Source organism: Aegilops tauschii, chromosome 7 (assembly GCF_002575655.3).
Source record: "Aegilops tauschii subsp. strangulata cultivar AL8/78 chromosome 7, Aet v6.0, whole genome shotgun sequence".
NCBI classification, from domain to species: domain Eukaryota; kingdom Viridiplantae; phylum Streptophyta; class Magnoliopsida; order Poales; family Poaceae; genus Aegilops; species Aegilops tauschii.
Window position 1 is genome coordinate 535974861 of NC_053041.3, and position 144179 is coordinate 536119039.

General features: G+C 46.9%; 4 protein-coding genes across 10 annotated transcripts; 2 read left to right on the top strand and 2 right to left on the bottom strand.

Moving 5' to 3' along the window:
• The first annotated feature begins 31083 nt into the window (after window positions 1–31083).
• On the top strand, window positions 31084–31962 carry LOC141027351 (uncharacterized). The gene has a single exon (XM_073504351.1). It carries the CDS (start codon window positions 31084–31086, stop codon window positions 31960–31962), a length of 879 nt encoding a protein of 292 aa, XP_073360452.1.
• A 15333-nt stretch (window positions 31963–47295) lies between these two features.
• LOC109747821 (disease resistance protein RGA5) lies at window positions 47296–51595 on the top strand. Of its 4 annotated transcripts, none has more exons than XM_073505031.1 (4): window positions 47430–47675; window positions 47770–48521; window positions 49109–51086; window positions 51168–51595. In XM_073505031.1, exons 2-3 carry the CDS (start codon window positions 47770–47772, stop codon window positions 51036–51038), a joined length of 2682 nt encoding a protein of 893 aa, XP_073361132.1. In that variant the 5' UTR covers window positions 47430–47675; the 3' UTR covers window positions 51039–51086; window positions 51168–51595. The 4 variants fall into 4 exon arrangements, with proteins under 4 accessions (XP_020162429.1, XP_020162431.1, XP_073361132.1 ...); XM_020306841.4 differs by having other exon boundaries at window positions 49109–51044; XM_020306840.4 differs by having other exon boundaries at window positions 47296–48521; window positions 49109–51044.
• LOC109747822 (uncharacterized) lies at window positions 51534–56601 on the bottom strand. 4 transcript variants are annotated; one of them, XR_012189582.1, is made up of 5 exons: window positions 56106–56601; window positions 53404–53458; window positions 52336–52764; window positions 52120–52151; window positions 51534–51996 (listed from the first exon to the last, which is right to left on the bottom strand). XR_012189582.1 is itself a non-coding variant. In XM_020306845.4 (3 exons), exons 1-3 carry the CDS (start codon window positions 56226–56228, stop codon window positions 52706–52708), a joined length of 237 nt encoding a protein of 78 aa, XP_020162434.3. In that variant the 5' UTR covers window positions 56229–56601; the 3' UTR covers window positions 51534–52705. The 4 variants fall into 4 exon arrangements, 1 of the variants encoding a protein (XP_020162434.3); XR_012189583.1 differs by lacking the exon at window positions 52120–52151; XR_012189581.1 differs by having other exon boundaries at window positions 51534–52151.
• Window positions 56602–58114: 1513 nt separating this feature from the next.
• On the bottom strand, window positions 58115–62368 carry LOC109747820 (uncharacterized). The gene is made up of 11 exons (XM_020306839.4): window positions 62062–62368; window positions 61912–61983; window positions 61226–61321; window positions 61061–61136; window positions 60885–60971; window positions 60704–60780; window positions 60538–60630; window positions 60220–60357; window positions 58941–59046; window positions 58598–58806; window positions 58115–58511 (listed from the first exon to the last, which is right to left on the bottom strand). The coding sequence occupies exons 1-11, from the start codon at window positions 62137–62139 to the stop codon at window positions 58443–58445; spliced, it is 1101 nt and encodes a 366-aa protein (XP_020162428.1). The 5' UTR covers window positions 62140–62368; the 3' UTR covers window positions 58115–58442.
• Window positions 62369–144179: the final 81811 nt, after the last annotated feature.

Genomic DNA, 144179 nt, shown 5'->3' on the forward strand with positions numbered 1-144179 from the left:
GCTAAGTGAATGTGATCGGACCCTTCCCCTTCTATGCTAAACTCAACCCATTCTATTCACAAATTCTTCATGTGCGTTCTATTTGAAACTCGTTCAAAATCTTCACTGTGTCCTTGTCAGCTGAAGAATTTGCGAACGCAACGTTAAAACTTATCCAAAATTTTCGGTTTTGCCGCTCAAATCGTTCCGCATCCCACGAAAATACTTATCTATTCACCCACGATCTCACACAATCTCCACTTCTCAGTACGTGGGTGACACATGTCAAGCGAATGAGAAGGGTCAGGAGCACGTTCGTCCAAATTCTTCGGGCGAACAGTTTTTCACCGTGGCTATAAATAGCCCCCTCCCCTTCCTCACTTCTCCTTTACTCCGCTCGACCTCTCTCCAGCTCGAGCTTCTCAAACCCTAGCGCCGCCGCTACTTCATCGTTGCCGGTGAGGAAGAGCTTCACTGCCTCGACCTCGTTGTCGTCGTACTCACGCCGGCCGCGGATTTCTTCACTCCGCCGCCGCCGTAGCTGTCTTCCTCAGCCAAGTTAGGGCATGGAAGATCTGCACTGACGAACTTCACATCTCCACATCCCACTTCGTCGTGTTCTTCGTCCAGGGTAATTAAAAGTTACTTTTACTGCCCTCTTTGATTCAAATAATTCCTACAAAATCTTCAAAGGTGTTTATTCTTCAGATTCTCACACACTGAACACCTCACGTGTCATCTGTTCTTGATTCATTTCTCTAAGTTATATTTTTCTTCAAGATTCCTCAATTGTGTGGATTTCTGATCTGTACAACTCTGGAACCTAAGACAAAGAACGCTTAGTGAAATTCTTCAAGACTCATCTGGTCAAATTCCTCAAACTTGTTTTTTTCAAAACCTTCTGAGAACGCATATGACCTCTCCATATTCCTCGCAACTATACTCTGTTCACAGGTACTCATGTCCGCTGCTGAATCACTAGGTTCTCATCAACTTAACTCATTTGCAGCGTTCCTCGAAGAAAAGTTGCATACTTCTTCAGAGAATTCCACTGTTCAAATTCCTCATCTGAAGAAAATGGCTGATGGAAAGAAACCACAGAAAGGAGGAAAGAGGCCTGAGGTCAACACTGCTTTTGAAATCCCTGAGGACATCTATGCTGGGTACTGCACACCCCCTGAGGAAGATAAAAATCAGCGCAAAGTGCGCATTCAAAAGATTGAGAGGAGATGGGCAAGAGAGTGGAGGGAGTACAGATATGTTACTCCAAAATACATGAAGAAATTCGTTGTTACCCCTCCCTGCTCAAGACCTCCATTGGCACCTGGCCAGATAGCTGATCCCACCAGCCTCAAGCGCGGTGAGGACTCTCCTGAAGAATGGGCCAAGCGCCAAGCCAAGTTGGCCAAACAAGCAAAAGATGCAGTGAGGAAATTCAACGAGGACTCTGCTGCTGCTGCCGCCTCTGCTGAGGCCTCTGCTGTCAAGCCAAAGAAGGCCATGGCAAAGAAGCCTGCGCATAAGCCAAGTGCTTCACCTTCAATGCCCTCACGGCTAGAATCCTCAAAGCCCTCACGGCCAATTCCTCAAGCTCCTCCAAAGTCCTCAGCTCCTCCGCTCAAGTCCTCAGCTGCTCCGACCAAAACCTCTGCACCTGTGCATCTTGCCACGTGCCAAAGGACTACAGGCATCTCTATTGCCTCAGGAGCTTCTGCTAGTTCCTCAGTTGCACCAAATTCTTCAACTGGACCCTCTCTGCTGAAGACAAAGGCCACTGCTGGACGAGGTTCTCGCCCAAGTCCTCACAAGAAGCAGGTAGCCTTCCAAGTATCGTCTGATGAAGACGAAGCTGATGATGAGGAACTTGCCGAAATCATCAGAGACAGGCAAGTCAGGGCCGCTAGAGCCAAGGGCACAAATGTGCCTCTGCTTTTGGATCCAAAGTTGATCCTTGACTACATTGATCTCTGGCACAAGGACCCAAACACTCTTATGCCTGATTTCAAGTTGACTCCTGGCCAAAGTCATATGCTGACTGCCTTCATACAAGAAGAGAAATGAAAATTTGAAAAGGCCAGGCAGATCAAGAAAGCGCAATACAAGGAGCGTTTTCTGAAGAAACACGTTGTCTCTATGACAACTGAAGAACTTGTTAATATTCAATCTGAGATCAAGAAACTCAGTGATGAATTTGACGTGTACCGCGCTGACTGGCTTGGAGCCAAAGTCCGTTTTGCGAATTTGACTAAGAAGTTCACGTCCAATGTTGCAGCTCCAACGTAACAAGAAAATCCTCAGGCTGAAGCATCTGCTCAGCCGACTGAAGAAAATTCCAGCACCGCCGATGACATTCAGGCTGCGGAAGAAACACAAAGCACCACGGCTGATGACTACATTCCAGCCGCTGAAGAAATTGCCAGGGCATCCACTAGTGGTGCGCCTGAAGAAAATGAAGAAGTCAGGGCAACTGCATCAGTTGTGCCTGAAGAAATTCAACCAAGTTCCTCTGCTCCTCCTGCGCCTACCCCAACTCCGATCCTTCCATCTGCATCAGATGTGAAGAAGACCAAGGCTGCAGAGCATGCAGTAGTGAAGAAAAGGAAGGCATCAACTCCATTAGATTCTTCAACTCCGAAGAAGATGAAGTCTTTGACCAGCTCGTTTGCAAACCCCATTGATGTTGTTCCTATCTCAACCATGCCATCAAAGGACCTTGTTCCTTATGATGAATAATATGTGATTCCTAGCGAATCCGATGAAGAAAATCCTTCTGCTGCTTCGTCAGAGCAGTTGGATGAAGAAATTGAAGTGGATGCAATCCCTTCAACTCCAGTTGTTTCCTCGCCTATGCCTCACTTTACTTCTGAAGAGGCCGGCGTCGAAGAAATGGAAGATGAGGATCTAGACATTGGCTGTACCACACCTGTGATGAATGATGACTTTTGGGAAAGTCAGCACCCCAACTCTCCACTGTTCACACCGTTGCAACAGATTCCTCGGTCCCCAGTAACTACAGTTCAAATGGGATCTGATGAACCACATGCCACACCGTCTGTCCATGAAGAAATTCCAGCCACTAGTGCTGACGAAAATGTAAATGAAGAATTGAAGATCCAGGCTGTCACTGAAGAAGAAGCTGAAATTCCTCAGCCTGTGGAGCCTGAGATTGCGATTCCTGAGTTAATAATGCAATTGACTGACACTCCTCAGCCCAAACCAAAGGATCCATTCTCAAAGAAGCAGAAATTCAGGGCTGATGATTTCTTCGGCGAGCACATGTTCTTCACTGACTACAATCCCTATGATTCTGCTCGTCTCAGAAGGAAGCGCTTCTGGACCGCCAGCCAGGCCAACTTCTATTCTTCACTGCTCTTCAACAAGGACAAAGTCTCCGACCACGAGCACATTCCTCATGTGGACATGGAATCACTGCCATGCTTCACACCTGTCCTCAGTGTGCTTCATGACACAGGCCTCCTCAACTTTTACACAGACATGGTTGATTGGAATGAAGAGCTCATTCTTCAATTCTACGCAACACTGCACATCACAGGAGATGCTAACGATGTGAACTCCTGGGTTTTGGACTGGATGACCGAAAACACTCACTACAAAGCATCGGCCTCTGAATTACTTCACGCCCTGCCCATCAGTCCTCCACCTGAAGGAGCTCGTTGCATGTACCAAGAGCCTGAGCTTACAGATCACTATATGCAAGTGCTGATGAAGCCATTGAAACCTGGTCAAGCCTCAAGGACAAAATTCCTCATGAAGGAATTGCAGTATGTACCAAGGACAGTCTATCACATTCTGACGAAGACTATGAGTCCAATCAAAGGCCACGACTCATCTGATGAGGAAATTGTTGGCATCATGAAGAATCTGGTATTCAACATCATTCATGGCATACCCGTCAACTATCATGATTTCTTCATGAGGACTCTGGAAAATGTTGCACTTTCTCCGTTTGAGCTGAAGCCTTATGCACCTTGGATTATGAGATTCCTCAGGACAAGGTCTTCACTCAACTACAAGGCTGATTTTCAGAATCACCTCAGCTACTTGCCCCCGATTGAAGTCCTCAAGCAGACCTATTCCTCAGCTGATGAAAAGGGCAAGGCACCAGCTGTTATTGATGAAGGCATTCGTCCATTGGATGGTCAGTTTCGCAAAGCTGCATCTTATTCCACCAATGATGACTCTGCCACTCATGATTCTGCTGCCCATGCCTCCAAGCGAAATCCTCAAGCCACTGCTCCTCGTGTGATGACTGACCGTGAGCTTCTGCTAAGTCTTCACCAGAAGGTGGATCGAAACCATAAATGGGTTAAGCGTCAGTTTGGTTCAATTCTTCACAACATGACTGCTACACATAATGCAGTGAAGAAAAATATTTACTACCTCCATGAAGTCTTCGGTCGCACCTTGGCTATTCTGTCACATGTATATGTTGAAGAAGATCTGAAGCAAATGGGTCTCAAGGAGGACTTTGACTGGTCTGCACCTCCACCGAGGAAATACAAGAAGGTCAAGGTTCCTTCCGTGGTGGCTAGCTCCTATTCTTCATCGTGCGACACCGATGAGCATGAAGACTTGGACGACACTGCGGCAGGCCCTACATTAACAAACGACCCCAACAACGCTGGCGCTCCTTCATCAACTTGATATTCTTCAGGGGCGTTAGTCCTCATTTTCGTTCCTTTTGGTCATTCGATGACAAAGGGGGGAAATTTGAGTTAGTCTTCAAGCGGGTCTATCTTATATGGGCGTTTTTCTTCTTCTGAAGTTACAACTCTCGTTCTTCTGATGACTTTGCTGGATCGAGTTGTAAACTTAAACTCTATGGTGACCTGATACTTTTGCTGTGTTTTTCTGCATGCTTATTCCTCATTAATGTTTATGCACGCATGCTGAATTACATCAGTCACCATATTTCATCATGCATTTCAAATTCTTCATATTATGTCAAATGCATGTATGAATTACAAGATATAGGGGGAGATCTCCATGATTCAACTCTTCAAGTGTGCATTGCTTCAAAAGCAAATTCCTCACTATGCACATCTTCAGGGGGAGTTCTTCTATATCTTGCAATCAAATTCCTAAATATCAGTATTTACACTTCATATGTTTATCCCCATTGAAAACTTAACCTATATTGTCATCAATCACCAAAAAGGGGGAGATTGTAAGTGCATCTAGTGCTCCTTAGTGATTTTGGTGTATTGAAGACTTATAGGTTAAGGGACTAATGTGTTTATGAGTGTACACAGGTCTATAAGTCTATGAGGAGTTTGATATTTACAGAGAAAGTCGACCCCTAAAAATGAAGTTCTTCGACTGAAGACTTTGGATTTCTGAAGACTTTCTGCAGACTTTGAAAGTGAAGAAATTGGTGTGACCTTGAAGACTTGGTATTCATTCAAGGAACATGAAGCGTGAAGACTTTTGTTTTCATAGTTTCATTTTCTCTTTCTTGAGTCATAGGAAACACCGTACTGTTAAAGGGGGTCGAGGAAATACTAAGGAAAAATTTCATGTGATGCTCAACTCAAAATCCTACACCTACCAATCCCTTCGAGTGAAGCCTTTGGAAATCTCATACAGTTCAGTCATATTCTTCAGTGACAGAGACTAAGTTCTTCTGGTCTCTGAGGAATTTGTTCTGACTGAGGAGTTAGGAATTCGCCAGTGCGGATTGCCTACACAGTGAGGAACATGATAGCCCTGAGGAATTTGATACTCAAATTTCCGACCGTTGTTGTGCTACGCGCCAGCTGTCCCAAAATATCTACCACCTAACGGTCATATTATTGAAGGGCATTTATGTCTTATCATGTCGGGCTGCTCCCTAGGCTATAAATAGCCGCCCCCTACAACCACTAGCTGGTTGGCTGCTCCGAGAGAAACTGACACTTGTCATTTGAGAGCATCCCATCCTCCGAGGACTTTGAGCGAAAATCATCAAGTGAGGAAAACCCAAACCCAAACACCTACAAACCCAAAGTGATTGAGCATCACTGAAGAGATTGATCCTGCGTGGATCCGACGCTTATTAACTTTGAAGACTGTGCTTCTTCCAGACGGTTAGGCGTCATGGTCTAGAGCATCCAAGAGGAATTGTGGATCGCCGAGTGACCGCGTTTGTGAAGGTTCGGAAGTCACCTGAAGACTTACCACGAGTGATTGGGTGAGGTCTGTGTGACCTTAGCTCAAGGAGAATACGGTGAGGACTGTGTGTCCGGGACTGTGTGTCCTCAGGTTTAAATACCTAGCCACTCCAACCAGATGTACAACTGAGACAACAGTTGGAACTGGTCTACCAAATCATTGTCTTCACCAAGCCTACTGGTTCTATTTCCTCAACTCTTTCATTTCATCATATCTGTGTTTGAAGACTTTGACTGAAGACATTCTAAATTTCCTCAGTTCAATTTCTTCAGTCTGTTTGTCTTCATCCTGTGTTATCCTGTGTTTAGGCTTTTTGTACTATGTGCTTGTCTTCATTTCATCATGATGACCATGCTTGTGTTCTGTTATGTTTACTTCTGAGTACTTATTCCGCTGCAAGTAGTTCTTCGCTTAGGAATTTCCTCACCCAGAAATTCCTCAGTGAAGAATTCATAAAAATCGCCTATTCACCCCCCCCCCTTCTAGTCGATATAACACACTTTCAATTAACAACCTAATTAGTCTAATTAAATCTACTAATTAGGATACAGTCAATGACAGGTGGGTCCCCACGTCAGTTTGACCAGTCAACGCCCTATTGACAGCTGACGTCATGATGACATCATGCTGATGCAATAACTCCATTTTTGAATTATTAATAATTTTCGAATAATGTTTAAAAACTTTAGAAAATCATTAAATTAATACGTAACTCGGATGAAAAAGTTTTATACATGAAAGTTGCTCAGAACGACGAGACGAATCCGAATACGCGGTCCGTTTACCTATCAGATGCCTCTAACTATCTGAACATGGAACATTTCCCCCTCCGGTCATGTGTCTAACACAGGTCTGGAACCGGGAAAACATTCCCGGTTGAATTCCCCCTTCACCTATATCGCGTAGTACTGCGTTAGAACACGCCTAGCGCTGCTTATTGCTTGTCATGCATCTGTTTGCTCTGTATTTACTGTTTCTCCCCCCTCTTCTCTCTGATAGACCCCGAGACCGATGCTAATGTCCCTGTGATCGACTACGTTGACGACGACCCCCTTCTTCCCTTTCAGCGGAGCTTCCAGGAAAGCCCCCCTTTGATCATCCCGATATCGCCCATTCCATTCTCTCATGCTTGCATTAGATTTTGCTACTGTTATTGTTTGCTCCTATTCTGATGCATAGCCTGCTTTTGTAAACTGCTTATTGTTACCTACCTGCTTATCCTAAACTGCTTAGTATAGGTTGGTTAGTGATCCATCAGCGACCCCCACCTTGTCCTTGTTGTTGTCGGTGTCAAAACCGGCGGATCTCGGGTAGGGGTTCCCGAACTGTGCGTCTAGGATCGATGGTAACCGGAGACGGGGGACACAATGTTTACCTAGGTTCGGGCCCTCTCTATGGAGGTAATACCCTACTTCCTCCTTGATTGATCTTGATGAATATGAGTGTTACAAGAGTTGATCTACCACGAGATCGTAATGGCTAAACCCTAGAAGTCTAGCCTATGAGTATATGGTAATGAGTATATCCTATCCGGACTATGCTCTCTGGTTTATATAGGCACCGGAGAGATCTAGGGTTACATGGGGTCGGTTACATAGGAGGAAATCTTCATAACCGGTCGCCTAGCTTGCCTTCCACGCCAAGTAGAGTCCAATCCGGACACGGGTATAGTCTTCGGTCTTTATGTCTTCATAGCCCATCAGTCCGACCCAGTAGATAACAGGCCGGACGCCCGAGGACCCCTTAGTCCAGGACTCCCTCAGTAGCCCCTGAACCTGGCTTCAATGACGAGGAGTCCGGCGCGCAGATTGTCTTCGGCATTGCAAGGCGGGTTCCCCTTCTTCCGAACTCCCAGATAGTCTTCGGACGCGATGATTGTATCCGGACTTGTTACACACCATGCACAACCGCAGAGAATATATATATATATATATATATATATATATATATATATTACACGAGTTCCCTACGCTGACAGCTTTATGCAATGTGACATTACGTCCGTTCGGTCATAATTTCGAACCGTTTGTCCCACGTTTGAAGACGCGTTTGCTATTGGCACGTCTTGTCGAAGCAGAGATCGTGTCCCCTTATCGCGGGATTCTCATCAATGCGGGCATGGGTAACCCAACCGTGCCGTTTACACAGCCCTTGGGAATAAGCGAATCTCAAGGCGAGTGAGGAGGCGTTTAATATTTGCTGCCTTTATAAGGAGATAAGGATTCCCCCTTCCTCTTCTCACGCTTTCTCTCTGTCTCTGCCTTCCCAACCTCGAGCTCCAGCGCCCAAGTTCCAATCTCCTTTCCACCCCAGCAACCATGTCCAGATCCGGTGGTCAGGGCAAGTGGATGGTCTCCTCCGTCATGGAGGAGGACATTACTGAGCTCCGGGCGGCCAGATATTTGGCGAAGGAGATCGCCCACCGTCTGCCGGCTGAGGGACAGATCGTCCCCACGCCGGAGCCCACAGAGAGGGTGGTATTCATCCCCCATTTCTTCCCGGGCTAGGGTTTCCACTTCACCCCTTCGTCCGCGGGCTAATGTATTATTACGGGGTAGATTTCCATGATCTGTCCCCGAATTCCTTCCTCAACATCTCGGCATTTATCGTCGTATGCGAGGCCTCCCCCCGCATCCACCCCCACTTCGGACTGTGGCTCAAAGTCTTCAACGTGAAGCCGAAGGTGGTAGATGGCCAGCACGCGGAGTGCGAAGGGGCAATGGTGAGTAAATTGTCCAACGTCTCTTGGCCCAAAGGCACCTTTGTGGATACAGTAAAGGAGTGGCAGAAGCAGTGGTTCTACGTCACAGAACCACGCGGCACCACCTGGGCCGCAACTGCCGAATTCCGCTCCGGCGCTCCTATGCGACTCACCTCCTGGGTCGAGAAGAGTCCGGACTGGTGTTCTCCTGACGAGCTAATAGCGTTGCAGACGCGTGTTCAGAGCATGGTAACCAAGAGCGTCAAGGTCATTGATGTGATCCAAGTGATGTTAGTTCGCCGGATCCTTCCATGCCAGCGCCGAAGCCGCCCACTGTGGGAGTTCAATCCAAAGAAGCACCGGACCCTGGTGACGCTCTTCGAGACTACCCACGAAGGCGCATGGAAATTGCTCTTCAAGGGCAATGAGAAACCACCGGCCACGGATTCGGACCGTGGTCACGATTGTACACACCCCGCCAGCAAGGTATGTTATTTCGAACGAGTCCTCAACCTAATTGTTTCGAGGATGATGTCTGAGCTTTTGTTATTGCTCTTTCAGGACTGGATGGAGAGGGCAAAGCGAATCCAGTGTCTGGCCCCGCTGCCTGAGGAACCAGTCATCCCGCGTCTAGCGAAGATGCTGGTACCGACGTCATATAAGGCGCCGGAGAAGAAGGCCAAGAAGAAGGCAAAGGGGGCCAAGAGTGGCCTCAGTCGTAAGGGTAGTTCGGACGTGGCGTCCGAGGACGGCGAAACTCATTCCTCTGTCCCTGGGGACAATGACGTGGAAGAGGAGGAGGAGGAAGAAAACAATCCTCCCCCTGAGGAGAGGAAGAAGAAGAGGGCGGCTCCGGCGCATCTGGAGGCGGAGGCGCCCAAAAAGGGGAAGGGCGTTCCAGCGGTCAGCACCGCGTGGGACGTTGACAGTAGTCCGGAACGACGCCCCCGCACTAAGCCCCAGGCCGCGTCGTAAGTGACATGGCTTGTTTATGTGCACATCCAGCCCTTTCTCTCCATTATCTTGATGTAGTTAACTGTACCATTGCAGTCCGGCCCGCGACCTAATCCAGCGATCCTCGTCTGGAAGTTCGTTGGCTCCGTCGGAGATGGCGAGCCAGTCGCCACCGCCTGCTTATTCCCCCGGGGCCGGGGACGACACCAAAGTGCTGTCCCGGAGGGCCGATCCGAACCGGGGAGGAACCCAGGACGCTGTCCGAGAGGCGCCACGAGGCGAAGCCTCCACTGCCGGACATATGGAGGGGACGATCCCCATGGAGACTGGTGAAGAGGGCCGCATCCAGCTTGGCCCTCAGCCGAATACAATTCCGAAGACCCATATGGCTCCAGAGTCGGGCGGGCAGCCCCGTTTGAAGGAGGGGGTGCACCGCTTCCGGCGGTGGTCGCTGTCCATCCAGGGGCGCCGGATAACCTGATGGAGGCGCTACGAGGCGCCTCCATTATGGACGAGCATCGTGTCCTTATGGGCACGGTGATCGAGAAGGTTCAGTCTGCCAAGAGTGGAGTGAACGAAGCCTGCAGCAACCTGTTGACAGGTTTCGAGGTAAGTGACATAGAAAGAGAAAAACCCCATGTAGTCAGTAGCCCCTGAGACACTGTCCGGTGTTCGGCGACGAGAACCGGACAGAGGATCAATCTGTTATTGTAGGAGACTAACGTGATATGTATGCATAAGCAGGTGTCGCTGTTGGCCGCAACCTCGCATGCTGCCGAAGTCTCTTAACTGAAGCAGAGGCTGGAGCGGACCAAGAATGAGCTCGGCGAGGTGACGATTTGGCTCCGGGAGAAGCAAGGTAAATGACGACGTGCTGTGTGTTCGAAAAGAACAAGCGTTGTATACTGACCATAGTGTCGTAATATGTGCAGGAGCCGCAACCGAGGTGGAGGCCCTAAAAAAGGCTTTGGCCGAAGCCGAGGGGAAGGCCGTTGAGCAGCAAGCCGCCCGGAAAAAGCTTGAGGCCCGAGTCAAGGAGGTCCAGCAGGAGCTCCAGGATGCGGTGAAAAAATGTGAGATCTTAGAGCATGATGCGTCGGCTCGAGGGGCTGAACTTACCAAGGCTCGTCAGAGCGCGGAGACTGCACGGAATGAGGCCCAGGTCGCTCTCCGGGAGATCCAGGAGGCCAAGAAGATCACGGCGGGTAAGGCTTTTAAGATGCAAAGCAAGTATGCGGAGAGGCAGTACCTTTTACTAACCCGGGTTCGGAGTTCCCCAGGGGCTTTTGCGGATCTACCACGCAGCGTATCAGACACTGCAGAGTTCTACCGAGCTGAAGGAGGAGGTTCTGTGGAGAAGCTATTTTGGTCGCAGTATGCGACGCCAGAGCATCCCATGTCTTTCACCGATCAGCTGAAGCAGCTAGTGGAGCTGCACAGGGTGGCCGAACTAGCCATGAAGGATTTGACAATCTAGCTATGGCCAGCCGAAGCTATGCCCGGCAGCTACTTCGGACTCGTGAGGGGCCTAGTGGAAGCCTATCCGCGGCTGGACGTCGTCAAGCACTCTGCCTATATTGAAGGTGCCCATATGCCCTTCGCTCGCTGCAAGATGTGGTGGGCGAAGATGAACGCTGTTGAAGTTGCCAGCGGGCCGCTGGAGGGCAAGGAGCACCGCACACCCGAGAAATATTTTGCGGATGTCATAGAAGGGTCTCGACTTGTGGCAGCTCAATGTTCGCAGGACATTATTTTTGAATGAATACATTCATGTTGTCCTTTGCCTTGTATTATAAAGACAAAGCTTGTTTTGTAATGTAATTTCGTTATGCTTTAAATTGTTTCCTCCTGTGCGGCCGTGTTATATGCAATCTAAGGGTTGGCCAGTCGTCGGCTTCTGCCCTCACGTAATTAGTACGGAGGTGTTCGGGATGGGATCTAAACAATCTTGACCCAATTATATGGGCCTTGAAGGAGTTGTTTAGCGCAACGAACAAGGCAATCGGACTATACGGCTTAAACGCCCTCACTTAGCCATAGGAGTTTTATAATTAAGCAAGTGCGCAGCCCCTGGTCCAAGCCAGGGTGCTGTCAACATCTGATCGGGAAGTGCCGATCTTTCCCGTGACGCGAAAAAAATCTCCAACGATTTTGTAACCCTCGAACAGCTGACCGGCTCTCGCCGTATCATGACAATCAGTTTTTGGCTTTCTCTACAGAGGTGCTCATCCGGTCAAGGCCAGGGCACAATCACAGTAGTTCTCCCTTTACTACCCTAGCCGATAGAGTGGAACATAGGGTAGCAAGCATAGGAGCCGGGGAACCCAACTATTGACCAAACACATGATTCGGAGCCAATGCATATAATGCTAAATTCGAGGTGCCGAACTTTTATACAAGAAGTGTTCGGACTTTGTTGCCGTGTTATGGGGCGATAAGCAGCCCCTGGCGAATATGAAACGTACAAAAGAGTACCGATGTAGCTGATAAGCAGATCGAAATAAAATGAAGTAAGAAGCGAAAACCACATAAACTGGGCCTCAAATCATTTTTATTATAACTGAATGGATACGTCAAGGCGTATCTTATACAAATAGTGCGATAAGCACCCGGACTATTTAACATGCCGGGATCAAGAAGGAGCAGCGTGCAGGTCCTGGGAAATAAGTAAAAATACCGTCAAGAAGAATGTATGGAGGTTACCCTACGCACCTATGATGCATGCCCCCTTTGTATGCCGATCCTTCGAAGGGGCTGGTGATCAGGCTCGCGGGAAAAGGAACCTGAAACAGAAAGGAAAAAGTGTGTCCGGGGTCGGTCTAGCCGAACTGTAGATCCCGGGTTAGCTTGTGCCTCCGTTGATGTCCATGGAATTTCGAGTGCGTAATTATGTACGCGTGGTACGAATGCCACTCCTTCATCGGGACTGGGACGGAGGCCGAATTGCTAGTCGAGCTCTTGACGAGCCTTGCTGTCCTGCTGCAGTGTAGTTCAAAACCTCTTGATGGTGTCCAGGGGCTCGGCAGCCGCACTATGGTGCTGCTTGAGAAGGCCGCTATGTCCTCTGCTGCTAGGGCGGCGGTGTGCTCCTCTTTTCGGAGGGAGCGTTCCATGTTGCCATTGACTGTTATGACGCCGCGTGGACCAGGCATCTTGAGCTTGAGATAAGCGTAGTGTGGCACTGCGTTGAATCTAGCAAACGTTGTTCGTCCGAGCAGTGCGTGGTAGCCGCCGCGGAACGGGACGATGTTGAAGATTAACTCCTCGCTTCAGAAATTGTCCGGAGAACCGAAGACCACTTCCAGCGTGATTGAGCCCGTACAGCGGGCCTCGACGCCTGGTATGACTCCTTTGAAGGTAGTCTTTGTTGGTTTGATTCGTGAGGGGTCGATGCCCATCTTCCGTACTGTGTCTTGATAGAGCAGGTTGAGGCTGCTACCACCGTCCATCAGGACTCGTGTTAGGTGGAACCCGTCAATAATTGGGTCCAGGACTAGTGCTGCTGAACCGCCATGGCGGATGCTAGTTGGGTGGTCTCGTCGATCAAAAGTGATCGGGAATGACAACCATAGATTGAACTTTGGGGCGACTGGCTCTACCGCGTAGACGTCCCTGAGTGCTCGCTTGCGCTCCCTTTTGGGGATGTGTGTAGCGTATATCATGTTCACCGTTTTGATTTGAGGGGGAAATTTCTTCTGCCCCCAGTGTTCGGCTGCCGGGGCTCTTCGTCCTCGTCCTCACTTTGTGATCCCTTTTCTTTGTTTTCGGCATTTAACTTGCCAGCCTGCTCGAAAACCCAACAATCCATGTTGGTATGATTGGCTTGCTTATCCGGGGTGCCGTGTATTTGGCACGGACGGTCGAGTATGCGGTCCAGGCTGGAAGGTCCTTCATTGTTTCTTTTGTAGGGCTTCTTCCGTTGGCCAGACTTGGAGCCACTGAATCTGGCGTTGACTGTGGTGTCATCGGTGTTGTTGTCATTGCTTCGGCGTTTGTGCCTATTGCGCCGGAGCTTGCCAGTGGTATTCTTGGCCTCAGAGGGGCCTGCCTTGCTGGCTGTGTTGTTACTATGGGCCAGCCAACTGTCCTCTCCCACGCAAAAGCAGGTCATGACTGCCGTGAGGGCTGCCATGGACTTCGGCTTTTCTTGGCCGAGGTGGCGTGCTAGTCATTCGTCACGGATGCTGTGTTTGAAGGCTGCTAAGGCCTCGGCATCCGGACAGTCAATGATCTGGTTCTTTTTAGTTAGGAACCTAGTCCAGAATTTTCTGGCTGATTCTCCAGGTTGTTGAACTATGTGGCTTAAGTCATCGGCGTCTGGTGGCCGGACATAAGTTCCTTGGAAGTTGTCCAGGAAAGTTCTTCCAAGTTCTCCCAGCTGCCGATAGAATTTTCAGGCAGGCTGTTAAGCCAGTGAAGAGCTGGCCCTTTGAGTTTTAGCGGAAGGTATTTAATGGCGTGGAGGTCGTCTCCTCGAGCCATATGGATATGAAGAATGAAATCCTCGATCCATACTGCGGGATCGGTTGTGCCGTCGTATGATTCGATATTGACGGGCTTGAATACCTCGGGGAATTCGTGATCCAGTACCTCATCTGTGAAGCAGAGAGGGTGTGCGGCACCTTTGTACCGGGCCGCATCGCGGCGTAGCTCTGATGGAGTCTGTCTGCGGCATTCGGCCCGGGGGTGGTTAGATTTATCACGTCCGAATAGGTAGCCGTCTTCGTGCCTCGAGGCACGTCTTCGCAATCCGTAGATCGATCTTGTGTGTCCTGCTCTACTGCCAGGGTCTGTCGAAGGTCATACGTGTGACCCCGAACTCTTTCGTCTTTATTTTTGCGGGGTGGTGGGGCAGGCTGCTGTTCGGCCTGAGTTGCCGCTTTATCCCGACCGCGGGGTGGCCGGTCGGCCGCCCTGTCTCAACCACGCGGTGGTCGTTCCGCATTACGCAAGGGAGATATGTGTTCCGGTGCCTCCTCATCGAATTGAGGTAGCAGTCTGCATTTCGGGTAGCCCTTGTCTGGGCGCTTGAGGCCGTATTCTTCGGTTGTCACGACGTCGGTCCATCTGTCGACGAGCAGGTCTTGTTCGGCTTGAAGCTGCTGCTGTTTCTTTTTCAAGCTCCTTGCAGTGGCTATGAGCTAAAGCTTAAAGCACTCCGCTCCAGAGGGTCCTCCGGCACGATGAAGTCTTCGTTGCCGAGGCTTGTCTCCTATTCGGAGGGTGGATGGTAACTATCATCCTCCGAGTTATCTTCTATGGCATGTTCATCAGGGTTGTCTTGCATGTTGTCATGTTCCTCCTGTTCGGATGCAGCGCCGACAGGGTCTTCATTGTTTTCGGCGTCGCCCGGAGTACTATTTTCTCCGATGCCAGTGTTGCCATCCTTTGAGCGACGAGGCTTAGAACGGCGCTTGGACTGCGTCTCAGAGGGTTTGTTCTTATCCGGCTCTTCTTTGTCGTCGCCAGATCCTTTGGGTGTATCTACCATGTACACGTCGTACGAAGAGGTGGCCGTCCAACGTCCAGTGAATGGCGGATCTTGGCCTTGCTCATTGTCGTCATCGTCGTCCATACCGGTGATGTCTTCGGAGCCATAGTCCAGCACGTCGGTTAAGTTGTCGACGGTGGCTATGAAGTGGGTGGCGGGTGGGAAGCAAAATTCCTCGTCGTCCGCCTCTAGCTCGAACCGAACATAGTTCGGCTGTGAGTCATCCTCCAAGGACAAGTTCTTCAAAGAATTTAGTACGTCACCCAAAGGCGAATGCTGGAAGATGTCTGTGGCGCTAAATTCGAAAATCGATAACCGATCCAGCTTGGTGTCCGCAGGCGCACTTGATCAGGAACGTGTAGCCGGAGATGAGTCCGGAGTTCCATTGACGCAGGCATTGCAGGATGTCGAGTCCGTGTGCGGCTCCAATACCGCGGACTTTATGGCCTCGGAGGGGATGATCTGCTTTGGTACTGAGGCCGTTGCAGCAACAGGATCCATCTCCTGGGTGTGCTCCGATGACAGATTTAAGTCATGTTCATCGGAGAGAAGGGGAGCGATCGCCGCGGTCTCAAATCCATCGAAGATCAAGTCTCCACGGATATCCGCGATGTAGTTCAAGCTTCCAAATCTGACCTGATGTCCAGGGGCGTACCTATCGACCTGCTCCAGATGGCCAAGTGAGTTGGCCCGCAGTATGAAGCCGCCGAACACAAAGATTTGTCCGGGGAGAAAGGTTTCTCCCTGAACGACGCCATTACCGACGATTGAAGGGGCCATCGAGCCATATGTCGATGGCACAGTGGAACTCTCAATGAAAGCACCAATGTCGGTGTCAAAACCGGCGGATCTCGGGTAGGGGGTCCCGAACTGTGCGTCTAGGATCGATGGTAACAGGAGACGGGGGACACAATGTTTACCCAGGTTCGGGCCCTCTCTATGGAGGTAATACCCTACTTCCTGCTTGATTGATCTGGATGAATATGAGTGTTACAAGAGTTGATCTACCACGATATCGTAATGGCTAAACCCTAGAAGTCTAGCCTATGAGTATATGGTAATGAGTATAACCTATCAGGACTATGCTCTCCGGTTTATATAGGCACCGGAGAGATCTAGGGTTACATGGGGTCAGTTACATAGGAGGAAATCTTCATAATCGGTCGCCTAGCTTGCCTTCCACGCCAAGTAGAGTCCAATCCGGACACGGGTACAGTCTTCGGTCTTTATGTCTTCATAGCCCATCAGTCCGGCCCAGTAGATAACAGGCCGGACGCCTGAGGACACCTTAGTCCAGGACTCCCTCAGTTGCCCCTGCTTCATCATCGACGACTCGATCAACGTGACCGACGACCAGAGCCCGACACCTCACATCAATTCATGCCCCTTTTGTTGCTCGACTCTACAGAGCTACTATCGAGTGCCGAGGGTGATCCCTCATAACGCACTCCTGTTGATAATGTTGTAGTGTAGCTATTCGGTTGTGGTCATCGAGGGTGATTTCCTCTTTCACCATTCCCGATACGGCTCTGTCGTTCAACACCTCAAGTGTGAACCTCGAGGGTGGTCCCTCTTATGTTCACCTTGATGATTACATTGAGTTAAATCCACCGGGGGTGATTCCTCGGGTTTTTCCCTTGATGTCTGGACACACGGTTACCTTGACTTTACTTGAGACCTTGGTGGAAGTCGGGCGGGCCCGGAGAGCACCCGCAAGATGGTTACGAGGCACGGCCAGGCCGGCAGGCAGCCCCCAAGTGGGCTGGGCTAGCCCTTGCCGTATTTCTTTGAGACGGGGCGACGGGGTCACATTATCGTGAGTCTCTGCTCGTCTCCGCAAGCTAATAATACACTATGGTTTGGGTATTTGTTCTGAGTTGGCATTTGGCCTTTATGCACTAACCACCACGCGAGAATAGTTATGGGCCTCGACGTCGCAGTATCAGCCGAAGCTTTGTCAGACGTCCAGTTCAGCATTGTGGGCCTGTCGGGCCAGTGCCATCCAGTATGAGGTGGTGCTCGTCCTGGCTCGTCGCACAACGACCCGGAGTGCAACGGGCGATGGGCCCAGACCCCGGAGTGCTTAGGATGTAGACCGGCGGGGACCTCTCTGCTGAGTCTAGGTAGGGCTACGACGTGTTGATTTTCCGAGGCCGGGCATTGACCCAGAAAAGTGTGTCCGGCCAGAGTAATCAAGCGTGTTGGAAAACGTGGTGCACCCCTGCAGGGAAGACATATATTCGAATACCGTGTCCACGGTAATGGACGTTCAGACTTATATCCTGATCTTTTACAACTAGAAATGGATACTTGAGATATGTTGCTCCGGGATTGCTTTCTCCCAGGGAGTCGAGGAAGGATCTCTGGGCATTAATGTTACAACATGCTTGTTAATTAAACTGCTATTTTATACTCTTCTACATGCTGCAAGACGCTTGGAGCTGCTTGAAGATGCTAGTCTTCGATAGGCAAGGCCTTCCCCTCTATTCTGGCACTCTGTAGTTCAGTCCACAGATACAACCCTTCCATTTGATACTGATGCATACTTAGTATAGATCTGATGCTTGCGAGTACTTTGGATGAGTACTCACAGTTGCTTTGCTATCCCTTTTTCCCCCTTCCTTCTTCTTTCCGGTTGATGCAACCAGATGATGGATCCCTGGAGCCAGATGCCACCGCCGACGGACACTGCTACTTGGAGACCGCCGACGACCAGGAGTAGTTAGGAGGTCCCAGGCAGGAGGCCTTGCCTCTTCGATCGTTGTTGCTTTTGTGCTTGCCTTCTTAAGGCATCCTTGTCTAACTTACGTTTGTACTCAGATATTGTTGCTTCCGCTGACTCTTGTGTTTCGAGCTTGTATTCGAGCCCTCGAGGCCCCTGGCTTGTAATATAAAGCTTGTATTATTTCTATTTGTGTCTAGAGTTGTGTTGTGATATCTTCCCGTGAGTCCCTGATCTTGATCGTACACATTTGCGTGTATGATTAGTGTACGGTCGAATTGGGGGCGTCACAAGTTGGTATTAGAGCCGATTGCCTATAGGGACCCCCTTTCCAACTCCTTGGCCGAAGTTGGGTCTAGTCTTTGAAAAACTATTTTACTAACATGGCTGTGTGGCTTACGGGCCCACGTCGCCATTGGGTGGTATTAGGATCTTTTACTCCTCGTCTGTACTCTGGGGCTCTGATCTCTCTTCTATTCGGGTTAAATGATTTTGCTAACACTAACCTTAGGATCTCGTTATCACATCCATCCGGAGATTTGTATTATGCCTTTCTTGAATTGGGAGCGAGGATCTGCTTCACATTGTTCACGGGCCGCAGGATCCTTTTATCGAGGGCACCCTACGTCGTCCCCTGTAGATTCCTCGCTCTAGTGGTTTTCTCCGACGTGGATGTAGCCTTTGCTATGTCTCGTTGTTGTATCCTTCCATCGCGTGCCAGCGTGCCGCCTAGTATGTCTAGGATGATTCTCTTGTCCGAACTCATACTAACAACGTGTAAATTGCTCTGTATATGTATATGTATGTCTTTAATGACTATTGCTTTGTACATACTGCGCCTTTGCTCATTGTTCAAGTTACATCATGAATGACTCCATACACCTGCTCCACCCCTTGTTAAACGGCTTCTTGATGTTTCTAGCAGGATGGCTGACGATCCTCCACCTCCACCCTATATTGCCGCAATGATGCAGCAGTTTGAGCTGAATCGTCAGTTTATGACTAGAGTAATGGCTCAGTTTCCAAACCAGATCGCTCATCAACAACCTGCCCCAATAACACTGCCAGAATTCGTGCGCCTCAACCCGTCCATTTTTCGGAACTCCACCAATCCTATGGATGCTGATGATTGGCTTCGTGACATCATGTTTGAGATGGAGTGAGCTAATGTTGCCCCTGCCAGTTATGTCACCTTTGCGACATTTCACCTGAAGGGTTCAACTGCTCAATGGTGGGAAAGCCACAGGGGTATGCTGCCTGCAGAGACTGTAACCACTTGGCCGGAATTTCAGTTAGCATTCCGTGCACGGCACATTCCTCAAGGTCTGATGGACCAGAAGAAGAAGGAGTTCCGCAAACTCTCACAGGGCACAATGACTGTGGATGAATATCAGAGGAAATTCCTTGAATTATCTCGCTATGCTGCGGATGACGTCTGCACTGACGCTCGCAAGCAGGAGAAATTCCGTGAAGGACTGCGTCCCGGTATAAAGCTCACACTTGTTGCTCATGATTGCGCGGACTTTGCGACGCTTGTCAGCCAAGCTTTCCAAACTGAAACTGGTCTGACTAAGTACCAGGAGTCGCTCAAGCGTACTCGAGATGTTGACCCATCCTCGAGTCAGCCTGCTCAGAAACGTCGAGTCTGGATCCCACACAATGTTCATCACCGACCTGCTCCAACACCAAGGCCGTCTTATGTTGCACCTCGTCTGCCTCCACCACCGAGACAGCTAACGATTCAGGGTGGACAGTCCAGTATTGTAGCTCCTCCTCATACTGATGGTTTATGCCGCAAGTGTGGACAGCCAGGGTACCGAGCTGGCAGTTGCCGCCCGGCACAGAGTCAAAAGGCACGAGCTCGTCAACCCAGAAACCCAAATGTCAGGCCGCCTGCACTCAGTCATGGTCATGTTAATCATGTAAAGGTTGAAGCAGCTCGACGGGACCCCAAAATTGTGATGGGTACCCTCCTAGTGAATTCAGTCCCAGCTTCTGTTCTTTTTTATTCGGGAGCATCACATTCTTTCATTTCTGAAGCATTTACTCGCAAGCAAGAATTATCGTTCGAAAATATGTACCCTCCACTGGTGGTTAGCTCTCCAGGCTCCAGGTGGGATACCTCAATGATAGCCCACAACAACCACATTGAAATTGGAGGGTTAGTATTCACTGTTTCACTTATGGCCCTCAAGGTTTCTACCACAGATGTCATTCTGGGCATGAATTGGTTGGGTCCTCACCAAACCCTGATTGACTGTGCAGCTGAGACAGTCCAGCTCACTCACCCTTCTGGCCAGACAGTCCAATACTCAGCCCAAGCAGCTCAGGATGCTGAGAATCAAATATATGTTCTGAATGCATTGAATGCTTCACCTCTTGAGGGAATAGAGAACATTCCAGTTGTTCATGAATTCAAAGATGTCTTCCCAGAAGAACTTCCAGGAATACCCCCTGCTAGAGCTGTCGAATTCGTCATAGACTTGAAACCGGGCACTACTCCTATTGCCAAGCAGCCATACAAGATGCCGCCACATGAACTCCTTGAACTTAAGGAGGAAATCGACAAATCTCTTCATAAGGGATTCATTCATCCTAGTTCCTCTGCTTGGGGAGCACCTTCTCTCTTTGTCAAGAAGAAGGATGGTACGAATCGTTTGGTCCAAGATTACCGACCAATCAACCAGGCAACAATTCAGAACAAGTATCCGCTTCCCAGAATCAACGATCTGTATGATCAACTTGCTGGTTCCTCGGTATTCTCTAAACTTGATTTGAGGTTGGGTTACCACCAGATTCGGGTTCGTGAAGAGGATATTCCCAAGACCTCCTTCGTTACCCGCTATCGTTCATACGAGTACACCGTCATGTCCTTTGGTTTGACAAATGCTCGAGCGACATTCTCTCGTCTGATGAACTATATATTCATGGAATACCTCGACAAGTTCATCGTGGTTTATCTGGATGATATCCTTGTATATTCCAAGAATAAAGAAGAACATGCTGAACACCTTCGACTTGTTCTGGAAAAGCTTCGAGAACATCAACTATATGCTAAGTATTCCAAGTGTGAATTATGGCTACCCGAAGTGACCTACCTTGGGCATGTCATTTCCAAGGATGGTATTGCCGTCAACCCAGAGCGAGTTCAGGCTATTCTCGATTGGACTCCTCCAAAGAATGTCAAACAAGTCAGAAGTTTTCTCGGACTCGCCAGCTATTGCCGTCGATTTGTCGAGAACTTCTCTAAGATCGCCAAGCCCCTGACTGGTCTGCTTCACAAAGGTGTCAAGTTCGAGTGGACAGAAAAGTGCCAGGAAAGTTTCCAAGCACTCAAAGACAAGCTGACTTCTGCCCCAGTGCTTGCTCCGCCAGATACTAAGAAGGATTTCGTCATTTACTGCGACGCTTTACGACAAGGATTAGGCAGTGTCCTAATGCAAGAGCGCAGAGTGATTGCTTATGCCTCTCGTCAGTTGCGCCCTCACGAAGAGAACTACCTAGTTCATGAACTCGAGCTTGCTGCTGTCATACATGCACTAAAACAGTGGCGACATTACCTTCTTGGTAATCGTTGCGAGATCTTCACCGACCACCAAAGTCTGAAGTACCTGTTTACTCAGCCAGATTTGAACCTCCGTCAGCAGAGATGGATGGAGATCGTAGCAGACTTTGACTTGGGTATTTCCTATACACCAGGCAAGGCTAATGTAATGGATGATGCCTTGAGCCGCAAGTCATACTGCAACCATCTCGAGGTTTGCAAAGTTCAGCCTTCGCTTGTTGAAGAATTCAGAAAGCTGAACCTCCATATTGTTCCTCTGGGTGCACTCGCTCCCCCTCCTAAGGAGTTTCGCAAGATGAACCTCTGTGTTGTTTCCCAGGGTTCCCTCAATACCCTAGTTGTCGAACCAGATCTCTTGGACTCCATCAAGAGAATGCAGGGATATGACTCTCAAGTTGAGAAGATTAAACGCTACCTCGCAGAAGGAAGGCCGTCATTCTTCACTGTTGATAATGCTGGCTGTTTGTTCTTCAAAGGTCGCCTAGTGGTTCCTTCAGAAGACAACCTGGATATGACTAAGGAGGTTATGAAAGAAGCTCATGATACGCCTTTGTCTATTCATCCCGGTAGCACCAAGATGTACCAAGACATTCGTCAGAGATTCTGGTGGTCAAACATGAAGCAAGATATTGCCCGCTATGTTGCTGAATGTGACGTTTGTCATCGTATCAAAGCAGAACATCAAAGGCCTGCCGGAACTCTGCAACCGATATCTATTCCTGAATGGAAATGGGACCATGTTGAAATGGCCTTCGTCACTGGATTTCCCAAGTCACATAAAGGTAATGATGCTATTCTTGTCGTCATTGACCGGCTTTCCAAAGTTGCACACTTTCTGGCCGTCAGAGAAACGATCACTGCTAGTCAGCTGGCAACCCTCTATATGTCCAGAATTGTTTCACTTCATGGTATTCCGTTGGTAATCAGTTCATACCGTGGCAGCTTATTCACTTCAAGATTCTGGGCAAGTTTCCAAGAAGCTATGGGAACTCATCTGTCTTTCAGCACTGCTTTTCACCCCCAGTCGTAGGGACAAGTTGAACGCGTCAATCAAGTTCTCGAAGACATGCTTCGAGCTTGTGTTATTTCCTTCGGCAAGAAATGGGAGGAATCTCTCCCGTATGCTGAGTTCTCCTACAACAATAGCTATCAAGCTAGTCTGAAGATGGCCCCCTTCGAAGTGTTATATGGACGAAAGTGCCGAACCCCTCTGAACTGATCAGAAACTGGGGAACGTCCACTCTTCGTTCCGGATATTATCCAACACGCCGAAGAACAAGTCCGCGTCATTCGCGAGAATCTCAAGACTGCTCAGTCACGTCAGAAAAGTCAGTATGACCGTCATCACAAAGACATGGTCTATCAACCTGGCGAAAAGGCTTATCTTCGAGTCACACCAATGAAGGGTGCAAACCGCTTCGGGATTAAGGGCAAGCTAGCTCCTCGCTATATTGGTCCTTTCACTATTCTCGAAAGGCATGCAAAGGTGGCATACCAGTTGGAGCTTCCATCGAACCTTTCATAGGTTCACGATGTGTTCCACGTGTCACAACTCCGTCGCTGCTTCAAGGACCTGGTCCGAGCAGTGGATCATGAAGTGCTTGAGTTGCAATAGGACCTCTCCTATAAAGAGCATTTGGTCCGCATTCTCGACCAAACCGAACGCCGCACACGTCAGAAGGCGATCAAGTTCCTCAAAGTCCAATGGTCACATCATTCTGAAGACGAAGCCACTTGGGAACGCGAGGATCGCTTGCGTGATGAATACCCCGCTTTGTTTCCTTCTACCTCCTAAATCTCGGGACGAGATTTCTTGTAGTGGAGGAGAATTGTAACGCCCGGATAATTATGCTACAGTAAACCACTGTTAATGGTGCCATGTCATCAATTTTACTGTTGTTAAGTTCGCGTTGATTCAAAGTCGGTTGCCAAAATCAAATTTAAGATCGGTAAAAAGAAAAAGGCAAAAGTAAATAAAAGAAAAGGAGAAGGCAATTAAAAAAAGAGAGAGAAGCCCCTTCCACCACTAGGTCGTGGCCCAGCTGGACCACCAGACCACCTCGCCGGCCCACCTCTCCCTCTTCCTTATCCCCCCACGCACCCAAAATATCTGGACAGCTCGCCCCACTCCCCTCGATCTCCCCACTCTCCCCACGTCGCTCGCTCTCCCTCCCCTGGATCCAGATCGAAGGCTCGACCCCGCGGCGCCCCGACGCCGCCCGCCGCCCGGAGAACCCCCTGCCTGACGCATCCCCTCCTCCCTGAAGCCCCCCTCACCGCGACGTCCCTGGCACCGTTGCCTCGACCACGCCGCCAACCGACGCCACGCCGTCGCCGGACCTCCCCCCCTCGCCGGATCGTCCCCGTCCTCCTCCCCAGGGCTCCATCACGTCGTCGCCGTCCTCGTCGTCGACCACCGCCGCCCCGAGCTCCGGCGCCTCCCCGAGCTCACTTTAGCACCTCTACAGGGCCTCGTGAGCGCTGCCCCTTCCCCCTCTATTCCCTGCCTTTGCTACTACCGCTGCGCCATCGCTAGCCGTCACGGCCGCCCCCCTGTTTTCGCATGCCTCAGGCGCCGTTCGCCGCGCGCACCGCGCGACTCGGCCGCGCCTTGGCTGCGCCAACACGCACTCCCCGTCGCGCCTTTGCCTCGCACGCGCAACAACTCACCCTCAGCACCGCTGCCGACCGCACCCGGCCAGCCCGCGGCTTTGCTCCGCCTAGCGCCGCCGCTCGGCCTCCGCCCCTTCCTGCTCCCCGCGGCGCCGCCTGCTGCCCCACACTGCGGCCGCCCCTACACACGCCTCCGCCTGTCGCGGCCGGCCGGCGAGCCTCGCGGTGGCCACGCCGTCGCCTGGGTCCGCCCCGCCCGGCTCTAGCGCCCGCACGCTCATGGCCATGCGGGCGGGCACTCGCACCCGTTTTGCCCGGTTGCCCACCCGGGCCTATGACAGTGGGGCCCGCCCCCAAAACCTTTAAAAAAAGAATTAAAAGTAAAAAAACTAATTAATTAATTAGTAGAATAATTAATTTGCTTAATTGACTAATTAACAACCTAATTAGTCTAATTAAATCTACTAATGAGGATACAGTCAATGACAGGTGGACCCCCCATGTTAGTTTGACCAGTCAACGCCCTGTTAACTGCTGCATCATGATGACGTCGTGCTGATGCAATAACTCCATTTTTTAATTATTAATAACTTCCGATTAATGTTTAAAAACTTTAGAAAATCATATAAATTAATCCGTAACTCGGATGAAAAAGTTGTATACATGAAAGTTGCTCAGAACGACGAGACGAATCCGAATACGCGGTCCGTTTACCTGTGAGATGCCTCTAACTATCTGAACATGGAACATTTTCCCCTCCGGTCATCTGTGTGACACAGGTCCGGAACCGGGAAAACATTCCCGGTTGAATTCCCCCTTCACCTATATCGCGTAGTACTGCGTTAGAATACGCCTAGCGCTGCTTATTGCTTGTCATGCATCTGTTTGCTCTGTATTTACTGTTCCTCCCCCCTCTTCTCTCTGATAGACCCCGAGACCGATGTTGATGTCCCTGTGATCGACTACGTCGACGACGACCCCCTTCTTCCCTTTCAGCGGAGCTTCCAGGCAAGCCCCCCTTTGATCATCCCGATATCGCCCATTCCATTCTCTCATGCTTGCATTAGATTTTGCTACTGTTATTGTTTGCTCCTATTCGGATGCATAGCCTGCTTTTGTAAACTGCTTATTGTTACCTACCTGCTTATCCTAAACTGCTTAGTATAGGTTGGTTAGTGATCCATCAGTGACCCCCACCTTGTCCTTGTTGCCCCTGCTTCATCATCGACGACTCGATCAACGTGATCGACGACCAGAGCCCGACACCTCACATCACTTCACGCCCCTTTTGTTGCTCGACTCTGCAGAGCTACTATCGAGTGCCGAGGGTGATCCCTCATAACGCACTCGTGTTGATAATGCTGTAGTGTAGCTATTCGGTCGTGGTCATCGAGGGTGATTTCCTCTTTCACCATTCCCGATACGACTCTGTCGTTCAACAACTCAAGCGTGAACCTCGAGGGTGGTCCCTCTTACGTTCACCTTGATGATTACATTGAGGGGAATCCACCGGGGGTGATTCCTCGGGTTTTTCCCCTTGATGTCTGGACACACGGTTACCTTGACTTTACTTGAGACCTTGGTGGAAGTCGGGCGGGCCCGGAGAGCACCCGCAAGATGGTTACGAGGCACGGCCAGGCCGGCAGGCGGCCCCCGAGTGGGCTGGGCTAGCCCTTGCCGTATTTCCTCGAGACGGGGCGACGGGGTCACATTATCGTGAGTCTCTGCTCGTCTCCACAGGCTAATAATACACTATGGTTTGGGTATTTGTTCTGAGTTGGCATTTGGCCTTTACGCACTAACCACCACGCGAGAATAGTTATGGGCCTCGACGTCACAGTATCAGCTGAAGCTTTGTCAGACGTCCAGTTCAGCATTGTGGGCCTGTCGGGCCAGTGCCATCTAGTATGAGGTGGTGCTCGTCCTGGCTCGTCGCACAACGACCCGGAGTGCAACGGGCGATGGGCCCAGACCCCGGAATGCTTAGGATGTAGACCGGCGGGGACCTCTCTGCTGAGCCTAGGTAGGGCTACGACGTGTTGATTTCCCGAGGCCGGGCATTGACCCAGAAAAGTGTGTCCGGCCAGAGTAATCAAGCGTGTTGGAAAACGTGGTGCACCCCTGCAGGGAAGACATATATTCGAATACCGTGTCCACGGTAATGGGCGTTCAGACTTATATCCTGATCTTTTACAACTAGAAATGGATACTTGAGATATGTTGCTCCGGGATTGCTTTCTCGCAGGGAGTCGAGGAAGGATCTCTGGGCATTAATGTTACAACATGCTTGTTAATTAAACTGCTATTCTATACTCTTCTACACGCTGCAAGACGCTTGGAGCTGCTTGAAGATGCTAGTCTTCGATAGGCAAGGCCTTCCCCTCTATTCTGGCATTCTGCAGTTCAGTCCACGGATACAACCCTTCCATTTGATACTGATGCATACTTAGTATAGATCTGATGCTTGCGAGTACTTTGGATGAGTACTCACGGTTGCTTTGCTACCCCCTTTTCCCCCTTCCTTCTTCTTTCCGGTTGATGCAACGAGATGATGGATCCCTGGAGCCAGATGCCACCGCCGACGGATACTGCTACTTGGAGACTGCCGACGACCAGGAGTAGTTAGGAGGTCCTAGGCAGGAGGCCTTGCCTCTTCGATCGTTGTTGCTTTTGTGCTTGCCTTCTTAAGGCATCCTTGTCTAACTTACGTTTGTACTCAGATATTGTTGCTTCCGCTGACTCTTGTGTTTCGAGCTTGTATTCGAGCCCTCGAGGCCCCTGGCTTGTAATATAAAGCTTGTATTATTTCTATTTGTGTCTAGAGTTGTGTTGTGATATCTTCCCATGAGTCCCTGATCTTGATCGTACACATTTGCGTGTATGATTAGTGTACGGTCGAATTGGGGGCATCACAGGGCGCATGGCCGAGTCCATGACCATTGAGTGTTTCTACAAGTTCTGCAGGGCATTGGTGGAAGTGTTTGGACCGCAATACTTGCGAACATCCAATGCGGAAGACCCTGGTCGGATCCTAGCACAGAATGCAACAAGAGGATTTTCTGGGATGCTTCGAAGCATCGACTGCATGCATTGGTAATGGAAGAACTGCCCATTTGCTTGGCAGGGCATTTGGTGCGCTCCAATCTCGATTTGCTGTTGTCCGGTACCCTGCCCAGTCCTGTTCGAAAGATCAAATGTGGGAGATCATGACTTGATCTGTCATATTGCACAATATGATCATTGGAAGTGAGCAGGAAGAGCCAATGTTTGACACTGAACCATACTATAGGTAGGGTCCTCTTACCCAAGTTGATCACTAGCTACCGGCAACATGGACTGCCTACCTCAATATACGTCAGAAGATCCGAGACCCACAGGTGCATGGACAACTGCAGTAGGATCTGGTGGAGCACCTATGGAGGCTCAAGGGCGACGCCTAGCTCGACGTGTGATGAAATATGAGTTTTTATTTGTTGAACTATATAATTTGTATTGAACTATTTGTTGAACTATTTGATTTCTATTGATTTCCTGTGATGAACTATGTGATAAAAAAATTATGTTCACAATTCACGCCAAACCACGCTAAATATGGGTCAATTTGCGCCGATATCGGGCCAGTTTTCGCCGAAAGTGGGCCGAAAAATGGGCCGATATCGGCGCCTGGGGCCGACGGCTGGATGCCCAACCGCCCCCAGAGCCGATTATACCGCCGGCTCGCCCCAGGCGGCGATTTTTATGCCTCCTGGGAGGGCCAACGGCAGGAGAGCATCTTATATTGCCAATTAGACTCCCATCTCATTGCCAAGCGCCTCCCATCTCACGTCAGTCTAAATCGCCTCATGGCGATTGCGTGATCAGCTGATCAATGTTGATCCGATTAATCCGAGGTAAAATTAGACTATGTACTTTCTATATCTGTGTATATTGCCAATTAAGTCATTGTGTTCGCATGCGTGTACATGATTTCCTTCGAAACCGTTTACGCATTTACTACTAAGTAGATCGGCTCAAAGACTAGTCTCTAATGTAAGAAACCAAGGGCGACTGCGGAAATGTCTCCATCTTCGGGCGACTCGCCGGCGGCCCAGCCTTCGGCCGCCCCCGCCGCCTGCTCCTCGCCGCAGCCCGCCCCGGCGTCCCCGTCTCCGCCGCCTGCCGCGCCCTGCCCGTCCTTCCCTGCCGCTCCGCTTGATGCTACGCCGTTGCGGATCCGGTGGGCCGACCTCGCAGATGACGACCCCGTCTCCGCCGCCGCTGGAGCTCCCATCCCCGCCTCTCCTCCCCATCCCACGGCTCTGCCGCTCCCCACCCCGACCGCGCCCGCCGCTTCTCCCCTCGGTCCCCTCCCCCGCCCCCCTCCTCCGGCCATGTCCCACGCTTGGGATGATGGCGAGGCGCGGCGCAAGCGCTGGTACGAGGAGTTCCGCGACCCGCCTCGCCCCTCCCCTGACTCCCTCTGCCGCGAGGAGGACCTGCGCCGGGAGCTCCGCGGCCACGAGCGCGACGCCCCCGCCCATCTGCCAGGGAGGATCGCCGGGACGCACGCCGGTCGCCTGACCGATCCGTGTGCTGTGGTCGGTCGCGCCCCCCCTCCTGCCACGGGTGGCCGGACGACTCGCCGTTGCTCCCCCTCTCCGGTGCACCGTCCCGACCGATCTCCCTCCCCGTCCCGACAACAATGCCCTCGCTCTCCGCGCCCTCCCGCTCCGGATCCGGCGGCCCCTGCTCGGAAATATGTCCCGCCCCACGCCTCCTCCTCGGCCGCTCCTCCCGCTTTGGGTGCCGTGGGTGGGGGGCAACCCCACGGACGCCAAGGGACATCCAAGAAGAAGAAGCGGCGTGGACAGGGCCGGGCTGCGCTCAACCCGGCCGGGTGCAATCCTCCTGTCCCCGGCTCCTCTCCGCCCCCGGGTCCGGTGTCCGGCCTCCCCGGTCCGCCGTGCTTCAACTGTGGTGTCGTCGGCCATTCTCAAGTCAACTGTGTCAATCCCGCCTGCTGCTACATCTGCAAGGACCCCGGGCACCCCGCCATCCTTTGCCCGGACCGGCCAATCCCCGACAAGCTAAAGATGTATGGTCACGGGATCGAGGGGTTGGGTTTTTTACACAATGAGGTCCCAGACATCTCGCCCCCCACCCCATCCCTCCAGGCGGTGGTCACGGTGATCGACAGTGTGGCTTCCCCCGAGATGATCGAGGCGGAGCTCAACCACCTGTACCGTCGCCAGTGGGATTGGGCGGTCACCCCCATCTCCGGCACCGTTTTCTCTGTGGTCTTCCCCGACGCCGTCTCCCACGGATACACCACCCACAGCGACCAGATCACACTTGCCCTCAACAAGCTCGTCATCGACATTTCTGAGCCGATTCTCGTCCCGAAGGCGGTGGCTGTTCTCGACACGGCCTGGATCCTTATTGCCGGACTCCCCGACATCGCGCGCTCTGAGCGTGTCATCCGTCAGATGTCGCGGATTCTGGGCAAGGTGGTCGTTGTCGATGAGCTTTCCCTCCGCAAGGAGGAGAAGGTGCGAGTTAAGGTCAAGTGCCTCGACTCCGACAAGCTGCGGGCCACCATCCGAGTCTTCTTCAACGACCAAGGTTTCGACCTCCGCATTGCTCCCGAGCCGCCTAACCATGTGGGTCGCCCTCGCTTCGCTGACGACGCCCCTCCCGGTGGTCGCCTTGGCCCTAGCGACGACTATCACGGTCGCCACCACCCCCGCTCCCACCGCTCGATGACGAGGATGAATCAGAGGATAGCCCCTCCCACTCCCCTTCACCGGCGCCCCCACCTTCTACCTCGACCCAGGGGGGCGACAGACCGGTCGGTCCCTTGCGGCCCTGCCTGAGGGGCTCCTCCCGCTCCTGCCCTCGTCTCCGATCGCGGAGCCGCTGGCCAGCGACACTTCCAGTGTCGGGCTCGTCGTCATCCCGGCTTCCTCACCTCGCTCTCCTGACGCGATGGACGCGCCTCCCCCGTCCGGTCCGGCGGCCCCTTCTCCCGCCCTGGGCTCCTCCCCGGTCCAGCCTGAAGCTTCTCCGCCGGCTTCCCCCGCCCCGCGGGACTCATCCCCTTGCCCGCGGTTCCCGAGGCCCTCGCCGTGGTGCCTCCTCACGCGTCTCCTGCTGTGGCCTTCGATGGGGAGCGACCTACTTCACTGCTTGTCCAGATGGCTTCTCCTCCGCCCCCTATGGCATTCCAGGCGTGGGTGGGGCGGGACGTGGCGCTGGCGGCCGCTTCCCCGCCTGCCTCTCCTCGCCTTCCTGCTGTCTCCCCCTCGACGATGACTACCGCAGGGTGTGGGGGCGCCTCCGCCCTGGCTACCCCTCTGGCGGCGCCCCCTCACCCACCGCGGTCCACGGCCTACGCCAGGCGCGGCCGGTCGACGTCGAACCCAGTGACTTCCTCGCGGCGCAGTGCCCGGATCGACGCTGCTCGCCCGGTTGGCAGCCCCGCCCTTCCCATCTCAGCACGGGCTGAGCTCCGGGCTGCGGCACGTAACCTCGAGCTAGGTACCCCGGTCATCCCTCCTTCTTCTACTACATGTTCGTTCTCGGCGTTGGAGTCGGTCCCACTTGGACATCTTGCCAAGGTCGCGACCGACTCTGATATAGTGTTCAGGGGGGGAAGTTGCTCTCCCCTTAGTCCGGGTTGAGGCCATCCGCGCCCGGGAAATCCTGGATGGTCGGCTGGCCGAGACCCATGCCCTCCTGGCCTCCTCCTCCTCGGAGGCTAGCGGCCCTACCCCGGACCCCCAGTCATCCCGTCCGGCGGCTCCCGCCCCCCTGGAGATTCGGGGCCGCACCCGGTCTCGCACCGCCGCCCTCCGCGCGCAGAGCGCTTCTTGTGTCCTGGGGTCTAGCAGCCCCTCAATGGCGGTTTGATGCGGACCCTCTTCTGGAACATCCGCGGGTTCGGCCAGGATGGCCGTCGCCGCGAACTCATCGAATATATTCGTGACGAGCACATTGACATAGTTGCAATCCAAGAGACCATGCGAACCGACTTCACCCTGGCCGAGCTTGAGCGCCTGAGCTCCCACCTGTTTGCCTGGCATTGGCTCCCTTCTAGTGGGATCGCCGGGCACTCTGGTGGCATCCTATTAGGTGTCAAGGATGCCACCTTTGAGGTTGGGAGCATGGACAGGGGTGAGTTCTTTGTGAGCATGGAAGTCTTCGAGCGCGCACTGAACTTTAAGTGGGAGATCATTATAGTCTATGGCCCCGCCGACCACAGTCGTTCGGTATCCTTCCTCGACGAGCTCTCGAGGAAGGTATCCGCGGCCCGCTTCCCGGTCGTCGTCGGTGGCGATTTCAACCTTCTCCGCTCTGCGGAGGACAAGAATAACGGCTTAGTTAACTTCCCGCGCATGCAGTTGTTCAACGATTGTATTGCGGACCTCGGGTTGCGGGAATTAGATAGGATTGGTGCTAGGTTCACCTGGACCAATCGCCAGGCCGACCCAACGCTCTCTGTGCTGGATCGGGTCTTGGTTTCTCCTGAGTGGGAGTTGAGGTGCCCCCTTGCCTCCCTCCGCGCCATCACCCGTATTGGCTCGGACCACGTTCCCCTTCTTCTATCCTCTCTGGATGAACGCCCTCCCTCTGCCCCCAGATTTCGCTTCGAGACGTTCTGGCTTAACCAGAACGGTTTCGTTGAGGCTGTGCGCGGCCGCTGGCTGGAAGCCGCCTTGCATCTCACCAATCCATCTCGGCGGTGGATGACTGGCACTTCTGCGCCAAGCGCGCCCGTCGGTTCATGAAGGGCTGGGGCGCGAATCTCGGAAGGGACCTCCGTCTCCGCAAAAAAGGCCCTCCTTGACTCCATTCAGGCCCTGGATCTTCGGGCCGACTCGATGGGCCTCTCTCCTGACGAGTGGATGCAGCGTTATGACTTTGAAGACCAGCTTATGGTCATATACACCGACGAGGAGGCGTATTGGCGCCTTTGAGGTACCCAAAAGTGGGTTCTCCAGGGTGACGCCAACACCGCCTACTTCCAGGCAATCGCCAATGGCCTGCGGCGACGTAATACCATTCCCCTTCTGTGGGATGGCGCAACGCTCCTCCAACGGCCCGCTGACATCCGTGCCCATGTTGACGGCTTCTATCGAGCCCTGTTTGCAGCCCCCCCTAGGGGGGGCTTAGCTCTTGTGCCACACTTCTGGGTTGGACCGCAGTGTGTCTCGGCCGCGGACAATGCGGCTCTCACGACCCCGTTCTCTGAGGAGGAAGTGTGGCTCGCAATTAAAGGGATGAACCCATCATCCGCCCCGGGTCCTGACGGCTTGCCAGTTAAGTTCTTTCAGACCTTCTGGCCCGCCATCAAACAGGAGATCATGGCCTTCTTCGAGGAGTTTTATGTCGGTTCCATCGACCTCAAGCGCCTCAACTATGGCATTATCACTTTGATCCCCAAGGTCCCGGGCGCCTCCGACATCCGCCAGTTCCGCCCTATCACGGTGATCAATGTGATCTTCCGCATCCTTGCCAAGGGGTACGCCAATTGGGTGGCCCCCTTAGCTGACCGCATAACCCACCCGAATCAATCCGCCTTCATTCAGGGCCGATATATTTTGGATGGGGTCCTAGTCTTCCATGAAATCCTGCATGAGGTGTGATCCAAAAACCACAAGGCGGTTTTCTTGAAGATTGATTTCCATAAAGCCTATGACACGGTTAGTTGGCCCTTCCTTCGGGAAGTGCTGCTTAGAAAAGGGTTCGATGATCGCTGGGTGTCCCGGGTCATGCAGATGGTGTCTTCCGGCCGTACCGCGGTGAACATCAACGGGGAAATCGGGCCCTACTTCCCCACTTCCTGTGGGGTTAGGCAGGGTGACCCCTTTTCCCCGTTTCTGTTCAATATGGTGGTTGATGCCTTGGCCTCGATCTTGGATAAGGCCAAGGCCGCTGGCCACATACTAGGCATTACCCCGCACTTGGTGGAGTGAGGAAGCGTCTCCCTTCTCCAATACGCTGATGACACCATCATCATGGTCCAAGGCTCGGCGCCTGAGATCTCGAACCTCAAATTCCTCCTGTTGTGTTTTCAGAACCTGTCAGGCCTCAGAATAAATTTTGATAAAATCGAGGTGATGATTCTGGGCTATTCGCCCGATGAGAGCCAGAGCATCGCTAACCGGCTTAACTGTCGGTTGGGGACATTCCCCACTACCTACCTGGGGGTCCCCATTAGTGACTCCCGCCTGACCGAGGCCGACCTACGGCCCTCGGTGCTCAAGCTCCAACACCGCATCGAGCCGTGGCAGGGTCGTTGGCTCTCTAAGGCGGCTCGTACGATCCTCATCAACTCGTCCCTTTCCAGCCTCCTCCTATTCATCATGAGCTTCTACAGCTTCCCCGAGACTCTCCACCATGAAATTGGTTCGGTCCAGGCCCGGTTCTATTGGGCGGGCGAGGGCGACAAGCAAAAGTACCATATGGTGCGCTGGTCTGAAATCTGCAAGCCCCGGGATCAAGGTGGTCTTGGTATCATGTCCTCCAAGCGCATGAACCTGGCACTCCTCACTCGTTGGCTCTGGCGCATTGCGAATGGCGATGGCGGCCTGTGGTTGCAGATTGTGCGCCAGAAATACCTGCATGGTCAACCCCTCGCCTTCTGCGCCCGGACCGGAGGGTCCCAGTTCTGGCAATCTGTCATTCAGCTCCTACCGATCCTCCGTATTGGGACATCCATCTCGATCGGAACTGGGTCATCCACGCTGTTTTGGCTAGACCGATGGGCTGGGGACCTCCCCTTCGCTGCGAGATTCCCTGACCTTTTCTCCATCGCCGTTGACCCGAGGATTTCCGTTGAGACGGCCCTTATTGACTTAGGGCGTCTCGCGTTCCGGCGGCCTTTTGGCCCCCCGGAAGTCGCCGCTTGGCACGATCTCCTTGATGTTGTCGCTCTTCATGAGCATGACCTCTCTCAGCCTCTTGACCGGTTGTCTTGGCGCCTGGAACCTTCAGGCCGCTTCTCCACGCAGTCCTTATACCGCGCCATTGCCCCATTCCTAGCCCGGCTATCTTCGAGTATATCTGGACCATCCGTTTGCCACTCAAGATCAGGATTTTCATGTGGCAATGGATCTGTGGCCGTCTTCCCTCTGGCGTGGAGGTGATTAAGCGTCATGGTCCGGGTGACGGTCTATGCCCCCTTTGCGGGACGGAAGAAACTTCGAATCACATCTTCTTCTCGTGCGTGTCCGCCCAGTTCCTTTGGGGTTGCCTCCGCGAGGTGATCGGTGGGGTTTGGTGCAACACCAACTTCCCTGACCTCCTTGCCGAGATCCAGGCCACCCCCATATCGGGCCGCCACATTAGGTGGCTGCTCATTGGGGTTCTCGCCTGGACGATCTGGACTGTGTGTAATAAGCTTGTCATTCAGCGGGTTCCTCTCCGCCGCGCTATTGATGATGTGTTCAAATTGTGTGGTTATTTGCAGCTCTGGCGGCCGCTTAGCCGTCACCAGGACCGAGACGCCATCACCACCATCATCTCCGACCTTCGCGCGATGGCCCTCCGCTTGGCGCCGCCGCTCCCTCCGCCACCGCCCGAGCCAGATTAGCTCCCCTTTGATGTTGCGGTTGCGGTTGTCCCGCAGTCGTTTCTTTGCTTCTTTTTTTTTGGGCTTGTTGAGCTGTGCCCTCAGCAGAACCGATTCGTACTCTTTGTCCGTGCGACTGTGTGTGTGGGTGAACTTGTACCGTTTGGCTGTGGTGGTTTGCTTTATTTATAAAGCGGGGCGAAAGCCTTTTACGGTAAGAAACCAAGGGCTATTGTGTACTCCCTCCATTCCTAAATGTAAGTTTTTTTAGAAATTCCACTATAAATTACATACGGATGTATATAGACATATTTTAGAGTGTAGTTCACTCATTTTGCTTCGTATATAGTCCAGAGTGAAATTTCTAAAAAGACTTATATTTAGGAACAGAGGAGTACTGTCTAATTCATTTATTTAAAGGTAAATCATGCATGCTACTTATTCAAAAGGTCCAGGGATCTAACCGGATACAAAGTGAAGAATACAGTCCAGGGCTTTGAGGTAACATTTAGACTATTGTACTTCCTATATATCTATATCTATATTCCAGTGATCAAGCATTGATGGAACTTATTTTTGGTTTTTAGCAGTGCTTATTACCATGTAAACTATGCATTCAGTAAAACAGAAAAAAATGAAACAAGAACTATCAAAAGGATCTGTCAGCCCCATCATAAGTTAATTTTATGAAGGATTAATAGGAAAGATTTAAAGATAATACATAAAAAATATCTAGATGTGAATTAGACAAACTGTAATACATAATTATTTGATAAGAATGTTGCTTTTGCCGCATTTAGGGGACAATCTACATGGCCGGGAAAGATATCGTACTTGACGCAAAATGGCAACGAGTGGAGTGCATCGATACATGGGAATGGGATGCCCAGTTTCGACGAGATTTACGCACGGACAGCCGACAGGGTCGATTGGTCGCCAAATGATCGGAATTTTAACAGCGAAAAAAGGCGTGCATGAAATGATCAAAGGCCGCCTCGCTTTTGCTCACGGATCGATCTCATTGCATTTGCACTAGCCTATGTAGATACGCAATCAGCGGCCGAATACAACGGCATGCATGTCATGATCGACAGCAATAGGGAAGAATCAAGAATGAAGCCCCGATTACAATGGGCATGCAGCAAGCTGAAGCAGCTTCCATGATCGATCATGTACACCGACCTGCACGCTTACCGCTTGCGGTATCATTTCATTCGTGAACTCCCGCGTAGAGGAGAAAAAGTATAAAAGTAACCGTTCCACTGATAGCGTATTAATTGGTTGCTAAGCTAATACGTACTGCCGGCGTACGTGCACGTGTTTGGCATGCGTGTTATCCTTAGCTTAACTATATATTAGCTTGTACACAAGCTAGACGCAACTAATAGTGGACGTCTTTTTTAGATGAAGAGTGTAGAGCGTGGACCTTCCTAACTCCTATCCAGCTCTTCAGAAGGACCATCGTCCGTACTTAAAACGAAAAGGACATCACATCGTGTGTACATGCATATACCGTGTGTCTACTTTTACAGGCGATTTATATCCATCGCCGTTTTAGCTCATGCTTTTCGTCCCAACAAAAAAGAGTACAATAAATCACTAGCCCATGCACTAGTTCGTAGTACCAAGAAAAGCCAGTGCGTGTGGTTATCTTAATCTATATAGTCATGCTTTGGCAGTGTTTTGCACGCGGCACTTTACATGCAGGTGCACTGTGCACGCAGCATCACCGGTCTCTGGGTACGTCATGTGGTGCACTGTGCACATGTGTTTTCCCATGGGCGTGCGAGAGAGAATATTTTGGAATGCCAAATCAAAAGGCTCGGCAGCACGTGGACGCACCTGCGGTGCTCTGCGTTGACGGTCGGCCGACCCGAACGCGGTGCCATTCATATACTCACGTGGAGTAGTGTTTAACATTTTTATAAGGATGGAGTGATCACATGAATCACTTGATTAACATACACGACGGCAGCTAGTTAATATGCTCAATTTGGTTGGAAACAGACAGGTGATCGACCGACGAGCAAAGCGGCCGGGGAGATCGACCGATGCGAAAACTCGCTCGTGGAACATCAAGCTGATTTGCAGCAACAGCGACGTAGAACCGCGCGAGGTGATCCTGACCGATCGATGTTGAGCCAGCTAGCTCGCTGCTGTGCGGGAGATCGGCGAAAAGAAGGATCCGAGCTCCGATGGGGAGAGCATATGATATATACATGTGGCGTTGTTGTTTTCAGGGTTTTGTCTACTCTTGCCGACAGGCCCGACCGACGTTGCTGAAAAACGACCTGCTCCGTCCCGCCGACGCACTCGGCCTCAGTCGCTGGATGAACGGGTTCCAAAAAGAAAGAAAGAAAGAAAGAAAGAAAGAGAACCGAATTACTGGACGATCTTACAGATATGGTCTGATTTGACGAGATATTTATCCGAATTAATTGCAACTTAGGTTCCGGTTCTTTTTTCTTTTGTTAGTGAGCAGACTTGCTAACTCGTTGGCTGTGGCAGAATGGCGGATGGCATTCCACTTTGATCTCGAAATTGTTCTGGGCGATCAAGTGGTGTCTTCTCATGCATTCGGTCAGTTGGCCACTGCAATACATAGGCAGCTTTAGAAATGGCTCCATGCTCAGCATCTCTGCTCGTGTACCGCATCAACGTCGTTCGGCTCTCCTTCACGAGAGCGCTGAAGGATTCGGGGATTGTCCCAGAGATTTGCTGTGAACCGCCCACTGGTCCATCCGATTGGACTAATGCTTCTTCCATCAAAAAAAAGTTTAGGAGGGCTTAGATTAAAATGTGTTAACATGCCCCTACCCCAAACACTAATGATTTGTGTTTCGTCCCCAGTGATTTTTGGCTAGCTTCGCCACTGCACCCGGGTCTAACTTTTCTGTGTGTGAGAGAGTGGTTGGAGTATATATACTCTCAAACACCAATGACGGGACTTGAGTTGGCACCAACACATAAATAGGATCGAACGATAGCGGTCTATCTATTTCATGGCCGGGGAATCGGATTTGGTGGCTACCGATTGAGCTAGTAGGACAGTTCGTCCTTTTGTGCGGCTTTGGAGGCTGCCGGTGAGTCGTCATCCATGCTTGCACAAGTGTCTGCACCTCCCTGGTGGTTCTGGCGCACCCGATTACGAGCATCCCTGTATGTTTTGGCACAGACAACGATCGACATCATGCAGGAACATACTCCCTCTGTCCCATAATATAAGAACGTTTTTGACACTACACTAATATCAAAAGTGTTTTTATATTATAGGACGGAGGGAGTACTTTTTAAGCATGTGAGAGGTTTGGCCTAGACAATGATCTTGACCCTCTTGTAGCGTGAGAGGTTTTTTCCCTGTCATTTCTGGGAAGTCCTTTTCAGTGTTTATTTTTTGCTCACTGCCTCATGTCTGTTTGATAACGCGAATGCTATGTCTCGCTTATAGCGAGACCACCATCCGTCTCGATGAAGCTTTCCTGCACAACACGTGCGTATAGGCCGGCCCAATAGCGTGTTACTCGTTTCGGTCGTTCGCTGATGTGTTCATTCAGATTTTGTTTTGTTTTGTTTTTGTTTTTTTATTTCTTGTCTAGTTCTTTTCGTCTTTATGCTATGGTTTTTTTGTTCATTCAACCAGCTTTTAGCTTCTTTTGTTTATTTATCAATTTTCACTATTTTCCATTATTTTTTGATTTTTTCATTTTCCTTTTCCTTTGGTAACTTTTGTTCCCTTTTTAGTTTTCTATGTTTTTTTTTCATTCTACATTATTAGTGTACGTCAAGAACATATTTCTAATACACGTTTAACAAATTATTTAACACATGCTCAACATTCTTTCTATGTACATTTTTAACATTTTTCAAATGCTTGAATAACGTTTTTTCAAGATACAAGATATTTGTTTTTTCAAGTATAAGATAAGCATTTTTGGAATACATGGTCAATATTTCTCAATAGATGTTGTAATATTTACAAATACTTGATTAACATTTTTTAATACATGGTTAAGATTTTTCTATACACATTAAAAACATTCAAATGCTTGATTAACATTTTTGAAATACTTGTTTAATTTTGTTTCCAAATGCTTGATTAATTTTTTCGAAATATTTGATCCACTTCACACACATTGTATACTTTTTGTCTACATTTTTCATACACATAAGAAACATTTTCTGTACACACATTCAACATTTCTCAAAGGCTTCGTTAATTTATATTTTTAATACATAGTCAACATGTTTAAACACATTTTAAACATTTTTAAAATTCTTGATCAACACTTTTTAAGTAAAATATTAACAATTTTGTAATACATGGTCAACATTTTTTCTATACAAATTTTACATTTTCAAATGCTTGATTCACATTTTTCAGATACAAGTTTGACCTTTTTTTAATGCATGATCAACTTTTTTCTCTATACACATTTCACATTTTTCAAGTGCTTTATTAACATTTTTGAACTTAAATATTAACAATTTTGAAATATGTGCTCAAGATTTTTTTTCTATACACATTTTACATTTTCAAATGCTTGAGTCAAAATTTTCAAATACAAGTTTGACCTTTTATGAATACATGGTCAACTTTGTTCTATACATATTTCACATTTTTTAAATTCTTGATTAATATTTTTATAATACTTATTTAACATTTATTCCAAGTGTTTAATTAACATTTTTGAAATACATGATCAACTTATTTCACACACATTGTATTTTTTTGTATACATGAGAAACAGTTTCTTTATACACATTTAACATATTTGAAATGTTTGGTTAATTATTTTTCCATTTATTTAAATATTTTTATATTTTTATTTAGAATATGTAGAAGTATAATTTGAAAGTAAAAATATGAAAAAAAAAAAGAAATGTAAAGAAAGAGGGTCGTGGCCTGCCACGCGCCTGGGCCAGCCCATTTAGGGAAGGGCCTGATGCGAAAGCGCGCTAGGTCCCCCCTGTTTGATAGATCGTGTGTTTTTCCTTGTTCGGTCCAGTTTCTGTCGATTTGCAGTTTTTTCTTTCGTTTTGTCTGTTTCTTCACGGTTTTCTTCAGTTGTTCTATATTCTTTGCTTTTTAAAAATCTTCCTTGGTTTTCAATCGGGGTTTTATTCTCCTTTTGGTTTCACTCATTTTTTTCCTTTTGTTTTCTTCAATTGCTTATTTCTTGTTTTGCTCTTTTCATTGTTCTTTTACTTTTGTCAGTTTTCATTGTATTTGTTTATTTCTCTTTCTTTCTTTATGTCAGTGTTCTTCTGTTACTTTTTATTCAACACATGTCTACTTTTTCAGTACAAGATGTACATTTTTCGAACTTTTACATTTCAGCCATTAACTCGAACCCACTACTCAGATTTACCCCTAATTTTAAAGTGCGCTCAAATTTGCCCCTCTGCCATTATGTGGTATTATAGAAATACCCCTAAACGGTGTTTTTGTCAGGTATTCTATACTTTATAAGCTTCACAACGTCCCTCTGTAGTTGCTGGTGCTTTCCGTTCTTTTGTAGCATCTGTAAAAAAAAAATTCCCTGAAAACATAAACACCCAAAAATAGGAACTATCATCCATGGGGATGCTCGGGAATGCTACAAAAGAACGTAAAGTACCAACAGCTATAGAGGGACGTTATGAAGCTTATAAAGTAGAGAAGACCTGACAAAAACAGCATTTAGGGGTATTTCTATAATACCACATAACGGCAGAGGGCAAATTTGAGCACACTTTGAAATTATGGGTAAATCTGAGTAATGAGTTTGAGTTAAGGGTTGAAATGTAAAAATCCCTATATTTTTTGTGTACACGTGAAACATTTTGTTGATACAAATTAAACAATTTTTAATACATAATGTATATCTTTGGTTAAATGCAAATTTACATTTCTTTTGAATACATGGTCAACATTTGTCGAATACACGTGAATATTTTGTCATGTCAATAAACATATTTCACACACAATGTACATTTTTTGTATACACCAGAAACATTTTGATATACACCTTTAACATTTTGTAAATTTAAGTTTTGATGTCTACTTCCATTTAATGTACGTTGTACAATTTCCGTAAACAACAGGAGCATACTTTTATACATGTTTAGAAAAATATAGGCTTCGAGGTCTACTTTTTTTCATATAGATTGCATGTTTTTTGAATATAGTATGAACTTTTTATACTCGCTAAACATTGTCTAGAAACATATAAAAAAACGTTTCTCTTGTATATAAATATTGTACACAAAAATATCCAATGTGTGTGAAAAAAGTTAATAATATATTTTGAAAATGTTAATCAGTATATGAAAAAAATGTTAAACAAGTATTTGAAAAATGTAAATCAGGCATTTGAAAAAAGTTCAAATGTGTGTAGAATTTTCTTTGACCATGTGTTGAAAAAAATGTTAATCAAATATATACATTTCATATTTTTCAAATGCTTGGTTAAAATTTTCCCAATTCTTTATGTAATTTATTTTATAATATTTTATTTTTGAATATAGGAACTAAAAATGAGAGTAAAGAAAGAAAAAAAATGTGAAAAGAAGCAAAAAAATGAGGTTGTGGCCTCCCGCGCACCTACGCTGGGCCATTTAGGGAGGCGCCCGACGCTAGAGCATGCTTAGTTTGCCTGTTATCGATTGTGCGTTCTTCTTTGTTTTGTCTAGTTTTCTTCAGATTTTCTTTGGGTTTAGTTTGTTTCTTCACAATTTTCTTTGCAATTTTTTATCTATCATCTTTGTTTCTTCCTAGGTCTTTTTATTGGTTTTTTAATTTATTTTCCTTTTCTTTATGATTTCTTTTGTTCCTTTGTTTTTTCTGGGTTTCATTGGTTTTCTCTCTCTTTGTATTATTCAATTTTTTTTAGGTTTCCTTTCTTTTTGTTTCTTTCTTTCTTGTTTCCGTTCGTTTCATTGTTTTTTCAGTTTTCATCGCATTTCTTTGTTTCTCTTTGTTTATTATATCAATTTTCATCTGTTACTTTTCATTCAACACATGTGTACCTTTTTCAGCACAAAATTCACGTTTGTAGTGTACACCTCAAATTTTTTTTTATATATATGTTAAACAGTTTCTAAATACATGATGTACATTTTTCTTAATATAGGTTTTATATATTTTTACGAACGAATGGTCAACATTTTTGTCAATGACATAGTAAACATTTTTTCATGTCAATAAACATGTTTTCACATAAAATGTACATTTTTCCTCTACATCGGAAACATTTTATATACACATTATTTTAACAAAAAATATATGTTGTTTCACATACGTTGTACATTTTCCAGGAACATATTTTTAGATTTTTTAAACGTATATGTTTTACAGTCTATGTTTTTTCATGCAGATTTTACATTTTTCTTCTACAATAAGATCTTTTTATATACTTGCTAATATTGTATAAACATTTATAAATAAAAAAATTCTTATGTATACGAAAAATGTACTAAAAAATATACAATGTTTGTGAAACAAGTTGATCATGTATTTAGAAAATGTTAATCAAGCATTTGACAAAAATATTTAGCTATTATTTGGAAAATTTTAATAAAGCATTTGAAAATTGTTAAATGCGTATAGAAAAATGTTGAACATGTATTAAAACAATGTTAATCAAGCATATACATATTTAATATTTTTCAAATGCTTGCTTAATATATTTTTTAAATTTTTTATGTATTTTTTTGTAATATATTTATTTAGAATATTTAGAGGTATAAATGAAAGTACAAAAAAAGGAAAAACAACAAAATCAAAAAACATGAAAAAAAAGAAACAAGGCCCTGGCCTCCCATGTGTTTGGGCCGGCCCATTTAGGGAGGCGCCTCACATGAGAGCATGCTAGGCCTTCCCGTTATCAATCCTGGTTGTTCCTTGTTTGGTCCAGTTTTCTTCTGATTTTTAGTTTTTTCTCGGTTTTGTTTGTTTCTTCATGGTTTTCTTGTTTGCTTTTGTCTTAGCATTTTCAATTAATTTTTGTCGTTTCATCATCGCTTTTCTCTGTTTTTTAATTTGATTTTCTTTCTCTATGATTTCTTTGGTTCCTTTGTTTTTCTAGGTTTCACTGGCTTTCTCTCTCTTTCTTTTCTTAGATTATTTATTTATTTATAGGGTTTCTTTGGCTTTATTTCACCGGTTTCTGTTTGGTTTTTTTCTTCATAGATTCATTTATTCAAAATGTTTTATCTCTTAAACAGTGTGATCAAATCTCGAACCGTTCTCACCTTTGGATTTCTCACTTGAGATCTTCAAAACTAGATCCCATGTTAATAGGTTTCGACGAAAAAAGTTTCACCAAAAAACCAGGAAACCAAAAAGAACTATAAAAATGAGTACCAATTTTTTTTTGAAGAATCGAATAAGATGCGGAAAAAGGAAGAAAAACCCGGAGACTGAAGCATGGTCCCCCCCCCCCCACTTTTTCTTCTTTTCTGTGCTACCACGAGAAGCAAGTATGTGCTTCTCGTGGAAGCACCGATGTTTTTCCCTTTCCGAAAAGCAGAAAATATGTTCCTTCACGAGGAGCAAATATGTGCTTCTCTTGGAAGCACAATTTTTTCCCTTTTCGAGACACACAGTTGTGCTTCTTGCAGAGCGAATATATGCCTCCATGAGAAGCAAATTTGTGCTTCTCGGGGTAGGAGACATTTTTTTTCCTTTTCGAGAAGCACAATTGTGGTTCTCGAGAAAATAAATTTGTACCTTCACGAGACGCAAATATGTGTTTCTCATGAAAGCGCAAATTTTTTCCACACAAAAAAACATCCATAATTTTTCTCTCCAAAACATAGGGAAAACCGGGCGAAAAGTAAAAAGCCAAAAATAAAAGACAAAACACATCTAAAACCCGAAAAAGCGTATAGAAAAATAAAGATAAAAAAACTCAGAGCAAGCGCACAACACGTGACATGTGGCGGCAGCTGGACGCAGCACTTCGCGTGGTCCTAAGGCACCAAACTTGAAGACAATCTTCTTTGGGAGGAGTTAACGGAGGAGCTTTCCACGTTTTCATATCATGAAGAGCTCTCTATTGCTTCCACCTCCGAGTACTTGGACGCTTCGACATCTTCCACTTCAACAACATGCAGTGTGACATAAGGTAATGAGATGGTGAGTGAAGAAATATCTTATGATGATGGCATGACACAAGGTAATAACTTTGGCTCAAGCCGTTTTATGTTTTTGTTTTGTTTTTAGCCAAATATGTTTAGCAAAAGAATCATTTTTTACGAAGCATGATATTAAAAATTCTACTAAAAATTTACCCTCCTATCCATATTAATTGTGCTGGTTTAGTACTAAAGTTAGTAGTAATATTTTTTTAATTCAATTTTTTATGTTTTATGTATATTAGAAATATGTTCGACATGTCTTAGAAAAATTTATTGTTTATTAGAACAAAGAAAAAATAAAGAAATAAAAAATAAAAATAAGCCTGAAAGAATTAGAAAAGAAAACCGAATGGAAAAAAGTAACATCAATGAACGAACGCGGCGCATGCTTGGCTGAATTAGGCGTTGCCTCCTCTAGTTGACACATGCAGGTGTCAACTAGAATTCACCCTACGAGGCTCATTGCGTCAAATTGCCACCAATCGTAAGCGATCAAGCCGACCCATTAAACTAGGGTGAAGTCTGTTTTAAACTTTGAGCTTGTTGAGCTCGTCGGAAACTAACCCTTAGCTCAAAATCCTTGAAGTATGTACCCTGTACTTTCTGATCCCTGTCAATCCTAATCTCACACTTGTTTGGTGCATCGCGAAAAACTCGATCCCAATTGGGATCACCGGCTATTCTAACTGCCATGCCAACTCCACACGTCATACTTATCTTCATCCACCACTCCGTTCTCCTCATTCGCCGTTGCATCAACCCGTGGCCATGCGCTAGTCTTCCAGCTTGTAGTCCTGTTACCACACCGGCAATCACAACACCTCCTCCAGCTCGGACGCGTTGTTGTTGTCGGCTAGCAAACTGACGAGGTCCGAGAAGGCCATGAGTCTCGCCTCCATGGAGATCATCTCGGCGACCTCGAGGTTGACGAGGATAGCGACCAAGGCTGCAACGTGAAATCATCTGAAACAAACCAATCAGTAGCTAGCTCAATGGATTCGTAATTCGTACAACTAGCTTATATGCCCATGAGCTCTCGGCCTTGTGCCCTTTAAGGGCACCCATAGTGTAGGGATTTTCCGCCTCTAACACTGCCTCTTACGCCTTAGAGGCTGACTCTATACACTGCAAGCTTGGACAGCACTGCCTCTTGCATTGACGTCGCCTCTAACCTTAGAGGCCGCCTCTATCGATTTAACAATGAAAAGGACCCCATTCATCAGCGATTGGTTGTAGTAAGATCTGGACAGAAAAAAAAGGATGGATAACGATTGGTTGGATTCTTTTATTCATGGTGGGCTCCATCTTAGAGGCTGATTGAGGCCTTCATACGTTGCATAATTTTTGGCTGAGCTAAGAGGCAACATGTGGAACCCACCCATAGAGGCCGTGTTTGCCTCTTTACAGTGTTGATGCTTTAATAAACCATAGTCTGCTTGCAATGAATTGGACATGCTAACTTGCTAGGTCATCTGCCACGCCGGCGATATGCGGTATACCGAAAGTAGAGGAGTCGTGGTGAGCTCTGTTGAATCCTGACGCTGTCGTCTTTGCTGCGTGAGGCAGTACGCTCGCCGCGAGGGTCGAAGGGAGGAACCAGCGCCAAGCGTCGGCGCGTCCGTCAAGAGCGCAGGAGCAAGACCTCAGAAACCTCGCTTTGTCTCTATCGTACTGCTACAATGCTGTATAAGAGCATCTTCAACAGACGCCCAACCGAGCCGCGCGCTAAAATTGTTTTACAGCACCAAAATAGCGTTTTAGTGCGCCAAATGATCGAGTATCTTCAGCAGACGCTAGCAACAGTAGCATCTCCAACAGGGCCCAAAATTGACCACGCGCGCTCGTACCTAGCTCGCCGCCCGTGGCCTGCTTGCCGCCATGGTCATGGCCATGCCCCGCCGCCCGTGGCCTGCTCACCCCGCCGTGGTCGTGGCCCACGCCCACGCCGTGCCCGTGGCCGTGACCGCACCCCGCCCCGCCGTGCCCGCGCCCCCCCCCGCCGTGCCCGCACCCGCCCGGCCGTGCCCGCGCCCCGCCATGCCCGCACCCGCCCGGCCGTGCTCGCGCCCCGCCGTGCCCGCCCCGCTGTGCCCGCGCCCGCGCCCTGCTCCGCCCCGTCGTGGCCGCGCCCCCGGCCCGCCCCGCCCCGCCACCGCCGTGGTCGTGGCCGCGCCCCGCCGTGCCGCGGTCCGCCCCGCCCCGCCGCCGTCGTGGCCGCGCCCGCACCTGGGCTCGTCCCGCCCCGCCGCCGCCTTGGTCATGGCTGCGCCCGCGCCCCGCCGCCCGTGGCCGTGGCCGCGGTCCGCCCCGCCCGTGGCCGGTTGGCGGGCTGGCGCGCGCATGCGAGGAGGCCGGCAGTGGGCGCACCGAGGAGGACGACGGCGGGCGCACGCGAGGAGGCCAACGGCGGCTGCGGGCGCACGGGGCACTTTTCACGTGCGTGAGAAGTTCAGCGCGCTGGAGTTCACGCGCTAAATATACGGCTTGCGATCCAGTTTCGTCCGGCGCGCTGAACACTTTTTACAGCATGCTCTATTATGCAGCGTCCGCTGGAGTGCTATGTTCAACTCCGCGCGCGTTAAACTTGTGAATTTTTGGGCGCGACGCTAATATTGGGCGTCTGTTGGAGATGCTCTAAGGACCTTATGTAGCCATGACTCAATTATGTCGGACAGTTGGTCTGCGTGCACTTGCCTGCACTTCACCACACCTTCGAGCTCGATACGACCGCCCATGTGGCTCCCCGCGAGTCACATTCGTCTTCATGCCTCCTTGGATCTTTTTCTGCTGCGCCAAACTATTCTATGCAGGATTGAGACCGGGATCAGTGAGTACAGGATATAGATTTTAGGGATTTAGAGATGAGGGTTCGTTTACAACAAGGTCTACAAACTCAAGGTTTAAAATATACTTCACTCCATTAAGCTACCTTCACACACATTAGGTTTCTATTCCACGATCTTTTTCCTTTCGACTTTTCCATTGTGTACACACTGTAGCTACTCGGAGCACTATAGCGAGCCAGACACAATAGCCCACGCTGGTTTTGATATATTTTGGCGAAAATATGAACATTTTTAAAACACGTGAGACGATGGTCGCGCGGTCATCCGATCGCCCCAATTAGAATCACGTAAACAAAGATGACCGTGTGTTTGTACAGGTCGAGGATTTTAACCTTCCTAACATTTGAAAGGAGCAAAATGGGAAGCCCACACATTTTTTTGATTTATTTCGGACTTTCCGGCGATATTCATCTAATGGGAGAAAACATTTCCGTTCATTACAAGGTGCTTATGGTAACTTCGTTAATTTTAGGATGCTATGCCGACTTCGTCTTTCGAAGATGCCCATATGAAAGTATGATATGTGTGTGTATTTTTATAGGGGTGAATGTATGTTTATGAGTGGGAGCGACTTTGATCGTGTTGTTTAAAAAAAAAGAGGGGCACGGACGTTCAGGAAGTCGCCTACCGTGTTGCGCGATCACTGCGCAACGGACGCGTGGCCATGAGCACGGGGTGAAGTGTCCGCGCAAATCCGTATTTTTTTGAAGAGATGCCGCAACCTTGTGCTGTTCGTGGCCGTGTTTGCTTGGTTCCCCCACCAGCTCAACCAAGACATTAATGCCCAGACCAGACCTCTTCTCCCCTACCATCGTAGCAGCAGCCAAGAAATCTGGGCGCAATCGTTTGGTGGGAACGGCGGAGCTCCTGGATCGTCTCCAAATCCCTACAACACCCCTTGAGTTGTTCATCTGCAGATTCATCCTAAGTACTCCTCTCCAGGTTCATCGGAAGAATCAAGGTAGCACGAAGAAGAGTACTCTCCAATCTCGTGCAAATTCATTCCCGTCCAGCTAACCGAAGCCCCGGCTTGTGAACCTCATTACGGGCGGCAGATGGAGACGGAGCCCGTGAGCGCGGCCACGGGGGCCACGGGGTCCGTCCTCAAGAAGCTGGGCGCTCTGCTGGCCGACGAGCACGCGATTCCCAATGGCGACGTCGAGTCCCTCAAGGCGGAGCTCCAGGCGGTGCACTCCTTCCTCAAGACACTATCCCAGGCGGAGGATCCCGGCGAGCGAGGCAGGCGCTGGATGAAGGAGGCGCGGGAGTTCTCGTACGACGTGGAGGACGCCCTAGACGAGCTCATGCTCCCTCCCCGCGACGGATCTGGTAATAGCAACCCAGATGGCTTCTCTGAAAAGATCAGCACATGGTTGACGGAGGCGGCGGCTCGCCGTCGGACAGGCCAAGAGATCAGCGACAGCATCTCCAGGGCCGGCACCGGCGGCGTCGAGGCAGAGGATCCCCGCCGGGACTGCTCTCTCTACAAGGAGACGGGTGAGCCCGTGGGCCTCGACGGGCCCGCTGATGAACTCATCAAAATGTTGAACGGAGGAGGACAGCAATTGGGGGTGGTTTCCATCGTCGGGTGTGGCGGGCTGGGCAAGACGACCCTTGCTCGTCGTGTCTACAACACGTTCGGTGAGCAGTTTGAGTATCGGGCTTTTGTCTCCGTCTCCCGGAAACCTCATTTGGTGGCGATTTTGAGGGATATTCGTAGCCAGCTGGGGTATGAGTATGACCAGACCTTAACTGAGGATGCGCAATCGTTCGCTGACAGCGTCTCCAATTTCCTTCAGGATAAAAGGTACTGTACGCCAGTTCAGATAATAGGAAATTTACACTTTTATTAACCAGCTATAGCATGTAGCTATTTTATCTTCACATATGTTCCAGCGACACGAGGTCCGTGTGAGAGAATATACATTTGCTAGATAGAGATATAGACCAAGAAAGGTGGGCCGGTCTAAGTTCTTTCAGTTTGTATCCAAGTGTGACTCATTCCGCACTACCATATTTTTGAATAGTTCATGCCAATAATGTTAATTTTGATGACTTCGTGACACACTTTTCACTGAACTGCTCATTAAATTAGCTCCTATTTCAGCAAGTTTTGTGTAAAAACTGCTATCCTTTTGAGAACACGGGACAAAATTTGAAGCTAACATTAAGGAGACAAATTGGCCTATGCTGCTGAATCCGTGAAATGTTGTACAGACTACTGGATATTTTCCCTTGTTTTGTGGAATTTACCTACATGATCGCACTTTGCCTACAATTATTGCTTACATTTTCAGATAGTAGTAGAACTTATGATAGTGCTTAGGAGTGCGTTTCTTTATTTTTGTTGTAACGACTGTAGCTTGCTGTTGACATTGCAAAATTATGTGCCAGGTACTTCATCGTAGTAGATGATGTATGGGATGTTCAAACATGGGATATTATCAAGGGTGCCTTTCCAAAAAGCAATTTTGGCAGCAGAATAATCACGACAACGCGTATACATGAAGTAGCCAAATCATGCAGTGCAACATGTGGGGGTCGAGCTTATACGTTAAGCCCTCTCATTACCGCCGACTCGGAAAGGTTGTTCTATAAGATAGTGTTTAATTCTGGTGAGCAATGCCCATCCCACCTCAAAAGAGTTTCTGACAAGATCTTGCAGAAATGTGGTGGTCTGCCCCTGGCAATTATTGCTATCTCTGGTTTGCTGATTGCCAAAAATCATGAAGATCAATGGGAGCAAGTGTACACTTCTATCTGGCATGGACTTGGAAGCAACCCTGCTGTTGAAAGAACCATGAGGATTTTGTTGCTTGGCTACTTTGATCTTAGCCCTTGCCTAAAATCTTGCCTACTTTATCTCAGTGTATTCCCGGAAGGTTATGCTATCAAGAAGGAACGTTTGGTAATGAGATGGATTGCTGAGGGATTCATTCCTGAAGAGCATGGACATACCCTGTATGAGTCAGGAGAGAGGTGTTTTAACGAGCTCATCAACCGGAACCTGATCCAACCAGGGGAGATGAATAAGTTTGGTGAGGTGGAAAGTTGTCGAGTCCATGGCATAATTCTTGATTTCCTCGTATCCATGTCAAACCAAGACAATTTTGTTACTTTCATTGGTGTACCTGGTGTAATCCCTGAGCCGCAAAACAAAGTCCGTCGATTGTCTCTACAGGGCGACAATGAAATTCCTGCAGATCTTATTTTGTGTAATGCCCGGTCACTTTCTGTTTTTGGTGGTTGTGTTAAAATGCCATCCCTGTCGAAGTTCAGACACTTGCGTATTTTAGATATGGAAGGTTCTGGGGAAGTAGAAGATCAACATCTTGCAGAAATAGGTGGTCTGTTCCATCTCAAGTACCTGAGGCTCAAGTCAAAAGTTGGAAAGCTTCCCCAGCAAATAGCAGAGTTACAGTACTTGGAGTCACTTGAGATATGTGAAAGCAATGCGACAACTGAAATTCCATCAGCCATCAATCAACTCACACGGTTGGTGCGTCTAGTTGTTAACGATGAAACTATATTACCGGATGAAATTGGAGGCATCAAAGCATTGCAAGTGCTCAGAGGCATCAATGTCAACACCCAGTCGACCAACTTTGTTCGGCAAGTTTGTCTGCTATCAAACCTGAGGGAACTGAGCATAAGTTTTATCAACTATTATGCTGGTGATAACTGGAAGGAGAACGAGGAAGAGATGGTCAGTTCGATATGTCGCCTAGGCCGAGCAAACCTTCATGTTCTACACATTACTATCAACGAGGGAGCAGATGAGATCTTTGAGGAGTCATGGAGCCCTGCTCCACTTAGTCTCCGGGAACTTGTCGTCGAGGTGGGCGTTGTCTCGAGTGTTCCAAGATGGATTGGCTCACTTGTCAACCTCCAGAAATTGGCGGTACCTATGTGGGAAGTTGGGGAGGAGGATGTGGTGATCCTGGGAAGCCTGCCTGATCTGCGCCATCTTAGCCTCACTGCACTGGCAGCTGGGTCAAAAGAAGGGCGGCTTAGGGTCACCCAAAGCCATGGATTCCCTTCCTTGATCAATTTCCAGATCGGCGGAGAAGAGTGTGCACTTGGGTTAGTTTTTGAAGCTGGTTCCATGCCTAAGCTACAAAATCTCGAGCTCGAGTTTGATGCGGAGGAAACTAGTTCTGTGACTAATGGTGGTTTTGATTTTGGCATCAAGCATCTCTCCTGCCTCACAAGCACAACGGTTCGCTCTACTTACGACGATCCCATTCGTCCCACGTTGGAGGCTGCCATGGAGAGATGCATCAACGACCATCCCAACCGTCCCACGTTGATATGGATGAAATGAATATTTGTAAGATACTGGTTCCCTCTTCCAAAGATTTGACACTCAAAAGTATGTACTGTGCTGTGTTTTTTCTTCTATCTATCCTCTCACAATATCTCTTCCCATATGCTATTTTTCTACCTCTTTCAGGGCAAAATTCAAGCAGGCTGATAGAAGCTGCACCTGCTCACAGTTAGCATGAGCAACAAGACGGGTGAACATGGTTATAGGGTGACACTGAAAAGCCAAGAGTAGAGCAATAACGGGACTGAAGTTCTTGTTACATTCAGTTAGTGGTATTCTACCTATCCAAAAGTTTATTTCAAGAAAACTGTTTTCTTGAAATGTTTCTAGACATAGTTAATAGGTCTTGTTTCTAGACATAGTTCAAGAAAACTGTTTTCTTGAAAAGTTCTTGTTACATCAGTTAGTGGCAATCAGCGTGGTGTACCTCATGGCTGATGGTTAACATTTTCTTTTTGTTCCTTCGTTGTTTGTTAAACTGGGCAAGTGACATTGTAAAACTTTCTTAGGTACTCCCTCTGTAAACTTTTATAAGAGCGTTTACAATTTTCAGACACAGCCGACAAATGGGGAAATGGACAGTTTTACCCTCGATTTGAAATTTGAGTCGTCTTCCTCCTCCAGAGCTCGCGTCGTCTTCTTCCTACAGGAGCTCGCCCGTCTTCCTTCTCCAGCGTGCCGTCTTCCTCCTGCAGGAGCTCGCGTCATCCCCTTCGTCCAAGCGCTCGGGCCCCGCCTGCAGGCACTCGGTCCCGATCCCAGGTGCCCAGTTCGGCCTCCGCTGCGCCCGCTTGGTTGCTGCCGCGCCCGCTTGGCCGCCGCCGCTGTGCCTATTTGGTAGCCGCCCCCGCCCAGCTTGGTCGTCGCCGCCCCAGATTGGTCCTCGCCGCGCCCAGCCCACCTGTCCCCGCCGCCGCGGCACGTTGCTTCTAGGCAGGTTCTCCTCGCCTCTCCCCTTGCACAACAGCAGAACTCAGATCAATTCTTGTGTGCAATCTTACAAATCAATTCTTCTGTACAGTAGAAGTCAGACTAATTTCACAATTTTCTGCACAGTATCACTTGTGGGCAATCTTACAAATCAATTCTTCTGTAATCCATAGAGTACTCCTGCATTTGAAAAAAACCAAATCGATGTGTTCTCATAGAAGATTCTTTTCATGAAATTTGCTCATGTAAGAATGAGAAAGCTGATGTGCACTTCTGTAGCGATAGGGGCATGCACTGAATTGATCTTAGCTTCAAACAGACTGAACTGAACTGATAGGGGAGACAAGGAGATGTTATGGCGTACCTGGGATTTGAGGAGGGGGCGATGCCCAACCTACGACTCCTCTGTCTCCATAGCAAGGATCTAGCTGAGTTGGAAATTAATCTGGTCGATTCCCATAACTAGGCATCTAGCTAAGTTGGAAATTAATCTGGTCATCTAGCTAAGTTGGAAATTAATCTGGTCGGAGCATGTGATGTTTTCCTTTGTTCCAATTTCTGCTTCTGAACATATTCAGCAGTATTTGCCAGTCCGGTTGCATGATGAATGGTGGATAATCTGATAAAATCTTCAGGCCATTAACACCACATCTAGTGAAATGCCAAGGAAATTTGTCTTAGCTTCAAACTGACTGAACTGAATTAGTCTTAACTTCAAACAGTGCATCACATGATCATTCCAGTGCCCACTTGATTGTAATGTTCCCACCCGAATCAAGCGAATCGTATGCGCCTGCAAAATGCCAAGGATTACTAGATTCAGCAGATTGACACAAAATTTACAAATGGATCAGTTGAATGATCCTAGAGTACTCCTGCATTTCTATATAAATAAAAGGAGGAGTACCATGAAGGAGCATTTTGTCTCTACAGCAGCATTACTATGAATCTGTACAACAGCATCTAATGATACTCCATATAATTTTTTTCTCTAACGGAGTATTACAAAGAGTTCAAATTTATTTGGTCAATCTGGGCAAATGTATATGAATCTCTACAGCTGAATAAGCTAATGCATATAAATTCACACTATTCTGCATTACTATTCTTATTCAGAAACTACTCCATATAAATTCAGCGGGTAATTCTTCAAACAGGAACCATATTCACATTATCCTGCAGGAAATGAACTGTACAAATGCTGTCCATTTTAAATGCATATCTGATGTTTTAGCTTATAAACCTAACCAATTCTGAACCATATAAATTGAAGATTGTGTCATTTGATAGATTTGTTCATGCAGATATAAGCAAGAGCAGCATCGACACAACAACAGCAGCAACACAATAGCAGCAGCAGTAGCTCAAGCAAAAACAGCAGCAGTAAATTAGCAGCAGCATCAGCAACATCGCGAAGATGATGAACTTTGACCTGAATTGTTCTCCACCAGAAGAGGATGAACCTGGACGTCAAGCAAATACTCCACCTGCAGGAGAAGAAGTTGATATGGAGCTCCAAGAAGAAGTTGACATGGAACTCCAAGAAGAAGTTGGTATGGAACTCCAAGTAGAAGAAGCAGTGCATGGTCAAGCAGCAGGTACTCCTGCTAGCCACTCTAGCTAGCTACCCACAACATGTGGTCTATCTTGTGATCATTAAGGCCTCCATCACTTCCCTAATTTCCTTTTTCTTTTGCTACTGTAGGTGGTCAGCAGTTACGTAGGAAAAGAAATTCAATGCTAGATGAGCAGAGATATGCTGCCTACATGGCACTACATACCATGAATCTGGCTAGGGGTGGAAAATTCAAAAGAAATGACAAGAAGGTTGTTGCTCAAATTTTTCAAGTTGGTGTTCAACATATTCGAAAAATCTGGACGATAGCAGAGCGACAAAAAGCACTTGGTCAGGAGGTAAATGTGTCCACCGGAAGGAAAGGAAGATGCGGAAGAAAAGGAAAGGATGATACTCTATCCAAAATCCCCACAGTTCCTTTGAATCGAAGGTCGACTCTCAGGTCACTTGCTCGCCAACTGGGTGTCAGTCATACTACACTCTACAAAAAACTCAAGCTTCGCAAGATTAGGAGGCACTCCAATCGTTTGAAGCCATTCTTGAAAGAAAAAAATAGAAGAGAAAGGATCAAGTTTTGTTTGTCAATGCTTGACGAGACCACCTTAGCAGCTCCAAGACCTAAATTCATCAGTATGCACAACATTGTGCATATTGACGAAAAGTGGTTCTATATGACAAAAATGAACAGATGCTACTACCTCCTCCCTGAGGAAGCTGACCCGGTCAGAACTGTTCGGAACAAGAACTATATTGGGAAAGTGATGTTTCTGACCGCTGTTGCTCGACCTAGATATGACGCTGAAGGCAATATGACATTCTCAGGTAAAATTGGTGTCTGGACCTTTGTGCAAGAGATTCCCGCTGCCAGAAGAAGTGAATATAGAGCAAGAGGTACCATTGAAATCAAGTCCGACAACGTGAACCGACGGGTAATGAGGAGGTATATGATAGAAAAAGTGGTTCCAGGAATAAAGAAAGTTTGGCCCGCAGATGATACTAATCCAATATTGATCCAGCAAGATAACGCGAGAACGCACATTCTTCCCGGTGATGCAGAGTTTGCAGAAGCTGTAGCTACAACTGGTCTGGACATTAAAATAATAAACCGGCCTCCAAATTCTCCTGATCTAAACGCACTTGATCTTGGATATTTCAGATCCCTTGAGTCTTTGACCGATTGCAGAGCACCCACGACTATCAAAGAACTGATTCAAGGTGTACAGGAAGAATTTGATGAGTATGATGCCGGGAAACTCAACAGAATATTTCTAACACTTCAGACCATCATGGTAGAGGTGATGAACCATGGAGGAGAAAATTCATACAAAATTCCACATTTGCGCAAGGAGAGATTGGAAAGGCAAGGAATCCTACCGCCTAGGATTCACTTTCCCCGTGAGGTTTATGAAAATGCCATGGAGATTCTAGAACAAGATATCATGGAGTAGTGGAGTATGTCAAGACTCGCAATGCTTGCAACTTGTTGTGGAGTATGTTGAGACTTGTAGTGCTATGATGAAACTTGTTTGTGGAAGTGCATTCATGAGACTTGTATTGTTTGTGGATATGGATTATTTGTAGGTATGAAATGGATTATATTGTGTTGTTTGAAATGGAGTACTCCATATGTGTTGTTTGAAATGGAGTGTGCAAGTTTCTAAAATTATATGCAAGCTTCTGAAATTATATGCAAGTTTCTTAACTTTATGGAAATTTCCAAATTTTATGTGGAAGTTTCTGTTTTTTTTAAGTTTTCCGAATTATATGGAAGTTTCTGAATTTATTGAAGTTTTCTGAATGGAGAAGAGTGGAGAGGAGAGGACAAGAGTGGAGAGGAGAGTGGAGAGGAAAGGAGAGGACAGGAGCATGCTCTACAACTACTCCATGAGCAACACTAGATTAGCTGCTTAGTCTATTTTCAATTAACAGTAAGCAAGCAACTCCAGCAAGCAATATTCTACTCCAAGTACCAAATGAAAAATTTCTACACAATCATGCTCACTAAATATTCTTCTCTAGCAAGCAATATTCTAGTTTTGCGTACTCTATTTTCAATTAACAGTAATCAAGCAAATAAACAGTGAACCATCAATAGATTCATTCCGAAACTTTCATGAGTACTCCTTGTTGGAAAGCTTGCTGGTGAATTAACAGTAAATAGTGAACCACCAGTAGGAGTAACTAGTGAAGCTTGCTGGAGTATTTTGAATCTCTGGTGAATACTCTTGCAAAAATTGACTCAGGAGCAAAGACTAAACACAAAATATGAAGTGACATCATCAGTAGTGCTCTGGTTGCTCTGTATACATCTACTACTCCCTCCATGTTCCTAATTTTTGTTCAGAACATCATTTAATTTCTGTAAATAATCATCACTCTATAGTGCATGAAGATCCTATCCCAAGTCTGTCTTAACAAAAAAGTGCAGAATTGAAATAATCATCAGAGCACACAATCTGAAGCAGAGAACACAAGCAGAGCATGAACAAGTTTTTCTTAGCATCTCTGAAGCAAAGCACACAATCAGAGCACACAAGGGGACGAAGATGAAGTCTGACCTGATCTGCAGATGAAGATGAAGTTGAAGTCGCCCGGCAGCTTGAACTCCCCCTCGTCCGCCAGAGCAGCAACCGCATCTGCAGGACCTCCACGTCGTGCAGACCTGGCAGCAGCAGCCGCATCTCCAGTACCGGTGCTCCTCCTTGCAGGTCGAGGAAGACGAGGAGCGCTAGCGTTTGTCGCCGCCGTCGTCGAGCCGGAGAACGCTGCCACCGTCGTCGAGCAGGACAAGGCTGTCTGCCCCGCACTACTGCTGCTCTTCCTGGACTTCAGTAAAAAAGCCAGCTTTGGCTTGAGCAGGAGAAGGTGGCGCATGCGACGCCGGCGAGAGGGAGAGGCGGCGCGGGCGAAAGGGAGAAGCGGCGACGTAGACGCAGGCGAGCGGCGTGGGTGAGAGGGAGAGCGGCACGGGCCAGAGGAAGAGCGGCGTGGGCGAGAGGGAGAGCGGCGCGGGCCAGAGGAAGAGCGGCGCGGGCGAGCTAGGGATTTCAGAGTGAGTGAGGAGAGGAGGGGAATCGCGAGTGAGTGAGGCGAGGGAGGGGCAAAATGGGAAACGACAAGATTTTCGTAGCGTTACGAAATTTGAACTACAATTCCTAAACGCTCTTATAAAAGTTTACGGAGGGAGTACATAGTTACATTAACATCTTCTTTTGCGGGGAAAGTACATCGACATCATAGTGTGTTTTTTGTGTATGTTCCTGCCGACGCGGTCCCGCCAGGCGGCACCCGGCACCGCCAGCAGCTGCTCCTCCGGGGCTCAGCTGGGTGCTCGTGCCGGCTGAAAGGCAGCCGGAGTTGGTGGGCCGCGTGTATCACGCAACGAAGCGGGCGGCGGAGGCGGCTGCCAGCCGCTCCAAGTGGAGCCGATTCGCTCTGAAGCCACTCCCCCGGCCAGTGACGACGACGAGGCTCTCGGCGACGCCATCCGCCGATTTGAACTAGTAGTCCGATGGCATGCATGATAAACTACCATATGCTATGTCATGTATGAACTATGTGCTATGTGTTATATGACCTATGAAGTACGTTGTTTGATCTATGTTGCATGATTGTGTGGATTTGAGCTGTGGACATGGACAAATGAGGGATAACCGGGCTAAGGAGGAGATAGTTGTCCAGTTGGCTCTCTGCCGGTCCCGGTAGGATACCCAAGTGTCACAGAGCAACCCCCCCCTCCCCCCCCCCAACACACAGACACACACACACACAAAGAGGAGGAGGAGACTGCTGCCGCATCGAACACCTCCAACTCGAGCGCTGAGCAGATCCACCTTGAACCCTATGTCACCACGAGCGCTACAATTTCTATCAAGACAAGGGCAGTTGGCGGCGGTGGGTGAAGTTTCTCTGTAGCCTCCTGATTTGAACATAGAACATGCCTAATTTTAGTAGTCCGATGGACAAGGGTAAGGGCAAAGGCGGCAGTGGGTGAACTTCCTCTGTAGCCTGATTTGAACTAGCAGAGCAGGTCTGATTTTTTTAGTTCGATGGCATGTATGATGTACTACCCTATGTTATGTCCTGTATGAACTATGTGCTATGTCGTATATGAACTATGAAGTATGTTGTTTGATCTACTTCATATGATATGGTGTGGATATAGGGGTTTGCATGAACTACCCTATGCTATATGGCTATATCATATATGAACTACGTGATATGAAGTACATCGCTTGATCTACTTTGTATGATATTGTGTGCATTTGAGGATTTTCATAGGAGTGACCGGGCACGGGCGCATATGCCAACATATAGGTGTCAAATTAGGATATCGTCGTGGTTGTAGATGCTCTTAGCACCTGCGTTGTACAAGCCTAACACCACCACGGCCACGCTAGATCTGCCCTCATGACTCATCGCATCGATCACAGCAGTATTATGATTCGGATTTTTGCCGACACATGGCAGAATGTTCCCTATTCTTGCAGCACATATGCTCAACAAATTTATGTGAAAAAGCAACTCAACAAATCAAACATCCAACATGATATATGAAGACAACAGCTATCCCAATGAATATCCAAGTGGCGAATTTATTCAGATACTGGGTTTTTACAACAATATAGTACAATCTTCGCTGATATTAACAAAATACACTCCTCTCGATTGTTTTTTATTTATTTACGGGGAAACGAGAGAAGCCCATGCAGGCAGTGGCAGTACAATTCTAAATGAAGGGTCCACATAGCAACAGAGTATTTTTATGCTGCACTGGGTGAGCAGCAAGCCCACACTCAGCGTCCCTATTGTAAACCCAAGGTCCAAAGAATAAAAACACGCATGACTGTTGACAACTTCAATGACATCGTGCGAAAATTCATATGTAGCACAAACTAATCCATCTTGACATTCGAATAGAGGAGCGTGTCCCTGGTAAGCGGCATGTTCATGAGCAGGCAAATCTGCACAATCAGCACATAGTGCCGTCAGATATGCGTTTCAACAAAGTTAATCAATAATAGACAAGACTAGGAGAAAGCATGCTCACCCCAATGAGAGTTGACACAAGAAAGATGATCCCTGTAATCCATGCAAGACTCAATCTAACAAGATATATAGCAGCTATAGAAGCTGTAGCATTAGTTTTAGATGCTTCTGCAAGCCGTCTTGAGATATGCAATGAAGACGGTGCATCGATGATGGATGCCAAGGATGTTGAAGCCTCCTTGGTGGATATTACCAGCCCAACAATTTTCCCTATATTAACACATGACAAATGTCAAAAGAGAAGAAAATAAATCAACTGGCAATAGTGTTCTGCAAATATAACAAGAGTACTCATTCATAAGGTTATGTTTTAAGTCAACAATCAACGGCACAAAGTTACTTACCATTATATGCTCCCTGCAATTGATCAAATGCTTTGGTGAGAGCTGTTTGAACTACTTCCACTCCCTGCTTGACAATTTCTGCGGAACCATATTCATCTTCCAGAGCCTAAATAAACCCATCAAATAAGTAACTTCATATGACTAGCATAGGGGGTTGGGGTCATGTGCTTCATAAGAATATTCAAATTGCATAAAGATACTGTTGCTGTTGAGAAAATTCCTTATATAACACTGTTTTAAATGTTGTTTCCTTATTTGACACTGAAAAACTTGTTCTTCCCTATCTAACACCGTGTCTAAATTTTATGCCCTTTTTATGACACTTCCGTCCATTTTAAGACTTAACTGTGTTAAATGGCATCTGAAAAGACCTATTTGCCCCTCATGTAGTATGTGACAATTTTTAAGTGGTTGTTTAGCTTGAGTATGCAACTCTATCTAAATGGCAAGTCTGGTAGATCTACTCAATTTGCCCCTGGGAGCAGTGCGTTTAGAATTCCTATCCATCATCGTATATGGCAGATATTCCTATCCATCATCGTATATGGCAGAAATTTGCTCACGTACCTAGCAAAATGTTGGAAACAAACACGACCTCGTGTCCGTGTAGAATTCCTATCCATCATCGTATATGGCAGATATTGCTAGGTGTATGTGTATCTACCCAGCCCCTTAGTAACAGCCGTAAGTTCAGATTGAAAGAAAGAAAATAAACAAGACTGACACGGTCCTGTGGCCATCAATCGCCTCGTGTGTCACCGAGATAATATTGCTAGCTTGGTTAGCTAGCCAGCCAACGTAAAATCGATCAGGCGAGAGATCGACTGCTAGCTAGCTTCGTCTACGTCTTGACGGAACCATTAGCTCCGAAAGTACTCAAGTCTGTATGTCGGAAAGCACTCGGCTACAACAACGTCGAGGTCGGGTCGAAGGCCAACACAAATCGAGTCAGCCAGATACACATACACGTAAAAATTTCACATACCACATGAGGGGCAAATAAGTCTTTTCATGTGTCATTTAACACCGTTAAGGCTTAAAATAGACGGAAATGTCATAAAAGGCATAAAATTAAGACGCAGTGTTAAATAAGGAAGAAAAAAAATTCAGTGTCAAATAAGGCAACAAATTTGAATACAGTGTTAAATAAGGAATTCTCTCGTTGCTGTTTGGTCTTAGGAATGAATAGTTATAGCCTTACAGGGTCTCTCGAATATTTTGCTGTGCACAGTTCATAAGAATATTTAAATTGCAGCTAAAGATTTATGTTTATAATTACCTTAATGCCCGTGAAGTGGCATACTAATAACTCTGCAGGGCTCACAATGCCTCCTGAGAAATCTTCGTGAACCTGAATACCCCTTTTGATGGTTTTGAGAAGGGAGATCAAGCTGGATGCAAATTCAACGTCTACTTCCTGTGTAGACATGCAAATCAAGTTAAATAATTCCTACAATTTAATAGTCAATTTTGCACAAACTAGGAAGTGACCTCATCCAATTTTAACAGAAAAAGCAATGCATCCTCAGAGACGAGTTATGTTCTTTTGAAGCCAAGTTCAGGTTAGTATGCAAATGGATGATGAAGCGATGCTAACCTTATTGAGGAGCAAAGTAAGACTGTTTCCACTCTTCAATGGGATGATTAATTTGCTATCAGCCTTCTGATAGGATCCCTCCAACCAGGTTGCCTGCACACAAAATATTCTACTTATAGTTTCTAAATTGTATACTAGTTTTCTCCTAAAGAAATAGTATACTTACCAAGTTGGTGAGTTCATTATCAAGAACATCTGATCCAGAAGATTCATCTGAACGAATGACAATCAATTCATCCCTATCTGCAAGGTACATGATCAATGATACTTATGTGTTGACAGGGCAAATACAGAAGTAGGGGCATCCAAGTTCCAAAAAAAGGGAGATGTTCAGTAATTAGTCAGACCTGTAAGCCCTGTAGCAGCATTTTTTGCAACATCAATCTTGGTTTTGTAAATACTACCGGCATCAGATACGAAGCTATCGACAGAGTCTGATATATGATCAAGAGAGACAACATTAGTCGCTACATCAAAATGCATGAATGATTCAGATAGAATCATCCCCAACAAATTAACATACCATGGGACCCATCAATTTGCATCAAGAAAACAGCACGAGGCCTGTCAAATGGCTTTGGGAGTAGCAGCTCGTTTAACTGAAAATCAAGATAGACAAAGGTTGAATGGCTTAGACAGAGTAGCACGATGCGTGCACAGACTAGCTGAATCATGAAAGCTAAATAACCTTTGCAGAAGAAGGCGCGGGAAGCATGGCAGGTGGTGCAAAACCAAGCAAGACAGAAACAGCTGCGGAAACTTCATCAAGTGACATCGACGTGGCCTGTTGTAGCATGACAAGGCATATCATGAGATCATACTGGCGCGTGGGGTACAAATGAAATAAAAACGAAAACTAAGGTTGATCTGTCATGGTAACCAGCATTGCCTTCACAATTAACGCAGTAAGCGGAGGCAGTTAGTCAAAGCAAGGGTAAAGTGCTATTAGGGCATGTATAAACGCAGGTGCTTAGCAAACGAAACAAAAGAACTGTTTCTTGTCATGCAGGTCGGCTAAGGTGCTAATTTATAGGTACCTCTGATTAACACGCTGCTATGCATGTAACTACCTGTAGCTAAAAGATAATCCAACTATCTGATTAAGTACCCATGGAGAGTATAGGTGATTAACTTTCTTTTTCAGAACGAGTAGATGAGATGACATATATGGCTGGGCAGTTGACGATCTATTAGCTATATTCGCTCTCTTTAAGCCCCGGCGTAAATGCATCATATCGCGGTGAAACAGCTAGTATTTGGTGCTGTCATCTGGTATTTGTGTTTTGAAACTAAAAACCGGAATCCGGCATGGTCTGTAGGAAGCAGCAACGGGTTGGTCCGTAGAGAAAGAGAGGGGAAAATCGGTGGCCGAACCTGGTCGCCCTGCTGATCCCGCAGGTAGCGGTGCGACGCGCCGTCGATGAAGGCGGCGGCATCTCCCTGTCCCTGTGGCCGCACACGGATGGAGCCATCGTAAGGGGACGACAGAGATGAGGGATTGCAAAGAGAGGGAGAGCTGGGTACCTCAGGGGCGGCGGCGACGAAGGAGAAGGCGAGCGCGAGGAGAGGGAGGAGGAGGAGGAGGTGGTGACGGCGAGCCATGGTCGCCGGCGTCGGCTGGAGATCGGATCAAGTCGCTACAGAAGATTTGGATCTTGGCTGCCCCCCTCTGTCAACCTCTAGAAAATAAATTGGGGAAACAAGTTGCGCAAGGGCTTGTTTGGTTAGAGTGATTCCGGCCGGGATCACAGCCCAATCCACGTGGAACACTACCGTGGGGAATAATTCCCGGTTTAGAATGGTGTATGTGTTTGGTTGAGGTCGGGACGGGGAAAATCCCGGCCTGGCCCACCCCGTTCTGTGATGTTCCATGGGGGAGAAAAGAATCCGCTCTGAGCAGTGGAACGAATCCGGCTCCAAAGTTGAGGTGATGGGTGTCAAGTAGAGGATTAACCCCATCCCTGGGTGTATTTGTTCCACTAGGGGATTGTATCCCCTACAACAAACATGGCCTAAAGAAGAGCAACCGATTTGGAGGTGGAGAACAGCAGGACGACACTTGTAAGCCTGGCGACTAGGGTTCGTTCCTCTACCGATTTCACGTCGTCGTGAGTCTACCTCGTCAAAACAACCATCAATCTCTCCTCCATTTTGTTTTCTTCTGTTTGGGTTGAAGGGGACACCTGGATTGTCTTCTCGACCTTGCACAAATCACCTTTCTTGGAGCCAGGCCGGTTTTTGCTAGGGGTGTAGCATCCATGGTGGTGGACATAACAACAAGCGAAGGAAGCAAGGTCAATGGTGGACTGAGCGGATCAGAGGATGATCTTGGTGAGATGATGTGGAGGATGGGGATTGAAGAGGGAGAGTATGATGATGTGGTCTTTAAGGAAATGTAGGACGTAGCATGGCTCCGACTAGGGTTCATACCACGAACGAATTTGCTCCTCCAACCTTTTACTCGAATATATGTGAACGACGTGGGGTACGACTGAGCAAGTCAAGTTCAGGGCGCTAGAGGGGAACCTTTTCATGATCCAGTGTTCTTGCTTGGGAGATTGGCTTAGGGTGACGAAGGCAAGGCCATGGCACTTCCGAGGGTTTGCAGTGATCATAGAACCATATGATGGCCTCGTGTTGCCCAATTCAATTAAACTGGGCTGAATTGCGATATGGGCTCAAATCCACAAACTACCAGATGGGTATACCATGGCAATGGGTACCTGCAACCCACAAACCCGACGGGTAAAAACCCTATTAGGGTAAGGGTTTGGAAAAATAAATACCCATGGATTTATGAATGGAAAAAATGTACCCATCAGGTAAGTCGGGTATGGTACGAGAAGGAAATACCCAAACCCGTATACTCGCATACCCATATACTAATTCCTTCTAACTTGTAGGTCCCATGCATGTGTCGTTCGCGTAAGGAAAAAGGAACCCTGACCAATTTACCCTAGGCTAACGCAACCGCTAGCCTCGACCCAAAATCCCCTACCTTTACCCATGTGCATGATCTTGTTTAAATTTGTTAATCTTGTTTTGTGAACTCATGATTTTGTCTTTGATTTTGTTTATCTTATTATATAGTCGCCTTCATTTGATCATTTTTAAATAGGGGCTGTAGAAGTATCTTCAATAAAAGAAAAATAGAGAAAATTGTGCCCCTCTTGTTTGTGTCGTAATTGGAAAAAAAGAAAAAACATATGTGAATGTTTCTCTAAAAAGAGCTACTCATCCATGAATATAATTGGACATTGTTTAGTGTCATCTAGTTCATTCTTATTGCTATATATTTCTCAAAACTAATACTACTCTCTTTATTCCATCACACAGCAAGTCATCATATATATATATATATGTGTGTGTGTGTGTGTGTGTGTGTGTGTGCTGGAATGCTAAAATGTGGTATGAGTTGGCGAACGTAGCATGCAATTTCAAAAAAAATCCTACGATCACGCAAGATCTATCTAGAAGATGCATATCAACGAGAGGGGAGAGTGTGTCCATGTACCCTCGTAGACCAGAAGCGGAAGCGTTAGGTTAACGCGGTTGATGTAGTCGAACGTCTTCACGATCCAACCGATCTAGTACCGAACGTATGGCACCTCCGAGTTCAGCACACGTTCAGCTCGATGACGTCCCTCGAACTCTTGATCCAGTAGAGGGTCGAGGGAGAGTTTCGTCAGCACGAGGCGTGGTGACGGTGATGGTGATATGATCTGCGCAGGGCTTCGCCTAAGCACTACGATGCTATGACCGGAGGAGTAAACTATGGAGGGGGGCACCGCACATGGCTCAGAGAATAACTGATGTGCTATGGGGTGCCCCCTGCCCCCGTATATAAAGGAGGGGAGCAGGAGGCCGACCACCAAGGGGGCGCGCCATGGGGGGGAGTCCTACTAGGACTCCACTCCCAGTAGGATTCGCCCCCCCTTTTTCCTTTCTCATCGAAGGGGAAAAGGAAGGATAGGGAGGGGGAGAGGGGAAAGGGGCCGCACACCCTCCTCCTTGTCCTATTCAGACTCCCTTGGAGGGAGGGGGGGCGCCACCCCTTGTGGGCTCCCCTCTCTCTGAAGAAAATATGCCCTAGAGGCAATAATAAAGTTGTTATTTATATTTCCTTATATCATGATAAATGTTTATTATTCATGCTAGAATTGTATTAACCGGAAACTTAGTACATGTGTGAATACATAGACAAACATAGTGTCCCTAGTATGCCTCTACTTGACTAGCTCGTTAATCAAAGATGGTTAAGTTTCCTAGCCATAGATATGTGTTGTCATTAGATGAACGGTATCACATCATTAGAGAATGATGTGACGGACAAGACCCATCCGTTAGTTTAGCATTATGATCGTTTAGTTTTATTGCTCTTGCTTTCTTCATGACTTATACATGTTCCTCTGACTATGAGATTATGCAACTCCCGAATGCCGGAGGAACACCTTGTGTGCTATCAAACGTCACAACATAACTGGGTGATTATAAAGATGCTCTACAGATGTCTCCGAAGGTGTTTGTTGAGTTGGCATAGATCGAGATTAGGATTTGTCACTTCGTGTATCAGAGGGTATCTCTGGGCCCTCTCGGTAATGCACATCACTATAAGCCTTGCAAGCAATGTGACTAATGAGTTAGTTGCGGGATGATGCATTGCGGAACGAGTAAAGAGACTTGCCAGTAACGACATTGAACTAGGTATGAGGATACCGACGATCGAATCTCGGGCAAGTAACATACCGATGACAAAGGGAATGACGCATGTTGCTATACGGTTTGACCGATAAAGGTCTTCGTAGAATATGTAGGAGCCAATATGAGCATCCAGGTTCCGCTATTGGTTATTGACCGGAGATGTGTCTCGGTCATGTCTACATAGTTCTCGAACCCGTAGGGTCCGCACGCTTAACGTTCGATGACGATTTGTATTATGAGTTATGTGATTTGATGACCGAAGTTTGTTCTGAGTCCTGGATGAGATCACGGACATGACGAGGAGTCTCGAAACGGTCGAGAGGTAAAGATTGATATATTGGAAGGTTATATTCGGACACCAGAATGGTTTCGGAGTGATTCGGGTATTTTTCAGAGTACCGGGAGGTTACTGGAACCCCCTGGGGAAGTATTGGGCCTTCATGGGCCTTATTGGAAAGGAGAGGAGGGCCGCAAGGGGTGGCCGCGCCCCCTGATGAGGACATAGACCTAGGGTAGGCGATAGGCCTGACCTATACGTCCTACCTAAGGTCCTTGTCCTAGAAGCAAAGAAGTTCAAGAGCAAATAGAGAGGGCTCAACAAAGGTGTCGAGTGCAAACCACTCGACCTACCATTCACTCGGAGATCTCTCCTTATTTAGGTCACTCGACCACTCAACCACTCGACGTGCAGAAGACCTAAAGCCACTCTGCGCAGCAACGGTCGGACGTTTACTCATAGACTTAATGATCATTTATAGCACTTTATTATTGACGTTACCTGTAACGCTCTCACTTTATGTACATTGAATCCTATGTAACAGAGGGGAGCTGGGGTCCTGGCACACTCTATATAAGCCACCCCCCTCCTCTGAGACAAGGGTTCGCACCCCCTGTAACACACACACACACACACACGCATATAATCCAGTCGACCGCCTCCGGGCTCCGAGACGTAGGGCTGTTACTTCCTCCGAGAAGGGCCTGAACTCGTAAAACTCTTGCGTACAACTTCTCCATAGCTAAGATCTTGCCTCTACATCCCTACCCCCATTCTACTGTCAGACTTAGAACCACGACAGTTGGCGCCCACCGTGGGGCCGGTGTCTTAGCGACTTGTTGGAGAAGTTCCGATTTTTCCGATCCCCATCAGCATGGTTTCAGGCGGAGGATTGGCCGAGGGCCGCGAGATCCGTTTCGGCGCGCTCGTGTTCGTCGCCGACGACTCCGCTTGGCTCCAAGAAGCTCCACTCGACGTCGAGGCGCTCCCCGTCCGCGGCGCAACGCACTTTCGCGCGTGCGTCCGCGGCGTCCTCCTGCGGCAGCCGTTGACTCAGTATTGGTCGGCTCCGGTGGCGTCTTCACTCCCTGCTGCCCGTCGGCACAAGCGTTCCGGTCGGTCGAGGCTCCAGCGGTGGGTGAGGCACGCGGTGGCTCGCCAATCGGCCACCCCCAAGTCGCGGCAATCGAGCCCGACGAAACTCTCTACGGCCTGTTCGACTGGCTCCGTTGAGACTGCGTCCGAGTGCGACAGTAGTGACCCCGCGGCGGAAGTCCTGATGGTCAACGGACCGCGCAGTCCTCCTGGCTTCCCCCGCGAGGATGGTGGCGACGGCGGAGGCGATTCGTCGCGTGCCCACGAGAAGTACCACCCTGAGCCCCTCTCTTCGCAGCAGAGGGAAGAGCTTCGCCGCAGCAACATGGATACACTTCACACTCCTATCATTGGAGAAACCCCCGAGGCCCGAGCCTTGGAGGAGGTGCGCCTGGCCAACTTGGCTGAGCGCACTCGACTGGAGAATCTCCAGCACGCACTCGACGAGCGTGCTCGGCAGCGGATTCCTGAGTCCAGTCGACGACAACTTTTTCTGCCTCCTACTCAGGTATACCAAACTCTGATTCAGAATCTCACAGCTGCAGCCCGAATAGCAGAGTCGATCCAGCCTTCCCAGTCAGAAGCTGGCAGAGGTTTGATGCAGATCAGGGCTTTACTCCGGGCAGCAGGAGAACAAAACACGGCAGTATCTCAGTCGCGGAATAGGATCCACAGCAGATCCGTGGTAGCAGACACAGTCCAGTCGGCTCACAGTCCAAGATCGCCCCCGAGGCGTGAGAGACATGGAGACCGACGAGATCTGTACAGAAACCGTGAGCAGTATGATCACCGACTCGACCACGATGATCGTCGCCGAGTGCCCACGCCTTCCCCAAGGAGTGGGTCATACGCACCTCGGCAACACGATGACAGGCGCCCTCACAGTGGTGGGCGAAGGACTCTAGTCAACCCCTGGGAGCCAGGCTTTGACGCGAGATCCATTCTCGTTCAAGGTTTGGTTGACAGGAACAGAGCACATAGAGATGGCCACGATAGAGATTACCCGACCGGCAGCAGGGTGCATGTTTCGGGTCCCGAGTGTTTCAGCAGAGCCATCAGAGCAGCAGTGATTCCTCCCAACTTCAGGTTGGCGACTGGAGTCAGCAAATTCACTGGTGAGTCCAAGCCTGACACTTGGCTTGAGGACTACCGAGTGGCTGTGCAGATTGGTGGTGGCAATGACGAAGTGGCCATGAAGCACCTGCCTTTGATGTTAGAGGGTTCGGCCAGAGCGTGGTTGAATCAGTTAGCACCTGGCAGTATTTACAGTTGGTAAGAGCTTGCCCGAGTGTTTGTCAGAACATTTGAGGGTACATGCAAATGACCAGCGGGGCTAACTGAGCTACAGTCTTGTGTGCAGAAGTCGAATGAAACTTTGAGAGATTATATCCAGAGGTGGATCACGTTGCACCACACGGTGGAGAATGTGTCTAATCACCAAGCAGTTTGTGCCTTCAAGGAAGGCGTCAAGTATCGAGAATTGAATCTGAAGTTCGGTCAGACCGGAAATATGTCTCTGAGTCGAATGATGGAAATTGCCACCAAGTATGCTAATGGTGAAGAAGAAGATCGGCTCCGGAGTGGCAAGCACAAAACAGTCGCCCACGAAACCGGGGGAGGGAACTCCAGTCGGAAGCAGAAGCGCAAAGCCGAGCCAGCTGCTCCTGGAGAAACCTTAGCCGTGACTCAAGGAAAGTTCAAGGGGAAGCCTAAAGGGCCATGGAACCCCAAGAAAGTAAAAGATCAAGACGGAAATGATGTGTTGGATTTACCATGCCACATTCACATCAAAAAAGATGAGGAGGGTAATCTCATTTACCCGAAACACACCACTCGACAATGTCGGCTCCTAATCCAACAGTTCCGAGAGAAACATCCCAAAGAAAAGGAGAAAGAATCAGACAAAGTTGAGGATAAGGAAGAGGACGATGATGGTTACCCCCACGTCAATTCCACTCTGATGATTTTCGCTGATGTTGAGAGCAAGAGTCGACTGAAAGTCATCAACAGAGAAGTGAACATGGTCGCTCCGGCGACGCCCAGTTATTTAAAGTGGTCCCAGACCGCCATTACATTCGACCAGTCTGATCACCCGACACACATAGCCACCCCTAGGAGGCAAGCGTTGGTGGTTGACCCAGTCGTCGAAGGCACTCGGTTGACTAAGGTTCTGATGGATGCATGGTGGCAGTGGTCTGAACATAATGTATGCGGAGACCTTGAAAGGAATGGGCATTCTGATGTCCAGACTCAGTGAAAGCAATATGAGTTTCCATGGGGTTATTCCTGGCAAGAAGGCTGAGTCACTCGGCCAGATCGCCCTCGATGTGGTTTTCGGTGATTCCAAGAATTATCGCAAGGAAAAGTTGACGTTTGAAGTCGTCGATTTCCAGAGTGCTTATCATGCTATTCTGGGCAGGCCGGCTTATGCACGTTTCATGGCTCGACCATGTTACGTTTACCTTAAATTGAAGATGCCTGGTCCTAAAGGAGTGATTACCATCACTGGCAATCGGAAGAAGGCAGAAGAGTGCTTCCAGAAGGGCTCAAAGATCATCGATGCACAAATGGTAGTTGTGGAATTACAGGAGTATCAGAAAAATGCAGATCCGAGTGATTTGTTGCGAGCTAAGAAGCCTGCCATGGATTCAGCATTTCAGTCGTCTGGTGAAACGAAGCCGATTCATATTCACCCGACCGATCCCAATGCTGCTCCGACTCATGTCTCGACAACACTCGACTCCAAATAGGAAGAGGCGCTCATCCAGTTCCTCCGTGAGAACTGGGACATCTTTGCATGGAAACCTTCTGACATGCCAGGTGTTCCCAGGGGGCTGGCTGAGCACCGTTTGCGAGTTGACCCAAAAGTGAAACCGGTCAAAGAACACCTTCGACGGTCCGCCGTGCAGAAGAGAAAAGCAATCGGTGAAGAAGTGGCTCGACTCCTAGCAGCTGAGTTTATCCGAGAGATTTACCACTCTGAGTGGTTAGCCAATGTTGTCATGGTCCCCAAGAAGGACGACTCACTTTGCATGTGCATTGACTTCAAACATATCAATCGGGCCTGCCCGAAAGATCACTTTCCTCTCCCCCGCATCGATCAAATTGTCGACTCGACTGCAGGGTGTGAGCGCTTGTCCTTTTTGGACGCTTATTTCGGGTATCATCAGATCCGACTGTATGGACCCGATGAGATAAAAACAGCTTTCATCACTCCATTCGGGTGCTTCTGTTATGTCACCATGCCATTCGGTCTGAAGAATGCTGGAGCCACATTCATGAGGATGATTCAGAAGTGTTTACTCACTCAAATCAGTCGGAATGTGGAAGCATACATGGATGACATTGTGGTCAAGTCACGTAAAGGTTCCGACTTGTTGGCTGACCTTGCTGAAACTTTTTCCAACCTCAGAAGGTATGATATCAAGCTTAATCCATCAAAGTGCACATTCGGAGTTCCGGGCGGAAAATTACTCGGTTTCCTCGTTTCCGAACGAGGGATCGATGCTAACCCAGAGAAAGTTGGTGCCATTCTCCGAATGAAGCGCCCTGTGCGTGTGCACGATGCCCAGAAGCTTACAGGTTGTTTGGCCGCCTTAAGTCGATTCATTTCTCGCCTCGGTGAAAAGGCATTGCCTCTTTACCGACTAATGAAGAAGTCTGATAAGTTTGAGTGGACTCCTGAAGCTGATGCAGCATTTGTAGAGCTCAAAGCCCTGCTTTCCACCCAGCCGGTGCTTGCTGCCCCAATCAGCTGTAACGCCCACGATGCGGCTATATCTCCCACGTGTCGAGGCACGACTTAGAGGCATAACCGCATTGTAGGTATTGTCGCAAGAAGGGTCATCTTCACACAATCCCATGTAATGAACAAGAATGGGATAACGAGAGTTGGCTTACAATCGCCACTTCACACAATACATAAATAATTCATACATCATCCAAAATCCACACATAGACCGACTACGGTCAAATCCAAATGAAAATAAGATAACCCCAAATGCTAGATCCCCGATCGTCCCAACTGGGCTCCACTACTGATCATCAGGAAACGAAACATAGTAACGACCACGTTCCTCGTCGAACTCCCACTTGAGCTCGGTTGCGTCATCTGCACTGGTATCGTCGGCACCTGCAACTGTTTTGGTAGAATCTGTGAGTCATGAGGACTCAGCAATCTCACACCCGCGAGATCAAGACTATTTAAGCTTATAGGAAAGGATGGTGTAATGAGGTGGAGCTGCAGCAAGCACTAAGCATATATGGTGGCTAACATACGCAAATGAGAGCGAGAAGAGAAGCAACGCAACGGTCGCGAAGCTAGAAATGATCAAGAAGTGATCCTGAAGCTACTTACGTTCATACATAACTCAAACCGTGTTCACTTCCCGGACTCCGCCGAGAAGAGACCATCACGGCTACACACACGGTTGATGTATTTTAATTAAGTCAAGTGTCAAGTTCTCTACAACCGGACATTAACAAATTCCCATCTGCCTCATAACCGCGGGCATGACTTTCGATAGATAATACCCTGCAGGGGTGTCCCAACTTAGCCCATTATAAGCTCTCACGGTCAACGAAGGATAAACCTTCTCCCGGGAAGACCCGATCAGTCTCGGAATCCCGGTTTACAAGACATTTCGACAATGGTAAAACAAGACCAGCAAAGCCACCCGAATGTGCCGACAAATCCCGATAGGAGCTGCACATATCTCGTTCTCAGGGCACACCGGATGGGCAAGACATCGGGTTGGCATAGACCCTGGTTTCCCAGGGGGCGCCGGACATCGCCCAGTTTGGGCCAGCACTCGAAGGAGCACTGGTCCGGGGGGTTAAATAAAGATGACCCTCGGGCTCGCGAAAACCCAAGGGAAAAAGGCTTAGGTGGCAAATGGTAAAACCAAGGTTGGGCCTTGCTGGAGGAGTTTTATTCAAGGCGAACTGTCAAGGGGGTCCCATAAATCACCCAACCGCGTAAGGAACACAAACTCAAGGAACATAATACCGGTATGACGGAAAACTAGGGCGGCAAGAGTGGAACAAAACACCAGGCATAGGGCCGAGCCTTCCACCCTTTACCAAATATATATATGCATTAATTAAATAAGAGATATTGTGATATTCCAAAAAATATCCATGTTCCAACATGGAATCAACTTCAACTTCACCTGCAACTAGCAACGCTATAAGAAGGGCTGAGCAAAAGCGGTAACTTAGCCAAACAACGGTTTGCTAGGAAAGGATGGTTAGAGGCTTGACATGGCAATATGGGAGGCATGATATAGCAAGTGTTAGGTAGCGCAGCATGGCAATAGAGCGAACAACTAGCAAAGCAAAGATAGAAGTGATTTCGAGGGTATGGTCATCTTGCCTGCAAGGTTCTCAGAGTTGTCGAAAGCTTGATCCTCGTAAGCGTACTCAACAGGTTTCTCGTTCACGAACTCGTCTCCCGGCTCTACCGACAACAAGAATACAAGCAATGGAACCACAATCAATCACGGGAAAAGCATAAGCAACATGATGCAATACATGAATGATATGCGAGATATGATATGCGATGCGTATGCGTGCTCCGGAAGAAAAAGGATGAACAAGGCAGTAACTTGGCAAACCAAGTATACCACTGGAAAGATGAGATGATTTCGGTCGAAATCGATATAAAGATCACCGGAAACGGATGCACGGTTTGCAAATGGCAAGCAAAACAAGAATGACACGAATCTGCGATTAACAGCATGATAGCACTTAGAATACATCAAGTAACTAAGCTACAGTACCCCAACATAGCAACAAAGCATATGGCAGTGATCTACAGGAGATGCTTGACAAAAGATGAATACTGAGCTACGGCTAGATCACACAATAACAGGTTCAAACAAGCATGGCAAAAATGCAAAAGATATCAGCTTCACAGACTTGGTGAAATTACTGGACATGGCTGAAACAGCATCAGGTAGCAATGTTCAGAGCAAGCAATAAACATGCTACAGGAACTTAACATAGCAAAACAAGGCATGGCATGGATCTACTAAATGCATAGAACAAAAGTCCCTTACCGACCATGAGCCAAAAAGGATCAGAAGATATGATGGCACTCATGTAAACATAGCAAATTTTGTTAACAGATTTCAGACTTAGCAGAAAACAGAGCATGGCAGTAAACAGAATTATGAAGGCATCTTGGTGAGCTTGATTCACTCATCACAAAGCAATGAATGACAAAGAAAGCATACCTACAGCAAGATGGCATGTTTATGAAGCTATCCATGGCAAGATCAAGTTCATAGCATGTATGGATCAACTACAACAACCTTGGCAAAATTGAATATCATGTTAACAATCTGCCAGGAATATTTTATAGCAAAAGTAGAGCAAGATTAAGACATGCTAGGGCACTCCATAATTACAAACAGGGGCATGGATGGATATAACACAACTATATATACAAAACATCCTTACTGAACATGCCCAAAATAAGCATGGATCTCACTGTAGACACATGGATACATGGCAACAAAATAACAGCAGTAACAGACTTAGCAAAATTTTAAGTCCCTGAAAACAGAAACATCACGAAGTCTAGTTTACATGCTTGTGCTAGTCACCACATAGATCACAAAAATACATGGCACACACCTCTGTAAATATAGCATGTCATAGATCAAAACACCTGTAGAGCTCATGCCCATAAGATGCACACATCAAATGTAGCAAAAATAACAAAACACCAAGTTCTGATAAGTAACAGCAGTAAACATCATATAGCCTTGCACCAGAGATTTGGGCATCAAGATGAACTCAAACGGGCATGGCATAATGGAACAAAATGAAGAGCATCTCGAGGTGAACATTTCTATATATCATGCACGCAAAACGGAGCAGTATGCAATGAGATATGATGCAATGAACATGAGCACATAATGCAATATCTCGGGACTTAGAGAATTTGAGGGGAGGGAGAAGTCAACCTAGGGATCCAGATCTGACGCACGGATCGAGGACGGGCTTGAGGCGACCGGGGCTCGCCGGAGATGGAGGAGAAGAGGCGGAGGAGGAGCGCCAGAGTCGGGGTCGGAGATGGGCGGATCTGGCTGGCGACCGGACGGGCGGCGGGATCCGGCGACGCGGCGGCGACGGACGGAGGCGCGGTCGGGCGCGGCTCCCGCGGGAGGAGACGGGCGGCGGCGCGGTGGGGGAAGACGGCGGCGACAGGTGGCGGCTCCCGGTTGGGCGAGGGCGGCGGCGGGATTTTTGTCCGGCGTGGACCGGACGTGTCCGGCGGCGCACGGAGGACGAAGGCTAGGGTTAGGGTGGAATTGATCCGAAATTTTCGGGGGAGGGGTGTTTATATAGGTAGAGGGAGCTAGGAGACTCCAAATGGAGTGAGATTTTCGCCCACACGATCGTGATCGAACGACCTAGAGCATGGAAGTGACTTAGATGGGTTGTTGGGCTGTTTGGAGGGGTGTTTTGCTGCAACACACAAAAGGACTTTGCGGTTACCCGGTTAACCGTTGGAGTATCAAACGACCTCCAAATGGAACGAAACTTGACAGGTGGTCTACCGGTGGTATACCAAGGCCACTTGGCAAACCTCGGTCCATTCCGAGAACGTTTAACACCCGCTCACGAAAAGAAACAAGAGGGGTGCGCCGGTGCATGTGGGAGTGTCGGATTGCAAAACGGACAACAGGGAAAATGCTCGGATGCATGAGACGAACACGTATGCAAATGAGATGCACATGATGACATGATATGGGATGCATGACATGAACAAAATGCAAAACGAAAGACAAAACCCGACCACGAAGGGAATATCATAACACATAGCCGAAAATGGCAAGAGTTGGAGTTACAAATATGGAAAGTTACATCCGGGGTGTTACATTAGCAAAGAGCCTTTACTGCTTTACATTGCATCCACTGGACAAGTTGTTAGTACAGTACTTACGGTCGAACGGGAAGAGGAAGGAAAAGCCTATAAAGTTCAGTGCCCAGTATATTATGTTTCTGAAGTTTTGACCCCATCAAAGCAAAGATATCCACATTATCAGAAGCTTGTTTATGGGATTTATATGACCACAAAGAAGGTTGCACATTATTTCTCTGACCACTCCATTACAGTCGTCAGCGACCCATTATCAGAGATTCTGAACAACAGAGATGCAACTGATCGAGTGGCAAAGTGGGCGATTGAACTCCTTCCCTTGGATATTAAGTTTGAGGCAAAGAAAGCTATCAAGTCCCAAGCAATAGCAGATTTCCTCGCCGAGTGGATCGAACAGCAAGTGCCGACTCAAATCCACTCGGAGCACTGGACCATGTTCTTTGATGGTTCCAAGAAGCTGAATGGTTCCGGTGCTGGGGTGGTACTGGTATCCCCCCGAGGAGACAAGCTCAGATATGTTCTCCAGATTCACTTTGATTCCTCCAATAACGAAGCGGAATATGAAGCACTTTTGTATGGGTTATGTTGAGGATATAACCATTAGAGTCACCCGCCCAGGAGGGGCCGGGTTACGTCATAATGATCATCACGTGAAGCCCAGTACCAAGCTTGAGGATGGCGGATCAATAATGGGCTTAAGACCCGGAGGCGGCTTAAGGCTCGTAGTGATAAACCGCCGTTATGGCAAGACTTGTAATGTAAGGCAAGAGTAGTTAAGAGTCCGAGCCGGATACTGTTATAAGCCGGCCGGGACTCTGAGAGCCGCTGGGCATCAACCTCTCTATATAAAGGGACGACCCGGCGGCGGTTCAGGACGAGAGACAACAGATCGAGAGCCAGGCATAGCGATTAAGCTCCCTGGTCATCGAAACCCTAAGTAATACCACCTCAACTGGACGTAGGCTTTTACCTTCACCGTAAGGGGCCGAACCAGTATAATCCTCATGTTCCTTGTCCCGCTTAACCCCTTTAAGCTTCCTAGCTGCGATGGCTCCACGACTAAGTCCTTGCACGAGGACATCTGCCGTGACGATTCCACGATAGTTGGCGCCCACCGTGGGGCCAGCGGACGTTGGATTTGAGTTCTTGAAGGGCAGCTTCGAAGGGCTCAAGGGATACGCTGTGGGCCGAATGACCAAGAGTCGCCGCGGCAAGCTCTACATCGACGATGCAAACTGGGGCCCCGACGCCGGCTCAATCGAGTACGGGTACCGGGCCCCCTTCAGCGGAATCCATGTCTTCATTGGCAAGATTGGTGAGCCGGGCCCTGAGCCAGACCTCTGCGCCGATCTCATCGAGACGGCTCAGCGTGCACGACCCGCCCGGGCTCTGCCTGCCTTGAAGCGTGCTTTCGTGGGATGCGTCCATGGAGGACTCTCTGAAGGATCTAGATCTGGCGATGAGACGGCCGCCTGCTCTAACGGTGAGTCGTCCACGGATGAGTCAAACTCGTTATATCAACTTAAAGATGGCAGGCTCAGGGGTTGTTCCGATGGCAACAGTATTCCGGACCCCTTTGAGCCGCCGAGCCGGGTTGGAATCTTCATGGCCGGCGCACAACCTGTTCAAAACTCCGCCACTGGGGCAGGAGGCCCTGTGCACTCGCCGGCTCAGGTGCTGATGGATCTCACAGACAAGATGACGGCCCTGTTAACCGCCACGGTCGCCCCAACAGATCAAGCCCGGCATGATGCGGAGGTGGCACAGTTAAAGCTGGATCTAGCAAAAGCCAAGGAGGATCTGGCGGCGGAAGGGATCAGGATGGCTGCAGAGAGGGCGGCTCTCGATGCCCAGACTCAGCTGATTCAGGCGCAGTCTTTCCAGCTCACAATGGATCAGAACGCGTCCAATGAGATCATGAGGAGGAGGCATCAAAAGGCTCAATCTCGACTCCCTCTGGTTTACGATCCTCGAAACCTCTTCAACACGCCTGGTGCAGGGCCTAGTAATCCGCCAGAGATCACGGCGCCCGGGGCTGGAACGCCAATTCAGCCCCAAGTGATGGGGCCTCCCCGGGTGAACACTGCCCCGCCTCAGTACGTGCCAATACCACCGGGTCATTATGCCAACCCGTTGGAAAACATGGTCGCCGCGGCGGCGCGACTGGCGGCTCTCCCAATCGATGGCGACTCTCCAACGGCGGTCGAAACCCGCCGGGCCAGAGAACTTCTTCAGACGACTCTGGCGCAACAGGAGGCATATTCTTATAGCCGGGATAGGATTCATTCAACCCCTCGTCCAGGCCGAAGCCCGAGTTATAGCAGGCACATGGTCTCAGCAACCGGCTCAAGCAATGTCCGACGCCGTGACTTGCCTCCTGGCCACGGCCCGGCTCATAATGGAGCCTTTAACACGGTAGACCAAGACAGAGCACGGCAAGAGGCGGAGCAGGCGCCTCAGTTGACGGCTTCTATCGACGCGGGTATACCTACGAGGACTGGAGGTGTTCCTTGTCTGGTGCCGGCTCTCCGTAATGAACGTCTGCCCAAGGATTTCAAAGGGCCTAGGAAGGTACCTAATTACACGGCTGATTTACAACCCGGGGCATGGATCGAGAGTTACGAGATGGCTATGGAGTTGCTGGAGGTCAGTGAAGCAGCAATGGCCAAGTACTTCACCATGATGTTAGATGGGACTGCCCGCACTTGGTTGAAAGGACTGCCGCCTAACTCTATCGAGTCTTGGGCTGAGCTGAAAGCCCGGTTCATCCAAAACTTCAAAGATACATGTAGGCAATCTATGTCAATTGTGGATTTGACTAACTGCAAGCAGCAGGAGGGTGAGTCTACAACCCATTGGGTTCGCCGGGTCAAAGAAATAATACATTCATCTGATAAGATGGATGCCGGCTCTGCGGTCTTAATGTTAGAGCAGAATTGTTGTTTTGCGCCCCTGAAGATGAAGCTCGGGCGGCTCAAGCGCGATTGCAATGATATGGGTACGTTGATGGCGGCTCTGGTCAAGTACGCCGATTCTGATAGTACCAAGGATCCCACGTCGGATGATGAAAGGACAGGGAAGGGAAAACGGAATGGCAATGGCAAGGGCCCCCAGCATAACCCGGCGAACCAGGGAGGTAACAAGCGTAAGGCTGATGGCAGTATGGAGTTTGTGGCCAACGCCAATTCACAGGGTAACAACCACCGGCGTAAGGGGAGACCACCTCCCCGTGCCAGCGGGTCAGGCTCGACACTTGAGCAGCTGTTGAATGAGCCTTGTCCAAGGCATGGCTCTAGGGAAAAGCCGACCACTCATCTATGGAAGGACTGCGCAATCATGAAGGACTTTAAAAATTCCAATGCTTTCAATGGCAACAGTGGCCCGGGCGGCGGCTCAGGCGCCGACGGCTTTCATGGCCCGGGCGGCGGTTCAAATTCCAATTCTCAGAATGTTCAAGGGGGCTTTAATCAGCAGTCCGGCCAGGGTCATCAGCAGCAGCAGCAGGGGGGATACCAGACCAATCCAAAGCAGCTCAATGGCGGGCAGTATCATGTGTTTACTACCAGTCTGTGCAAGCGAGAGCAGAAGCTCCATAAAAGGGCTGTGAATGCTGTTGAGCCGGCGGTTCCACGCTATTTAAGATGGTCTGAGCAGCCTATTGTGGGGAGTAGGGAAGATCATCCTCCCCGGGTTGATAATCCGGGTCACCTGGCCTTGGTGGTGGCTCCTCAGGTTGGGGGATATAAATTCACTAAAGTGCTCATGGACGGAGGCAGCAACATCAACATCCTCTATTATGAGACCTTCCGTCGTATGGGTTTAACTGATAAAAACCTCAGTCAGTCCAATACTGTTTTCCATGGCGTGGTGCCCGGCAAGTCGGCATATCCAGTCGGTAAGATCGAGCTGGAAGTGGCCTTTGGAGATGAGTACAACTACAGGGCGGAAAAACTAACCTTTGAGGTGGTTAAGATAAGAAGTCCGTATCATGCTTTATTTGGGCGGCCGGCTTACGCCAAGTTCATGGCACGGCCGTGTTACGTGTATTTGCAGCTCAAGATGCTGGGTCACAATGGGACCATCACGGTTCATGGCAGCCGAAGGATAGCCTTGGAGTGTGAGGAAGGTGACGCGGCTTACGCTGAATCTGTTTGTGCAACAGAGGAGTTGAAGTTTTACAAGGACAATGTTGACCCGGCAGATATGACGTCTTTGAAAAAGCCAACCACGGAGCATAAGCCGGTAATGAAATTTAAGTCAGCTGATGAGACTAAACTTGTTGACTTTGTTCCAGGTGATTCATCTCAGCAGTTCAGCATCAGTGCCAATCTGGATCCGAAATAGGAAGGCGCGCTCATCGAGTTCATCCGTGAGAACAGGGACATTTTTGCATGGAAACCTTCTGACATGCCGGGTGTACCTAGAGAACTCGCTGAGCACACTCTCAATATTGATCCGAAATTTAAGCCGGTCAGGCAATTCCTCCGGCGGTTTAATGAGGAGAGGCGGAAAGCCATTGGTGAGGAGGTAGCCCGGCTCTTGGCGGCCGGGTTTATTGTTGAAGTTTTTCATCCAGAATGGTTAGCTAACCTGGTGCTCGTGCTCAAGAAGAACGGCACCTGGCGGATGTGTGTGGACTACACGGATTTAAACAAGGCTTGTCCGGCTGATCCTTTTGCTCTCCCCTATATTGATCAAATTATTGATGCTACGGCGGGTTGTGAGCACTTAAGTTTTTTGGATGCTTATTCTGGATACCATCAGATTAAAATGGCAGTTAAGGACCAGGAGAAGACGGCGTTCATCACTCCCTTTGGAGCCTTCTATTATGTGTCTATGCCTTTTGGGCTCAAGAGTGCACAGGCGACTTACCAGCGTTGCGTGCAGAATTGTCTTCATAACCAGATTGGGCGCAACGTTCATGCCTATGTGGATGATATCGTGGTTAAATCCAGGGAGAAGGAGACCTTGGTAGATGATCTTAGAGAAACCTTTGATAATCTCCAGGTTTACAAGATGATGCTTAACCTGGCCAATTGTGTTTTTCGTGTTCCCGCAGGCAAGCTCTTGGGTTTTCTGGTTTCTCACAGAGGCATTGAAGCTAACCCGAAAAAGATCAAAGCAATCACCTCTCTGGCTAAGCCGGCGTGCATAAACGACGTCCAGCGTCTGGCGGGTCGCATCGCTGCTTTGAGCCGGTTTATAAGCCGCTTGGGTGAAAAGGCCATGCCACTGTACCAGATGATGAAGAAAACAGATGACTTTATCTGGAATGATGCTGCTAATGCTGCTTTTGAGGATTTGAAGAGACAGCTGGCTGAGCCCCCAGTCCTTGCTGCTCCTGTTGACAAGGAGCCCTTATTGCTGTATGTAGCCGCTAACACACGAGCCGTCAGTGTGGCTGTGGTGGTGGAGCGTAAGGAAGCGGGTAAGGAGTATCCGGTTCAGCGGTCGGTTTACTACGTCAAGCGAAGTACTCATTGAGTCCAAACAACGGTATCCACATTGGCAGAAGCTTGTTTATGGGGTATTCATGGCAAGCCGGAAGCTTAAGCATTATTTCCAGGGTCACCCTATCACTGTGGTTAGTTTTGCTCCCCTAGGAGATATCATCCAAAACAGAGAAGCCACAGGAAGAGTGGCTAAGTGGGCTATAGAACTTGGGCCTCATGGTCTGAAATACGTGCCGCGCACTGCTATCAAATCTCAAGCATTGGTGGATTTCATCAACGATTGGACAGAGCTGCAGGTGCCTGAAGAGAAACCGGATAATACATACTGGACTATTCACTTCGACGGGTCTAGGCAATTGGAGGGCTCGGGGGCTGGAGTTGTATTAACTTCCCCTCGAGGTGACAAGTTTTGCTATGTGGTACGGTCGATGTTTCCCTGTACTAACAATGCGGCTGAGTACGAGGCCTTGCTCCATGGTCTTCGGATGGCTAAGGAGATGAGCTTGAGCCGGGTAAGGTGCTTTGGCGACTCAGATTTAGTGGCCCAACAAGTGTCAGGCAAGTGGGATTCCAAGGACCCTCTCATGGCGGCTTATCGCCGTGAAGTTGATGCCATTACTGGACATTTTCAGGGTTACCAAGTAGAGCACATCGATCGCAGGAAGAACGAGGCGGCTGATGCATTGAGCCGGCTGGGCTCTCAGCGAAAGCCGGTGCCGCCTAATACTTTCTTGGACATTTTGCATAACCCTTCTGTTAAGTTGCCTACAGAGGAAGACTTGGCTGTTCCTGACCCGGAGGCACAGTTGGTGGCGGCTCTCCACATTACCCCAGACTGGACAGTACCATACTTGGCTTACATGACCCGGGGAGAATTGCCTGAGGATGAAACTTTGGCTAGACAAATAACCCGGCGGTCTAAGTCAATGATAATTATCAATGGCGAGCTGCATCGTCGCAGTGTCACTGGAACTTTCCAGCGTTATGTTTCCCCTGAGGAAGGTCAAGTACGTGAAATTCACGAGGGGGATTGTGGCCATCATGCCGGCTCAAAATCCCTTGTGGCCAAGGCTTTTCGTCATGGTTTTTATTGGCTGACGGCTCATGCTGATGCAGAGGATTTGGCCAGTAAATGTGACGGTTGCTAGAGGTTCTCGCGACGGGCTCATGTGCCGGCTCAAGAATTGAGGATGATTCCAATTACTTGGCCATTTGCGGTCTGGGGGCTTGATATGGTTGGGCCTTTTAAAAGATCCAAGGATAAGAAGACCCACCTCTTGGTGGCGGTCGACAAGTTCACAAAGTGGGTTGAAGTAGAGCCAGTTAGTAAGTGTGACGCAGCCACAGCGGTTCAGTTCATGAAGAGGGTGATATTTCGCTTTGGTTTTCCACACAGCATTATAACTGACAATGGTACCAATCTGTCTAAAGGCGCCATGGAGGAGTTTTGTCAACGAGAGCATATTCGGCTTGATGTTTCATCAGTGGCTCACCCTCAATCCAATGGTCAAGCTGAGAGAGCCAATCAGGAAATCTTGAAGGGCATCAAGCCCCGGCTTTTGGTCCCTTTGCAACGGACGCCGAGTTGTTGGGTGGAGGAGTTACCCTCCGTGTTATGGAGCATCAATACTACTCCTAACAGGTCTACGGGTTACACGCCTTTCTTCATGGTTTATGGAGTGGAGGCGGTCCTCCCTAGCAACATCCGTCATGACTCGCCTCGAGTGGCGGCTTATGTTGAGGCGGATAATGAGCAGGCGCGTCAAGATGCTCTTGACTTGTTGGACGAGCAGCGTGATGTGGCAGCAGCTCGCTCGGCGATTTACCAACAAGACCTGCGCCGCTATCACAGCCGCCGGGTTAAGTCCAGGGTCTTCCAGGAAGGTGATCTGGTGCTCCGGCTTATCCAAGATCAAACAGATGCACACAAGTTATCCCCGCCTTGGGAAGGGCCCTTTGTGGTCAGCAAGAACTTGCACAACGGGTCATACTACCTTATCGATGTTCGGGAGCACAAAGATTCACGTAAGTCAGAGGAAGAAACCCGTCGGCCGTGGAACATAGCTCAGCTTTGGCCTTATTACACTTGAGCCACTGGCTCTCATAATGTACATATTTCTATAGCCATCTATATATTATGATAAATAATAAAGCAGGACCTCTGTCCTTTTCTCCTCCAAAGGTAGATGTGTTATTGTTATTTCCATTACAACATTACATGATCACTTGGAGGTTGATCCGGCTTATGATCGTATTCGAATCTAGCCGTTAACAATATGATCACTTGGGGGCTTCCTGTTCAAACATAGGTCGTATTCAAACCAAAGAGAACATAGCTGTCGATACCCACTTGATTGGCAAATTGCCGAGCTCATTGGGGAGTTTTTCTTGATCATATTTGAATCATAGCTCAACCCCCTTTGGGAACCAACGTGGATCGTATTCGAATCAGCGTCGTTAAACAACTCTCAAGGTCATTTGGGGGCTTCCTGTTCAAACATAGGTCGTATTCGAACCAAAGAGAACATAGCTGTCGGTACCCTCTTGATCAGCAACGCCAAAGCCACTGGGGGCTATATGATCGCATTCGAATCTTAGCTTAACCCCTTTGGGACGGTTCTCTGGTCGTATTCGAATCAGAAGCCCCTAAGTTTTGATCTTTTGGTTTGCAACAAGTTCTTTTGATCATATCAACAGTGTGCAAGGGCGGTTATTACTCCGCCGGCTTAACTTTGATTAACAATGTTGATAGCACACAATAAGCATTATCGATGCCGCTGAACCGGAGTTGAGTTCTCAACCTCATTATTTGGGTCACATAAACCGGAAGTGTACTTGAAGGCTTGCAGGTATGCTATTATGGTTACCTCGAGGATATAATTGAGAGCCGGTCTTTTATGACTTTCGTTCATATTCCGGGTTATATGTAAAATATATGACTCTCAGTGCGGTAAGCCGCCTAGAGACTTGTGATTTGTTTTCTATGCAGGACAATTAAAGACAGCTCTTTAAGTTTAAGGAAAGCAAATGATCAAACATAACCCGGAGGAATATAAAAGAGCAGCTTCAACAGAGTTAAGCGCCGCACATGTGCACTATGGCACGACAAAATTAAGTGTTTGTCCTACTCTATTACAGGACTCCCCGAGCCCAAAAGGTGAGGCATTGTTCTTAAAGCATACCATGAGCCGCCTAAGAATTTAAAGTGCTCGTTGGGTTGAAGTTTCTGGCTCATCCCTCTCCGCTCCTCCAGCTCTTCCCATGACCTGGAAGGTTGATGATTTCCAGTCAATGCCGCTCAAAGCTTCAAATTGAGCCTCATCATCAATTAACCCGGCCGGGTCAACTTCTGGGGCGAAGGTATGCTTACGAGTCGGAGGGATCAGGCTGACTGCTTCATAGCATGGAGTTGGGATCCTCTGATTCTCCGCGTCATAGCCCGGCTGATACTTGGTAAGGTATGTGTCATTCCCAATCAAGGTGGCCACCGGGCGCACGCTCTTCACACAGGCGGCGAAGTCTTTCTGGTCAAAGGGGGTGCCGTCTTCCTTCAGGCTGGGGTATCCAAGAGCGATGTCGGCCGGGTCTAGCTCTGGTAGAAACGCCTTGGCCCGGCTTAGAGCAGCTATAGCTCCGGCTCTTGCAGAAGCCCGTCTCAGCTCTTGGAAGCGTTGAGGAAGTACGGCAAGCCGCCTGAGTACGTCTGCCAGGTGAGTGGGAACCTCATTGGACAGAGCCACAACGGCTAAAGCACGCTGTGACCCGGTGTAGAGTTGCTCCACCAAGGTGTAAACAGCCTTCAGCTTGGTCAGCATGTTCTGATTGAGATTGGAGCTTCTGGGACCTGTATAACAAAGTCAGGTGAGCTGATGGCAATGGTGGGGCTTACGAGACATGAATGATGTAAACTTATTAAAAGCTTACAGAGTAACTTACCGAAGATTGCGGAGACCATCTGCGATACATGGCGTTTTAAGCCGGAGAGTTCGGCGGTTCTTTCAGTAAGAGCAGCCTCCGCTTGTTCGGCCCGGCTGAGCAAGGCAGTCTTCTCATCGGCCCAGGCTTTTCTTTCTGTTTCAAATTTTTTCTTCAGTTTTTCTTGTGCAGAGACACTGAACTCAAATTTGGCATTGGCCTTCTGGGTCTCATTTTCCTGAGTCTTCAGGCGGTTCTTCAGATCAGAGATTTCCGATTCAAGTTTCTTGCAGGCAATTCCGGGTTACAGTTTGAGTGATTATCATGCAACATTAAAGTCCCAAGCACTTTGCAAGCAAAGACACTTGGCACTTGGGGGCTAATGTAGGCTGAGAAACTCTATTTACAGTGCCGGTTCATGAAAATAAGTCCCAAGCACTTTGCAGGCAAAGGTGCTTGGCACTTGGGGGCTAATGTGCAAAGTTGCTCAAGTACTTGATTAAAACATAAGGTAAAAGACCGGTTCACCTAGGCTGTTTAACCCGGCCCTTGAGTGTTACCAGGTAAGCCGGTATTAAGTCTACAACATATTCTATCATAAGTAATAGACTTGGGGGCTAGCATGGTAAGGATGACTATGGAGTAAGCAAGAGAGTTGTACCTCAGATTTTTGCTGTATCTGCTTCACCATGTCAATTTCCAAGTCCCGGCTGTTGTGCACTTGACTAATATAACCAGCGACAATATCTCCAATGCTCAGATTGGCATAGTTAGTAATGTCCAGCCTGGCTCTGCGGCGTTCCAGAAGTTCCTCCTTAGTAGAGCACTTAGCCAGCACGGTGGGTCTTCCCGGTTCAACAAATTCGGTCCGGGTAATCACCACATCCGGGTCATCGGCCGGTTGAGCTGGGCTGGGAATCTCCGGGTTATCAGAACCCTCCATGGTTTGTTCTTCAGTTGGAGCGGTGGTTTCTGGAGCTGGTGCAGACGACGGCTCAGAGGCAGAGGCGTTGGGTTCAGTCAAGACCGGCTCTTCGACCGGGTTACTTTTCTTTGCCCTCTTGCTGAGCTTTGCTTGTGCACTGAAAGTCAAAAGGTTAGTGCAAAAACATGAGTAAGATAAGCACAAAATAAGCTGATCATCATTACCCGGGTGCGGTCTTGAAAGCCGGCAAGTTAGATTGCATGGAGTCCCCGGAGGAAGGTGAAGTTTCCTGATAGTTTGAATCAGAAGAATTGAGTGGTTGACGGGTGACGCCCGCCAAAGGATGAAAAGGATATAAGTTGGAGATAACCTCGGTCTGGCGCTTCCGTGATGCTTCAGGTAAGCCAGAGGAGAGGTGTGCATCCTTGTTGGTCCGGGTTTGCCTACGGCTCTCATGAATCTGTCGCTTCAAAAGAAATTGAGGATCTTGATAAGCTAAAGGATGTGAAAATCTTACTTTCCGGGTTACTCTTCGGACTTTCAGCCTTGGCAAGGGCTCCGAGTCGGAGGAAAGTATAGTTACCTCTTCAATCACCGGGTTACTCGCTCCGGTATCCTCCTGCTGATAATCAGTGTCAATAAGGTGGTTAAAAACAAACAAAAAACAAAAGAGGAGCCTAAAGAATCAAGGGCTACCTCTGACTCGGAGGTGTCATCTAGCTGAAGCAGGTCTGAGGCGCTAGGCTTACTCCCCTTCTTGCGGGGAGCGGCTCTCCTGGCGGCTTTTTTGACCTTCCTAGCTTTTTTAGCAGCCTCATGGTCATACCTGACCTTCCAGAACTTATCATTAGCCTGAAAAATGCAACAAAAGGTTTCTTGAAGTTAAGACAAAAATTGTTAAAATGGAAAGTAAGGTGCTTAGATCAGTAGCTTACCGCCGGAGCCGGGTTAGCTTTGCAGAAGGGACTTAAGCCTGTCCTCCCGCAATCTGCTAAGCTCTCGTTCAGAAGGGACTTGGTCATGTCATCAACGACGTCTTCAGGTAAGTCGTTGGGGCTGTGCCGAAGAGGATCATCCTTCCGGCCCGTGTAATCACACATTAAGCCGGGGCGGCGGCTTAGAGGAATCACCCGCCAAGCAATCCAGACCCGGACCAGATCAACGCTGTTAAGGCCGTTTCCTAGAAGAGCTTTGATTTTGTTGATGGTGGGGATAAGAGGTTGACGCTCAGCTTGATATAATTTGTCTGGCAGGGGGTGATTTGACTCCAGACGCAGGGCACGAAAGCCGGGCAGAGGGTTCTCATCAGCCGGAGAAGTATCTTGGCAGTAGAACCATGTCTGGTTCCAGTCCTTTGGGTGGCTTGGCGGCTCAGCATAAGGAAAGAGGCAATCTCTCCGTCGTTGAATTGAGATTCCACCAAGTTCCAAGCTAGGCCCGTTGGCGCATTCATTCTGGCGGTTCAAGTAAAATAACTCCCTAAAGAGTAGCAGGCTGGGTTCTTCTCCAAGGTATACCTCATAGAACACTTGAAAGTTACAAATGTTCGACACGGAATTGGGCCCAATGTCTTGAGGTCGCAGATCAAAAAAGTTCAGAACATCTCTGAAGAATTTTGAGCCAGGAGGAGCAAAGCCCCGGCTCATGTGATCAGCAAATATAACAACCTCTCCGTCTCTTGGTTGAGGTCTTTCTTCGGATGGGTCAGGGGCACGATAGGACATGACCTCCTTCTTAGGCAGGTAACCCGTTTTCACGAAGTCATCTAAGGTATTATCAGTAACGTTGGATCTCACCCAGTTGCACATAATGGGCGCCTTGGGAGCCTTGGGCGGCATTGTGGAAAATGGAAGCCTATGACAAAGGAAAATTTCCAGTTCAAATTTAAGCCGGAGAAAGATTTCAGTTCAGTATTCAGGACGGCGGTTTATGAAGGGGCCTAATGATATATGACTAATTGTGTCAGGTTATTTAAGCCGCCGTGGGTATTATAAGCAATTTAAGTTATTTAACTCTATTATGAGTAAGCCGGAAATTTCACAAAGCATGGCTTCTTTAAGCCGGCGATATGAGCCGCCATGGCTAACAGATGCAGTTTTTGTCTAAGTGTTGCATAAACAAGTTTCACAGATTGCAGGGATCATTTTGGATCAAACGGTCGTCCAGAAAGGAAAAATTTCTAGACCTAAAAAGCTGATACAGAGAAGTTCATAAGCTCTAAACGAGGTCTTTTTGCGGACAAAGGGGATCTACTAGCATAAAAATGAGTGAGAAACTACTACCGCAGGGAGTCTGTGCCGTTTTTGGATCAAAAGGAACCTCGGTGGCGGAACTGTGAAGAAATCGCGATGAACTACGAAGAACACAGATAACTCGCGAGCCCTAATGTGGATCTAAGGTATGGGACAGCGAGGACTTACTGGTGCTGGTGGGCAGCAGAGGTGCGCCGCAGGCTTCTGGTCAAGACAGGTTGATGCAGTGGCCTTGGTCGGTGAAGACGAGGGGCGCGGCGGTGGCGGCGGAGCTCGGGCTCTGGAGTGACAGAGGAGGAAGACGATGGAGGAGAAGAGTGATGAAGGCTTATGGGCCGGGCCTATTTATAAGGGATGGCTGGTAAATGGGCGCGAGAAACGAGGAGGCTGAAGACGTGATTATCTTGCCGCAGAAATGCCTGGATTTTCGGGATGGTCATTAAAAGATAAGATCCGTTGGGATATGACAGAATAAAGAATGAATTTAATGGAAGATGACGTCATGGCGGGTTACCAGGAATCCAGAAGATGACGTCACGGCGGGTTATAACCTTCGCACAAACAGAAGCCGGAAGATTTTCTCTTAAAGGGATTGAAGATTGACATGAACCGGTTCAAATCAATCTGGGGCCTAATGTTGAGGATATAACCATTAGAGTCACCCGCCCAGGAGGGGCCGGGTTACGTCATAATGATCATCACGTGAAGCCCAGTACCAAGCTTGAGGATGGCGGATCAATAATGGGCTTAAGACCCGGAGGCGGCTTAAGGCCCGTAGTGATAAACCGCCGTTATGGCAAGACTTGTAATGTAAGGCAAGAGTAGTTAAGAGTCCGAGCCGGATACTGTTATAAGCCGGCCGGGACTCTGAGAGACGCTGGGCGTCAACCTCTCTATATAAAGGGACGACCCGGCGGCGGTTCAGGACGAGAGACAATAGATCGAGAGCCAGGCATAGCGATTAAGCTCCCTGGTCATCGAAACCCTAAGTAATACCACCTCAACTGGACGTAGGCTTTTACCTTCACCGTAAGGGGCCGGACCAGTATAATCCTCGTGTTCCTTGTCCCGCTTAACCCCTTTAAGCTTCCTAGCTGCGATGGCTCCACGACTAAGTCCTTGCACGAGGACATCTGCCGTGACGATTCCACGACAGGTTACGTATGGCCATCTCACTCGGCGTCCATCGCCTCATGGTCTACGGCAACTCAGATTTGGTAGTCAATCAAGTGATGAAGGAGTGGGACGTCAGAAGCCCAGCTATGACTAGTTATTGCAATGCGGTGAGGAAGTTATAAAAGAAGTTTGAGGGGTTAGAGCTCCATCATATACCCCGACAGAAAAATCAAGCAGCCGATGATTTGGCAAAGATAGGTTCCAATAGAGAAGCCATTCCCAGCAACGTGTTTTTAGAACACATTCATACACCTTCAGTTCAAGAAGATCCTTTCACTGAAGAGCCCCCGCAGCCTAAGAGTGCCACAGATCCGACTGAAGTCGAAGTCCTAGCCGTGGTCGACCTGATCATGGAGGTTTTGGTCATCACTCCCGACTGGACAGTGCCATACATTGCGTATATCCTTAGGAAGGAACTCCCAGAGGATGAAGAAGAGGCTCGACAGATTTTCCGTCGATCCGAAGCCTTCACTGTGATAAAAGGACATCTGTTCAGGGAAAGCGTAACTGGAGTCAGCCAGAAATGCATAACATCAGAAGAAGGTCGAATGATCCTCAACGACATCCACTCAGGGACCTGTGGTCACCATGCGTCCTCTCGGGCCATTGTGGCCAAAGCATAACGAGTTGGATTTTATTGGCCACGAGCAAATGAAATGGCGAAAGATATAGTCGACAAATGTGAAGGCTGCCAGTTTTACTCCAATATGTCCCACAAGCCTGCTCCAGCCCTGAAGACTATTCCACTCGTCTGGCCCTTTGCTGTTTGGGGATTGGATATGGTTGGACCCCTGAGGACTGGTAGGAGCGGCTTCACTCATGTGCTTGTAGCAGTCGACAAGTTTACCAAATGGATTGAAGCCAAGCCTATCAAGAATCTTGAGGCCAGTACTGCCGTCAGTTTCATTAGAGAATTGACATTCAGATACGGAGTTCCGCACAGCATCATCACTGACAACGGGTCGAACTTTGATTCTGATGAGTTCAGAGCCTTCTGTGCTTCCCAAGGCACACGGATCGACTATGCTTCAGTCGCCCACCCGCAGTCGAATGGACAAGCAGAAAGAGCAAATGGCTTGATTCTCAAAGGACTGAAACCCCATCTAATGCATGATCTCAAGCACGCAGCAGGCGCCTGGGTCGATGAACTTCCATCAGTTCTTTGGGGATTGAGGACAACTCCCAATCGGTCGACTGGCCGAACTCCATTCTTTTTGGTTTATGGAGCTGAAGCTGTTCTACCGAGTGACTTGCTTCACAATGCACCCCGAGTCAAGCTCTTCTCTGAAGATGAAGCAGAACAGGCCCGGTAGGACGCAGTCGATCTCCTAGAGGAGGAAAGAGAGATGGCCTTAATCCGGTCGACCATTTATCAGCAAGACTTGCGTTGATTCCACCCCAGAAATGTGAGGGGCCGAGCCTTTCAAGAGGGAGACTTGGTTCTTCGAGTGGATCAGCAGAAACCACACAAGCTCGCCCCTGCTTGGGAAGGTCCCTTCATTGCCACCAGAGTTTTCCACAATGGAGCATTGTAAGTGCATCTAGTGCCCCTTAGTGATTTTGGTGTATTGAAGACTTATAGGTTAAGGGACTAATGCGTTTGTGAGTGTACACAGATCTATAAGTCTATGAGGAGTTTGATATTTACAGAGAGAGTCGACCCCTAAAAATGAAGTTCTTCTTCTGAAGACTTTGGATTTCTGAAGACTTTCTGAAGACTTTGAAAGTGAAGAAATTGGTGTGACCTTGAAGACTTAGTATTCATTTGAGGAATATGAAGCGTGAAGACTTTTATTTTCGTAGTTTTCATTTTCTCTTTCTTGAGTCATAGGAAACACCGTACTGTTAAAGGGGGTCGAGGAAATACTAAGGAAAATTTTCCATGTGATGCGCAACTCAAAATCCTACACCTACCAATTCCTTCGAGTGAAGCCATTGGAAATCTCATACAGTTCAGTCACATTCTTCAGTGATAGAGACGAAGTTCTTCTGGTCTCTGAGGAATTTGTTCTGACTGAGGAGTTAGGAATTCGCCAGTGCGGATTGCCTACACAGTGAGGAACATGATAGCCCTGAGGAATTTGAACCTCAAATTTCCGACCGTTGCTGTGCTGCGCCAGCTGTCCCAAAATATCTACCCACCTAACGGTCATATCATTGAAGGGCATTTATGTCTTATCATGTCGGGCTGCTCCCTAGGCTATAAATAGCCGCCCCCTACAACCACTAGCTGGTTGGCTGCTCCGAGAGAAACTGACACTTGTCAATTGAGAGCATCCCATCCTCCGAGGAATTTGAGTGAAAATCATCAAGTGAGGAAATACCCCAAACCTAAACACCTACAAACCCAAAGTGATTGAGCATTACTAAAGAGATTGATCCTACGTGGATCCGACGCTTGTTACCTTTGAAGACTGTGCTTCTTCCAGACGGTTAGGCGTCATGGTCTAGAGCATCCAAGAGGAAATTGTGGATCGCCGAGTGACCGAGTTTGTGAAGGTTTGGAAGTCACCTGAAGACTTACCACGAGTGATTGGATGAGGTCTGTGTGACCTTAGTTCAAGGAGAATACAGTCAGGACTGTGTGTCCTCAGGTTTAAATACCTAGCCGCTCCAACCAGACGTACAACTGAGACAGCAGTTGGAACTGGTCTACCAAATCATTGTCTTCACCAAGCCAACTGGTTCTATTTTCTCAACTCTTTCATTTCCTCATTACTGTGTTGTATGCTTGTTCATATCTGTGTTTGAAGACTTTGACTGAAGACTTTCTCAATTTCCTCAGTTCAATTTCTTCAGTCTGTTTGTCTTCATCCTGTGTAATCCTGTGTCTACGCTTTCTGTACTCTGTGCTTGTCTTCATTTCATCATGATGACTATGCTTGTGTTCTGCTATGCATACTTTTGAGTACTTATTCCGCTGCAAGTAGTCCTTCGCTAAGGAATTTCCTCACCCACAAATTCCTCAGTGAAGAATTTCTAAAAATTGCCTATTCACCCCCCCTCTAGTCGATATAACGCACTTTCAATTGGTATCAGAGCAAGGTACTCCCTTGTTCTGTGTGATTTTGGTTTAACCACGTGGAGTTTTAGTTATGTCGACCGCAGGTATGATCAAGGTTTCTGCTGGATGTCCTACCTTCAATGGGACGGACTACCCCTACTGGAAGAATAACATGCGAATGCATCTTGAGGCAATTGATAACGATCTCTGGTATGTTGTGGAAAAAGGTGTTCCCTCTGCCTCACCCTCACTGAACGTTGCCGATGTGAAGAAATTCAAGCAACTCGATTCTCAAGTGAAGAGTATCATATGTGGCCATCTGAGCAAAGGACAATATGGAAGAGTGAGTGCTTTGGAAACTGCTAAGGTTATCTGGGATAGGCTGTCCAAAGTAAATGAAGGAGTCTCAACACAACGTGACTCTCGAGTTGATGTTCTTCGCAATCTCTTCAACCGCTTCAAAAGACTCGACAATGAAAATGTTCAACAAACCTTTGATCGCCTCACTGACATCTCAAATGAGCTTCAAGCACTTGGTGCCAATGACATCACCGACCACGAGGTGGTGAAGAAACTGCTGAGATCGCTTGACTCTTCATTTGATACTCTGGCATTGATGACACAAGAGTGTGCTGATTACAAGTCACTTGACCCCGCTGATATCCTTGAAAGGCTAAACACTCATGAGTTCCAGCTTGCTGAAAAGAGAGATCTCTATGGTTCGAGCTATGGCAGATCACGTGCACTGAAGGCCAAGGCAGTTTCTGAATCTGAAGATGAAGACTCTGACGGCAGCCTTGGTGATCCTGAAGAACTGAGCAATGATCTAGCACTGCTCGTGAAGAAATTCCAGAAGTTCTCAAGACGTGGTCGCTTTGGAAGACCCTCAAGGAGCAATGATTCCTCATCCAGTGACTACAAGAAGAGGCTTTGTCACAAATGCAAGAAACCAGGACACTACATTCAAGATTGTCCTCAGTGGGAAAAGGAATCAAAGAAGAAGAAATACAAGGATTACAGTTCTGATGATGCTAAGAAAAAGAAGAAATCCTCAAAATCTACATCATCAAAATCCTCAAAGTCTTCATCTCACAAGAAGAGCAGCTCCAAGAAGGCTCGGGCATTCATTGGCAAGGAAATGGACTCTGAAGCTGAATCTGAAGAAAATGAGGAAGAGGAGGCATCTGAGGATTCCAAATCCGGTGTGGCGAGCCTAGCCCTCGCTACTACATTCGTCAGCAAGTCTATCTTCAACCCTGAAGAAAATGACCTCACCAACAAGGCTGATGAAGGCAATGATGACTACGCTCCCACCTATTGCTTCATGGCAAAGGGTGCCAAGGTACTCAAATATTCCTCATCTGAATCAAGTGAAAATGAATCCGATGAAAACCTTAAGCCCAGCTATTCTAAACTTGCTAAGATTGCTGTGAAACAACAAAGGGCTCTTGAAAAGGTTCAAAACATGCTAGACAAAAGTGATGATATGTTGGGTGAAGAAATGGATCGCACTAAAACCTTGACTAAAAATCTTCAGAGAATTCAGACTAGGTTTGACAACCTTCAAGGTCATCATAACACTCTCTTGTCTGATCATGAGAAGCTTTCTTATGAATTTCTTCAAAGAAAGCAAGATCTTGAAAAGCTAAGAGTGAGTTATGAAGATCTTCAGAAGGAGCGCGATTCATTACTTGCTCAACAAATCAGCGCTGCTCGGGAAGAATTTGTTCCTCCATGTTTGAAATGCATTGAACGTGAATCTACTAATTCTTCACCTGAATGTTCAAATGCTTCTAATGCTACAAATTCCTCAACTGTCTCTGCTATCATTAATTCTTCATCTAAGGACATTGCTAGTATCACTGACGATGCAGGGCTGAAGGAATTGTACATGACAGGCATGTACAAAAGCCTCAAAGGGCATCAGACTCTTTGTGATGTGCTTAAAAAGCAGATCCTCAACAGGAACCCTAGGAAAGAGGGTATTGCCTTTGAGAGGAAACTCAATGCTGATGGTACATATTGGAAGCCTGAGCAGTACCCCAAAACCTCATGGGTTGCTGCAAAGGGACCTCCAGTTGATCCATCTAACTTATCTGGCTTTACATGTGAATCTCCTCATTCTTCTGATGAGTCATTTGACTCCAACTATAAACTGTTCAAAAATCAGAATGGTGAAGTATTTGCTAGATATGTTGGCACTAACTGCAGGAATGGTTCTCCTATGAAGAAAATTTGGGTTCCCAAAAGGTGCCTTGAAAGTCTTCTGGTGAATGTCCTCATGACACCACCTGTGAAGAATAGGAATCCCAGATCAAATTCTTCATATGAACAAAATTCTTCATATGGATCCAAGTCCTCATATGGACCAAATTCCTCACATGGATCAAATTCCTCAAAAGGATCAAAGTCCTCATATGAACATCATCGTGCTAACAACTCTGTTTCGCAGGGAAGAGCCAAGGGCTATGAATATGAGCATTATTCTTCTAATCATTATGTTCATAAGTCCTCGAAGAATCTCTCTGCTTATTCATATGCTTACCCTAACTTCTCTTATGTGAAATGAAATGGATTGGCTTCTATGCCACCTTTTTCATATGGAGCTCGCAGAGTGATGAACTCTTTGCCACCCCTTCAGATGTGGGTGGTGAAGAAAAAGAACTAATCTCTTCTGCAGGGTCAGGTCTCTAGACGTACTTGAACGTCTGAAGAATTTGCTGGAGACCTGAAGTTTGCCTGAAAGGACGTAGGCTAATCATGAAGAAATGAACTTTCATTTCACACGTCATCATACTGCTTTATCTGTTTTATTGTTTGATGAAATTGATCTGATGAATTGATGTCATATTCTTCACTGATGAAGTATATGAAGTTCGTAAGCTGCACTAATTCATCTGCAGGATGATCAACCCAAAGCCACTGAGTGGGTCCTTGATAGTGGATGTACAAATCACATGACTGGTGACAAGAATCTATTGGTTGATGCTCCCTTATCACCATCGCATCTGAAGCATATCATCTTCGCTGACAAAGGCAAAAGTCAGGTATTGGGTCTAGGTAAGGTTGCGATCACAAAGGATCGACACATGGACAAAGTCATGCTTGTCGAGTCCTTAGGATACAATCTTATGTCTGTCTCAATGCTTTGTGATCTTGATATGGTAGTTGTCTTTGGCAAGTATCGTTGTGTTGTGGTTTTGGAAGCTGACAATTCCAAAGTCTTCGAAGGCTTTAGGAGAGGAGACTTGTATATTGTTGATTTCTCTACAGGACCGCAACCAGCCGTGTGCCTAGTTGCAAAAGCTTCAGAAGGATGGCTATGGCATCGACGACTTGGTCATGCAGGCATGAGGAATTTGCACACGCTTGCGAAGAAGAAGCATGTCATTGGGATTGAGAATGTCAAATTCCTCAAGGATCACTTGTGTGGAGCTTGTGAAGCTGGAAAAATGACCAAGGCTAAGCATCCAGCGAAGACTATCATGACCACTACTCGACCATTCGAATTGCTTCACATGGACCTCTTTGGTCCTAACCATTACTCTGCTGTCACAAATGACGCATCTCTCTATGGTTTTGTTATTGTTGATGATTACTCTCGTTACACATGGGTACACATTGTTACTTACAAACATGAAGTGCAGGAAGTCTTCAAACGATTTTCCTCGAGGGCTTCAACCAACTTTGGTGTGAAGATCAAGCACATCAGAAGTGACAATGGAACTGAGTTCAAGAATTCTGGTCTTGATGACTATCTTGATGAACTTGGTATTACTCATGAGTTATCTGCTCCTTACACTCCTCAGCAGAATGGCGTCGTGGAGCGCAAGAACAGAACTCTTGTTGAGATGGCACGCACTATGCTTGATGAGTACAAGACGCCTCGTCACTTCTGGATTGAGACAATTTATACTGCGTGCCACATCATCAACAGGGTATATCTTCACAAATTCTTCAAGAAGACTGCTTATGAACTCCTCACTGACAAGAAACCCAATGTGAGTTATTTCAAAGTCTTCGGTGCTAAATGTTGGATTAGAGATCCTCATCACAATGCTAAATTTGCACCGAAAGCACATGAAGGTTTTATGCTTGGTTACGGAAAGGACTCGCACACCTACAGAGTCTTCAACACCGTTCTTCACAAGGTGGTTGAAACTTTAGATGTGCGGTTTGATGAAACTAATGGCTCGCAAAGAGAGCACCTACCCTCTGTGATAGATGAACCAGCACCTGAGGAAACTATCAGGTTCAAGGCAACTGAGGATGTCATTCCTACAGAAGAATCTGCTGAAGAATTCTTTCCAGAACGTGAAGAACGTCCAGCTAATGCACCTGAAGAAATTGCTGAAGAAATGCTGATCAAATTCCTCGACGACAACCAACTCATCCTCGCGTTGCAAAAGAAGTGCAAGTTGAGAAGATCATCGATGACATTGAAGCACCAGGTCCTCTCACACGCTCAAAAGCTTCACATTTATCTAACTTTTGTGGGAACTATGCTTTTGTCTCTATCTCAGAGCCCACTAAGGTAGATGAAGCATTTCTGGAGCCTGAGTGGATTCAGGCCATGCAAGAAGAATTACATCAGTTCGAGCTCAACAACGTTTGGGAACTGGTTAATCGTCCAGATCCTCGCAAACACAATATCATTGGTACAAAGTGGATCTACTGCAACAAGCAAGATGAAAATGGCCTTGTGGTGAGGAATAAGGCACGACTAGTGGCTCAAGGCTACACACAGGTTGAAGGAATTGATTTCGATGAAACTTTTGCACCTGTTGCTAGACTTGAAGCTATTCGCATATTACTTGCTTATGCTAACCATCATGATATCACTTTATATCAAATGGATGTGAAAAGTGCATTCCTCAATGGTAAGCTTGAGGAAGAAGTATATGTTGCTCAACCCCCAGGTTTTGAAGATCCTAAGCATCCTGACAAAGTCTTCAGACTAAATAAGGCCCTCTATGGCCTCAAGCAGGCCCCTCGGGCGTGGTATGATACTTTGAAGGAATTCCTCATGAAGAAAGGCTTCAAACCCGGTTCACTCGACCCTACTCCTTTCACTAAATCATATGATGATGAATTGTTTGTATGCCAAATATATGTTGATGATATCATCTTTGGCTGTATCGACCAACGTTATAGTGATGAATTTGCCTATATGATGAGTGAAGAATATCAAATGTCTATGATGGGAGAGTTGAAATTCTTCTTAGGTCTTCAAATTCGTCAACAACGCAATGGCATATTCATATCTTAGGAGAAATACCTCAAGGATGTACTGAGGAAATTCGGCATGCAAGATTGCAAAGGCGTCAAAATTCCTATGCCCACAAATGGCCATCTGTGCACTGATGAAAATGGTATTGACTTCGATCAAAAGGTATACCGCTCCATGATTGGTTCTTTATTGTATTTATGTGCATCTAGGCCAGATATTATGCTTAGTGTTTGCATGTGTGCCCGATTTCTAGCTACACCGAAGGAATCACACCATAAGGCTGTGAAGCATATTCTTCGATATCTAGCTCACACACCAACACTAGGATTATGGTACCCCAAGGGCTCGGCCTTTGGCCTCGTTGGATATTCTGACTCTGACTATGCTGGTGATCGTGTGGATCGCAAGTCAACTTCTGGTATATGTCATTTCCTCGGACGATCTTTGGTCTGTTGGTCCTCGAAGAAACAGAACTGTGTATCACTGTCTACTGCTGAAGCTGAGTACATTGCTGCTGGCTCTTGCTGTGCTCAACTGCTTTGGATGAAGCAAACTCTCAAGGACTATGGCGTCAACGTGAAGAATGTGCCTCTCTTCTGTGACAATGAGAGTGCCATCAAGATTGCTCACAACCCAGTTCAGCACTCGAAGACAAAGCATATTCAGATTCGTCATCATTTTCTTCGCGATCATGTGTTGAAGGGCGACATTTCTATTGAGCATGTGAAGACTGAAGAACAGCTAGCCGATATCTTCACAAAGCCCTTGGATGGGAAGAGATTTAGCAAGTTGCGGTGTGAGCTAAATATCTTAGAATCTTTGAATGTTCTTTGAAAAGGACACTCATCCTAACACTTATGCAAAATTGATGACTTAGATGTGCAACACATGAAGAAACGTTTTTCTTCAATCAATGAAGAATAACACTCTAAGTGTGAAGAAATTAATGAAGAATTTGATTCTCAGAACCCGACGACAATTGTACGCGGTGTCTGAAATCATCATTCTTATACGGTGGGTCACGCCACCACAAAAGTTGAAAATCTTCAATTTGAGTTTTTCCTCAGTTTTGAAATTCCTCAGTTGTTCATATTCTTCAACTTTGCAAAATCTTCACTGTTTCCATCGTTTTTCTTCATTGGCTATATATATATGAGTTTATGTCCTCTACAACATTCACTTATGGCTATTTCTTCAAGTTGTTTTTTCTGCTAAGTGAATGTGATCGGACCCTTCCCCCTCTATGCTATACTCAACCCAATCTATTCACAAATTCTTCATGTGCGTTCTATTTGAAACTCGTTCAAAATCTTCACTGTGTCCTTGCCAGCTGAAGAATTTGCGAACGGAACTTTTAACTTATCTTATCCAAATTTTCGGCTTTGCCGCTCAAACCGTTCCGCTTCCCACGATATACTTATCTATTCACCCACGATGTAACATGATCCCCACTTCTCAGTACGTGGGTGACACATGTCACGCGGATGAGAAGGGTCAGGGGCACGTTCGTCCAATTTCTTCGGGCAAACCGTTTTTCACCGTGGCTATAAATACCCCCTCTCCCCTTCCTCACTTCTTTTACTCCGCTCGACCTCTCTCCCGCTCGAGCTTCTCAAACCCTAGCGCCGCTGCTACATCATCGTCGCCGGTGAGGAAGAGCTTCACTGCCTCGACCTCGTCGCCGCCGTACTCACGCCGACCGCGGAAATCTTCACTCCGCCGCCGCCGTAGCCGTCTTTCTCTGCCAAGTTAGGGCATGGAAGATCTGCACAGACGAGCTTCGCTTCTCCACACCTCAGTTCGTCGTGTTCTTCGTTCAGGGTAATTAAGAGTTACTTTTACTGCCCTCTTTGATCCAAATGACTTCTACAAAATCTTCAAAGGTGTTTATTCCTCAAATTTTTCACACACTAAACACCTCACATGTAATCTGTCTTGATTCGTTTCTCTAAGCATCATTTTTCTTCAAGATTCCTCAATTGTGTGGATCTTCGATCTATACAACTCTAGAATCTAAGACAAAGAACGCTTAGTGAAATTCTTCAAGACTCATCTGGTCAAATTCCTCAAACTTGTTCTTATTAAAAACCTTCTGAGAACGCATATGACCTCTCCAAATTCCTCGCAACTATACTCTGTTCACAGGTACTCATGTCCGCTGCTGAATCACTAGGTTCTCATCAACTTAACTCATTTGCAGCGTTCCTTGAAGAAAAGTTGCATACTTCTTTAGAGAGTTCAATTGTTCAAATTCCTCAACTGAAGAAAATGGCCAGTGAAAAGAGGCCACAGAAAGGAGGAAAGAGGCCTGAGGTCAATACTGCTTTTGAAATACCCGAGGACATTTATGCTGGGTACTACACACCCCCTGAGGAAGATAAAAACCAGCGCAAGGTGCGCATTCAGGGGATAGAAAGGAGATGGGCAAAAGAGTGGAAGGAGTATAGATATGTGACTCCAAAATACATGAAGAAATTCGCTGTTACTCCTCCATGCTCAAGACCTCCATTGGCACCTGGCCAAGAGGCAGATCCCACTAGCATCAAGCGGGGTGAGGAATTTCCTGAAGAATGGGCCAAGCGCCAGGCCAAGTTGGCCAAACAGGCTAAAGATGCAGTGAGGAAATTCAACGAAGATTCCACTGCTACTGCTGCTGAGGCCTCTGTAAGGCCGAAGAAATCCATGGCAAAGAAGCCTGCACACAAGCCAAGTGCATCATCTTCAATGCCCTCATGGCCGATTTCCTCAGCCAAGCCCTCACGGCCAATTCCTCAAGCCACTCCTGCTCCTCCAAAGTCCTCAGCTGCTCCAACAAAATCCTCAGCACCTGTGCATCTTGCCACGTGCCAAAGGACCGCAGGCATCTCCATTGCCTCAGGAGCTTCAGCTAGTTCCTCAGCTGCACCAAATTCTTCAACAGGACCCTCTCTGCCGAAGACTAAGACCACTGCCGGACGAGGCTCTCGCCCAAGTCCTCAGAAGAAGAAGGTTGCCTTCCAAGTACCGTCTAAAGAAGACGAAGCTGATGATGAAGAACTTGCTGAAATCATCAGAGACAGGCAAGTCAGGGCCGCTAGAGCCAACGGCACAGAAGTGCCACTGCTTTTGGATCCAAAGTTGATCCTCGACTATATTGATCTCTGGCACAAGGACCCAAACACTCCTATGCCTGATTTCAAGTTGACACCTGGCCAAAGTCACATGCTGACCCATTTCATCAGTGAAGAAAAATGGAAATATGAGAAGGCCAGGCAACTCAAGAAAGCACGGTACAGGAAGGAGAAGTTCCTGAAGAACAACGTTGTCTCTATGACAACTGATGAACTTGTAAAGCTCCAATCTGAAATCAAAGTCCTCAGCGATGATTTCAACGCTTACTATGCTGATTGGAAAGGAGCCCAGGTCAGGTTCGTCAATTTGACGAAGACACTCACTTCAAGTGCCGCTGCCCCTGTGCACATTGAAGTCACTCAGGCTGAAGCATCTGCTTAGCAAACTGAAGAACATGCCAGCACCGCTGATGAAAATCAGGCTGCTGATGAAAATGTGAGTTCCAAGGCTGATGACTGCATTCCAGCCACTGAAGAAATTCCCAGGGCACCCACTAGTGGTGCGCCTGAAGAAAATGAAGAGGTCAGGGCAACTGCATCAATTGTGCCTGAAGAAACTGCACCAAATTCCTCTGCTCCTTCTGCACCTATTCCAACTCCATTCCTTCCATCTGCATCAGATGCGAAGAAGACCACAGCTGCAGAACGTGCAGCTGTGAAGAAAAGGAAAGCATCAACTCCTTCAGATTCTTCAGCACCGAAGAAAATGAAATCTATGACCAGCTCTTTTGCAAACCCGATTGATGCTGTTCCAGTCTCAACCATGCCATCAAAGGACCTTGTGCCTTTTGATGAAGAATATGTGATCCCTAGCGGATCTGATGAAGAAACTCCTTCTGCTGCTACGTCAGAGTAGATGGATGAAGAAATTGAAGTGGATGAAATCCCTTCAACCCCAGTGGTTTCCTCGCCTGTGCCTCAGTTTACTGCTGAAGAGGCAGGCGTTGAAGAAATTGAAGATGAAGATGTGGACATTGGATGTACCACACCTGTAATGAATGATGACTTTTGGGAAAGTCAGCACCCCAATTCTCCAGGCTTCACTCCACTACAGCAAATTCCTCAGTCCCTAGTCACTACAGTTCAATTGGGATCTGATGAAGCTCGTGAAGACATTCCAGCCGCTAGTGCTGAAGAAATTGAAAATGAAGAATTGAAGAACTAGGCTGCCACTGAAGAGGAACCAGAAATTCCTCAGCCTGAAGAACCTGAGATTGCGATTCCTGAGGTTGTGATGCAACTCACTGACACTCCTCTGCCCAAGCCAAAGGATCCATTCTCCAGGAAGCAGAAATTCAAAACTGATGCCTTCTTTGGCGAGCATGTATTCTTCACGGATTACAACCCTTATGACTCTGCTCGCATAAGGAAGAGGCGTTTCTAGACTGCCAGCCAGGCAAATTTCTATTCCTCAGTGCTGTTCGACAAAGACAAATTCTTCGATCATGAGCACATTCCTCACGTGGATATGGAATCTCTGCCGTGCTTCGAGCCAGTCCTCAGTGTTCTTCACGACGCTGGATTGCTAAACTTCTGCACTGACATCTGTGATTGGAATGAAGAACTAATTCTTCAATTCTATGGAACACTGCACATCACGGGAAATTCTGAAGATGTGAATTCATGGGTGCTGGACTGGATGTCTGAAAACACTCATTACAAGGCACCAGCTTCTGAATTGCTTCGTGCCTTACCTCTCAGCCCGCCCCTTGAAGGTGCTTGTTGTGTCTACAATGAACCTGAGCTAACCGATCACTACATGCAAGTGCTGATGAAGCCTTTGAAGCTAGGTCAGACCTCAAGAACAAAATTCCTTGTGAAGGAATTGCTGTATGTGCCTCGGATTGTCTATCGCATTCTGACGAAGACACTGAGTCCAATCAGGGGCCACGAATCAAATGAAGAAGAAGTCGTTGGCATCATGAAGAATCTGCTTTTCAATATCATTCATGGCATTCCCATCAACTTCCATGATTTCTTCATGAGGACTCTGGCCAACGCCGCCATGTCACCGTTTGAGCTGAAGCCTTATGCACCATGGATTATGAGATTCATCAGGACAAGGTCTTCACTCAACTATAAAGCTGATACACTAAACCATTGCAGCTACTTGCCCCCAATTGAAGTCCTCAAATGGACATTTGCCTCAGCTGATGAAAAGGGCAAGGCTACCGCTGTAATTGATGAAGGCATTCGTCCATTGGATGGACAATTTCGCAAGGCTGCATCCTACTCCACCAATGATGACTCTGCCACTCATGACTCTGCCGCCAACGCTCCCAAGCAAAATCCTCAAGGCACAACACCCAGGGTGATGACTGACCGTGAGCTTCTCCTCAGTCTTCACCAGAAGGTTGATCGCAATCATAAATGGGTCAAGCGTCAGTTTGGTTCAATTCTTCACAACATGACTGCTACCCATAATGCAGTGAAGAAAAACCACTACTACCTTCATGAAATCCTCAACCGCACCTGGGCTGTTCTGTCTCAAGTCTACAGTGAAGAAGATCTGAAGACAATGGGTATCAAGGACGATCTTGACTGGGCTGCACCTCCTCCGAAGAAGTACAAGAAGGTCAAGGTTCCTTCCTTGGTGTCCAGCTCCTATTCTTCATCACGTGACACTGATGAACATGAAGATTTGAACGACACTGCGGCAGGCCCTACTCCAACAAACGACCCCAACAACGCTGACGCTCCTTCATCAACTTGATATTCTTCAGGGGCGTTAGTCCTCATTCAACCCTTTTGGTCATTTGATGACAAAGGGGGAGAAATTTGAGTTAGTCTTCAAGCGGGTCTATCTTATATGGGCGTTTTTTTCTAAGTTGCAACTCTCATTCTTTTGAAGACTTTGTTGGATCGAGTTGTAAACTTAAAATCTATGGTGACCTGATACTTTTGCTGTTTCTTCTGCATGCTTATTCCTCGTTAATATTATTGCACGCATGCTGAATTACATCGGTCACCATATTTCATCATGCATTTCAAATTCTTCTTATATTATGTCAAATGCGTGTATGAATTACAAGATATAGGGGGAGATCTCCATGATTCAACTCTTCAAGTGTGCATTGCATCAAAAGCAAATTCCTCACTATGCACATCTTCAGGGGGAGTTCTTCTATATCTTGCAATCAAATTCCTCAATATCAGTATTTACACGTCATATGTTTATCCCCGTTGAAAACTTAACCTATATTGTCATCAATCACCAAAAAGGGGGAGATTGTAAGTGCATCTAGTGCCCCTTAGTGATTTTGGTGTATTGAAGACTTATAGGTTAAGGGACTAATGCGTTTGTGAGTGTACACAGATCTATAAGTCTATGAGGAGTTTGATATTTACAGAGAGAGTCGACCCCTAAAAATGAAGTTCTTCTTCTGAAGACTTTGGATTTCTGAAGACTTTCTGAAGACTTTGAAAGTGAAGAAATTGGTGTGACCTTGAAGACTTAGTATTCATTTGAGGAATATGAAGCGTGAAGACTTTTGTTTTTGTAGTTTTCATTTCTCTTTCTTGAGTCATAGGAAACACCGTACTGTTAAAGGGGGTCGAGGAAATACTAAGGAAAAATTTCCATGTGATGCTCAACTCAAAATCCTACACCTACCAATCCCTTCGAGTGAAGCCATTGGAAATCTCATACAGTTCAGTCACATTCTTCAGTGACAGAGACGAAGTTCTTCTGGTCTTTGAGGAATTTGTTTCGACTGAGGAGTTAGGAATTCGCCAGTGCGGATTGCCTACACAATGAGGAACATGATAGCCCTGAGGAATTTGAACCTCAAATTTCCGACCGTTGCTGTGCTGCGCGCCAGCTGTCGCAAAATATCTACCCACCTAACGGTCATATCATTGAAGGGCATTTATGTCTTATCATGTCGGGCTGCTCCCTAGGCTATAAATAGCCGCCCCCTACAACCACTAGCTGGTTGGCTGCTCCGAGAGAAACTGACACTTGTCAATTGAGAGCATCCCATCCTCCGAGGAATTTGAGTGAAAATCATCAAGTGAGGAAATACCCCAAACCCAAACACCTACAAACCCAAAGTGATTGAGCATCACTGAAGAGATTGATCCTGTGTGGATCCGACGCTTGTTACCTTTGAAGACTGTGCTTCTTCCAGACGGTTAGGCGTCATGGTCTAGAGCATCCAAGAGGAAATTGTGGATCGCCGAGTGACCGAGTTTGTGAAGGTTTGGAAGTCACCTGAAGACTTACCACGAGTGATTGGATGAGGTCTGTGTGACCTTAGTTCAAGGAGATACGGTGAGGACTGTGTGTCCGGGACTGGGTGTCCTCAGGTTTAAATACCTAGCCGCTCCAACCAGACGTACAACTGAGACAACAGTTGGAACTGGTCTACCAAATCATTGTCTTCACCAAGCCAACTGGTTCTATTTCCTCAACTCTTTAATTTCCTCATTACTGTGTTGTATGCTTGTTCATATCTGTGTTTGAAGACTTTGACTGAAGACTTTCTCAATTTCCTCAGTTCAATTTCTTTAGTCTGTTTGTCTTCATCCTGTGTAATCCTGTGTCTACGCTTTCTGTACTCTATGCTTGTCTTCATTTCATCATGATGACTATGCTTGTGTTCTGCTATGCATACTTTTGAGTACTTATTCCGCTGCAAGTAGTTCTTCGCTAAGGAATTTCCTCACCCACAAATTCCTCAGTGAAGAATTTCTAAAAATCGCCTATTCACCCCCCTCTAGTCGATATAACACACTTTTAAGCATACCATCTTTACAATGTCGAGCATCAGAAGGACGAGCCACGGGCTTGGAACACGGAGCTGCTCCGCCCCTTTTATACTTGAGTACTCATTCGGATGAGATGTAATAAGAAATACCTTTGTAGTTTGTTTATCAAAGACAAGAGCTTTACAGTCTTCCTAAATGGTTGTTGTTACTTCTGTTTGCGTCTGAAATCCCTCAGTGGGTGACTTTGCCGCGAATCCGTTTCGCCTAAGTTTGAAAAATCCTACCAAGTGATGAGCAAGCCTCTCACTCGGGGGCTTAGCCGCGAATCCGTTTCGCCTAAGTTTGAAAAATCCTACCGAGTGATGAGCAAGCCTCTCACTCGGGGGCTTAGCTGCAGTCCAGTACTCGCCTAAGTTTAAAAAATCCTACCGAGTGGTGAGCAAGCCTCTCACTCGGGGGCTTAGCTGCAGTCCAGTACTCGCCTAAGTGTAGAAAATCCTACCGAGTGGTGAGCAAGCCTCCCACTCAGGTGCTTAGCTGTAGTCCAGTACTCGCCTAAGTGTGAAAAATCCTACCGAGTGGTGAGCAAGCCTCTCACTCGGGGGCTTAGCTGCAGTCCAGTACTCGCCTAAGTTTAAAAAAATCCTACCGAGTGATGAGCAAGCCTCTCACTCGGGGGCTTAGCTGCAGTCCAGTACTCGCCTAAGTTTAAAAAATCCTACCGAGTGGTGAGCAAGCCTCTCACTCGGGGGCTTAGCTGCAGTCCAGTACTCGCCTAAGTTTAAAAAATCCTACCGAGTGGTGAGCAAGCCTCCCACTCGGGGGCTTAGCTGCAGTCCAGTACTCGCCTAAGTGTAAAAAATCCTACCGAGTGGTGAGCAAGCCTCTCACTCGGGGGCTTAGCTGCAGTCCAGTACTCGCCTAAGTGTAGAAAATCCTACCGAGTGGTGAGCAAGCCTCCCACTCGGGGGCTTAGCTGCAGTCCAGTACTCGCCTAAGTGTGAAAAATCCTACCGAGTGGTGAGCAACCCTCCCACTCGGGGGCTTAGCTGCAGTCCAGTACTCGCCTAAGTTTGAAACACATCTTTATCCGCAAGGACGACGAGGTGCAGGTCGGCTACAACCTTCTCCTCGGAGCTACGCCACAAGTACAACGTACGCTCCATCCTCATCCGCAAGGAAGACGAGGTGCAGGTCGACTGCAACCTTCTCCTCGGAACTACGCCACAAATACAACGTATGCTCCATCCTCATCCGCAAGGACGAAGAGCTGCAGGTCGACTGCAACCTTCTCCTCAGAGCTACACCACAAGTACAACGTACGCTCCATCCTCATCCGCAAGGACGACGAGGTGCAGGTCGACTGCAACCTTCTCCTCGGAACTACACCACAAGTACAACGTACGCTCCATCCTCATCCGCAAGGATGATGAGGTGTAGGTCGACTGGAATCTCCTCCTCAGAGATGCATCTCAAGTTCAAAGATTATTCCGAGTGAAGAACAAAACCCACTCGAAGACAAACGCAAGCATATTTCAAGGTAAACAAAGTTCAGATAAATCCTAAGGTTCCGGACCGCATATCAAAAGTACTCGAGCATCAAGCTCGAAGAAGTTTAAAGATTACACAATCACTCGGCATTCCGAGGCAAATAAAGGTGGAGCATAATGTTTTTTGGTCACTCATCGGGAGAAGGACTGGCTGGGTCACAGAAACTGTCAAGGTCTATGCTGTCTGCAATGCGAGTGGCAGCGTCAAGGAAAGTGTCCATAAAGGACTGGAAAGTGTGCCTTTTTGTGTTAGCAACCTTGAGCTCCGCCAGCTTGTCTTCTTTGACATCCTTGCAGTGCACTCAGACCAGAGACAAGGCGACATCAGCACCGCAGCGAGCAGATGACTTTTTCCATTCTTGCACTCGGTCAGGTATTTGGTTCAGTCGAGCCATCAGAGACTTGAGGTCTTGAGATAGTTCCGCCTGAGGCCAGAGTTCAGCATCAACCCGAGTCATCGCCGCCTTCAGGCGGGCAAGATAAGCAACCGCGCTGTCCATGCGAGATTCCAATCACAGCACATTCATTGCGACGTCATGTTTGACTGGGCAATTTATGGGGTCGAGACCTGTCTCGACCCGCCCAGTTTCCGCTTCAAAATCTTGGCAAAGCTCTGCACAGTTGAGTAAACGGTGAGTCGACGATATGATCGGGCTTGACAGTCGACCGCAATAAGTCAGTCAATCATCAGTACCTTCAAGTTTTAGGACCAGCTTTGTAGCAAGCTGGCCCAAGCTCGTTTGTCAGCTTGTCCTTGTCTTTCTTCAGTCGCTCGACCTCCCGATTGGCGTCAGAAATAGCAGCCTTCAGTTTGGAGTTCTCTTCTTCTAACTTGCTGACTGAAGCAAGCTTCTTGTCAGCAAGCGCCGTCTTCTCTCACGCTTCCTTCTGTGCAGCAGCAAGATCCTGATCCTTCTTCTCCAAAGCCTGCTTCATTTTCTCTAAAGAAATAACATTCTTCAGACGGGCTTGGAGTTGACGGTTTTCACTACATACATCTGCTCGAGTGGAGTCACTCGGTTCAAAAAATGGAAAGGAAAAGTGCCAGCAGTGAGATAGACAGTTGACGATTGGTTACCTCCCATGGCAGCTACTTCATCACGAGCAGTCTTGAGATTCTTCTTGGCCAATTCCAGATCAAGGTTGAGGCTGATTTGCTGTTTGTTCATTGCAGAAAGCTGAGCCCCAAGATCACAAGATTTCTGCAGTATAAGCCATATCAGTTGACTGAGATAAAAAGACATCACAGTGATAGCTACTCTAAGACTACCACCGAATCAAACATTCAACGGCAGTCTCGGGGACTACACCCAGTGGGTGCACTTAGCGTGCCCCCACTGGTTTGAATAAACACTCGACATAGCCTGCCCAGCGCGAGAGTAAAAAAAAGAAGTTCTCAGACCATAGTCGACTGCTCACAGTCAACCACGGTCTCGGGGACTACACCAAGTGGGTGCACTTAGCGTGCCCCCACTGGTTCTGGTTTCATTCGACCTGGTCCGTCCAGACCGAGTGACAAAATTTAGATTCTCAGACCACAGTTGACTGCCCGCAGTCAACTATGGTCTCAGGGACTACACCCAGTGGGTGCACTAAGAGTGCCCCCACTAGTTCAAAGATTCAATTCAAGACGACTCAAATTGCCTCGTACAACTTCATAACAGTCACACCCAGTGGGTGATCGGATGAGAAGTATGATCAATCAGGAATCAACTAACCTGGACATTGGTCTGCAGAGCTGCTCCGGCGTTGAAGGCCACCTGACTGGCCTCATGCACCACTTTCATTTGCCCCATCACAAGGTTCAACTGAAGAAGAGCTTCTTTGGCGGCAGCCGGTGGGTCGTCCGGAGTCTGATACACAGTGAAAAGCGATGATGGCAGAGCAGTCGGTATTGGCGCAGTAGAAGTCTGAGCAGCTGATCCTGATGGGCAATCAGTCGACAGCGGGATAGCGAAAGTGACGTTGGTACGTGCCGGATCTGTCGATCGCTCGACTGCCGTCTCAGGCATCTCAGTCGACTGAGGAACCTGGACCTCAGGCGTCTTCCCGCTCAGTTCCGCGTCCCTCCTCCTCCTTCCCCTCAGCGGTACTTCTTCTACATCGTCCGGGAGCACAACAACGTCTCGTGGTGCTGCAACAGACAGAGAAAGTCAAAGAGATAGCTGACAAACAATCCAGTCATCCAAATAAATTTGAGTCAGGCAGACTTACTGGCTTTGGAGGTAGCTGCATCGGCGGTTTCCTCGTCGACTGGAGTCTTGTCGATATCCATATCAGTCGCAGCCGAGGCCGGGCTGTAAAGGTTCATCATCCACTCGGTCAGTACAAGAGAATCGGTCAGAACAAGAAAATACAGGGAGAACATTTACCCAGAAGCAACAGGAACGTCCATCTTGATTTTAGGCAGGGTCTTCCGAGCCTTCGAAGGATTGATCTTGGGCTACTTGGTGACCTTCTCAGCCAATTCTGGAGTCGAAGACTGAGCGCGCTTTTGAGATGGAGCGCTCGAGGACACAGCCTTGCCGCGCCTGCCCGCGGGATCATGGTGCTGCTTGGATCGACGTTCGGAACAAGGTGGTGAGTCAGCTACCTCCTCGTTGTCCGACTCATCGCTCTCATCTTCATCACCGTCGGCTGGTGACTCCCACTCGCCGCTCTCCTCCGCGCTGTCCTCGCCTTCATGGTCCTGCTCCAGAGCTTGCTCGCCATTGGGCATTGAGTACATCTCTGTATAAATCTACAAAACAAGGAGCCGAGTGGAAATCAGTCGGATCAACAAACAGTCAGAAAACACATCCAAATTCAATCAAGTGTAGTGGCCAAACCTTGTCTGGCTGGTTTCTTTCGCTGAAATGTTTGACCCTCCTGGCACCCCTGGGGTTGTCCTTGTTCCCGGTGATGCCCCTCAACCACTCGGCCACTGTTTTGGCCTCCACCTCCTCCGGATGAACCCCGGCGGTATCACCAGCCCCGGAGTACATCCAAATGGAGTGGTCACGAGCTTGGAGTGGTTGAATGCGTCGACTGAGGAACACCTCCAGCAGATCCATGCCGGTGACACCTTGGTTGATCAGTTGAACTACTCTCTCGACCAACATGCCCGTCTCCGGATTCTCCGCGTTGGTCACTTTCAACGAAGATGGAGTTTTAACACGATCAAGAGAGAAAGGTGGAAGTCCAGTCGACTGGCCTGGAGTCGCAATATCCTGGCAATAGAACCAGGTCGACTGCCAGCCCCTGACCGACTCAGGAAGAGTCATCGAAGGGAAGGAACTCCTCTTCCTCTTCTGAATACCCAGACCCCCACACATCTGGATAACATGGGTTTTCTCGTCGTTCGAGTTTGCTTTCTTAACTGTTTGGGAGCGGATGGTGAAAATGTGCTTGAAAGGACCCCAGTGCGGTCGACACCCCAGAAAATTCTCACACATGGACACGAATGCGGCAAGGTATGTGATGGTGTTGGGAGTGAAATGATGGAGTTGAGCCCCGAAGTAATTCAAGAAACCTCGAAAGAAGGGGTGTGGAGGAAGCGAGAAACCGCGGTCGACATGGGTGGCGAGCAAAACACACTCACCCGGTTGCGGCTGTGGCTCCGTTTCCCCCTCCGGCAGCCACGCAGACCCATGGACGATCAGCCCTGACTCGGCCATATCATCCAAGTCCTCCTGCTGAAGTGAGGAACGGATCCAATCTCCCTGGATCCAACCCCGCGGCAGCCCTGAGCGCCATGAAGATCCCCGATTCGTCTTCTTGCCTTTCGCCGCCCCCGTCGCCTTCTTCGCGCGCTCCAGCGCCGCCGTTTTCTCCTTCCCCATGGCGGCAGAGCGGAGGCGTCGAGAGTGGAGAAGTCGGATGGGATGAAAGAGCGAGAGGAAGAAGAAGGAGAATGGGTACGCATAGTGCGGACGCCTCGGCCTCGCCGCTTTTAAAGGCCCACTTCCGAGTGGCTGACGCGTGGGTCCGGGTGATCCTGTCAAATCCCGCAACAGTCGTACACGGGATACGTGGCAAAAAAGGTGGCGCAGAAATCAAAACGTCCTGTTTATCCACTCCGCTTACCATGGCACGCTCTGCCTGGCGCGCTTTCACCGAAATTTTGAATCCCGCGAAATCCGGGATCCTCTACAACCGATCACGCCAAAGATTTCGCGTCAAAGACAACACTCGGCGGGTGACATTATAAAAACCAATCGGCAATTCCTGAATCGATCAAGGCGACTGAAACGAAGCTGAAGTACCAACACTAGCCTCCGTTCAGAGATGAGTTCTTGAGAAAGGCAAGAGTCAAAGCAAGATCAACTTCAACCTTCTTTTCACTCGGACCTCAATCCATTCGGGGGCTAATGATGAGGACATAGACCTAGGGTAGGGCGATAGGCCTGACCTATACGTCCTACCTAAGGTCCTTGTCCTAGAAGTAAAGAAGTTCAAGAGCAAATAGAGAGGGCTCAACAAAGGTGTCGAGTGCAATCCACTCGACCTACCATTCACTCGGAGATCTCTCCTTATTTAGGTCACTCGACCACTCAACCACTCAACCACTCAACGTGCAGAAGACCTAAAGCCACTCTGCGCAGCAACGGTCGGACGTTTACTCATAGACTTAATGATCATTTATAGCACTTTATTATTGATGTTACCTGTAATGCTCTCACTTTATGTACATTGAATCCTGTGTAACGGAGGGGAGCTGGGGTCCTGGCACACTCTATATAAGCCACCCCCCTCCTCTGAGACAAGGGTTCGCACCCCCTGTAACACACACACGCATATAATCCAGTCGACCGCCTCCGGGCTCCGAGACATAGGGTTGTTACTTCCTCCGAGAAGGGCCTGAACTCGTAAAACTCTTGCGTACAACTTCTACATAGCTAAGATCTTGCCTCTACATCCCTACCCCCCATTCTACTGTCAGACTTAGAACCACGACACCCCCCATGGCAAGTCTGAATTGGACTAGGGAGGGGGCGGCGCCCCCCTCTTTCCTTCTCCCTCTCCTCCTCCTTCCCTCTCTCCCCCTCTTGGAAAAGGAAGGGGAGTCCAACTAGGATTGGGAGTCCTAGTTGGAATCCCCTATGGCGCGCCCCTCCTGGCCGCCGGCCTCCTCCTCCCCCTCCTTTATATACGTGGCCATGGGGCACCCCAAAGCACAACAAACAATCTCTTAGCCGTGTGCGGTGCCCCCCTCCACAGTTTAACACCTCGGTCATATCGTCATAGTGCTTAGGCGAAGCCCTGCGCCGGTAACTTCATCATCACCATCGCCACGCCGTCGTGTTGATGAAACTCTCACTCGTCCTCAACTGGATCAAGAGCTCGAGGGACGTCATCGTGCTGAACGTGTGCTGAACACGGAGGTGCCATACGTTCAGTACTTGGATCGGTTGGATCATGAAGACGTTCGACTACATCAACCGCGTTACTAAATGCTTCCGCTTTCGGTCTACGAGGGTACGTGGACACACTCTCCCCGCTCGTTGCTATGCTTCTCCTAGATAGATCTTGCGTGATCGTAGGAAATTTTGTGAATTACTACGTTCCCCAATAGTGGCATCCGAGCCAGGTCTATGCATAGATGATATATGCACGAGTAGAACACAATGAGTTGTGGGCGATAATAGTCATACTGCTTACCACCAACGTCTTACTTTGATTCGGCGGTATTGTTGGATGAAGCGGCCCGGACCGACATTACATGACCGCGTTCATGAGACTGGTTCTACCGACGTGCTTCGCACACAAGTGGATAGTGGGTGTCCATTTCTCCAACTTTAGTTGAATCGAGTTTGACTATGGCCGGTCCTTGTTGAAGGTTAAAACAGCACACTTGACGAAAAATCGTTGTGGTTTTGATGCGCAGGTAAGAACGGTTCTTGCTAGAAACCCATAGCAGCCACGTAAAACTTGCAACAACAAAGTAGAGGACGTCTAACTTGTTTTTGCAGGGCATCTTGTGATGTGATATGGTCAAGACATGATGTGATATACGTTATTGTATGAGATGATCATGTTTTGTACAAGTTATCGGCAACTGGCAGGAGCCATATGGTTGTCGCTTTATTGTATGAAATGCAATCGCCATGTAATTGCTTTAATTTATCACTAAGCGGTAGCGATAGTCGTAGAAGCAATAGATTGGTGAGACGACAACGATGCTACGATGGAGATCAAGGTGTCAAGCTGGTGATGATGGTGATCATGACGGTGCTTTGGAGATGGAGATCAAAGGCACAAGATGATGATGGCCATATCATGTCACTTATATTGATCGCATGTGATGTTTATCCTTTGTGCATCTTATTTTGCTTAGTACGGCGGTAGCATTATAAGATGACCCCTCACTAAATTTCAAGGTATAGGTGTTTTCCCTGAGTATGCGCCGTTGCGAAAGTTCATCGTGCCGAGACACCACGTGATGATCGGGTGTGATAAGCTCTACGTTCACATACAACTGGTGCAAGCCAGTTTTGCACGTGCAGAATACTTGGGTTAAACTTGACGAGCCTAGCATATGCAGATATGGCCTCGGAACACTGAGACCGAAAGGTTGAGCGTGAATCATATAATAGATATGATCAACATAGTGATGTTCACCATTGAAAACTACTCCATCTCACGTGATGATCAGACATGGTTTAGTTGATTTGGATCACGTGATCATTTAGATGACTAGAGGGATGTCTATCTAAGTGGGAGTTCTTAAGTAATATGATTAATTGAACTTTAATTTATCATGAACTTAGTCCTGGTAGTATTAGCATATATATGTTGTAGATCAATAGCTCGTGATGTAGCTCCCCGTTTATTTTTATATGTTCCTAGAGAAATATAAGTTGAAAGATGATAGTAGCAATGATGCGGACTTGGTCCGTTATCTGAGGATTTTCCTCATTGCTGCACAGAAGAATTATGTCCTTGATGCACCGCTAAGTGATGGACCTATTGCAGGAGCTGATGCAGACGTTATGAACGTTTCGCAAGCTCGGTATGATGACTACTTGATAGTTTAGTGCGCCATGCTTTACGGCTTAGAACCGGGACTTCAAAAACGTTTTAAAACGCCACAGAGCATATAAGATGTTCCAAGAGCTGAAATTGGTATTTCAGACTCATGCCCGAGTCGAGAGGTATGAGACCTCTGACAAGTACTTTGTCTACAAGATGGAGGAGAATAGCTCAACCAGTGAGCATGTGCTCAGAATGTCTGAGTACTACAATCGCTTGAATCAAGTGGGAGTTAATCTTCCAGATAAGATAGTGATTGACAGAGTTCTCTAGTCACTATCACACTACTAGGAAAATGCCTACTAGTGGCGCACCAGTTTTGCCTACTAATGGCGCACCAGGCAGTGCGCCATTAGTATAGGCCACGGTGCGCCATTAGTATATTTGAATTTAGAAGGCGGGAAAATAGTAGTGGCGCACCGTCTAACCCCCACCGTGCGCCATTGCTATTTTTGAATCTTGAATTTGGACCTGGATCGCGATTTTTTTGCCCATTTTTCCTCGTTTTTTTGCTCTTTTTTTGCACGATATTTTTTCAAATTTTGTTCTCGTTTTCGTATCTTGTACGTTCTTTTGCCGGAGAGGAGTTCGCTGGAGAGGAGGGCCGAGGTCATCGGAGAGGAGGAGGAGGTCACTGGAGAGGCGCTCGCCTACATCGCCGGAGAGGAGGAGGAGGTCGCCGGAGAGGAGTTCACCGCCGCATTGGAGAGGAGGAAGGAGAAACCGTGAGGGGAGGGGAGGAGAGGAGGGAGGAGGAGCTCACCGGAGAGGAGGGAGGAGAAGATCACCGAAGAGGAGGGAGGAGGAGATCACCGGAGAGGAGGGAGGAGGAGATCACCGGAGAGGAGGGAGGAGAAACCGTGAGGGGAGGGGAGGAGGAGGTCGCCGGAGAGGAGGAGCAGGAGGTTGCCGGAGAGGAGGAGGAGGAGGTCACCGGAGAGGAGGAGGGTAGTATGGTGGAGGAGAGAAGGGGAGATGGAGTGGAGGAGAGGTGGAGTGGAGGAGAAGAATGAAGAGGTAAGGAGGAGAGGACCACGCCCAGCCATATATACGGCATAGTAATGGCGCACCGTGGGCAGGTGCGCCATTACTAATTTTTTTTTATTTTTTTGATTTATTTTGAATTTTGAAGGCGGGAAGATAGTAATGGCGCACCATGGGCAGGTGCGCCATTAGTAAGTTTGAATTTTTTTTGAATTTTTTTGCCTCTCCAGATCTTAAAAGCCCCGTATGTTTTTTTCTGTTAGGTTTTTGAGGATTTTGAAAATATTTAACGGGGTTCCCTCGGTTAAATTTGGATGTAACTTTTCGAGTAGATGATTTTTCATATAAAAACTTTTTCATCCGAGTTCGTATGCAAAAGTTATGCCCATTTTTACAAATTCTCGAGAGATTTTGCAAAAAAGTCGAAAATTCATGTTTGTAAATTTTGCTAACAACTAGACCACATATCACATGGGAATCTTATTTTCTTTTATTTTTTTTGACATTTCTATCATTTTCTTTTATTTTTTTTAAACTGAAAAGGCGGTCCACGGGGGGGGGGGGGGTGCATTCGGGGGAATGTTTGGGCCAAATTACTAATGGCGCACCGTGGGAGTGGTGCGCCATTACTAGTTCAACTAGTAATGGCGCACCACTCCCACGGTGCGTCATTAGTAGTTTAAAAAATAAAATAAAATAAAAATTGATTTTTTTGAAACATAATTACTAATGGCGCACCGTGGGAGTGGTGCGCCATTACTAGTTTAACTAGTAATGGCGCACTATTCCCTGGTGCGCCATTACTAGTTTTGGAAAAATAAAAAAAATTTACTAATGGCGCACCGTGGATGTGGTGCGCCATTAGTATTTGCACACTAATGGCGCACCAACACATGGTGCGCCATTACTATTTAGTAATGGCGCACCACATGCACAGTGCGCCATTAGTGGCCATTCCATCTATAGCCCTTTTCCTAGTAGTGTCACCAAGTTAATACCCAGGGGTTACTATGACGAAAACGATTCCCGAGCTCTTCACGATGCTAAAATCGGCGAAGGTAGAAATCAAGAAAGAGCATCAAGTGTTTTTTTAAGAACAAAGAGCATCAAGTGTTGATGGTTAACAAGGCCACTAGTTTCAAGAAAAGGGGCGAAGGGAAAGAAAGGGAACTTCAAGAAGAATCGCAAGCAAGTTTCCACTCCCATGAAGAAGCCCATAGCTAGACCCAAGACTGAAACTGAGTGCTTTTACTACAAAGGAAATGGTCACTGGAAGTGGAACTGTCCTAGATACTTGGCGAATAAGAAGGATGGCAAAGTGAACAAAGGTATATTTGATATACATGTTATTGATGTGTACTTTACTAGTGTTCATAGTAACCCCTGGGTATTTGATACTGGTTCAGTTGCTATGATTAGTAACTCAAAACAGGAGTTGCAAAATGAACAGATACTAGTAAAGGGCGAGGTGATGATGTGTGTTGGAAGTGATTCCAAGGTTGATAAGATCACCATCGCACACTCCCTTTACCTTCGAGATTAGTGTTGAACCTGAAATAAATGTTATTTAGTGTTTGCGTTGAGCATGAATATGATTGGATCATGTTTATTGCAATGCGGTTATTCATTTAAGTCAAAGAATAATTGTTGTTCTGTTTACATGAATAAAACCTTTTATGGTCATGCACTTAATATAAATGGTTTATTGAATCTCGATCGTAGTGATACACATATTCATAATATTGATGCCAAAAGATGCAAAGTTGATAATGATAGTGCAACATATTTGTGGCACTGCCGTTTATGTCATATTGGTGTAAAGCGCATGAAGAAACTCCATGCGGATGGACTTTTGGAATCACTTGATTATGAATCATTTGATACTTGCGAACCGTGCCTCATGGGCAAGATGACTAAAACTCCATTCTTCGGAAAAATGGAGCGAGCCAATGACTTATTGGAAATAATACATACCGATGTATGCGGTCCGATGAGTGTTGAGGCTCGCGGCGGGTATCGTTATTTTCTGACCTTCACAGATGATTTGAGCAGATATGGGTATATCTACTTAATGAAACATAGGTCTGAAACATTTGAAAAGTTCAAGGAATTTTAGAGTAAAGTGTAGAATCATCATAACAAGAAAATAAAGTTTCTACGATCTGATCGCGGAGGCGAATATTTGAGTTACGAGTTTGGCCTTCATTTAAAACAATGTGGAATAGTTTCACAACTCACGCCACCTGGAACACCACAGCGTAATGGTGTGTCCGAACGTCATAACCGTACTTTATTAGATATGGTGCGATCTATGATGTCTCTTATCGATTTACCACTATCGTTTTGGGGTTATGCATTAGAGACAACTACATTCATGTTAAATAGGGCACCATCTAAATCCGTTGAGATGACACCGTATGAACTGTGGTTTGGCGAGAAACCTAAGCTGTCGTTTCTTAAAGTTTGGGGTTATGATTCTTATGTGAAAAAGCTTCAACTTGATAAGCTCGAACCCAAATCGGAGAAATGTGTCTTCATAGGATACCCAAAGGAAATTGTTGGGTACACCTTCTATCACAGATTCGAAGGCAAGATATTCATTGCTAAGAATGGATCCTTTCTAGAGAAGGAGTTTCTCTCGAAAGAACTGAGTGGGAGGAAAGTAGAACTTGATGAGGTAATTGTACCTTCTCCTGAATTAGAAAGTAGTTCATCACATAAATCAGTTCCAGTGATGCCTACACCAATTAGTGAGGAAGTTAATGATGATGATCATGAAACTTCAGATCAAGTTACTACCGAACCTCGTAGGTCGACCAGAGTACGGTCCGCACCAGAGTGATACGGTAATCCTGTTCTGGAAGTCATGTTACTAGACCATGATGAACCTACGAACTATGAGGTAGCAATGATGAGCCCAGATTCCGCAAAATGGCTTGAGGCCATGAAATCTAAGATAGGATCCATGTATGAGAACAAAGTATGGACTTTGATTGACTTGCCCGATGATCGGCAAGCAATAGAGAATAAATGGATCTTCAAGAGGAAGACAAACACTGATAGTGTTACTATCTACAAAGCTAGACTTGTAGGTTTTTGACAAGTTCAAGGTGTTGACTACTATGAGATTTTCTCACTCGTAGCGATGCTTAAGTCTGTCCGAATCATGTTAGCATTGCCACATTTTTGAAATCTGGCAAATGGATGTCAAAACTGCATTCCTTAATGGATTTCTAAAAAGAGTTGTATATGATGCAACCAGAAGGTTTTCTCGATCCTAAAGATGCTAACAAAGTGTGCAAACTCCAGCGATCCATCTATGGACTGGTGCAAGCATCTCGGAGTTGGAATATATGCTTTGATAAGGTGATAAAATCATATGGTTCTATACAAACTTGTGGTGAAGCCTGTATTTACAAAAGTGAGTGGGAGAGCACTACAACCTTTCTGATAAGTATATGTGAATGACATATTGTTGATCAGAAATGATGTAGAATTTTCTGAAAGCATAAAGGAGTGTTTGAAAGGATTTTTTCAAAGAAAGACCTCGGTAAAGCTACTTACATATTGGGCATCAAGATCTATAAAGATAGATCAAGACGCTTGATAAGACTTTCGACGAGTACATACCTTGATAAGATTTTGAAAGAGTTCAAAATAGGATTAGTCAAAAAGGAGTTCTTGCTTGAGTTGTAAGGTATGAAGTTGAGTACGACTCAAAACCCGACCACGGCAGAAGATAGAGAGAGAATGAAAGTCATTCCCTATGTGTTGTAGGGTGGAACCCTAGATGGAGATCTTTCACGAATTGGAGGGGAAATCCCCAAGAACACGAATAACACAAGAGAGGGAAAACACTCAAATTGACTAGATCCAATCACACATATGCTAGATCCAAGAACACACAAGAGGTCACAGTGATTCAAGGACAAAAAAGGAAAGATACAAGGTACTAGTTCATCCCAATCCTATGAGGAGAGAGGTCTTGATGATCCTATGATGGGGATCCTTCCCTAGATGGGGGTCTTGATATCCACTAGGGATCTTCTCCTAGGAGGTCTTGATCTCCTAGAGGAGTGGGTACAAGGAGCAAAGCTCTCTAATGTCTCTCATATACTTTGCTATCTCCCAAATGAGCTAGGTCAGGTGTTTATATAGAATAGGGACGAATTGTGAGGGAGAGGGGGATACAAGGGTCCTGCTACCTCTTGAGCATTGCGTTGGTTTTCCCTTGAAGAGGAAAGGGTGATGCAGCAAAGTAGCGTAAGTATTTCCCTCAGTTTTTTAGAACCAAGGTATCAATTCAGTAGGAGGATACACACAAATCGCCTCGTACCTACACAAACAAATAAGAACCTTGCAACCAACATGATAAAGGGGTTGTCAATCCCTTCACGGGCACTTGCAAAAGTGAGATCTGATAGAGATAATAAGATAAATACTTTTGGTATTTTTATGATATAGATTGGAAAGTAAAGATTGCAAAATAAAATAGATCAAAAACTTATATGATGGAAAATAGACCCGGGGGCCATAGGTTTCACTAGTGGCTTCTCTCAAGATAGCATAAGTATTACTGTGGGTGAACAAATTACTGTCGAGCAAATGATAGAAAAGTGCATAATTATGAGAATATTTAGGCATGATCATGTATATAGGCATCACGTCCGCGACAAGTAGACCGAAACGATTCTGCATCTACTACTATTACTCCACACATCGACCGCTATCCAGCATGCATCTAGAGTATTAAGTTCATAAGAACAGAGTAACGCATTAGGCAAGATGACATGATGTAGAGGGATAAACACAAGCAATATGATATAAACCCCATCTTTTTATCCTTGATGGCAACAATACAATACGTGCCTTGCTACCCCTGCTGTCACTGGGAAAGGACACCGCAAGATTGAACCCAAAGCTAAGCACTTCTCCCATTGCAAGAAAGATCAATCTAGTAGGCCAAACCAAACTGATAATTCGAAGAGACTTGCAAAGATAACAAATCATACATGAAAGAATTCAGAGGAGATTCAAATATTGTTCATAGATAATCTTGATCATAAACCCACAATTCATCGGATCTCGACAAACACACCGCAAAAAGAATTACATCGAATAGATCTCCAAGAGAATCGAGGAGAACTTTGTATTGAGATCCAAAGAGAGAGAAGAAGCCATCTAGCTAATAACTATGGACCCGAAGGTCTGTGGTAAGCTACTCACACATCATCGGAGAGGCTATGGTGTTGATGTAGAAGCCCTCCATGATCGATTCCCCCTCCGGCGGAGCACCGGAAACGGCCCCAAGATGGGATCTCACGGGTACAGAAGGTTGCGGTGGTGGAAATAGGGTTTCGTGGTGCTCTTGGATGTTTTCAGGGTATATGAGTATATATAGGCGAAAGAAGTCGGTCAGGGGAGCCACGAGGGGCCCACGAGGGTGGGGGCACGCCTACCCCCTGGGCGCGCCCTCCTGCCTCGTGGCCTCCTCATTTCTTTCTTGACGTCCACTCCAAGTCTCCTGGATTGCGTTTGTTCCAAAAATAACTCTCCCGAAGGTTTCATTCCGTTTGGATTCCGTTTGATATTCCTTTTCTGCGAAACACTGAAATAGGCCAAAAAAACAACAATTTACACTAGGCCTTTGGTTAGTAGGTTAGTCCAAAAAATAATATAAAAGTGTATAATAAAGCCCATTAAACATCCAAAACAGATAATATAATAGCATGGAACAATCAAAAATTATGGATACGTTGGAGACGTATCAAGCATCCCCAAGCTTAATTCCTGCTCGTCCTCGAGTAGGTAAATGATAAAAACAGAATTTTTGATGTGGAATGGTACCTAACATATTTTCAATGTAATTTTCTTTATTGTGGCATGAATGTTCAGATCCGAAAGATTCAAAATAAAAGTTTAATATTGACATAAAAAATAATAATACTTCAAGCATACTAACAAAGCAATCATGTCTTCTCAAAATAACATGGCCAAAGAAAGTTATCCCTACAAAATCATATAGTCTGGCTATGCTCTATCTCCATCACATAAAATATTTAAATCATGCATAACCCCGATGACAAGCCAAGCAATTGTTTCATACTTTTGATGTTCTCAAACTTTTTCAATCTTCACGCAATACATGAGCGTGAGCCATGGACATAGCACTATATGTGGAATAGAATGGTGGTTGTGGAGAAGACAAAAAGGAGAAGATAGTCTCACATAAACTAGGCGTATCAACGGGCTATGGAGATGCCCATCGATAGATATCAATGTGAGTGAGTAGGGATTGCCATGCAACAGATGCACTAGAGCTATAAGTGTATGAAAGCTCAACAAAAGAAGCTAAGTGGGTGTGCATCCAACTCGTTTGCTTACGAAGACCTAGGGCATTTTGAGGAAGCCCATCATTGGAATATACAAGCCAAGTTCTATTATGTAAAACTAGGAAATATGCCCGTGCGTTGCAACGGGAGGAAAATAATATCCCAGCATTCCCCATATCCCCGCACCCACTCTTCCACGTCCTCTATGTGAACACAACGCCCGATCTATAATGTCGCTTAGCCTGCTTTCTGCCATCGTCGGCCCGCGAGATCTTGATAGTGGTGGGGTTGGTCGGTGTGGTGGCGACCACCCAACTGATGCCCTTTTCTCCTCCGGGTCCACCTCCGTCTCGAAGTTGTGGTTGCATTCTCATTTGGTTGCTACACGGCGACCTTCAAGGCACGGTTGCTTCAACTATTCTCTCCTACGACAATGTAACCGGAGGATTACTAATTGCAGCGCATAAATTTTGTTTGATTGGCATAATTAGCGCATAACCAGGCATGAATGTCCCTTCATTATCAGGGTTTGTTCTCTTTGACTATTTTTTGCGCTCATGTGCCCACATTTTTTATTAATTAGAGTAAAACCAGCATATTCTCTTTTATTAGCACATGCCCACAATTTTTTCAATTATAGGCTATAGCCAACCAGCATATTGTCTTTTATTGGCATGTGCAAGTTACCTCCGGCAATAATTTGTGGATTACCACGTTCTGCACATGATTCTCGAGACAACTTCCTTATTGTCACACAACCTTCTTATTTCCAGACAACTTAGGCACATATAAAAACGGGTGTGATTTAGTATAAAATTCCAAGGTGAGACTGTTCCTATCATAATTGCAAGTTATCTGAGTTTTGGCTTTGTCCGTCGACACAATATGGAAGGTTCATAGTTCAATCCGCTCGCGCCCTTAATATTTTGCTTCTTGTCAGTGTGATAGAAAAAAGAAATTTGTGGTAGGCCCAGTTGGGGATAAGCGAAAAAATGGGGAACTCCGTGTGGAATGGACGGAACAAAATCTATACGTATTTTTGAATTTGCAATATTTTTAATATGCATTTTTTTCGAAAATACCAATTTTTTTGAATTTGTCCTTAATTTCGAAAAAATGGGAAGAGAATTTGTTCCAAACATTTTAAGAAACGGGGACACAATATTGTAATTCTGAACATTTTTAAAAAATTTGAAAATAAAATAAAATTCTGAACTTTTTACTCCGAGTGCAGCAGATAGTCAAAATAAATAAATGGAAGGAAAAACAAAATGGGCCAGCACGGTTTTGTGCGCCCCATGCGAAGGTCTAACTATCTGCCGCACTGGGCGTCAAATAGTGTCTTTGCAGCTTCCTGAGCAGGCAAATAAGTGGGCTGGCTATGCTGGGCCACAGCGTGTGCGGCCCAAATACGAAAAATCTGGATTGCTAAAATAAAAAACAGGCGGACGCACAAATATTTAGTACCACCTCGGATAGAACAATAAATTTCGACGGTGAACAGATGAAAAAATTGGAGAAACACACCTTGCTTTATTAGTAGGGGTATTCCCACTAGTATATGAAAGTGACAACATAGGAGACTCTCTATCATGAAGATCATGGTGCTACTTTGAAGCACAAGTGTGGTAAAAGGATAGTAACATTGTCCCTTCTCTCTTTTTCTCTCATTTTTTTCTTTTTTTTATTTGGGCATTTTCTCTTTTTTTTATGGCCTCTTTTTTTATTTTTAGTCCGGAGTCTCATCCGGACTTGTGGGGGAATCATAATCTCCATCATCCTTTCCTCACTTGGGACAATGCTCTAATAATAATGATCATCACACTTTTATTTACTTACAACTCGATACTTAGAACAAAATATGACTCTATGTGAATGCCTTCGGCGGTGTACCGGGATGTGCAACGAATCATGAGTGACATGTATGAAAAAATTATAAATGATGGCTTTGCCACAAATACGATGTCAACTACATGTTCAGCAAAGCAATATGACAATGATGAAGCGTGTCATAACAAACGGAACGGTGGTAAGTTGCATGGCAATATATCTCAGAATGGCTATGAAAATGCCATAACAGGTAGGTATGGTGGCTGTTTTGAGGAAGGTAAATGGTGGGTTTATGGTACCGGCGAAAGTTGCGCGGTACTAGAGAGGCTAGCAACGGTGGAAGGGTGAGAGTGTGTATAATCCATGGACTCAACATTAGTCATAATGAACTCACATACTTATTGCAAAAATCTATTAGTTATCGAAACAAAGTACTACGCGCATGCTCCTAGGGGGATAGATTGGTAGGAAAAGACCATCGCTCGTCCCCGACCGCCACTCATAAGGAAGACAATCAATAAATAAATCATGCTCCGACTTCATCACATAACGGTTCACCATACGTGCATGCTACGGGAATCACAAACTTTAGAACAAGTATTTCTCAAATTCACAACTACTCAACTAGCATGACTCTAATATCACCATCTTCATATCTCCAAGCAATCATCAAGTATCAAACTTCTCATAGTATTCAATGCACTTTTTACGAAAGTTTTTATTATACCTATCTTGGATGCCTATCATATTAGGACTAACTTTATAACCAAAGCAAATTACCATGCTGTTCTAAAGGACTCTCAAAATAATATAAGTGAAGCATGAGAGATCAACAATTTCTATAAAATAAAACCACCACCGTGCTCTAAAAATATATAGGTGAAGCACTAGAGCAAAATTATCTAGCTCAAAAGATATAAGTGAAGCACATAGAGTATTCTAATAAATTCTGATTCATGTGTGTCTCTCCAAAAGGTGTGTACAGCAAAGATGATTGTGGTAAACTAAAAAGCAAATAATCAAATCACACAAGACGCTCCAAGCAAAACACATATCTGTTGGGGAACGTAGCAATTTCAAAAAAATTCCTACGCACACGCAAGATCATGGTGATGCATAGCAACGAGAGGGGAGAGTGTCGTCCACGTACCCTCGTAGACCGTAAGCGGAAGCGTTATGACAACGCGGTTGATGTAGTCGTACGTCTTCACGATCGACCGATCCTAGTACCGAACGTACGACACCTCCGCGATCAGCACACGTTCAGCTCGGTGACGTCCCACGAACTCACGATCCAGTAGAGCTTCAAGGGAGAGTTCCGTCAGCATGACGGTGATGATGAAGTTACCGACGCAGGGCTTCGCCTAAGCACCGCTATGATATGACCGAGGTGGATTATGGTGAAGGGGGGCACCGCACACGGCTAAGAGATCAATGATCAACTTGTGTGTCTATGGGGTGCCTCCCTCCCCCGTATATAAAGGAGTGGAGGAGGGGGAGGGCCGGCCCTCTACTATGGCGTGCCCTGGGGAGTCCTACTCCCACCGGGAGTAGGATTCCCCCCTTCCAAGTAGTAGGAGTAGGAGAGAAGGAAGGGGAAGAGAGAAGAGAAGGAAGGAGGGGGCGCTGCCCCTCCCCCTAGTCCAATTCGGACTAGGCTTTGGGGGGAGGGGTGCGCGGCCTGCCCTAGGGAGCCCCCCTCTCTCCCCTAAAGCCCAATAAGGCCCATATACTCCCCGGCGGATTCCCGTAACTCTTCGGTACTCCGATAAATACCCGAAACACTCAGAATCTTTTCGATGTCCGAATATAGCCTTCCAATATATCGATCTTTACGTCTCGAACATTTTGAGACTCCTCGTCATGTCCCTGATCTCATCTGGGACTCCGAACAACCTTCGGTACATCCAAACACATAAACTCATAATACGATCGTCACCGAACGTTAAGCGTGCGGAACCTACGGGTTCGAGAACTATGTAGACATGACCGAGACATGTCTCCGGTCAATAACCAATAGCAGAACCTGGATGCTCATATTGGCTCCTACACATTCTATGAAGATCTTTATCGGTCAAACCGCATAACAACATACGTTGTTCCCTTTGTCATCGATATGTTACTTGCCCGAGATTCGATCGTCGGTATCTCAATACCTAGTTCAATCTCGTTATCGGCAAGTCTCTTTACTTGTTCCGTAATGCATCATCCCGCAACTAACACATTAGTCACATTGCTTGCAAGGCTTATAGTGATGTGCATTACCGAGAGGGCCCAGAGATACCTCTCCGACAATCGGAGTGACAAATCCTAATCTCGATCTATGCCAACTCAACAAGTACCATCGGAGACACCTGTAGAGCACCTTTATAATCAGCCAGTTATGTTGTGACGTTTGGTAGCACACAAAGTGTTCCTCCGGTATTCGGGAGTTGCATAATCTCATAGTCATAGGAACATGTATAAGTCATGAAGAAAGTAATAGCAACATACTAAACGATCAAATGCTAAGCTAACGGAATGGGTCAAGTCAATCACATCATTCTCTAATGATGTGATCCCGTTAATCAAATGACAACTCATGTCTATGGCTAGGAAACTTAACCATCTTTGATTCAACGAGCTAGTCAAGTAGAGGCATACTAGTGACACTCTGTTTGTCTATGTATTCACACATGTACTAAGTTTCCGGTTAATACAATTCTAGCATGAATAATAAACATTTATCATGATATAAGGAAATATAAATAACAACTTTATTATTGTCTCTGGGGCATATTTCCTTCAGTCTCCCACTTGCACTAGAGTCAATAATCTAGTTCACATCACCATGTGATTTAACACCAACAGTTCACATCACCATGTGATTAACACACATAGTTCACATCGACATGTGACCAACACTCAAAGGGTTTACTAGAGTCAGTAATCTTAGTTCACATCGCCATGTGATTAACACATCAAAGAGTACTAAGGTGTGATCATGTTTTGCTTGTGAGAGAATTTTAGTCAACGGGTCTGTCATGTTCAGATCTGTATGTATTTTGTAAATGTCTATGTCAACAATGCTCTGCACGGAGCTACTCTAGCTAATTGCTCCCACTTTCAATATGTATCCAGATTGAGACTTAGAGTCATCTGGATCAGTGCCAAAACTTGCATCGACGTAACCCTTTACGACGAACCTTTTGTCACCTCCATAATCGAGAAACATATCCTTATTCTACTAAGGATAATTTTGACCACAATTCAGTGATCTACTCCTAGATCACTATTGTACTCCCTTGCCATACTCAGTGTAGGGTATACAATAGATCTGGTACACAGCATGGCATACTTTATAGAACCTATGGCTGAGGCATAGGGAATGACTTTCGTTCTCTTTCTATCTTCTGCCGTGGTCTGCCTTTGAGTCTTACTCAATTTCATACCTTGTAACACAGGCAAGAACTCTTTCTTTGACTGTTCCATTTTGAACTACTTTAAAATCTTGTCAAGGTATGTACTCATTGAAAAAACTTATCAAGCGTCTTGATCTATCTCTATAGATCTTGATGCTCAATATGTAAGTAGCTTCACCGAGGTCTTTCTTTGAAAAACTCCTTTCAAATACTCCTTTATGCTTTCCAGAAAATTCTACATTATTTCCGATCAACAATATGTCATTCACATATATTTATCAGAAATGTTGTAGTGCTCCCACTCACTTTCTTGTAAATACAGGCTTCACCGTAAGTCTGTATAAAACTATATGCTTTGATCAACTCATCAAAGTGTATATTCCAACTCCGAGATGCTTGCACCAGTCCATAGATGGATCGCTGGAGCTTGCACATTTTGTTAGCACCTTTAGGATTGACAAAACCTTCTGGTTGCGTCATATACAACTCTTCTTTAATAAATCCATTAAGGAATGCAGTTTTGTTATCCATTTGCCAGATTTCATAAAATGTGGCTATTGCTAACATGATTCGGACAGACTTAAGCATCGCTACAAGTGAGAAAATCTCATCGTAGTCAACACCTTGAACTTGTCGAAAACCTTTTTGCGAAAATTCGAGCTTTGTAGATAGTAACACTACTATCAGTGTCCGTCTTCCTCTTGAAGATCCATTTATTCTCGATGGCTTGCCGATCATCGGACAAGTCAACCAAAGTCCACACTTTGTTCTCATACATGGATCCCATCTTAGATTTCATGGCCTCAAGCCATTTTGCGGAATCTGGGCTCATGATCGCTTCCTCATAGTTCGTAGGTTCGTCATGGTCAAGTAACATGACCTCCACAACAGGATTACCGTTCCACTCTGGTGTGGATCTTACTCTGGTTGACCTACGAGGTTTAGTAGTAACTTGATCTGAAGTTTCATGATCATCAACATTAACTTCCTCACAAATTGGTGTAGGCATCACTGGAACTGATTTCTGTGATGAACTACTTTCCAATTCGGGAGAAGGTACAATTACCTCATCAAGTTTTACTTTCCTCCCACTCACTTCTTTCGAGAGAAACTCCTTCTCTAGAAAGGATATGTTCTTAGCAACAAAGATCTTGCCTTCGGATCTGTGATAGAAGGTGTACCCAATAGTTTCTTTTTGGGTTCCTATGAAGATTTACTTCTCCGATTTGGGTTTGAGCTTATCAGGTTGAAACTTTTTCACATAAGCATTGCATCCTCAAACTTTAAGAAACGACAGCTTTGGTTTCTCGCCAAACCACAGTTCATACGGTGTCATCTCCACGAATTTAGATGGTGCCCTATTTAACGTGAATGCAGTTGTCTCTAATGCACAACCCCAAAATGATAGTGGTAAATCGGTAAGAGACATCTTAGATCGCACCATATCTAATAAAGAGCGGTTACGATGTTCGGACACACCATTACACTGTGGTGTTCCAGGTGGCGCGAGTAGTGAAACTATTTCAAATTGTTTTAACTGAAGGCCAAACTCGTAACTCAGATATTTTACCTCTGCGATCATATCGTAGAAACTTTTATTTTCTTGTTACGATGATTTTCCACTTCACTCTGAAATTCTTTGAACTTTTCAAAGGTTTCAGACTTATGTTTCATCAAGTAGATATACCCATATCTGCTCAAATCATCAGTGAAGGTCAGAAAATAACGATACCCGCCGCGAGCCTCAACACTCATCGGACCACATACATCAGTATGTATTATTTCCAATAAGTCAGTTGCTCGCTCCATTGTTCCGGAGAACGGAGTCTTAGTCATCTTGCCCATGAGGCATGGTTCGCAAGCATCAAGTGATTCATAATCAAGTGATTCCAAAAACCCATCAGCATGGAGTTTCTTCATGCGCTTTACACCAATATGACCTAAACGGCAGTGCCACAAATAAGTTGCACTATAATTATTAACTTTGCATCTTTTGGCTTCAATATTATGAATATGTGTATCACTACGATCGAGATTCAATAAACCATTTATATTGAGTGTATGACCGTAGAAGGTTTTATTCATGTAAATAGAACAACAATTATTCTTTGACTTAAATGAATAACCATATTGCAATAAACATGATCCAATCATATTCATGCTCAACGCAAACACCAAATAACATTTATTTTAGGTTCAACACTAATCCCTAAGGTAAAGGGAGTGTGTGATGGTGATCTTATCAACCTTGGAATCACTTCCAACTCACATCATTGCCTCGCCCTTAACTAGTCTCTGTTTATTTTGCAACTCCTGTTTCGAGTTACTACTCTTAGCAACTGAACTAGTATCAAATACTGAGGGGTTGCTATAAACACTAGTAAAGTACACATCAATAACATGTATATCAAATATACCTTTTTTCACTTAGCCATCCTTCTTATCCGCCAAATACTTGGGGTAGTTCCGCTTCCAGTGACCAGTCCCTTTGCAGTAGAAGCACCTAGTCTCAGGCTTAGGTCCAGACTTGGGCTTCTTCACTTGAGCAGCAACTTGCTTGCCGTTCTTCTTGAAGTTCCCCTTCTTCCCTTTGCCCTTTTTCTTGAAACCAGTGGTCTTGTCAACCATCAACACTTGATGTTTTTCTTGATTTCTACCTTCGCCGATTTTAGCATCGCGAAGAGCTTGGGAATTGTTTTCGTCATCCCTTGCATATTATAGTTCATCGCGAAGTTCTAGTAACTCAGTGATAGTGACTAGAGAACTTTGTCAATTACTATATTATCTGGAAGATTAACTCCCACTTGATTCAAGCAATTGTAGTACCCAGACAATCTGAGCACACGCTCACTGGTTGAGCTATTCCCCTCCATCTTGTAGGCAAAGTACTGTCAGAGGTCTCATACCTCTCGACACGGGCATGAGTATGAAATACCAATTTCAACTCTTGGAACATCTTATATGCTCCGTGGCGTTCAAAACATTTTTGAAGTCCCGGTTCTAAGCCGTAAAGCATGGTGCACTAAACTATCAAGTAGTCATCATACCGAGCTTTTGTCAAAACGTTCATAACGTCTGCATCTGCTCCTGCAATAGTTCTGTCACCTAGCGGTGCATCAAGGACATAATTCTTCTGTGCAACAATGAGGATAATCCTCAGATCACAGAGCTAGTCCGCATCTTTGCTACTAACATCTTTCAACTTATATTTCTCTAGGAACATATCAAAAATAAACGGGGAACAACATCGCGAGCTATTGATCTACAACATAGATATGCAAATACTACCAGGACTAAGTTCATGATAAATTAAAGTTCAATTAATCATATTACTTAAGAACTCCCACTTAGATAGACATCCCTCTAGTCATCTAAATGATCACGTGATCCAAATCAACTAAACCATGTCCGATCATCACGTGAGATGGAGTAGTTTTCAATGGTGAACATCACTATGTTGATCATATCTACTATATGATTCATGCTCGACCTTTTGGTCTCCAGTGTTCCGAGGCCATATCTGCATATGCTAGGCTCGTCAAGTTTAACCCGAGTATTCAGCGTGTGCAAAACTGGCTTGCACCCGTTGTATGTGAACGTAGAGCTTATCACACCCGATCATCATGTGGTGTCTCGGCACGACGAACTTTCGCAACGGTGCATACTCAGGGAGAAACTTATACCTTGAAATTTAGTGAGAGATCAGCTTATAATGCTACCGTCGATCTAAGCAAAATAAGATGCATAAAAGATAAACATCACATGCAATCAATATAAGTGATATGATATGGCCATCATCATCTTGTGCCTTTGATCTCCATCTCCAAAGCACCGTCATGATCACCATCGTCACTGGCGTGACACCTTGATCTCCATCGTAGCATCGTTGTCGTCTCGCCAACTATTGTTTCTACGACTATCGCTACTGCTTAGTGATAAAGTAAAAACAATTACAGGGCGATTGCATTGCATACAATAAAGCGACAACCATATGGCTCCTGCCAGTTGCCGATAACTCTGTTACAAAACATGATCATCTCATACAATAAAATTTAGCATCATGTCTTGACCATATCACATCACAACATGCCCTGCAAAAACAAGTTAGACGTCCTCTACTTTGTTGTTGCAAGTTTTACGTGGCTGCTACGGGCTGAGCAAGAACCGTTCTTACCTACGCATCAAAACCACAACGATATTTCGTCAAGTATGTGTTGTTTTAACCTTCACAAGGACCGGGCATAGCCACACTCGATTCAACTAAAGTTGGAGAAACTGACACCTGCCAGCCACGTGTGTGCAAAGCACGTCGGTAGAACCAGTCTCGCGTAAGCGTACGCGTAATGTCGGTCCGGGCCGCTTCATCCAACAATACCGCCGAATTAAAGTATGACATGCTGGTAAGCAGTATGACTAGTATCGCCCACAACTCACTTGTGTTCTACTCGTGCATATAACATCTACACATAAACCTGGCTCGGATGCCACTGTTGGGGAACGTAGTAATTTAAAAAAAATCCTATGCACACGCAAGATCATGGTGATGCATAGCAACGAGAGGGGAGAGTGTCGTCCACGTACCCTCGTAGATCGTAAGCGGAAGCGTTATGACAACGCGGTTGATGTAGTTGTACGTCTTCACGATCGAGCGATCCTAGTACCGAACGTACGGCACCTCCGCGATCAGCACACGTTTAGCTCAGTGACGTCCCACGAACTCACGATCCAGTAGAGCTTCGAGGGAGAGTTCCGTCAGCACGACGGCGTGATGATGGTGATGATGAAGTTACCGACGCAGGGCTTCGCCTAAGCACCGCTATGATATGACCGAGGTGGATTATGGTGGAGTGTAACGCCCCGGATTCGATGCGCCAGGTGTCTTCCAGTTACTCATCGTAGTTTCCATGTCATTTGCTTGCGTGTTGCATTTTGCCATGTCATCATCTGCATTTCATCTGCATGTTTTTCAAAATTTGCATCCGTTCGGGTCCTCCCGGTTCTCTCCGTTGTCCGTTCTGAGCACAGACACTCTCTCACGCGCCCGTCGCCCCTCTCAGACCTTGTTTCGTGAGCGGGATAAAAACGTTCTCGGAATGGGCCGAGATTTGCCGAGTGGCCTTGGTATAGCACCGGTAGACCGCCCTTCAAATTTCGTTCCATTTGGAGGTCGTTTGATGCCCCAATGGTTAACCGCGTACCCCGAATGCCCCTTCCGTCTTGCAGCCCAACACCCCTCCAAATCAGCCCACTAGCCCAGCAAAAACCCCTCCATGCTCTCGGTCGTTCGATCACGATCGTGTGGGCGAAAACCGCTCCTCATTTGGACTCTCCTAGCTCCCTCTGCCTATATATATCTGCCCCTCCCCAAATTTTCGCGCAGATGAAACCCTAGCCCCGCTCCCCTCGCGCCGCCGGACACAACATCCCCACCGACGGACATGTCTGCCGCTACACTCCACAGCACCCGGCCAATCAGGCTTCGCCACGTCGCCTTCCTCGCCGCCCGCAGCCACTAGGGAGCCGCCATGTCGCCCGGGCCGCGCCGCACTTCGCCGCCGACCGCGCGGGCCAAGCCGCGCCCCCGGCCCGGTTGGCCGCCGCCGCCAGCCCGCTCCCCGGCTCCTCCGCGCCGCCCGGCCGGACCCGCCGCCGCGGGCTCCCGCGCGCCCGAGCCTCCTTTCGCCGGCGCCCGCTCGCCGCCGTCCGCCGCGGGTGCCCCGTCGCCGCAGATCCCGTGCCCCGCCGCCTCCTCCTTCGCTGGCGACGAGCCCCGCCTCGCCTTCCCCGTCGCCGGCCCGAGCTCGCCTCCGCGCCGAAGCCCGCGCCCGACCGCTGTCCCCTCGCCGGTGGCCGTGCCTTCCCCGCCCGGATCCGGCCTCCGCCGCCGCGGATCCGCCTCTCCGGCCTCCCCTCGCCGGCCCCGCCTCGCCGGAGAACCCTCGCCGCCCGGATCCGTGTCAGCCCGACCCGGATCCACCTCCCCGACCCGATCCGCGACCGACCCGTTGACTTTTTTCGGAGGTTGGTTTTCTCCAAGTCCTTTAATTATTGCATTCTGGTGCCATGTTCATCCTGCTGTAACTTCGTGCTCGGTACTCCGATTCATGCATACGATATATAAAAATGTTCATAATGTGATGCTCTTCATTTTGTTCCATTGTGCCATGCTTGTTTGAGTCCATATTGATGCCCTAATCATCGTTGCAAGGGTGCTATATGATGTTAATCTGCTGAAACTGTTATAACTTGATGATTTGTCTTTTTCGTTGCATTTTGTGTGTGTATCCTATGAGCATGAACTCTACATGAGTTTTGTTCTAAATCATGCCATCTTTACAGAGGTGCTTGTATTGTATTTTTGTGATCTATGTGGTGACTAGCACAAGCATGCAAAGTAGCCTCCGTGATGTTGCTGATTTCTGTGACTTGGTCATTTTTGTCCGAGTCTGTTATATTTTGTTGCCATGTAAACTTGCTGCTAGCATGAGTTCTATGCATAATCTGGAGATGTTCACTAAGGATGTTTTGTTTTACATGTTATGCAATATCCATCCATGCCTTGGTTTGCATTTATAGCCTGGTGTCGCGTGTTGTAATCATGTACTAAAGTTGCTAAATAATGTTGCTGTCAGCTTGTTAACATTAAGTTCAGTTTTGCCATGTGTTTTGCTAGTGGTCCATGCATCCTATGAACTTTCTATTGCCGTGCTTAGCTTCATAATTGTGCCCTCTTACTGTTGGTTGACTTCTCATGCCATGAAATGCTCTGTGGTGAGTGGTTCAAGCTCACCAACATGCCTACTTATCGTTGTTTCTGCCATGAACTGTCATTTTCAGTAAGTCTGAATCTGTCATATCATTTGCCATGTTTGCATAGGTGCTACCATCTTTTCTGTTGATCTTTGGAACTAGATCAGTAAGGGAGTTTTGTTAAGTGCCTTTAGTACTAGCATGCCATGCTCTAGTTTGTCATGATAGCTTTCTGTAACATGTTGTTTGATAGCTCTAAACATTACAACCTGATGTTATTCCTGCCATGTCCTGAAATTCTGGCAAGTCTGTGAACTGTTATTATTTGCAATCTTGCCATGTCTTTTTAAGCATGTTGTAGTGGTTTCTGGAGATAACTCAGTGTTCATATTTTATAATGCTTTACCTGTACATCATGTCCATGCCTTTTGCTATCATGTTAGGGTGCTGTAGCATGTTGTTTTGATGCCTGCAAGATGCCTAGTTGCTGTTTTGGACAGATTGTTGTTATATCTTGTTTGGAGTGTGTGTTGCACCGTTGCTCCGTTTTGAGCATGCTCTATATGAAACTTGCTTAGTTTTGCATGTAGTTTCATATTATCATGTTGCATCCTTTGTTTTGAGGTGTTTGCTTGATGTTTGTATGCTTTTTGCATCAATGCCATGTTTAACTTGTTTTGCTCATATCTTCTAGGCCGTAGCTCCGAATCTAATGAACTTTATATGTAACTTGACTAGAATTTCGTGTAGATCATCTTGGTGCATCTTAACTTGCTGTTTAACAACTTCAACTTAATATTTGTTCAGATCTGGACCAATTTCGAAACTTGCATATGAGGACTTACCGGAATTGTTATATGTTGTTTCCGGCCTCATTTAAACTTGCTTGATGTGTTGCTCTTGTATGCATCATCTCTTGTCATGAGTAGCTTAATGTAGCCTTGTCATGCATCATGCTTGGTTGTGCATCATGCCTTGTTCATGTGTGGTGTGTTTACCATGTTGTGCTTCTTCTCGATAGTTCCCGTTTCGTTGCGATCGTGAGGATTCGTTCGTCTACGCTTGGTTCGTCTTCGTGGCTTCATCTTATTCATGGACTCATTCTTCTTCCTAGCAGGATTTCAGGCAAGATGACCGTCACCTTGGATCTCATTACTATCATTGCTATGCTAGTTGCTTCGTTCTATCGCTATGCTGCGTTACCTACCACTTGCTTATCAAGCCTCCCAAATTGCCATGATAGCCTCTAACATTTTTCACCCTTCCTAGCAAACCGTTGCTTGGCTATGTTACCGCTTTTGCTCAGCCCCTCTTATAGCGTTGCTAGTTGCAGGTGAAGATGAAGATGTTCCATGTTGGAACGTGATGATGTTGGGATATCACAATATCTCTTATTTAATTAATGCATCTATATACTTGGTAAAGGATGGAAGGCTTGGCCCTATTCCTGGTGTTTTGTTCCACTCTTGCCGCCCTAGTTTCCGTCATACCGGTGTTATGTTCCTTGATTTTGCGTCCCTTACGCGGTTGGGTGATTTATGGGACCCCCTTAACAGTTCGCTTTGAATAAAACTCCTCCAGCAAGGCCCAACCATGGTTTTACCATTTGCCTATCACCTATTTCCCTTCCCTTGGGTCGGCCAGCCCGAGGGTCATCTTTATTTTAGCCCCCCCAGGCCAATGCTTCTCTAAGTGTTGGTCCGAACCGAGTAGACTGCGGGGCCACCTCGGGGAAACTTGAGGGCTGGTTTTACTCGTAGGATGTCTCATCCGGTGTTGCCCTGAGAATGAGATATGTGCAGCTCCTACCGGGAGAGTTCCGTCAGCACGACGGCATGATGGCGGTGATGATGAAGTTACCGACGCAGGGCTTCGCCTAAGCACCGCTATGATATGACCGAGGTGGATTATGGTGGAGGGGGGAACCAGACATGGCTAAGAGATCAATGATCAACTTGTGTGTCTATGGGGTGCCTCCCTCCCCCGTATATAAAGGAGTGGAGGAGGGGGAGGGCCTGCCCTCTACTATGGCGCGCCCTGGGGAGTCCTACTCGCACCGGGAGTAGGATTCCCCCCTTCCAAGTAGTAGGAGTAGGAGAGAAGGAAGGGGAAGAGAGAAGAGAAGGAAGGAGGGCGCGCCGCCCCTCCCCCTAATCCAATTCGGACTAGGCCTTGGGGGGGGCGCGGCCTGCCCTAGGCAGCCCCTATCTCTCTCCCCTAAAGCCCAATAAGGCCCATATACTCCCCGGCGAATTCCCGTAACTCTCCGGTACTCCGATAAATACCCGAACCACTCAGAACCTTTCTGATGTCCGAATATAGCCTTCCAATATATCGATCTTTACGTCTCAAACATTTCGAGACTCCTCGTCATGTCCCTGATCTCATCCGGGACTCCGAACAACCTTCGGTACATCAAAACACATAAACTCATAATACGATCGTCACCGAACGTTAAGCGTGCGGACCCTACGGGTTCGAGAACTATGTAGACATGACTGAGACATGTCTCCGGTCAATAACCAATAGCAGAATCTGGATGCTCATATTTTTTTTGAATATTTACTGTGAGGCAAAGCCCCACAGCCCTTTATTAAAGAAAGCACAATTGTACAAACAAATTACAGACTATACAAGAAAAAAAGAGAGTCTACCTATGGCTAAACATCCCTACCTGCTTTACAACAAAGAATAAACCCAAGCCAAGAGTTTTGGTTTAATACAATCCTTCACCCTATGAGCAAGCAAAGAAATATCATGGATGAATTTACTCTTCCAAGCACTGAAAGTAGCTCTCTCAGCTCTGAAGGTTCTGCCATTTCTTAAAATCCAAATATTCCAGGCTACTGTTAGCATAACTTCAAAGAAGAAAGGGTGCCTGAAGCTGGACCTAGCATGTATGATACATCGCAGAATATCTGAGCCTCCAGACCAATCAATGCCCAAGTAACTCCAGACTCTACAGCTGAAGGTGCAGTTAAAAAACAGATGGATTCTATCCTCATACAGCAGCTCACTGCAAATGAGACAGAGATTGTCATCCTGGTTTGAGCGCCAGTGTCTCCTAACCAGCATATCCTTGGTGTTTAGTCTGTCAAAGAATAACAGCCACCCGAACACCTTGATCTTCATGGTGCACCTACTCTGCCATAGCCATTTGCAAGGTTGTATTGTAGGTAGGTGTGAGTGCATGATCGTGTAGAAACTTTTGGCAGTGTATCCTCCTGATTTACCAGGCCATATCCAAACATCAGGTATAGTGGGGTCTCTGTCTAACTGCATGAACCAACCTTCCAGCATTTGTAACTCAGCAGCAGCCTCATGAGAAAGAGGTAAGTAAAACATAGAGTAGAGATCCTGGGATTGAATAAATTCCTGCACTGAGATCTTATCATTATTGACAAATGAAAACAACCTAGGCAATCTCCAACATAGGGGTCTAGCAGAGCCCCCAATGTGCCAAGAATCTGTCCAGAACAGAGCAGAATCACCCATGTTGATATGAGCTGAGGCAATAGCAGTATAAGCCTCATGCAGCTTCAGAACATCCCTCCACCAGAAAGATCTAGCATGAGCTGTTGCTTGTGGAACCCCATGATCATAGTAGCTTTTCCATATCAGGGTCACCCAAGGAATATCAACCTTGTTATAGAATTTGTGAAGATGCTTGATAAGGAGTCCTCTATTCTGGATGTTCAGATTATTAACACCTAAACCCCCTTTATCTTTTGGCCTGCAAACCAGCCATGCAGCCAGAGACTGTTTTAGAGCATCACTATTACCCCTCCAAAGACATTGCCTGAAGATTCTGTCTAGCTGCTTAATGATCCCTGCTGGAATATTGAGGCTGCACAGAAAGTATATTGGCAGAGAGGTCAGGACAGAGGTAAGAAGCTGCAAGCGAGAGCCTTGATTCAGCATAGAAGAGCTTGCAGTTAACCTCCTCTCAAGACTGTCAACTAGGGGCATTAGGTCAATGATCCTTGGCCTTGTAGTTCCCAAAGGCAATCCAAGATAAGTAAATGGGAGCTGCCCAATTTTACAACCAAGAATAGCAGCAAGCCTAGCAGCCTCCTCATCAGTCATATTCAATGGAATCATTGAAGATTTAGCAAAGTTGACCTTTAAACCTGTGGATTGTTGGAAGGTAAGCAGCATGTTCTTGAGGGCAACAAGCTCATCATCCTTAGCTGCAAGAAATAGAATTGTGTCATCCGCATATTGAATGATGGGAACTCTCAGTCATGGGTTTGAATAGGCAAAGAGAGCGTGCCATGCTCCAGCATTTGGTTGACCACAGACTGCAACAGATCCGCTGCGATGACAAACAACACAGGTGATAGTGGATCACCCTGTCTGACCCCACACTTGCGCTTAAATTGCTTTCCAGGAATGCCATTTAACAACACAGACGAAGAACCTGTGGACAACAGTTGTTTAACCCAAAAAATCCATTTGGCATCAAACCCTTTATGCTGCAACATCTGAAGAATAACCTCATGCTCGACAGTGTCAAAGGCCTTAGCAAAATCCAACTTAAGAATTACGATTGGACGCTTGGACTGTTTACATTGATGAATGTACTCAAAACTCCAGGCCAGACAATCCTGAATTGACCTAACCTTAAGGAACCCATACAGATTTTTGTGGATACACTTGAGAATCACCTTCTGCAACCGGTTGGCCAACAATTTTGTTAGAAATTTAAGACAAGCGTTGGTGAGAGATATTGGCCGGAAATCATCGGGCCCTTCTGGTGAAATGATCTTGGGTATGAGCGCAATGAGGGAGGCATTAATGTTTTCCAATGAAAGCTTCCCCTCATAAAAATCCCGAATCATCCTCAAGAAGTCCTTCTCAATTATAGGCCAACAGCACTTGACAAACATCCCATTAAAGCCATCTGGACCAGGTGCCCGATCCACTGGCAATTCCTTCAAAACTTTGTTAATTTCCTCATCGGATGCTCATATTGGCTCCTACACATTCTACGAAGATCTTTATCGGTCAAACCGCATAACAACATACGTTGTTCCCTTTGCCATCGGTATGTTACTTGCCCGAGATTCGATCGTCGGTATCTCAATACCTAGTTCAATCTCGTTACCGGCAAGTCTCTTTACTCGTTCTGTAATGCATCATCCCGCAACTAACACATTAGTCACATTGCTTGCAAGGCTTATAGTGATGTGCATTACCGAGAGGGCCCAGAGATACCTCTCCGACAATCGGAGTGACAAACCCTAATCTTGATCTATGCCAACTCAACAAGTACCATCGGAGACACCTGTAGAGCACCTTTATAATCACCCAGTTACGTTGTGACGTTTGGTAGCACACAAAGTGTTCCTCCGGTATTCGGGAGTTGCATAATCTCATAGTCATAGGAACATGTATAAGTCATGAAGAAAGCAATAGCAACATACTAAACGATCAAATGCTAAGCTAACGGAATGGGTCAAGTCAATCACATCATTCTCTAATGATGTGATCCCGTTAATCAAATGACAACTCCTATCTATGGCTAGGAAACTTAACCATCTTTGATTCAACGAGCTAGTCAAGTATAGGCATACTAGTGACACTCTATTTGTCTATGTATTCACACGTGTACTAAGTTTCTGGTTAATACAATTCTAGCATGAATAATAAACATTTATCATGATATAAGGAAATATAAAACTTTATTATTGCCTCTAGGGCATATTTCCTTCAATATCATGTGGTGAATAAAAATATAGCCTCAAGTAAAGTTACCGATGGACGAAGACGAAAGAGGGGATGCCTTCCGGGGCATCCCCAAGCTTAGGCTTTTGGTTGTCCTTGAATTTTACCTTGGGTTGCCTTGGGAATCCCCAAGCTTAGACTCTTTCCACTCCTTATTCCATAATCCATCAAATCTTTACCCAAAACTTGAAAACTTCACAACACAAAACTCAACAGAAAATCTCATGAGCTCCGTTAGCGAAATAAAACAAACCACCACTTTAAGGTACTGTAATGAACTCATTCTTTATTTATATTGGTGTTAAACCTACTGTATTCCAACTTCTCTATGGTTCATACCCCCGATACTAGCCATAGATTCATCAAAATAAGCAAACAACACACGAAAAACAGAATCTGTCAAAAAACAGAACAGTCTGTAGTAATCTGTATCAAACGCAAACTTTCTGTAACTCAAAAATCCTACAAAAATAGGAAGACCTAGATAATTTGTTTATTGATCTACTGCAATTGGAATCAGTATTTTATCACGTTCTGGTGATTTTTGACAATTGTTTTCGTGAGCAAAAAGTTTCTGACTTTTTCAGGAAGATCAAATAACTATCATCCAAGAAGGTCCTATAGGTTTTATTTGGCAGAAACACTAATTAAAACATAAAACCACATATAACCAGAGGCTAGATGAATTATTTATTGAATAACAGCAAGTAAAAAATGGGTTGTCTCCCAACAAGCGCTTTTCTTTAAAGCCTTTTAGCTAGGCATAGATAATTTTAATGATGCTCACATGAAAGACAAGAATTGAAGCGCAAAGAGAGCCTCATAAAACACGTGACAAACACATCTAAGTCTAACATACTTCCTATGCATAGGCATATTATAAGCAAACAAATTTGCAAGGCAAGCAAAAACTAGCATATGCAAGGAAGAAGAAAGTGACAATAGCAATCTCAACATGAAGAGAGGTAATTTAGTGACATGAAAACTTCTACAACCATATTTTCCTCTCTCATAATAATTACATGTAAGATAATATTCAAATTCAACAATATCGCTATCACATAACATATTCTCAACACGATCCACATGCATGCGAAGTTGACACTCTTCCAAAATAGTGGGATTATCATTAACTAAAGTCATGACCTCTCCAAACCCACTTTTATCAAAAATACCATAAGATTGAACATTCTCCAAATATGTGGGATCTAAAGTTGAAACTTTTCCAAACCCACTTTCAATAATATTGCAACATTATTATCAATCTCATATTCATCATGGGGCTTAAATAAATTTTCAAGATCATAAGAAGAATCACCCCAATCATGATCATTGCAATAAGTAGTAGACATAGCAAACTTAGCATCCCCAAGCTTAGGGTTTTGCATATCATTAACACAATTGACATTAATAGAATTTATAATAACATCATTGCAGTCATGCTTTTTATTCAAAGATCTATCGTGAATCACTTCATAAAGCACTTCATCACAATTTTTAGATTCATGGATTTCAAGCAAAACCTTATAAAGATAATCTAGTGCACCCAAATCACTAAGAATAGGTTCATCATAATTGGATCTCTTAAAAAGATTGGCAAGCGGATGAGGATACATAGATATTAGGTTCTCTATTTAGCAATAAATACACAACTATTCCAACCAAACGAGCAAACGAGCCAAGTAAGACATCAAGGCAAACGAAAAGACGAACAGAAGAAGGGTGAATAAAACGGCAAGGGTGAAGTGGGGGAGAGGAAAACGAGAGGCAAATGGCAAACAATGTAATGCGCGGGATAAGAGTTTGTGATGGGTACTTGGTATGTCTTGACTTGTGCATAGATCTCCCCGGCAACAGCGCCAGAAATGGCTAGTTTCTGGGAGATCAAATCTTGACTTGACTTGGTGTAAGCCTCCCCGGCAACGGCGCCAGAAATACTTCTTGCTACCTCTTGAGCACTGCGTTGGTTTTCCCTTGAAGAGGAAAGGGTGATGCAGCAAAGTAGTGTAAGTATTTCCCTCGGTTTTTGAGAACAAGGTATCAATCTAGTAGGAGGATACACACAAATCGCCTCGTACCTACACAAACAAATAAGAACCTTGCAACCAACGCGACAAAGGGGTTGTCAATCCCTTCACGGCCACTTGCAAAAGTGAGATCTGATAGAGATAATAAGATAATATTTTTGGTATTTTTATGATATAGATTGGAAAGTAAAGATTGGAAAATAAAATAGATCGGAAACTTATATGATGTAAAATAGACCCGGGGGCCATAGGTTTCACTAGTGGCTTCTCTCAAGATAGCATAAGTATTACTGTGGGTGAAAAAATTACTGTCGAGCAATTGATAGAAAAGTGCATAATTATGAGAATATCTAGGCATGATCATGTATATAGGCATCACGTCCGCGACAAGTAGACCGAAACGATTCTGCATCTACTACTATTACTCCACACATCGACCGCTATCCAGCATGCATCTAGAGTATTAAGTTCATAAGAACAGAGTAACGCATTAAGCAAGATGACATGATGTAGAGGGATAAACTCAAGCAATATAATATAAACCCCATCTTTTTATCCTCGATGGCAACAATACAATACGTGCCTTGCTACCCCTGCTGTCAGTGGGAAAGGACACCGCAAGATTGAACCCAAAGCTAAGCACTTCTCTCATTGCAAGAAAGATCAATCTAGTAGGCCAAACCAAACTGATAATTCGAAAAGACTTGCAAAGATAACAAATCATACATAAAAGAATTCAGAGGAGATTCAAATATTGTTCATAGATAATCTTGATCATAAACCCACAATTCATCGGATCTCGACAAACACACCACAGAAAGAATTACATCGAATAGATCTCCAAGAGAATCGAGGAGAACTTTGTATTGAGATCCAAAGAGAGAGAAGAAGCCATCTAGCTAATAACTATGGACCCGAAGGTCTGCAGTAAACTACTCACACATCATCGGAGAGGCTATGGTGTTGATGTAGAAGCCCTCCATGATCGATTCCCCCTCCGGCGGAGCGCCGAAAAAGGCCCCAAGATGGGATCTCACGGGTACAGAAGGTTGCGGCGGTGGAAATAGGGTTTCGTGGTGCTCTCGGATGTTTTCGGGGGGTATATGAGTATATATAGGCGAAAGAAGTCGGTCAGGGGAGCCACGAGGGGCCCACGAGGGTGGGGGCGCGCGCCTACCCCCTGGGCGCGCCCTCCTGCCTCATGGCCTCCTTGTTTCTTTCTTGACGTCCACTCCAAGTCTCCTGGATTGCGTTTGTTCCAAAAATAACTCTCCCGAAGGTTTCATTCCGTTTGGATTCCGTTTGATATTCCTTTTCTGCGAAACACTGAAATAGGCAAAAAACAGCAATTTACACTGGGCCTTTGGTTAGTAGGTTAGTCCCAAAAATAATATAAAAGTGTATAATAAAGCCCATTAAACATCCAAAACAGATAATATAATAGCATGGAACAATAAAAAAATTATAGATACGTTGGAGACGTATCAGGTCCAAAACTCAAAAGTGCATGCAGGCACGCGGAGGGGTCCGGGCACCCGGACTGATCAAAGGGCTGGCGCCAAGGGGAGGCCGGGCACCCGGGGGCGAGGGGCTGGGAACCCGGGCCGGACAGGCGGGCGGCTGGAGGGGGGCCGGGCACCCGGGCTTGAGGGCCCGGGCACCCGGGGCGGTGGCTGGCGGCTGGAGCAGGGGCGGGGCACCTGGGGTTTGAGGGCCCGGGCACCCGGGGCGTTGCCTGGGAGGAGGGAGGCCGGGCACCTGGGGCTGGGAAGCCGGGCACCCGGTGTATCCAGGGGCTTTGCCCACCCCACGGTTGCATGCCCGGGCACCCGGGGTCCTCCTTTCCGGGCACCCGGAGTGTCTAGGGGCTCCGGTTCTCCTTGTTCTTCTCCCTCTCCTTCTTCTTGGGTCTCCGGTGAACTTGGTGATTCCTCCGTGCTTCCTCGTGACGATCTCCGAAGTACCTAAGAATGCATAACGTGTCTCTTTGAGGTAGAATCCGGACGAAACTCGGAGAGGAAAGACTTAACCTCGGTTTCGACAGTGCGTGCACGTGCTCTTGTCATTGGTCCTCGAGGTGCTTGACGAGTTGTAGTAGAGTCCATGGGGATGAGCGAGGGATGCTCCGCATCATCTCCCCTGCCCCTTGGGAGAGATCCGTCCACAGATCGTGATCTTCATCACCATGGGAAAGAGAGGGCGTCGCCGTGTAGAAATGGACAACCACCAAACACTTATCATGTTGAAGCTCGAAATGGTCACTCTCCAATGTCGCACCGTCTTGTGATTCCTTGAAAAGTCGCAAACAGAACAAGCACTTGGAAAAACAAATGTGGTTGGCATTAGAGCAAAACCAAGCATTCGAGAGATGATTAACCCAACAAGTGTTGTCCTCAAGCATAGCATATGGTTTGACAAAGAAGTGTGGCATGGCATTTAAGCATCTAAATTGAGCACATGGAAAAGCATCATGGAAACAATCATGCAAAGGTGAGGTAAAGATGCTAATATGTGGGACAAGTAAACAAGCATCTACCTCAATGTCATAGCAAGCATGCATAAAGTGCTCAACAAATGGTCTATGGTATGCATATGAACCATTCACAACACCAAATAAGAGGAGATGTCTAAACACATGGGGTAAGTGCAAGACAATCCGAGCATAACGTGCATGGGGTGTACTGAAAATAGCATGGCAATAGTGGCTATCAACCGCATGAAAAGAACAAGTATGAATCATCGGTGATGCGACAAGGCAAGCAATCATAGGAAGCAAGTCTGTAAGCTAGTAGTGCGAAGATGCAACATACTAGAGGAAATCATGGCAATCATGTCATTTGAGCAAATAATAGGCATATGCAATGCACATGACATATCACAAGCACGATTACAAAGCAAGATCAATGTATCATCATAGGAATGGATCACCAAGGAAACATGGCAAGAACAAGCAATATCTCCACCAAGCTTGTAAATACACATACAAGTAGTAGAATCAATCATCATGTGTAATGCAAAGCATGGGTTACAAATGCATGGCAAAGGCATAGGAATGAGCATATCATGCAAAGTGAACATGGCAAGATGGGTATATAATATGTAATGGACGATTACCCATAGCCAAGTGAGGGCCATGTAGAAGGAAAGTGCGAAGTCTTTGCGCGAAGAGAGCGGTGGGAAAGACAATCCATGGGATCCCAAGTCATCATTGCTCTCTAGAGCTCATTTCATCAACTCATGGGATTGCGAGGTTGACGAGGTAGAATGTGTACCTACACAAAAGAGACACAAACCAAATAAATTGTGCGCGTGGTAAATGTACACATCATCCATCATGATGTGTATGTGCATGTGTGAGTTAGTACAACATAAGCATGGCTCAAAGAAATTTGATGCATGGTATAAGAACATGTCATCCATCATGAAAGAATAGTGTTATGTATGGCACGATGGGGACACAAATTGAGAATGTAAGTATATGGCACATCCTAACATGTTTATTCATGGGGATCATATATATGGTGCACACAAGTAATGGGATCATGCAATGGATGGGATGAATCAAAATCTCCTAAAATGTATGAGGAAACTATGGGGGTCTCCTCATGAGCACTAGTGGAAACATCATATGGAGAATATGAACAACATCCAAAACAATGCATATCCGAAGCTAGGTGGTCATGGCATGGCATATGAGATAAATGATGCAAAGGGAGCATATCAATATCATCACAAGAAAAACAAATGCCAATAACCATGTGCTTGTCATCTATGCCATATGTGCAAATTGGGCTAATCTTAATGGCATGTGCATAGTCACTATGAAGAGATTGCAAGTATGACATATGGTTGATCTCATGCATAGCATATGACAAGTCAAGCGGATTGTCAAACATGATGTGACTGAGAGAATTATCACAAGAAATCCTATGTAACGTGGCATCACAACTAATAGACTCCACATGGCAATCATCAAACTCATCATAAATGGGTAAATCATCGCATCAGGAAGTCGAACTAGCATGAAGCATGACAATAGGTGGATCAACATCATGCAAGTAATCAATGTCGAGAATGTCCACTAGTGGGACTAGAGCATCACCTTCACCTATATTACCTTGTTCATTCCACTCAAGTGGTGTAGGTGAGGTGGCAAAGACCAAATGGTGGTCATCATCTACATCTTGATGGGACCATGTGGGGGGTGCATCAAATTCCACCATGGCCATCGTCTTGTCCATAGGAAGGACGAAGTCGTCGCGGATCGGCGCATCATCATATATGGGACCTA

What these genes read in the sequence shown, in the direction of transcription:
- LOC141027351 (XM_073504351.1), top strand. Translation starts at nt 31,084, where the DNA reads ATGCGGACCCTCTTCTGGAACATCCGCGGGTTCGGCCAGGATGGCCGT.
- LOC109747821 (XM_020306840.4), top strand. Translation starts at nt 47,770, where the DNA reads ATGGAGACGGAGCCCGTGAGCGCGGCCACGGGGGCCACGGGGTCCGTC. An exon ending in AATTTCCTTCAGGATAAAAG is followed by an intron (nt 48,522 to 49,108) that starts GTACTGTACGCC and finishes ATTATGTGCCAG; the next exon opens with GTACTTCATCGTAGTAGATG.
- LOC109747822 (XM_020306845.4), bottom strand. Translation starts at nt 56,228, where the DNA reads ATGCGGCTGCTGCTGCCAGGTCTGCACGACGTGGAGGTCCTGCAGATG. An exon ending in CATCTTCATCTGCAGATCAG is followed by an intron (nt 53,459 to 56,105) that starts GTCAGACTTCAT and finishes CTTCTCCTGCAG; the next exon opens with GTGGAGTATTTGCTTGACGT. An exon ending in TCTGGTGGAGAACAATTCAG is followed by an intron (nt 52,765 to 53,403) that starts GTCAAAGTTCAT and finishes GGCATTTTGCAG; the next exon opens with GCGCATACGATTCGCTTGAT.
- LOC109747820 (XM_020306839.4), bottom strand. Translation starts at nt 62,139, where the DNA reads ATGGCTCGCCGTCACCACCTCCTCCTCCTCCTCCCTCTCCTCGCGCTC. An exon ending in CCGCGCCTTCTTCTGCAAAG is followed by an intron (nt 61,137 to 61,225) that starts GTTATTTAGCTT and finishes CTTGATTTTCAG; the next exon opens with TTAAACGAGCTGCTACTCCC. An exon ending in GCAAATTGATGGGTCCCATG is followed by an intron (nt 60,972 to 61,060) that starts GTATGTTAATTT and finishes ATCATATATCAG; the next exon opens with ACTCTGTCGATAGCTTCGTA.